The sequence below is a fragment of the Pteropus medius genome, unplaced genomic scaffold (assembly GCF_902729225.1).
Source record: "Pteropus medius unplaced genomic scaffold, Ma_sr-lr_union100, whole genome shotgun sequence".
NCBI lineage: Eukaryota > Metazoa > Chordata > Mammalia > Chiroptera > Pteropodidae > Pteropus > Pteropus medius.
In genome coordinates this window covers 1961531-2105709 of record NW_024349125.1, presented here as the reverse complement: position 1 = coordinate 2105709, position 144179 = coordinate 1961531, and the positions used below count along the sequence as shown (strand labels likewise).

The 144179-nt window shown below is 37.4% G+C and overlaps 3 protein-coding genes, 1 non-coding gene and 1 pseudogene across 4 annotated transcripts in view; 3 read left to right on the top strand and 2 right to left on the bottom strand.

Moving 5' to 3' along the window:
* The first annotated feature begins 33494 nt into the window (after positions 1–33494).
* On the top strand, positions 33495–43432 carry FAM240B (family with sequence similarity 240 member B). The gene is made up of 2 exons (XM_039880483.1): positions 33495–33637; positions 43345–43432. The coding sequence occupies exons 1-2, from the start codon at positions 33495–33497 to the stop codon at positions 43430–43432; spliced, it is 231 nt and encodes a 76-aa protein (XP_039736417.1).
* A 3856-nt stretch (positions 43433–47288) lies between these two features.
* LOC120616919 (band 4.1-like protein 4B) lies at positions 47289–97241 on the top strand (annotated as a pseudogene).
* Positions 56516–56623, bottom strand: LOC120616934 (U6 spliceosomal RNA). Its single transcript, XR_005656736.1, has one exon. It is a non-coding gene; the product is annotated as a U6 spliceosomal RNA (small nuclear RNA).
* An 11245-nt stretch (positions 97242–108486) lies between the features above and the next one.
* On the top strand, positions 108487–112554 carry LOC120616912 (procathepsin L-like). Its single transcript, XM_039880481.1, has 8 exons — positions 108487–108623; positions 109169–109305; positions 109603–109725; positions 109828–109974; positions 110157–110381; positions 110817–110979; positions 111617–111734; positions 112222–112554. Exons 2-8 carry the CDS (start codon positions 109180–109182, stop codon positions 112319–112321), a joined length of 1002 nt encoding a protein of 333 aa, XP_039736415.1. The 5' UTR covers positions 108487–108623; positions 109169–109179; the 3' UTR covers positions 112322–112554.
* Positions 112555–119393: 6839 nt separating this feature from the next.
* The window catches only part of FBP2 (fructose-bisphosphatase 2), a 30647-nt gene continuing 5861 nt past the window's right edge, over positions 119394–144179 (bottom strand). Inside the window, exons 3-7 of the mRNA XM_039880480.1 lie at positions 143004–143096; positions 133216–133356; positions 129742–129879; positions 123009–123128; positions 119394–119791 (exon numbers count right to left, since the gene is read on the bottom strand). Of these exons, the coding sequence (XP_039736414.1) occupies positions 119597–119791; positions 123009–123128; positions 129742–129879; positions 133216–133356; positions 143004–143096 (687 nt within the window). The 3' untranslated portion in view covers positions 119394–119596. The remainder of the gene's footprint in view (positions 119792–123008; positions 123129–129741; positions 129880–133215; positions 133357–143003; positions 143097–144179) is intronic.

Here is a 144179-nt window from a genome sequence, read left to right as displayed (position 1 = left end):
CAGTTCTCTGAGCAGTCATTCCTCTCACAGTGCTAAGTAAAATTTACTTCTCACCACCTAGAGAGGCGCAGACTTCACAGGGTCAGGAAAAGGCTGGGACTTCCCTATTCCAGCCTCAATCAGTGCAGAGAACTAATGTGCGGCTTCCTGAATGAAGAGGAGGCATTCCTACCAGATGGCTTGTCAACATGACCACTCCCTCACAACTGCCCTTTCTATGTGGGTCAGACATGGGTAGGATGAGCAGTGCTGGCCATTGGGAGAGAAAGTGGGGCCTTTAAAATGTGCAAGTTCAAAATCACACCCTCTGCCCCAATTGCTGACATTGTCCAAAGCTTATCCTACTAGAGTGATCCATGGGGTTGGACCAAAATGAACCTCTGATTTATTAGCTCCTGAAGCTATTAAGGGACCTCTGGGACAACATCAAGCATAATAAGATTTGTATCATAGTGGTACTAGAAGGAGAAGAGAGTGAGCAAGGGATTGAGAACCTATTTGAAAAAATGACTGAAAACTTCCCTAATCTGGTGAAGGAAATAGACATACCAGTCCAGGAAGTGCATAGAGTCCCAAACAGGATGAACTCAAAGAGACCCACACCAAGACACATCATAATTAAAATGTCAAAGGTTAAGGACAAAGGCAGAATCTTAGAAGCAACAAGAGAAAAGCAGTTAGTTTACAAGAGAGCACCTATTAGACTGCCAGTTGATTTCTGAACAGAAACTTTGCAGGCCAGAAGAGATTCACACAAAATATTCAAAGTGATAAAAAGCAAGGACCTACAAATAAGACTACTCTACTCAACAAGGCTATCATTTAGAACTGAAGGACAGTAAATAGTTTCACAGACAAGAAGAAACTAAAGAAGTTCATCACCACTAAACCAGTATTGCAAGAAATGTTGAAGTGACTTTTTAAAGAATAAAACATCAAAAATATGAATAAGAAAATGTAGGAAAGAAAAAATTTCTCACTGACAAAGGCAAGAACATAATAAAAGTAGTGGATTGACCAACTATGAAGCTAGTACAAAGGTTAAAAGGCAAAAGTAGAAAAATCATGTGTAATGACAACAAAAAATTAAGAGATACACACAAACATGCACAAAAGAAGTAAAAAAGAAGTAATGACAAGAACATAAACATGGAGGGTGTGTGTAAAAATTGTAGTGATTTTAGAGTATGTTTGAACTTAGGTGACCATTAATTTAAAATAGTTTGTTATAAGCATAGCTTAGTATGTAGGAAGCACATGGTAACCACAAACCAAAAATCGACAAAATATATGCAAAAAATAAAGAGGCTTCTGGTCAGGGTGGTGGACTAGGTAAATGTTGTACTCCCTTCCTCCCACGACCACATCAAAATTATAACTTAATTATAGAACAACCACCCTTGAAGAACCACTTGAAGACTAGCACAGGAACATATGGGGAGAAACAAAATCATCTGGCTTTGGGGCAATGGCTAGGGGGGCAGCATGTCTAGGACAGAAGTGCTGGCAGGTGAAATTGTTCCTTTGTTGAGGGCTGCTACAGCAAATCTCACTCCGTGGGGTCAGCCCCCAACAAAAACTTACCAGTGGTAGTCACAGTCAGTCCAAACAGCTAGTCAGCCTAAGTGACAATCCCACTTACTGATGTGCCAAAAACAATCAAAGCTCAGCTACCACAATCCACACAAAACACACCCCTGGAACACCTAGTGCAGGTGAACAGGAAGTCTTTATCACTGGGCCCCACAGGACACCTGCCAAGACTGAGAGATATAGCAGCTCTACCAAATATATAGAAACGACACAGGGAGGCAGCCAAAATGAGGAGACAAAGAAACATGTCCCAAATGAAAGAAAAGGACAAAACTTCAGAAAAAGAACTAAATGAAATGTAGACAAGCAATCTACCAGATACAGAGTTCAAAACACTGGTTATAAAAATGCTCAAAGAGCTTGAGGGAAAAATAGGTGTTTCAGTGAGGACTTCAACAAAGATATAGAAACAAACAAACAAACAAAAAAACAGAAATAAAGAGTACAGTAACTGAAATAAAGAATACATTAGGGGAAATCAAAAGCAGATTAAATAAAACAAGATTGAAAACACCTAACCAAAACAACAAAAGTAAAAATGAATCAAAATTAATGAGGATAGCTTAAAGGACTTCTGGAACAACATCAGGCATAACCAGATTTGAATTATTGGGGTACCAGGAGAAGAGAGAGCACGAAATTGAGAAACTATTTGAAGAAATAAAACTAAAAGCTTGCTTTCCTAACCTGGTGAAGACAAAAGACTTACAAGTCCAGGAAGCACAGAGAGTCCCAAACAAGATAAATTCAAAGAGGCCCACATTGGGACACATAATTAAAATGCCAAAAGTTAAAGACAGAGAAAGAATCATAAAAGCAGCAAGAGAAAAGCATTTAGTTAACTACAGGGGAGCTCCCATGAGTCCGTCAGCTGATTTTTCAGCAGAAATTTTGCAGGCCAGAAGGGATTGGCATGAAATATTCAGAACAATGAAAAGAAAGAACCTGCAACTAAGATTACCCAATTCAGCAAGGTTATCATTTAAAATTGAAGGAGAAATAAAGAGTTTCCCAGACAATAAAAAGCTAAAGGAGCTCTTCACCACCAGAAAATGTTTAAAGGACTTTTTTTAAGAAGAAAAAAAATAAAAAAATATGAATAATAAAATAGCAATAACTGCACACTTAGCAAAAATTACTTTAAATGTAAATGGGTTAAAGGTTCAAATCAAAAGATAAGATAGCTGAATGAATAAGAAAACAAGATCCGTATGTATGCTCCCTACAAGATACCCACTTAATATAAAAAGGTACATACAGACTGAAAGTAAAAAATTGTGAAAAAATATTTCATGCAAATGGAAATGAAAAGAAAGCTTGGGTAGACATACTTATATCAGACAAAACAGACTTTAAAACAAAAGCTATAACAAGAGACAAAGAAGGGCTTTTATAATGAAAATTGGATCAAATTAATAGAAATATATAGCCCTTGTAAACATTTATGCACTGAATGTAGAAGCACCTAAATATATAAAGAAAATATTATTGGATATAAAGAAAATATTGTCGGATATAAAGAGAGAGATCTTCATTAATACAGTCATAGTAGGGGACTTACACACCTCATTGACATCAACAGATAGATCATCCAGGCAAAAAAATTAATTAGAAAACAGTGACCTTAAATGATACATTAGAGCAGATGGACTTAATTGATATTTTTAGGGCATTGCACTCCAAAAACCACAGAATATACATTCTTTTCAAGTGTACATGGAACATTTTTCAGGATAAACCACATGTTAGGCCACAAAGCAAGTTCCAATAAATTTAGAAGATAAAAATCATAACAAGCATCTTCTCTGATCACAATGGTATGAAACTAGAAATTAATTACAAGAAGAAAGCTGAAAAACACACAGACACATGGAGGCTAAAAACATGTTACTAAACTATAAATAGGTAACAAAAAGTTCAGATAAATCAAAAGATACCTTGAGACAAATAAAAATGAAAACACAACCCCATATCTATGGAACACAGCGATAGCAGTCCTAAGAAGGAAATGCAGAGCGATACAGGCCTACCACAAGAAACAAGAAGAATCTCAAATAAACAACCTAACCTTACACCTAAAGGAACTAGAAAAAAAAAGAACACAGCCCAAAGTGAGTAAAATAAAGGAAATAAAGATCAGTTTTCTTGAAAGATAAACAAAATTGACAAATCTTTAACTAGACTAGTTAAGAAAAAGAGAAGCCGAGTAATTAAAACTGGAAATGAAAAGAAGAGATGACAACTGACACCACAGAAATACAAAGAAAATACTACAAACAATTATATGCCAACAAATTGAACAACCTGGAAGAAATGGATAAGTTCCTAGAAACATACAATCTTCCAAGACTAAGTCAAGAAGAAACAGAAAATCTAAATGGGCTGACAACTAGTAATGAAACTGAATCGATAATCAAAAATCTTCCAATCAACAAATTCCTGAATCAAATTGCTTTACAGATAAATTTTACCAAACATTAAAAAAAGAATTAACACCTATTCTTCTCAAACTATTCCAAAAAAATTCAAGAGGAAGGAAGGCTCCCAAGCACATTATACAAGGCCAGTATTACCCGAATTCCAAAGGCATTACAAGGCCATATCCTTGATGGCCATATATAGGCCATATATATAGGCTATATCCTTGATGAACATAAATGCAAAATTCAACAAAATATTTAACAAACCAATTTCTGCAATATATTACAGAGATCATACACCAGGATCAAGTGGTATTTATTCTTGGGATACAAGTTTGATTCAATATCTGCAAATCAATTAACTCGATACATCTCATAAACAAAACGAAGACTAAAAATCATACAATCATATTAATAGATGCAGAAAAAACATTTGACAAAATCCAGCATTCATTTTTGACAAAAATTTTTAGCAGAGTGGGAATAGTGGGAATATATCTCAACATAATAAAGGCCATATTTGAGAAACCCACAGCTAACCTCATATTCAAAGGGAAAAGCTAAAAGTGTTTTCTTTAAGGTTAGGAACAAGACAAGAATGTCTACTTTCACCACTTTTATTCAACATAATATTGAATTTTTAACCACAGGAATCATATAAGAAAAAAATTAAAAGACATCCAATTTGGAAAGGTAGAAGTAAAATTGTCATTATTTGCAGATGACATATACTATATATACAGAACCTTAAAGATTCTATCAAAAAATATTAGAGCTGATAAATGAATTCAGTAGAGTAACAGGATACAAAATTAATATTCAGAAAGAGGTTGTATCTTTATACACCAATAACAAACTATCAGAAAGAGAAATTAAGAAAACCATACCATTTACAATTACATAAAAAATAAAATAAAATGCCTAGGAATAAATTTAACCAAGGAGGTAAAAGACCTGCACTCAGAAAATTATAAGATATTGAAGAAAGAAATTGAAGAAGATACAAATAAATGGAAGAATATGTCATGCTCATGGATAGGAAGAGTTAACATTGTTAAAATGATCATACTATCCAAAGTAATCTATAGATTCAATGCAATCCCTATCAAAATACCAACGGCATTTTTTTCACAGAACTAGAACAAATAATCCTAAATTTATGTGGAATGACAAAAGACCCTGAAAATAGCCAAAAGATAGTCAATGTAATCTTGAGAAAAGAAGAACAAAATTGCAGATATCATGCTACCTGATATCAAACTATACTATAACATCATAGTAATCAAAACAGTATGGTATTTGCACAAAAACAGACACATAGATCAATTGAACAGAATAGAGAACCCAGAAATAAATCCATGCCTATATAGTCAATTAATCCATGATAAAGGAGGCAAAAATATACAATGGGGCAAAGACAGCCTCTTCAATAAATGGTGTTAGGAAAACTATACAGATACATGCAAAAGGATAAACCTGAAACATTTTCTTACACCATATATAATAATAAACTCAAAATGGATTAAAGACATAAATGTAAGACCCTCAAATTATAAAACTATTAGAAGAAAATACAGGCAGTAAACTCTTTAACATCACTTTTTGTAATATTTTTTTTTAATATGTCTCTTTGAGCAAAGGGAACAAACAGATGAATGAACAAACAAAAAAACAAATGAGACTACATTAAAGAGTTTTTGCACAGCAAAAGAAAGCATCAACAAAATGAAAAGACAGCCTACTAAATGGAGTAGATACTCATCAATGATATACCCAATAAGGTGTTAATATGTAGAATACATAAGGAACTCATTATCTTAACACTAAAGGAAAAAAATCTGATTTAAAAATGGTCAGAAGGCCTGAATAGACGTTTCTGCAGAGATGACATAGAGACGGCCAACAGACATATGAAAAAATGCTCAACATCACTAATTAGCAGGGAAATGCAAATTAAGACCATAATGAGATATCACCTCAAACCTGTCAAAATGCCTACCACCAATAAACCAACAAACAACAAGTGCTGGCAAAGATGTGAAGAAAAGAGATCCCTCATGCTGTGTTGGTGGGATTGTAAATGGGTATAGCCACTATGGAAAGCTGTGTGAAATTTCCTCAAAAAATTAAAAATAGAACTACCATATGACCCAGCAATTCCACTTCTGGGTATTTATCTGAAGAAATTCAAAACACTTTCAAAAGGACATGCATCTCTATGTTAACTTCAGCATTATTTACAATAGCCAAGATATAAAAGCAACCTTAGTATGCATCAATATATGAATGGATAAAGAAGTGGTACATATATACAATAGGATATTATTCAGCCATAAAACAAAATAAAATCTTGCCGTTTGTGACAACACGGATGAACTTAGAGGGTTTTATGCTAAGAGAAATAAATCAGACAGAGAAAGACAAATACCATATGGTTTCACTTATATGTAGAATTTAAAATGAACGAACAAAACAGAAACAAACTCATAGATACAGAAAACAAATTGATGGTTGCCAGATGGGAGGGGCGTTGAATAGATGGCTGAAAAAAGGGAAAGTATTAAGATGTGCAAATTTCCAGTTATAAAATCTGTCACGGGGGCGTAAAGTACAGCATAGGGAATATAGTCAATAATATTGTAATAACAATGTACGATTTCAGATGGATACTAGACTTATCAGGGTGATTACTCTGTAAGTTATATAAGTATTCACTATTTGTACATCTGAAATTAATATGATATTGAATGTCAACTGTAATTGAAAAATAAAAAATACTTTAAAAAAGAGTTCCAAGGCAGTGGGTCACATCAGTGGATGTCCATTGGAATCACCAGGGAAGCTTTTAAAATCCGCCTTTGCCTGGAGACCATTCTCCCAGAGGTTCTGATCCAACTTGTCTGGGAACAGGCCCTGAGGATGAGAATTTTAAGAGGTCCCTATGTATTTTAATGTGCATCCTGGGCCAAGACTCCTGCTATACTGTAGAATTGTATGACTATATCAAGGGCCATGGAATCAAATCTGAGAACTGAAGATCAGTGACTGTGTCACTTGAGCATCTATTTTCTTACCTATGAAAGTAAAGGAATAATAATGCTGCTCGCATCCTGGGATTATTGTGAAGGTTAAATGAAATAATGAAAGCACATTTCTGAGCTCAGCGCCAGTCTTATAAGTGTTCAGTAAATGCTCAACCAATAAAACAAATACAATTTCCTATTTAGGAACGTTAGTCATTTTTCAGGGATAAGTTTAATTAGGCTATTCTTATCGATAGAAATATTCTTAGGACTAACTTAAGGTAAGATTGTCAACCTTCTTAGAGACAAATGGTTCTTGAATGAGAAATGTTCCTTATCAAATCTGCCCCCAATTGATGACCAAATGACAGGAGTAGCTCTCTCTAAAGTGCAGTGGTTCTCAATCAAGGCTACAAATTGGAATCACCTTGGGAATGTTGAAAAAATTAGGATGCAAGGACTTTAAAATGGTAGAATAAAGAGCTTCTCCCCAAAAAGCAATAATAAAACTGGACAAAATTGTCAAAAACAACTATTTGAGGACTTTGGAAATCAATCAAAAGCATAGAATATATTGAGAAGCATTGGTTCAAGAAAAACTACTGAACCTAAGGAAAAAAGACTGGCAGTCTCTGACTTTTTTGCCTGGGCATTTCTCATTCCTGGGGGAAATATTCATCTCGTGTTTCTCAGGATGATCAAAACCTGGGAGTATGAAGAGCAAATTCGTACTTTCTAGAATACTGCATACGTGATGCTACAGATGGCTAGCTGGGCCTGAGGATGACTCCATTAGCTAAATTTCTTTCTGCCCTTCTCTGACTTCCTTCATATAAAACTTTTCTGTTGTGGGGCTTTTGGTACTAATTGTCCTGGGAGAAAGTCTCTTTAAAATAACAAGAAGAAAGACTTGTATACAGCTCTCCTCATCTTTACATTCACCTTAGGGTACCCTCTATGGAAGTGACTCAGTGCGGAACTCTCTGGAAGCTGTACATAGGCATTGGAGGAAACCAAATCCAATAAATTGAAAAAATTCATGACCTGAGTAAGAATACACAGAAATAACTTGCTTTATTAAATGAACACCTATACATATGTGTATATTTACACTTAAAATTAAATAAATATACTTATGCTTAAACAAATCAAATCAACAAATACTTCTTGAGGCTCGCTATGTGCTGGACCCGGTATACAACCTCCACTAGAGGCAAAAGCAGGAGTGACCATGATGGAAGCTGTTGATTCTGAGAAAAATACGCCTGCCAAGGTTAGTTTGTGGTTAACTGGGCACAAATTCATAACCAGAGTCTAACAGCCGTTGTTTACAGAGACATCTCATGTATGCTGCATTTCAATTAAAAGCCACAATCTGGGCTGCCAAGCATTCTGCATTGTGCTCTCACCTGCTGAATCGACCCTTATAAGGGAGCTCCTAAGGACAAAATTTGACCAATAGGACTGAGACTTTCTCTATCCAATTGGAGTTTTGCAGCTATAGTCTCATTTGCACCTTTATTGACCAGTTAGAATAGCTCGATTATGACTAATTAGGACAGTGCTTTTGGGACCAATCAAACTGTAAGGATTTGGAGTGCTCATTTGCATGAGAATGGGCCAATCAGAGACTGGTGGTTGGCTCTAATTTCTATATAAGTTAGCTTCACCTCTGTCTCCAGATAGCTCACTCTCAGTTTCCAGTGAAACTGTGCTTCTTCCTCTGGAGCAGCAACATGGTCTGGACCAACATCAGCTGGAATGGAGCTATAACACTCGAGCTGTAACACTGGCCTCATAACACCAAGGTCTCCTTGACAGAGCTGATTCACAAACACACTTTATCATAATTGAGCTCTTTGTACTAAATAAAATCTCTTCCCCCCTCACTGTACCCCAGATTGGAACTCCTATTGATGTTGAATTGGTGGTAACAATCTTCAGTTGACAAGGCAGAAGGTGAGTATATTCGTTTCTGGGGTGTGTGTGTGTGTGTGTGTGTGTGTGTGTGTGCTGTAACGAAGTACCACAAAGTGACTTAAAACAACAGAAATGTATTCTCTCACAGTTATGGAAGCCAAAAGTCTGAAATGAAGGTGTCATCAGGGTCAGTCCCTTCTGAGACCTCTGAGGGAAAATCTATTCCATGCCTTTCTCCGAGCTTTTGGTGATGACCAGTAATCTTTAGTGTTCCTTGGCTTATAATGTCTCACACCAATCTATGCCTCTCTGTTCACATCACCTTGTGTGTCTCTCATGTGTGTCTCTGTGTCTCTTCTCTTACAAGGATAGTGGTCATCCTGGATTAGGGCCCACCTTAATGACATAATCTTAACTTGATTACATCTGCAAAGACCTATGTCCAAATAGAGTCATATTCACAGTTACTGGGAGTTAGGACTTCAGAGTATCTTTTTGGGGGGAAATAATTCAACCCATAACAGTCAATGACCTGTGGGACCTGCAACCTAGCTAGGGGAAATGAAGACCAGCATCACATTTATATCTAAGACATCTAGAATCGCAGTCTGGGAGAATATACCTTAAGCTTATAAATACCTTAAGTTCATAATTCGACTTAAATATTTCTATTGCAAATGCATTTATTAACATATTCAATAACTTTTCCCCCACTAGCTATAATTATAAATTTAGCATCATGTCAAACTAAAATAAGAGGGAATAAAGTGGAATCAGTAGGGAGCTAGCTAACTTGGAGGTTGATAAGCTGATGAGGAAAAAGCAGCTTGCTCTTCTTGGCCATTCAAGTTTCTGGTTATCATGACTTTCCCCTAATAAGATGTTGCCTTCTAATAGCTAAATTGGGTGAATTCAGATTTCCTGTGCAATCTGAGCAAGGACATTCATTTCAGGATAAATCCCCTGGAGTAAATTTTTTTTCATCAGCTAAGTGAAGATATTAAAAGATCTGAATATTTGTAAGAATTACAAAAAGTGTTAAGAAAACTTTTTTGTACATAGTAGTGGTCAGCAAATGTTACCTTTCCGTCACCATCATCATCATCATCATCATCATCATATTATTATTATTATTATTATATGTTATTATCATTATTAATATTATTTATCATCATCATCATTATCAATTCTTGGGCTACATCTTATCCTGAGTTTGAGTGAGGTACAGAGCTCAGCTGAATTGATCCTTTAAGCCTGGAAGGACAAGTTAAGGCCCAACTGTAGAGGCCTCTGAGTGACAGCCTAAAGAGTTTGGATTTTTGTCACTAGGTGTTGTGCCCAGCTGCCCAATAAATATTTGTTAACTGACTAACAAGAACCACACTATTTCATATCTCTCTTCCTCTTGTGCGTACCTCCCCTCTGGATGTCCATTCTGGGGACAGAGACTCTGTATTCCCAGGACCTAGGACCTAGCACAGTGGCCAGCACAGTGTAGGTTTACAGCGGAAACATTTGTTTAATCAAAATAAATCCTAACCGCTTCATCCCTGATACCCACTTACTCAGCCCAGCAATCCCAGTTAGGACTGATCAAATCCAAAGCAGGGCCCTGCATCCAGATACGCAGCTTGCTCTTCTTGGCCATTTTCAAGCATTACTGACTCTTTCCTCGCCGCACTTTTCCTTGCAACTTCCCCCGCTTCCTCTACCAAGACGAGAACTGAGAATGCTTTCTCCTCTCCGGCCACAAACATTCTTCTTTAAAATCCAGATAATTTAGGGTTTTCATTTCCCTGCTTCTATTAGATTTTCCCTTAGCGTATATATCACTTCTGATTAACAATCTTTATTTGTCATCATTATTACCTGTTTTACAAGATCCATGGCTCACCATCATTTCCCAATCACTTCTTCTTGCCCTCCTTGAGATCATTTTTAACATTTAAATGTCATTTGTGTACAAGATTTCTTCAACAATTTTCTTGATATGTGCCAATAGGTGTATACACTCTGAGGGTCTATGTGTTCAGAAATGTCTCTTTCCCTGATGAGTATAGTATTCTTGGATCCTGGTTCATTTCCCTCAAGGATCCAAAAATGCTCGTGAGGGTTTCTTTCTTTTCTAAGCAACCTCGTCTTTCTCCTTGGAAGCTTAGAAGATTTTTCTCTATCCTTATAATTCAGAAATTTCACCAGGATATTTCTAGGTGAGTTTTTTTTTGTTTTAGTTTGTCATTAGTTCTACCCTGGGGCTCAGTGGTTTCATTCAATTGAGAGACAAAATTTTCTTAGGTTAAGGAAATTTCCTCCTAATATATCCTTAACAATTACTTTTCTCCATCTATTCTTTTTGTATCTTCTAACTCTTCTACTATTCACATATTGTCATGGGATCTAAATTTTCATTCATGGTTTCCTTTTTTTTTTTATTATTCAACTTCATCATCCAGAAAGCCCTTTGGTCTTCATCAATGACCACTCTGTTTTGGTTTATGTGTTGATTTCTTTAAGATTTCAGAAAATATGTTTTTGTAAATTCCAACTTTTATCTACAGACACTCTCCCTGAGATTTCTTATTACTTCTTTATACTGATTCTCTTCAGGGTCCAGTAGCTATTTCCTGAAGAGGCAGCTTCACCTTTTCTATATTGGACTCTGGACAGCATCTAATTAGAAAGAAATGATCAGGGTTTGTATTTAAGCTGTGTTTTCACAGAAAGCACACAGCCTTTACCTAGATTATGGGATTTTGAGGGTGTCTTGGCCTGATGAAGATAAGGGGAGTGGGATACACTGAGGATGATATTCAGCATAGTCACTAAGCAGGATGATTTAGCTTAATCTTCCTCCCACAAACTACTGAGTACATCTGAGTAGATTATCCTTCTGATAGTTTACTCCTCCACACTTGCAAACACCAGGCTATTTGTGCCTCAGAATGTAGCAAACTGATGGTTAGTGGCATCGTAGCTGATTATATTCTTGTGGACTTGGCTGAGAACAAACTATTTCTTTCAGTTAGAGGGCAGAAGAAAACATCTGTTCTTCCTCCAGTCTCTGGGGCCAAAAGCAGACCTCTCCCAGCTGGAGTCTTAGAGCATTGCAGCCCAACAGTGCAGCCCCTACAGATCTTCTGTGGTTAGCATGCCTGACAGGTCTCTCTGGCACTCCCAAGTGAAGTGGACCAGATCAGATTCTTCCTGAGTGGGGCCACAGAGTTTACTGTGCTTGTTCATTGCCCAAGCCTATGCCTCCAGCCACTTCCCCACCAGATTTTGTAGAATGAAATGCCAATTTGCTTTCTCTTGTGCAGATCTTGGGAAAAGTTGCCATTTCAGACAAATGCTCAGGTTCTTGGATAAACCCCAAAAAGGGGGTTGAGAGGGAGCTGGGGTCAGAGGAGTGCACTCAGGCTACTCTCTGTCTTCCCAGAAGACAGTGCTGCCTTCTAGCTGCTCCATGGCCCTTGTGAACCACTCATTCATCAAATTCTGGTGTCTATCATCATCACCATAGTCTATTCAGTCCTTGGGTTGATGGCATCCAGGCACTTAGGAATATTCAATTTGCCCCAATTTTTTCCCACATACCTGTAAGGTATGTGAAATATAAGTGAAAATTGCATATGTTCCCATTGTCATCTCTCTAAAACCCTTCATTAAATTGTTTTCACAAACTAATGTGGTGATGTCTTTCATTTATTTATTCCTAGGGCTGAAGTTTAGACATCATTTTCTCTCCTTTCATTGTTTTTGCATTTACAAAAGCAATATACATGCTTATTGAAAGAAAAAAAAAACAATGTACTTTTGTATAAAAAAAAGTACAAAAGTCTCCTGTTTGCCCACATTACTGAGATAACCACCATTAACAGACCTGATGTATACCTTTCTATTTTTTCAATACATATATACACCTCTTTCATATACACATATATGAAATTTAATATACATATATAGTTCATATTGATATACAAATAAACACATATTTATTTTATAAAGGCAAGTTTATATAACTCTTTTTTTTCTACTAATAATATGTTATAAAACGTACACTTAGATATTTTTAATGGCTACCTAGTAAAATCTGTTATGTTAGAAGGATTCCCAAGCCAACCTTTCCTCCAGTGGATTTGATGTCTGCCAGCAGTTTTCAAAGCTGCCCTTGCACAAAATGTTGCTGCCCTAAAGTTCAAATAAGGATAGTAAAAATAAGTCCAATGACTCTTACTCACAGAAGGAATTGATTCTGTAGTCTCAACCTCTAGAGCTGGACCAAACCACTGGCCTGAACTTGCCTCTCAACAGGAAGGGCCTGAGCACCAATGGAACTCTCAAATTGATATTACAAAATCTTTCTTCTAACATCTCTTTCCTAGATCTCATCTGTTAGGAAATGCTAGAAATTAGTACTGAATAGACACAGAGCAGATGGGAGTTGTGATGTCACAAGCATTAGATTTTGAAGTTTACGGGCTTTAAACATACCTCATAAGCTGAAAGCTTGTTCGATATGTTTAAACTTCCTATATCAGTACTTTGTAAATTTGTATCATAATTCCTTTTAACCAGGGTCTTGTCGTTAACCTTTAATTGGTTTCCAATTCTTTGCTATAATTAACAGTGCTGTTCTGACTATCCTCATACATATATTCATGTCTATTTAATGAACATTTGTGTAGAATTAATTTCAATAAATGGAATTTCCTATGTTAACTTGCTAGGTAAAATGTTGATACATATTGCCAAATTGCATTCTGACAAAGATTTTTTTTTTTCATTACAAATTAGTAAAAGAATAACTTGCTATAGCCTTTTAGGAGGGCAATCTTCAGTTGGGCTGCTATAAAAAAATGAACAAACGAACAGACAAACAAACAAAAATATATACTGGATTGCTTATAAACAATAGAAATTTGTTTCTTACAGTTCTAGAGGCTGGAAGTCCAAGAATCAGAGTGCCATCATGGTCAGGTTCTGATGTCTGGTAAGGGCCCACCTCCGGGTTCATAGATGGCCCTCTCCTTCACATGCATCCTCACATGGTGGAAGGGTAAGAGAGGTCTCTTTTATAAGGACATTAATCTCATTCAGGGGATTAGTGAATGATCCACATGACCAAATCACCCCCATGACCCAATTGCCTCCCAAAGGTCCCACCTCTAAGTATAACATAAAAGATTATGTTTCGATATATGAATTTTGTGAAGTACAGTCAGTCTTTAACAGGAACTATGCTCATTGCTCAGCAGTTTTACCTCTGGGAATCTGTCTTACAGAAATAATTAAAACAAACCATTTACTGTGAAGCTACTGAAACTTCAGGGATCCTCACTTGCATGGACCACAGAGGACACTAATATTGTATAAGCTAAAGTACCCACAAAACCTGGATCTACCAGTGACTTGCAAAGTGTGTATAAAGGCATATATATATGCCAAATTTGTCTCTAGACATTGACCAGATATATTCTAGGGGGCAAAATGCCCCCCTCCCATTGAGAGTCACTATAACTGTACCAAGGCAAACTATGAAACTATTAAAAAGAATGCCATCATTATGTACATCTTGATGTGGAGAAAAAATAAAAACATACACATTAAGTGACAAAAGCAAGTTAAAATTTTGTGTAAGTAGTATGAGTCCACTCAGTAAGAATATATGTGTATATTCACACACACATTTGCATGCAAATGCTAGGAAAGTTCTAGAAAGATGTACAACAAATTGTCAACAGTGGTAACATCTAGGGAGAGGAGTGAGATGGGGTCAGAGTTGGAGGAAATGGTGGTAAAGAAAAACTTTCGCATCTAAATACATCTCTGAACACATCTGTGCTGTTTCAATCTTTTATACCAGTAAAACATTTATACCAATCTTTTATTCATTAGAGAATTAAAGCATTTTATTTCCCAAAAATAAATAAAAATTATAATATTTATTTATTTAGGCTCCCACCAACAGAGTATAAAGGTTCTTATTTCTCCAATCTTCACTGACATTGAGTGTCATCACTATCATCAGATGCCTGATAATATTTTATTATTTTACTTTGTATTTCTCTAATAATGAGGTTGGTTATATTTTCAAAAATTTATTTCTTCTAAAAGCTGCCTATTCTGTCTTTTGCCCATTTTTTATTGCCCATTGTTCTAAGGTTATTTATCTTTTGCTGATTGACATTAACCTTTCATCTGTTAGGTTTGTGGCATATATATAGAGAGAGAGTGTCAACCTAAGGCCATAGTCACCAATTTAATGCCACAGGAGTCCCCCATTTGGGATGCAGTGAGGAGAGAGAGATGTCATTGAGTACAAACACCTCAATTGTAAAACAGCTTGGCTGTAGGTCAGCTCGATAGTAATAGATCTCAATTATGATACAGCATGGCTAGTTAAGGCAAAGCAGCCCATGTGAGGCAAGCCTGGTGAGGCAGTTCTGGCCTTACAGCTCCACTGTCACAATTCTGCTTTGGTCCAGGGAGTAAACTCCAGCTTTCAGGTTGCTACAGCCAGGAAAATGCAGTCTTTGATGGAAACATAGTGCACTTCTATGAGGCAAAGGTGAAGCTGGCTTACACAGAAAATAGTATCCCTCTCTGGTCCCTAACTGGTCTGTTCTCATGAAAATGAGGACTCCAAATCCTCATAGTTTGATTTGTCTAAAAAGCATTGTCTTGATTGGTCAAAATGAAGTTACTCTGATCAATTGGTGAAGATGCAAATGAGGGTATAGCTGCACAGCTCCGATTGGGTGGGGAAATCTCAGTCCTATTGGTCAGTCCTAATTGCTTCTAGAAACTCTCTTATAAGGATTAACTGAAAGCAGGAGCACAGTACACAGGCTGACAGCTCAGCCTGTGGTTTTTCTGATATGTAGTGTGCATGACAGTCTTCTGCAAACAGTGGTTACTAGACTTGTTATAAATTTGTGACTGATTAACCACAAGGAATCCTTCGTGCAGGTATTTTCTTTCTCAGAGTCAAGAGCCAGGTGTTTAAACAAAAACTTTCAAATTTTTATAGCAGTACTATTCACCATAGCCAAAAGATGAAAACAATACAAATGTCCATTAACCGATGAATTGATAAATAAAATGTAATATATCCATACAATGGAACATTATTCAGCCATGAAAAGAAATGAAGCTCTGATGTGTGCTATAATATGGATGAACCTTGAAAACATTATGCTAAGTAAAAGAAACCAGACACAAAATGCCACATATCGTGGTTCTATTCATGTGAAATATCCAGAAGAGAAAAATCCAGAGAAAGAAAGTAGATTAGTGGTTGTCAGGATCTGGGAGGAGGGGCAGATAGGGATTGATGCTTAATGGGTATGCAGTTTCCTTTAGAGGTGAGGAAAATGTTCTGGAACTATATAGTGGTGATGGTTGTACATCATTGTGATTGTACCAAAAGCCAGTAAATGGAACACTTTAAAATGAATAAAGTGGTAAACTTAATGTTATGTATATTTAACCACAATAAAAAAATTAAAATTAAACTGGATGCCTACTTTTATAGCAGAACCAAATTTTACAGATGAGATTTTTTTTCATAAGGAGAAAGAAGAGTTAATTCTGAAACCATTTTGCAGAGTACCTCCTATTTAGAAAAGCAATAACTTAAAGAGAGAAAATTCAATTAAAAAATGTTTCTGAGGAGTACATCAAAATCACAAAAGTGAAGTTTCATTTACAGAGTACATAACCTGCTTAAGAAAATACAGTGAAACTGAATGACTAGCAGGGACCAGGGGGTTGGCGGTGGGGATGATCAAGCAGAAAACAAATGCAAATTAGGAATGATGAGAAACTTGCCATTCGTTAACAAGTAGAGAATTAGAGGTCTGCCTCTTGATGTTTTATTTCAAACTACCTGTTTTTAAACTCACATTTTAAATTAATTGGGCTTCTTAAAATACTTTGATAGACTCAATATTAAAAATTAACACTTCAGCAAGATAAAATTTGAACATTAATATTAGACTAGTTATGCGTAATGTATATTTTAAATGTGTAACCCACTGAACCAAGTAATGGGTATGCAATTAGTAGAATAGGAGAAGGATTTGATGAAAACTAGAACTATTTTTGTTATCAGATGAGTGAGTATTTTAAATGTTTTCCTAAGGACAAAATGTCCTCCTCCATAATAGGATAAGAGCCACTCTAAAATGAGAAGTCGACCTCACTTGGATGCATTTTATTGGAAAACACTCATCAGAGGTCAATTCCTGCTCCAACTGGGAGAGAACTAAGCAGATCGTGATATGTCATCACCAGATTCCATCTGAGGATTAAAGGCTCTTAAAAACAAGATGCCTCTCTAAGTCTTCCTGTAATGTTACACCCAAGAGTGACTTGTCCCACCATTCCAGTCCCCTTTGCACACTGAGGGGCAGAGGGTGGCTTTTCACAAGTCTCAAAGGAACAAGGCACATGGATAATCTAGTACACATTCTAAATCACCTCTCTTGTTTCAGGCCAAGTCATAGCACTTGTAGGACCTGCCAAAGAGAGGCTTGCCTGACCTGAGGCGAGTGGAGTAGCAAGAGAAGTTTAGAGCATCTCTCACCACGAGGGACGACTGCAATGTCCCTGGAAAGATATTGTGATTCTGCTACTAATTTGGTTCAAATGACCTTGAAAGGCTGAGGGATTTCTGTAAGTCCTCCATTTCATATATAAAGGGCTGCAACAATGAGATTTCAGGACCGCGCCTTTGGCCTTCACAAATCAAAGCTGAGTCAGACCGGGGGCTGTGAGACTTGCCCTCTTTTACACCTCAGCGGGATATCAGTTCACCTGCAAATTCATCTTTAAGGTACAGTCTGTTCAGTTTGTGTTGTAAGGAGTGGGAACAGCTCGCATCTGGGGCTGTGAACTGAGACACATCCCTTATTCCTGTGCTTTTCTTGGCCACTTGGACTCATTTATTTCTCACTTTCAACAGCTGACCCTGCACCAGTTTGGAAATAGATTTAGACAGGCCAAGAGAGTTTTTCCCTTTCTGATTTCTATGTCAATAATGCATGAATTTCAAGTTAAAAAATGTGAAAAAAAAAAACCAGAAATTAGTGTTGATCTCACTGAGCAAGGCTCTCTTAAGATTAAATAAAATACAGACTATATGCTGATTGATGAATAACCTAGTCCTAAGGAAACATTCATTATAGGCTCAAGAATTATGAAGGCTTCTTAGATAGCTGATGGTCAAGACAATTAACCATTAATTTGGGGTTTTTATTTGACTAAGTAACCTGGGACTTGGAAAATGAAACTGTAGAATTTTCTCTTGTTTTAGTTTACCCATTGACCATAGTCTAGCTTCTTTTTAGATAACATATGCGCATGAGCCTCACACAAAGTCAAGGTTTATAAATGGTATTTAATTAAAAGAGAATTTTAGTACTCTTTACATGTAAGTTAATTAGCAAATTAAGAACTGCCATTGGTATTATAACTTTTCCAAATTGGTAATGAGTTATTGCAAATAAAACTAGTTCTCCTAATATATATATATAAACTCCAGTAAAAAATGTTTTCGCTGTAGAGAATGAAGAGAAATAGAACTGTTCGTTTATCAAAGAACAGCCCCCTTTTGCTAATACCCTGTCTAATTATTGGTATTTACCCTTCACATCTAGGAAAGATAGCCAGATAGCTTCATTTGGAAGTGAAATAACTAAAATACAAAACCCCTCTAATGTTTAAGGTACAGACTATTTCCTTGAACTTGATGCTGATGGATTTCTCCAACTATTAGAGTCAGAGAGAACCTCAATGAACCTCTAAGACAAACACCTCAATTCACAGATGAGAAGACTGAAGTGAGGAATCACCAAATTCTAAAAAAAGACTCTCTAAACAAAATGAATAAAACTCATAAAATAAAAAGCATTTAAACATGTATTTAAGAAATAACTATACGTTAATAATAACATGGTTGAAATAACTATAAGCCAAATATCATTCAAAGAAAATAGAAGCAGAAATTATGATAGGCCATTTAGAATATCTATTGATTGTTAGAAGTTGAACATTCCTTTCTTATTTACCACAAACTATGTGTCTTTCCTATTAGCATAAGAATGCAATAAAACTGGTGAAATTATGTTTATTTGTTTAAATGATGAGTTTTTTTGTTTGAGATATACCTGAATATCGGCATTGCCACAATTTTATTCATTAATTCAACAAATAATTTTTTAGCGCCAACTACTTTTCAGGGTCTTTCTTGGGGTGACAAATTCAGGTATGTTCTCCTGAGTACAAGACCAGAAACTATGCTTGTGTCTTTTCATTAAGAGCTGAATACATTGACAGCCTGGTCTTTTCTGCCCTCATGAAGACTGGAAGTACCTGTATAGAAGAGAGTTTTCTAAGTCTATAAACATTCCAACACTCACATACCTGTGGAGGGCAATATGGAATTATGTTTTTAACATTTCAAGGCACATGGCCTTTGATCTGCAATTATACTTCTAAGAGTTTGTGCCACAAATATACTTTATATGTGAACAAAATGAATGATTCATTCTGGATTTTTTGTAATAGACCCAAATAGGAATTAATTTAAATGTTTATCAATACAAAAATAGTTAATTAAATTATGACATATCCATAACTAGTGGTGGCTATGAAAATCCATGTGGGCTGTTAAAGAAATATTTTCTTAAGTGATAAAAGGCAAAATGCAGGACGGTATGTATAGCATGGTCCTGCTTGCAAAAAAAAAGTTATATAGACATATATGTACAGACATACGCTTTCATTAAAATGGAAATATAAATAAGACATCATTAGCAGTGGATATCTTTGGGAAGTGTAGCTGAAAGTAACAAGAAAGGAGGAAAAATACTTGTACTATTAATTTTATATACTTCAGTACTTTTTGAATGTTTTGCTGTGTACGTGTACTACATTTACATTTAAAAAAAAAGAAATCTTAAAGGAGAATCTTCACTAATAGTGTCAAACTTTGTAACCCCTTGACCAAATTATTTGGGAGATTTTCTGAGGAGAATGACTGAATACATTATAGCATACAACAATTTTCATTTTCATCTCCAAATATATAAACCATCCTAACAATAGGAAACAAAGAAAAGAACTGTCCTATAGTATTCAGGGAGAAAAAAAGGGAAGTGAATGCTACTCTGTCTCATTACTTTTGCTCTCAAGTATCTTATTTCCTTCAACAGTAGCACCAAATGTACCGACTGTATTCGATCTCCTTGACATCCATGTTCATGACTCTCTCCTACCACTCCAACAGTCCTCTTAAATTTGTACATTTAGACACAGCTGCCTCTCGTACCATTTGAATATCTAAGGAATTACTCTCTATTGATCAGAATGATCCAGCTGGTTTAGAATGCACACTCTATGGGACAAGCATTTTATTCTCACTCAACAGAGAAATAGAGATGATTAAGGAGCCTTTCTTCCACATATTCCATTTTCAAAAAAAAAAGTTACTGGAAACACCACTATTTGGGGCAATCAGACCATGGCTAGAGCTCACTCTTTCAAAAGAAATACACAACTCATTTTCTGTTATGAAAAAAATAACATTGATTAGTGAATATCAAATAGCCACTAGGCTAGAAGTTTGGGAGTGGGGCAAAAAATAATATTTTAGCCAATTTTTAAATTTTAGCCAACTTACCTTCTATAAGTTTTTTAGCCAACTTACCTTCTATAAGGAATAGAATATAAAATTTTCTATAGAAATTATCACTTTTAACTCAAAATTAATTGGACACTTTTGACTAACCAGATGAATGATATCACCATGAGGGAATCGCAGGTGCTTTATCCATTGGACAAGCAAGTCTATGACACCTTGTGTAAAGGGCATCATATTAAGCAAGGTCCCTGTCCTCACGATAGTTTAGATTCTAGCTGATAGGATAAGAGTATGTGGTCTAAGTCAAAGAGAATGGAGACCTGGCTCCTCATCCCAACTTAGCCAGGCATGGAGGCTCTCTGTGCTTCCATGAAGCTAGAAGACACAGACCCAGGGGCTTCTCTGTGAATAGTAGGATGATCTTAATGGCCTCTCAGTCCCCTTCCAACCTCATCTGGTGACTAGACATGAAATGAAACAGCCTGGATATTACTAATGTAAACTTACAGCTCTTAGCAGTAACCTGGAGGTAGAAGAGGCTAAACTCGAATTGCTTTCGCTTTGTAATGTTTTACTTTTAACTCTACATGTGACTGGTGTATGTTTCTCCGGGAATCTAAGGCAGAGCTACCTGATCCATGGGGAACTCTGAGGTTTTCCCCATTAGTCTACATAGAACTCAAAAACTGGTGACTGAAAAGTATAAATTCAACTAACAGACCTATATCTTCATGGTCCTTATAGTGCTTTAAAATGTCTTAAAATCATTATTAACATTTAAAAATAAGATTATACACCTTTAAAAATTAGGATTTCCAGCTTTTCTTGGAAAACTCGAATATCTGGCAATACCAGGACCACGCTCCACTGACAACAATCGGCTGGAGCTAAGTGTCAGTGTCTCCTTTAAATGGGCCATGTATTCTAGAATTTTTCGCAGAGCCTTCTAAACACATTTGGACTCTACAGGCTTCTGAGTCTCTGGCCCTCGATTTGTAGGTAATCAACATTATGGATGCAAATTAGACAACCCGTAATTTTATTAAGCACTTACGTGTCAGGTGCTAAACATTGACCATAACAGATTTTACAATGGAAAACTCATTAACCTTGTGAAAGTACATATTGTTCCATGTTAAATATGAGAAAACAGACTTAGTTCAAGTAATTTGTCCACATATCTCTTTAGTCTCCTTCAGCCTGTGGCATGTGACCTCGATATGTTTAACGACTAGTGGTCAGGTATTTTGTAGAATGTTCTTGAATTTGAATTTGTCTGCGGTTTTCTCATGAATAGACTAACCTTTGTAGAGTTAGGGGAAGTATACCACAGAGGCGATATCCTACTCTGTCACATCATATCAGGGAGCATGTGATATCAATATTGCTTATTACAAGTGATATGAACTTTGACCACATGGCTAAGGTGGTGTTTGTTTCTTCATTATAAAGTTACTATTTTCCCCTCAGTAACCAAGTCAACTCAGATAGAAGGGGAGAGAAATTCAGCCCCACCTAGGAGTGGGAAGCAATCAAAAAATGTGTGGTCGTATGTTAAAACCAACACAATAATTAATATTTTGAGAGGGATATTTTTGAGGTTATGCAAATATCTTGTGTCTTCTTAAAGTTTTATCCTCTAATTTTATCATTCATCAATGGATGCTACCTGCAGCAATTATTACTGTGGTGTTCTTGTCATGAATTTTTATTCTTTGATTTCTTCTATATTTATTCATCAGAATTGTTCTAAAAAGAATAGTTGTTCCTTCTCTCTTGTTTATTTATTTCAATAATTTATATTAGTTTGGGTTCATTCTTGGATTGTAACTAATATCATGTTATTTGTTTTGCTGCTTAAGTTGTCTATTAGAAGCTCTTTTAAAGTGGTTCTTCTGTCTTTTTGCAATGCCCCTAGCCATTTTTAAAGCCCTTTCTTACTTTTTGGCATTACAAAATACTTGGGACAATGTTAAAAGGTAAAATGTGTCAGGGTTTACTTACAGAAGTTTGTGGACTGTAAATGTGAGAGAAGCAAGGTAAATAGTAATTCTCATCTTGAAAGAAGAGAAAAGTAATTTTTATTTTTTTAAACATTTAATTTGAAAATGATTTCAAGATTGTGAAAGGTTACAATCATTAAAAATTCTCATATACTGTTAACCCAGATACACCTATCACCACTCTCTTTGCTTTATTATTTACTTTATAATTCTACATATTTTTATGAACCTTTTGAGAATAAATTGACTCATCATTTGTCTTCACCTCAAAATACTTCAGTGTGTACTCCTTAAGAACACAGCCTTTCCACAATCACAGCACAGTTGTCAACTTCAAAAAGTTTAACATTGATACAATCTTGCTAATGTCCATATTCTAATTTTGTCCATTGATTCAATATCGATCTATACAGCATTTTGCAATTTAATTTTTGAGCAGATGAACTAACTAGATTAATATTTATGATCTTACTGGTCCTCATCCCCAGGTAGGTGCCCGGACTCCTCTCTTACACAAGGCTACTGTCTGATCTAGCGACCAAGGCCTCCAGACGAGACTAACAGAGACTCTCAGCATTGAAAATGTCAATTGTATCTGGGTACAATCCCTGGCAGAGCTTTGGGGTTAGTTATATTTTCTGATGGCAAACACTAATTAGCTATTATTTTTTCTAGGGTAGGTGAACTTTTCCCTAAACAAGTGGGGAAAGTGGTTCAAACTGTGGGAAGCTATGACAGAAACTTTGGAATCAAATAGCATAGCTTCAGAGCTCAGCACCAGCATTTACTGGTTCAGTGATTTTTGACACGAGCTTAAATCTTCTAAACCTGGCTTTTTGTCTGGTAACTGGAGAAATAATAAGACCTACTTCCCAGAGCTACTGATATTATTAAGTGAGATAATTTTCAACATCTCACTAGCAAATGCAGAGCATAATTCATTGCTCACTGTTACTTATGTCTCACATCAGCGTAAATGAGTGAACAGACCAGGGACTATAAAATCAGTAGGTCTGGGTTAGATTCCTGGTCCTCCCCGCTGTTAGCTCTGAGACTGAGGGAAAGTCAGTTAACTTCGCAGACTTACTTCCTTACCCACAAATATAAGAATAATAAAAACTATCACAATATGTTGAGGATTAAAAAACATTTGAAACTGTACTCAATACAGTTTGCTATAAATATAGATGATTGTGACGACGACGACGACGACGATGATGATGATGACGATGATGATGAGTGTTTACTATGGTCCACATATTATGTTAAGCCCTTTGGATGCTAATCTCATTCTCAGAAAAATCTATTTTTATATCAAAAATTTAAGTTTTAGAATGAATACATAAGTTTCCCATACTGCCCCAGGTGGCCTTTTATTTCATCTGCATCTTTTCTTAAGAGCCAAATATCATACTATGGGCAACACATTAGGTGGCTTTGGAGGATAGTAATTGGAGGGACAACTGTGGAGAGAGACTCAAGACTTAAATTCAAATAGCCCGACTGAATTTCAGAGGAGATATTAAAAAAATGTTTTCTGAAGAGGTGCTAAACTCTGGAGAAGCACTTTCACATAAAGCTCCTCTTTGATCTGTGAAGGAGGAAAGGGGAAGAAAGCTCATTTTAATCTCTGCCTAATGCACCTGGAAGGTGAGATGGGAGGAAACCCATCAAAGTGTTTCAGGACTACAGTCATTTGTAGTTATCTTAGCAACTGGACCTAGGAACATCATTCCTTAAAGTATTTTCACTTCAGGTGACAAAGTCCACCTGAGAGAAAATGAAATGATAGCCATGTCCCCTGGCACCTGTAGAGGTAGAACTACCAGGTGACAGAATGAGCATTTGTGCAGGATGGTGAGGAGGGTACATTTTATAAAGTGCTGGTATAGGAGGAATCAGTGCCCTACTCAGGTCTAGCAGCTTTACTCTTTTATGATACCTGCCTGGCCCCTGAGGGAGTCTGAATTCATGACCCAAAGCAAACAAGAAGCAGAGCTGGCATGTATCAGATTCTTCAGAGCCTGCTGCCTGGTTTCCTTTGGGCTTACCCTGATTTAATTTGAACACCTGCTTTCAGTCATTTCTCTTAACCTAGCTCATGATTATACAATTATATGGTCTGCTAAAATAAATCCTCCTTTCATATCTTAAATCACACCTCTTTCTCAAATGGGGTGAATATGAAATGACATGTAATATTGTGAACTCTCTGTATTCCTGCATAGGCCTCTTTTTTTTTTTTTAATGAAAAAGCTCTTTAGAAGAAAAAGTTAAATCTAAATTTCAAAAAAAAAAAAATCAGTGAACACCTATTTGATCAAACTACTTCTCTGAATACCAGATACCTATTAACTTGAAATTTTTAAGGAGCATTTTGTAATAAAAGAAGGTATAAATAAATTATGCATTACCTTTTGTCTAAATTGCAAGTTCTGCATTAACACCTTCCTCCCAGTTCGAAGAAGTGCTATTTCCTTACTTAGCATTTACACGGGCAAAAGTCACATCAGACAAATGAGAGGCCTTAGGTAGCCCTGCAGCTTGAATTTAAATCCATGGGAAACCTAATTGCTATAAAAGTATGCACACATTCCATACTCTAGTTCTAGGAATGAAATATAAAATCTGATATATACTTTTGTTAACAACTCTTTCAATGTCAAGTATCCAAGAATTTATTAGAATTTTATGTATTGAATCCATTAGCCTAAGAAAGAAAATAAGGAACACATGCCCTTAGAAGATGTAGCATGTGCTCTCGTCAGACTGAAGGATGGGTCTGCTCCCTCCTCAGAACTCAAGCAAGGGATCAGAGAGAGAACCTTGAGAGGCTCCAGGTGACAGTGCCAGCCAGGCAAGACTACAGAAAGCAGCCGGACTTGAGCACTTCCCTTGCCCAGGAAATACAAACTCAGCAACCTCCATCTCCCCACCCAATCGCCACCCACAGTCAGACATTCCTCTAGTGTCTGAGATATTCCAGAGGGACCATTTCCAGGCCATCTCTTTTTATGAGAAAATTAACTTGGAAGGAGGCAATTTAATTTAATTTAATTTAATTTAATTTAATTTAATTTAATGAAGAATAACTAAGCAACTAAGCTTTAAGATATTAAAAATAGCAACAAAATAAGACCTGTTCTCTCTCTTCAAGAAACTTTATACTGCTAAGTCACAAACGCCTCAGCATCTATCAGCCACAGGAAAGAGAAGGACTTTTGAGCACCCCCAATGTGGAGATGGCACCAAAGTCAAACTTCCTCCTTTCCAGGAGCGCGGGCGGGTGCAGCTGGGAGAGTTCTGGCTCTGGATTCTGATAGCTGCACCACTCTCAAGCTGTGTGACCTTGGCAAGGTCAATTCACATCTCAGAAATCAATTTCCTTATCCATTTATCCGTTAATGGACTCAGGTTGTTTCCATATATTGGCTATTGTGAATAATGCTGTTATAAACCTGGGAGTGCAGATATCTCTTCAATATCCTGTTTTCAGTTCCTTTGTGTATATACCCAGAGTGGAATTGATGAATCTTATGGTAGATCTATTTTTAATTTTTTGAGGAACTTCCATACTGTTTTTTATAGTAGCTGAGCCAATTTACATTCCCACCAACAGTGTACAAGGGTTCTCTTTTCTCCACATCCTAGCCAACATTTGTTATTTCTTATTTTTTTCATAATAGCTATTCTAACAGATATGAGGTGATATTTCATTGTGATATATGTGTAAAAAAGATGTGATGATAGATAGATAGATAGATAGATAGATAGATAGATAGATAGATAGATAGATAATAGACAGAGAGATAATCAAATGGAAGGAATATTATTCAACCATGAAAAAGAAGAAATCCTGCCATTTACAACAACATGGACGGACTTTGAGGACATTATGCTAAATGAGACAAGTCAAATAGAGAAAGACAAATACTGTATGGTATCACTTATATATGGAATCTAAAAAAGCTGAATCTGTAAAAACAGAAACTAAAATGGTGATCATCAGGGGCTAGAAATTGGAAAACTAGGAGAGATGTTGTTTAAGGATACAAAGTTGCCACTAGTAGATAAATAACCTGGAAATCTAATGCACAGTATAGTGAATATAGATAATGCTGTATTGTAATCATCAAACTTGCTGAGACTAGATCTAATTTATTCCCACCATTAAAAAAAAATGATAATTATGTGATGTGATAGAGATGCTATCACTACAGTGGCAATCATATTACAATATATAAATTTATCAAATCAATATGTTGTATACCTTAAATTTACACAATATGTATTCCCAATATATCTCAGTTAAAAAAAGAAATCAACCCCTTTATTGGCAAAATAAGAGAACAGTGGCTCTCAAGTATCTAAGTGTGACAACAAGTGAGAATTACCAATAGAGTCCCTGGCAGATATAAGCACTCAGGGATATCCTCTCTCCCTTCTCTCCACTCATCCATCTGCTATCATCCCCACCCTCCCCCACATCACCAAACGCCCTCTCACATGCTCCTGGCTACAGAAATGACAAGATGATTAGAAGATGGGTCTAATATGAAAAAATGTTCAAGATCACTAATCATCAGAGAAATGCAAATTAAAATCACAATGAGATATCACCTCACACCTATCAGACTGGCTATTATCAATACATCGAAAACAACAAGTGTTAGTGAGGATGTGGAGAAAAGGGAACCCTTGTATACTGTTGATGGGATTGCAAATTGGTATAGCCAAAATGGAAAATAGTTTGGAGGTTCTTCAAAAACTTAAAAATAAAACTATCTTTTGAACTAGCAATCACACTTTGGGTATTTATCTAAAGAAAACAAAAACACTAGTTCATAAAGATCTATGCACCCCTATGTTCATGGCAGCATTATTCACAATAGTCAAAATATGGAAGCAACCTAAGTTTCCATCAATAGACAATTGCATAAAAAGTTATGGGACATATTTACAATGGAATATTACTCAGCCATAAAAAATGAAATCTTACTATTTGCAATGACATGGATAGACCTAGAGGGTATTATGCTAAGTGAAATAAGTCAGACCGAAATATAAATAACATATGATTTCACTTATATGCCTAATCTAAGGAACAAAAGAAATGAACAAACTAAACAAAAAAGGACTCACAAATACAGAAAATAAATTGGTGGTTGCCAGGGAGTGGAGGTTGGGGGACTGGGTGAAAAAAGATGAAGGGATGAAGAAGTACAAATTAGTAGTTACAAAACAGTCACAGGGATGTAGAGTTCAACATACAGAATATAGTCAATATTATTGTAATGGCTGTGTGTAGTGCCAGATGAATGGTAATCAGGAGATCACTTCATAAATTATATAAGTGTTGAACCATTGCGCTGTGTATATGGAAATAATATAAAATAATAATTTAAAAAAATGGGTCTAGAAGAAAAAATAAGAGAAGTTTTTTTTTAAAAAAAATCTTTATAGAATACCCAAAGCTGCTTTCAGTTCCAGGAAACCAAGCTCTTCCTACTCAGGGCATTTACATATCCCACCAAATGAGAAGGTCTTGCCTCCTCTGTGATACAGGTTTCAGTCTGTTATTATAAAAATAATGTAAACTATAAAGTATCCTGTTATTCTATATTATAAATCATTCTATTTTATAAATTACATGTTCTATATTACATATTATTCCATAAGGTATTATTTTATAATATAAAATTACTATTCTATGAGATAAGTATAAAATAATAAATAACTGTTATTTATATCTCTTTTTCTAAAGTCCTCTTCCTCCCCCAATCTTCTGGCTGCCCAGGGAAATCTAGGTTACATGGGATCACTGGGACATTGGAGTGAGGGTGTGAAAGTCCATTTCCTTTCCAATCTCCAGCCAGGGCTGAAGCTCTTTGAGCAGGTGCTCACCAGGAGGCAGAGAGGGATCTGTTTTACAGTCCTTTGTATGTACCTGTTTACCAGGAAAATGGTCAGTGTTCAGGTAAAAAGTAAACTTTTTACTTATTAAACATGTGTACCTTCATGGGATACACACACCCAGATGCCAAATGAGCTTGCTCTGGACATGACCATTTTCAAATACAAAGGTTATTTCTTATGATGAATATCTACAGAGGAAAGAACATCCTCTTCGAAAATGTAAAGACCTAGGTTCAAATTCTCACTTTTTCATGTTCAGTTATGAAGCTATAAGCAACTTCTCTCCATTTCCGCATCTGAACAATGAGTGTGAAATCATCCATCTCTGAGTTATAGTGAGGATCAAATGCAACTGTGTATAAAATGCCTATCCACAATATATGCTCAATAAACCACAGAGGTTATTGTTATTCTGTGAGGAAGTTAAGAAAGTATAACTGTTATTGAATGCTATTTGCTATTTGTAGATACCATCCATTTTACACACACACAAAGCTGTGAAGTAACTGTTAAAGGATATAATTTTTAAGAAAGTTAAAATCATGACTCTAATACAAATATAAAATAAACATGCATCAAATATTTTATCGAACTTAATAGTAAATAATTGTAAATAATAATAAAAATAAATTATTATTTATTTTATTTATAATAATGAATAAATTTTATTTATAATAATAAATGAGAAAACTAGTAAGATATAACAACGAATTCAAAAGAGAACTTGAAAATAACACACATATATCAGCAATCAAGAATACTGAAATGGAGGGCTGGGCAAAATGGCGTAGATAACAGAGGCTTTGTACATCTTCTCTTGTGACGACACCAAAGTTGTGACAGAAACATGCAGCAAACAGCAAGCAGAGTTGCCTGGGGTCTAGATGAACAAAAGCTCTACAACTAGGAAGAAAAATAAGAAACCACCCTGCAATGGAAAGAGGTAGGAGGGGGCAAAGATACAAGGCTGCCTGGTCCAGAGCAGCGGAGTGAGTCAGAGACTATAGCAGCTGCAGCTTGCAGCTATAAATATTCCTTTTCAAGGGGCCGTGTCCATGACCAGACTTTCGCGGTGAGGGACTAGCTAGCTCTGAGCACCAGTGCCGGGTCAGCTGCTCGAGGGACTCCAGAGACATACAGAGGGACACTGAGTTGTTGGAGCGAGGAGCCAAGGTGAAGCTTTCTCCTAGGCAGAAGTGCTGGTGGTATTCTTTGTTCCTCTGTTGAGCCCTCCTAGCTCCCAGTGTGCAGATGCAGCACCGCCATAGCTGAGATATCATCAAACTGGATAATAGGTTGTTCTGCTCAGAGCATTCCCTGAACCTTCGCCTCCCTCAACTCTGGCCCTACTCAAGCCACATCAAGTTGTGTCCTCGGGGTGTCCTGTGCCACAAGCTGAGCAGCTTGCTTGGTTTTGGGCATGGCCTCCTGAGGCAAATATAAGCTAGCATCTGTGTATGCTGCCTACAAGTGACTCACTTCAGATTAAAAGACACACACAGACAAAAAGCAGGGGATGGAAAAAGATATTGCCTTGATGGACTTAGAAGGTATTGTGCTGAATGAAGTTAAGTCAGATAAAGAGAAATGCTACATGATTTCACTTACGTGTGGAATCTAAAGAACAAAATAAACGATAACAAAAATTGAACAAACTCATTGATACAGAGAATATTTTGAGGGCCACTAGATGAGCGGGGCTTGGGGAGAATGGTGAAAATGGGCAAAGGGATTAAGAAGTGCAAATAGATAGATACAAAATAGTCATGGAGATATAAAGTGTAGCATGAGGAAAATAGTCAAAGATGTCATAACAAATATGTAAAGGGAATGAGGAGTACTAGATTTAGTGGGATAATCACTTTGTGAGTTATATAAATCTCTAATCACTACGCTGTACAACTGAAACTAATATATTTATTGCATGCCAACTATAATAGAAAAAAATCATTAACTTGTGTACTTTAAATATGATCAACTAATTGTCTATTATATTTCAATGAAACTTTTTTAAAAAAGAGTACTGAGAAGAATTTACAAGTACGTGAAAAAATTGGTTGATAGCCACAAGGATATCAATTGCACTCCCTAGACAAAATTTATTTGAAATTCTATATTCAAGAATCATCTGCATTACCATATTTTTTTATATTTACAGAGTTGTAAACTAACTCAAAGACAACGAAAGGGACAGGCCTTTGAATAATCAGATGATCTGGAAGGTTTACTAGAATCCTTTTTATTTTTTGTTCATTTAAAAAATTTTCACAATATTTTCTGATATAACCATTATTATTCTCAATTATAGTTGAGGAAACAGACTCATAGTGACTGTGATTTGTCTACAGTCATCAAAAAAAAAGTAAGTGAAAGAGTCTAAATTCAAATTCATCATTTTTTCATCTTTATTGAAATATCATAGACAATTAGTTGCTTGTATTTACATTGTACAATTCAATGAGTTTTTAAAAATTATAGTTGGCATACTATATTATACCAGTTACAGTTGTATAGTATAGTGATCAGAGATCCACATAACATGCAGAGTGCTTGCCCTACTAAATCTAGTGCCCTTCTTCTCCCTACATATTTATTACATTATTAACCATCTTCCCTACATTTCTTCTTCTTATGTACACACTACATTTCCATGTTCATTCTGCTACTATCCATTTGTATCTCTTAATCCCTTTGCCTTTTTTTTGTCATCCCAACCACCCTCTCATCAAGTATCTCTCTAAATATTTTCTGTATCTATGAGTTTATTTCCACTTTTGTTGTTTTTGTTGTTGATTTTGTTCTTCAGATTCCACATGTATATGTAATCATGCGATATTTGTCTCTCTCTATCCAATCCATTTCATTCAATGCAATATCCTTTAGGTCCATCAAACAATATTTTTTTCCATTCCTTTCCTTTTAGTATCTGTGTGTGTTTTAATCTGAAGTGAGTCTCTTGTAGGCAGCATACATAGGGGTCTTGTTTTCTTATCCACTCAGTCACTCATCTTTTGGTTGGAGCACTTAATTCTTTTCCATTTGAGGTACGTGTTGATAGATATGTAGTTATTACCATTCTTTATTCCTGTTTTTGATACATATTTTCTTTTCTTAAAAAAGTCCCTCCAACATTTCCTGTAATACTGGTTTGGTGGTGATAAATTCCTTTAGCTTATTTTTGTCTGGGAAGACCTTTATCTGTCCTTCGACTCTAAATTATAGCTTTGCTGAATAAAATATTCTTGGTTGTAGATTCTGAGTTTCATCACTTTGAATATTTTGTGCCAGGCCCTTCTATCCTGCAAAGTTTCTTTTGAGAAATCAGCTGCCAGTCTTATGGGTGCTTCCTTGTAGGTAACTAACTGCTTTTCTCTTGCTGCTTTTAAGATTCTCTCTTTGTATTTAACCTTTGGCATTTTAATTATGATGTGTCTTGGTGTGATCTCTTCATGCTCATCTTTGTTGAGACTCTCTGAGCTTCCAGGGGTTGTATGAATATTTCCTTCACCAGGTTAGGGTTTTCCATCATTATTTCTTCAAATAGATCTTCGACATCTTGCTTTTTTTTTCTAGTACCCCTATGGCACAGATATTTTTACCTTTAATGGTGTCCCATAGGCTCCTTAAATTATTATTATAGTCTTGGCTTCTTTTTTATTGCCATTCTGATTGAATGTCCTTGGCTTTCCCATCCTCATAGGTTATTTGATCCTCTTTATTGACTCTATTTCTTCCATTTAATATACTTCTCATCTCAGATAATGTGTTCCTCATTTCTGACTGGTTCTCTTTTGTAATTTCCATTTCCATTTTTGTTTTTTATCTCTTTGTTAAAGTTCTCCCTGAATTCATCTACACTTCTCCTAAATTCACTTAGCATCTTTATAACCAGTATTTTGAGCTCTGTATCTGTTAGATTACTTGACTCCATTATTTCTGGATCTCTGTTCTGTTCTCTCATATGGTTTCTGCTTCTTTGTCTCCCCATTTTGGCTGCCTTTCTGTGTCTGTTTCTACGTACTAATCAAAGCTCCTAAGTCTCCCAGTCTTATTAGTGTGGATTTGTGTAGTAGGTGTCCAGTGGCACAGTCTTGAGAGGGGTTCAGCTGCAGGCCAAATTTAGCCCAAGCCTGTGCCTCTCCAGTGCCACCTGTTAAGATTCAGCCAGGAATCCACAGATGCTGTGCTTATAGTTGCCTCAAAAGGCCACACCAGAATTTGAGACCAGCTGCCACCAGTGTGAGTCTAGGTGCTGCTCAGCTAGGAGCACCTGACTTGTCCAGAATACACCTGAATGTGGCTTGGGTAAGGCCCCGAGTTGGGGTTGGTGGAGTTTCAGGGAATCCTCTGGGCAGATTGACCTCTGTTATCCAGTTTGTTGATGTCTCAGCTATGACAGCACTGAGTCCACACACTGGGAGGGGGGTGGACTCAACAGAGGAACAATGGATACCGCTGGCACTTTTGTACAGAGTGGGTCTCGCCTCCGGCCTTCACTCCAACAATCAGTGTCCCTTTGTAATTCCCTGGTGTCCCCTGTGCAGTTGAACCATCACTTGTTCTCATAGCGAGCAGGTCTGTCACCACTAAAGTCCATTCGTGTACATGGCCCCATTAAGAGGTATCCGAAGCTGCTGGCTGCTGCTTCCGCAACCTCTGTCCCACTCAGCCACTTGAGACCAGGCAGCCTCACGTCCTCACCCCATCCTACCTTCTACTATTGCAGGGTGATTTCTTAGATTTCTCCGTAGTCGTAGGGCTTGTTTATCTAGATCTCAGGCAATTTTTCCATACTGTTTGCTCCTTGTTTCTGTCACAACTCTGATTTGTTCACCAGAGCGATGAACAGAACTTCTATCATCTATGTCATTTCTTCTTCCTATGTCCAAATTCATCTTTCACCACTCCAAAAATTAGAGTGGCTTTATTTGAAGGGCTGGGACTTGATGTTTTTCTTTTTATTTTTGTTTAGGGGATGAATAATCAATACCTCCGTCGGGAAGTCTTCTGCTGTGAAACTTGTCGTGAGCTCAAAAGCTTCTGGGAAAAAGAAATTAGCAAACAGACTTGTTACAGGGAACTGGAGGAAAATCGTCAGGGAAAGAGCGCCTTGAGAAAGTATGTGGATTGTTTCTGTACTACTTTTGTACAAATTTCCCCAGAAATAGACCAGTTGTGAAGATGGAGAGATTGAATCATTTTCATTACCCACTGTTCTAAAAATGTGAATGTTGGGTATGGTAAGATAAAGTCACTGCAGCCACAAGAAGAAAGAAGAATGAGGTTTGGAAAAAGAAGTATACTCACAGATCTCAAAGAGGAGTGTCACCACATGCCATGCTGGTCCACAGGGGAAGCACCAGGTTTTGGTCAAGTGGTCAGAAGTTGCTCAAAACATGCTTATCACAAAACATCTGTTTGTCAGAAGACAGGAGCAAGGGAAAGTCTAAGCCAATGCCTTTACTGGGGTTTCCATGGGTAAGGTAAGGCGGATAGGGTAAACAGCTCAGGATTGGCTACTTTGAATAATTCCAGAGGGCTCTAGTCTATAGATGTGGTCTCTAGTTGCCTGGTACCTAGCCCTGGGGTGATTATAAGACAAGGGAAATATGACTTCATTTGTGAGAATTAGATAAGGAGGTGGTTGGGGCCACAGGTATGTGATTGGTTTAGATGCTAGCAGCCTTTTGCTATTTCTAAGAAAGGGAAAGCTATGGGAAAGGCAGAAATCTGTGGCCAGCAAGATTTTTAAGATGCCAAAATATCATAAAATATAGAAAATTAAAGACATGATTAATTTATCTACTCATTCAGTCTTGCCACCATCTATACTAGAGTTTCTCAACCTCTGCATTATTGACATTTAGGGCTAAATAATTCTTTGTTGTGGGGGGCTTAAAATATTAGATGCCAGTAGGACTCCCCTCCCCTACTGTGACAACCAAAATATCACCTGACATTAATAAATGTTCCCTGGAAGGCAAAGTCACCATGATTGAGAATCAACAACTTATAGATAAGGATGAGCCTTTTTTATATATAAACAAAAAGAGGTTGTGGTATTTATATTTTGACAAACTAAAAAAAAATCTCTTCTCTATTCTCCCTCTGTCTCAATCCTAGGCATATGAGTTACACTAAATTTCAGAGTTAGGTCAACATTTACACGTAAATGTAAAAGATTCCACATCTGAGATGATACATATTAAGATTCTTGGGTGAAGGATAATGTGGTCTTTTCCTCATTGGCAAGTGAACTGATTGTTCTAGCCAAAGGAATCTGCTCAGAGGAGAACATTTACTTATGTGAGAAGACGTGTCACATGTGTCAACATTGCTTGAATAAAAGGGCAAGCACCTGCCCTCACATATGCAGAACCTTGGAGCAGATGGATCAGCTCAATTTTTCTGGGACTATTTGAGTTCTCTGTCCCTAAAATGGGACAGCCCAGTCAGGCTATCTTTTTGTCAAGATGCCCACTCACAGGTAAAGTGACAGCTCAGTGTTCTGTTGGTCAGCAAGGCATCATGCCTCCATGTTTCTGACCATGCTGAGCTGAAAGCATATGTAATGTTGGTTCACGTGTGTTGAAACCACATTAATGTACAAAAACCTTTCTTAAGCCCCTGAGGGGAAATAGCCTCTCTCCATACCTAGGGATGAACTCTGCCACCCTTCCACCTACATTTCTGTTCATCCAGCAAGCAAAACCAGGCTTTTCTATATGCTAGAAGAGTCTCATGTTAGAGCATCTAGTCCTAGAGATTCCAGGAGAGCGAAGAGAGTCAGTTGTATGGTCCCTGCCATATTCCTCCCCTCAATTCCACTGGGAACCAGATCCTAGTAAGAACCCTATATTGCATCTTCCCTTCCAGAAGCCCTGAGGTGTGATATTAAAAGCAAAATTTGCAATATGATCTGATTTTTGTCAATACACACACACACACACACTCACACACTCACACGCAGTCTATTTGTATGTATAGGGAAAAGATTAGAAGAAAATACACTAAGATATTAAGAGTGGTTATTATTGACTGGTGGGATGGCAGGTGTGTGTGTGTGTGTGTGTGTGTAAATGTCTTGTTCCTTTTTTTTGTCAAAAGTTTCTACAACAATATTCTGCCACTTTGTAATTGGGGCAACAGTGGGGGAGTTATAGAAAACACAACCTTGCAAATGGTCCATAAAATGAATACATTAATTCTCCAGGCTCCAATGTGCCACAGAAATGACCCCTTTCAAAGTATGGGGCAGTTTACTCCTCCTTCTCTAGCTAAAAGAATAAATCTTCAAAATATGCTCATCACAAAACATTTTACCATTATGTCCCCCAAATTAAAATTTGAAGACATGCACAGAGCTACTGCATTGCTTGGAGCAGAGGAAGGTCTAAGAAGCAAGGGAATAGGGGCAGCTTCCTGTGGTCCCCTTCTCTATTCTTGAGACTCACTTACCAGACCTGTTACCCTTAGAAACTGTGAATAAAAAACCCAAAAATCTTAATTTGGTAAGCATTGAATGACAAGCTAGTGATTTTGTCATTATTTTTGCTATAAAACAAAAACAAAACAAAAAAACATACCCACATTATCCTAGATGAATCAGGTTGCACAAAAAGAATATGTTTTCAAACTAAACAAAACTAGAATGTTGGGACATTTGTTTTAATCCTGCTGGTCTGAGCAGTTTGAAATGCTATCCTAATAGAATGATCTTTCAGTGTACACTTAGAAATCAAGGAATGTTATATACTCCAAAGTCCCTATTCCAGCCCCATGGGCTGTGTCTCCCCAAACTGTATGCTCCTGACACACACCATTTTTAAGTCTACCCTCCATTTATACAAGGGAAATTCAATTTAAAGTGCAATCAAGAATGTTCTAAGTGAACAGTGGAAGACAAAAACCTCAAAGTTTTCTACCAACCCCTTTGCTGATAGAACAAAGTCAGTATTGCATTACATTCCTCTCCCTTTGTTGGACTGACCAGCAAAGAATTGTGCCAAAACTGGGTGGAATGGAAACAGGTGTTTTGCCATGGACATGCTCATTAATACATGCCTGCATGTTAACTGACTGAGGAATGTGGCCAGAGCTGCAGAGAATCCATTTACCCTGGTAATTGATGTATCTGGCAGAGGCCCTGGAGGTGAGATCACAAGGCAAAGTGGAAACCCCCGATTCTCTTTTGTCCAACTAGAAAGAAGCCGCACAACATGGGTAGAATTTGTCCCCTGGAGAGTTGAAAAACTGTATGCAAATAACTGATTGAGGGAATTTGAAAAGTCAAATGCAGCATAGGTATGATGACCAAACCTGGTTTGTTGAGACAGATATACACCTATCATTCTGTTATATTTATGGTTTGCACTCCCCTTTATTTTCAAAAGTATCTCAGTTTAATTGATAAATTGTATGGACGCTTAAATCTAAATGACTAGCCTATAACTATAACTGAGAAACATACAGTGCTTATATGAAAAATAATGTTTAATGCAAGAAGTATGGTATTCAAAATACTCATCAGAATTTAGCATAACTCACAGTGTCAGGTAGACATTAAATCCAGGGGACTTGCATGGGGAGAGGGATTTATCAAGCCTCTACTTAAGACCACTCCTCACCTCCTTCTGTTCAGAATCCTGCTTACCAACTGTGTCAATCCGTATGCTTACAGCTGCAGGTAACAAAATATTCAACTCATAAGCTCCTAGTCATATGAAATCATTATATTTCAAACTTTTATCAAATGATATATAGTCTACAAAAAATGACAGGGAGAAAAAGTTTACTTAGATTCTTCATTCAAACCGAGGGGTTAAAGAAAGTGGCTGGTAAAATGAGTTGGTCTGATCAGTTTACCAAGGTAGCCAGCTTGTGTTGATTGATGACATGATCTGCCCCATGACCAGAGATCCAGCCAATGAGCCGCAGGTCACAAGGAAACCAAGATCAGATCCATCTCTCCTCACTAAGGAAAAACCACTATAAAGACATGTTCATAAGAGTGGCAAAATCATCATCTGCTCTTTCATATTAAAACAGTGCAGAGACTACAATTGGTGTATTGAGATCTGAAATGAGAGATCAAGAACTCAATAAACTAAATTATTTGATGATAGGGATTATTATTTTACTACTCTTCTTTATGTATTGGAATAGCTACAGAAGTGCTCTACTCAGAGCTTCTTCTAGGTAACTTTCAATGGGGAACATAGCTGATGAAAGCTCTAGCTGCCACCTTTCTGGATCACCATTGCATTTGAGCTGAGGCCACCCTTACACCCAACTGTTCCTAGCCAATGACTGGGCATGGCAGAGGTAACTAGTCTTGGGCAATTCTTGCATGATAGGACTCCTCTGGTGGATGACTTCTGCTTAAGGACACCCCAGCAACCCAGTCCAAGCTCTCTCAGAACTGTACATTCCTTCCTTCCTTCTCTCCTTTCACAGGTATCATACCAGCATAGAAATCTGAAGACTCTCCCTTACCACTTCAGTTCCCTTCACCCTTTATTTAATGAGTGAGTCAACCAAATCTGCTTCTTGGAGGACCCAAATTGACACAATATATTTAAAGCTTAGCATATAATAGAAAAAATCTAATTAAGTGTCCAGTTGATCTTCACTGGTTCTCATTAAGGACATTATGATTGTAGTTCAAAAATCTCATGAACACTATTCTACTTTCTAGTCAAACTCACACTTACCAAGGAGAATCTGTTTTCCTAGATATTAACTATAACTCTTCCAAAAATCAGATGAATCTATAACATTAAATAGTAAACATTATTTGGTCTCCATTTGAAAAGTAAGATCAATATTTCTAGGCTTAAGGAAAAAATATTCTCTTCAAGATTTAATGCCAGTTGCATTGCTCCTCTACTACACATCTGAGTCTATACACCAAATTTTAAGCATTATCTTTCTCACTTTGACCTTTCTTACTACAAAATAAAAGGCCCGTCCATATATGCACTTGTATTTATCAGCTTACTGAGAACCCAAAGATAAGTGAAAACAACATGATGATTAAAGATATTGACCAAAAAGGTGCAGCAAACAGTGTAAATATTCATGAAAATGATTTAAAGGGAACTTGGGTAAATGGGATCCTGAATCCTTCATCATCTGGCAATAAATAGTAATACAGCCACTATAATAAATAAATAAATGTGTCATAAACCCCAGATTTCTAAATTCTGTTCCTAGAATAAATTCATTATTCCAATGTGTTAATTTGGTCCTCCAATAAGCAGAGGGCAAGGCAAAATTAGATGGATATGATATTTATTGGGGAAAGCACCAGTGAGAGAAAAATGGGGAGGGTGTTGCAGTAGGCCAATAAATGTTTAACAACTGGATCTCTGGGGAAAAAATGCGTACATATACAATATATACATACATATGTTTATTATAAAGTATGTGTAACATAATTTACAAATAATAAGAAAATATCCAATGTTGTTTATTATAAATTTTATATAGAAAACTATTCTCAAAGTACGCTACTAGTGGTTTTTGCCAACCACTTCTACTTGCGCCCAACCTATGGTTATGATTCAACCATGATTGGACAAAGTCAAACAACAAATAAATGCTTAATCACTATCTAATTTAACAAAGAGGTCATATCATTAAGAGTAGTAGTTTTCTACTACTGGAGGAATATTTCCACAATTTATTTTTGCTATTCACAACATAATAGCTACAGACACTGCAGATTTCTAAGTTTAATCTGCAGTAATAAGATTTTTTCCATCACTTATCTAAACACAAATGGGATGTCAGCAAATATTTGCTGTAAAAGACAGACAGTAAATATTTTTGACTTTGTGGGTCATGCAGTCTGTGTTGCAACAACTCAATTCACAGTTGCTGTGTGAAAGCAACTGTAGACAACATGTCAACAAATGGATGGAGCTGTATTCCAATCAAACTTTATTTTGAAAAAGCAACTGGCCAGCAGGATCTCTGAGCAGCACACTTTTATACCCACTACACCGAGGGAGACTTAAAGACTCTTTAATTAATGAAAGAATCCATTATATTAAGAAGTCCCTCAAGTTCAATGAAACACACAGGCAGCAACCCTTGTTAGTGAGATTTAAAAGATTCCAGTAACAGAGTCATGTACTTTTGGACAGAAACTTTCAGAGATGCTTAACAAGAAAAGCTTGTGAGCTTGGATATTCTCAAGGTTGAAAAGGTTGGTTAAAAATTATATATAAAATGGATACTTAATAACCATAATAAAGATACATAACTATGAAAATTACTCACAGGTGGATATCAATAGAAGGTCACATGGGCTCAATAAATCATCACTTCTTAAGTTAAATGTGCAAGGACCTATATGTGAAGGAGCTGCCCGCTAATGGGAGAGCAGCAGTTCCATGTTTTATCTCCCTTTCAAACAGGCAAACTATGTTTATTTCATTTAATTTTATTTAAAGTTGAGGTAGAATGAGGATTACAATCAGTATCTTAATATTCTCCCTTGTCTCTAATTCTTCTCTCAATATTTTTTCTTTCAATCCTTGGTTGCTAATCTGCCTAAGCAACGACCACCACTAAGCTACAGGCTGACACTCCAGATTCCTTCCTTTCTTTCTTGGGCCCATAATTGAGCAGAGTTTTAAGTAAGTTTCCTGGAGCCAATTTGGTAATAGGTTCCTAGAGCCTTCAAATATTTATTATAGCCTCTAAGTTATTCACCTCTGGGAATCTCTGAGGAAAATAGACTGATACATGTAAAGGGTATTAAATATTATGATACTCATTTTAGGGTTATATATAAGAGTGAAAAAGTAAAATTGAATCCATTTTTTAAAATTTTTTATTATATTTTCTTATTTTCCTGTAATAGCATGTATTACTTTCCTTTAACATTGTTATAAATTGAATCATGCCACTCCCTCCCAAATTCATATGTGGAAGTCCTAAATCCCGGTACCTCAGAATGTGACAATATTTGGAGATAGACCCTTTAAAAGAGGCGATTTAGTTAAAATGAGACACCAATATAACTGGTGTCCTTATTAAAAGGAGATTGGACACATGAGGAGACATACGGAATACACACACACAGAGGAAAGATCACCTGAGGATGGAGCCAGAAGGCCATCTACGAGTCAAAGAGAGAGGTTTGGGGAGAAACCAAACCAACCAACATTGTGATCTTGAACTTCCAGCATCCAGAACTGTGAGAAAATAAATTTCTGTTGTTTAAGAAATTAACTATCCAAGCTGTGGTATTTGTTATGGTGGCCCTAGCAAACTAATAAAAACATTTATCCAATCTTTTCATTTTGGTTATTCTTATTTTTGAGAAATTAACACAAATGTATATTTTTTAAATCAAGCATCAAAAAAGAGTGTATATTTAGAAGTGAATTTCCTTCCCACTGAGTGTCCGAGGCCTGCCCTCCAAAAAAAACTGGCATTGACAGTTTCTTGTGTCTCTCCCAAACAATCCAGTTTGAATAAGCAAATAAATATATATCTAATATTTTTATGTAAAATGGAACTATTCGATGTTCACTATTCTGAACCTTGCTTTTTTAACAGTCAATCTTAGAAGATAGCACATTCAGTTCTTCTTTAGTGTTTTCCATTGTAATGATGTAACAATTTATTTAACCAATCACTTTAAAAGACAATTAGGTTGTTTTTATTATCTCTGGCTTCACAAATAATGTCGTAATAAGAATACTTGTACATACATTTTTGCATACATGGATCAATATTATGGAATAAGTTCATAGAAATGAAGATGTTAAGTCAAAGGATAAGAGTTGTTTAAAGTTTGATAGCTATTGCCTCTTTGTCTTGCAAAGAATTTGTAGTAATTTAAACTCCCACTCTGAGTATGAAAGTGCCAGTTTCCACAGTCGCTAACACTGTGTTGTCACTCTTAATCATTGTTAACCTGACAGGTGAAAATAGCATCTCACTTTTTAAAACTTAATTTAATTAATTATAAATTTGAGACATTTTCATGTGTATATGAAACAGCTGGATTTCTTATGGAACAGCCTATTTACATCCTCTGCCCATTGACTAAGGATTTTCTTCTTCATTGATTTATAAGCATCATGCATTTCTTTTTGAGTACAGTTCTGTGAGTTTTGATAAATGCTCAGAATGATGTAATCAAGATATAGAACAGTTCTATTACTCTGAAAAATTCCCTCATTCTGCTCTTGATGGTTAACTCCTCTACCAACTTCCAATCCCTGACAACCACTAAATTGTTCTCCGCCCCTCCAGCTGGGCCTTTTCCATGAATGAATTATACAGCATGTGGTCTTTTGAGTCTGGCTTTTTTCACTTAGCAGAATGTATTTGGGATTAATTTCTGTTGGGTGTATCAATCGCCCACTTTTTCTCATTGTTGAGTACTATTTTGTTGTATGGACATGTGATAATTTTGTTATTCACCCCCAAGATAAAGGACATTTAGATTATTTCCAGGTTTTGGTGACTGTAAATAAAACTGTTATAAACATTCACAGGTTTCTGTATGAACATAAATTGGCATTTCTGTTGCGACTGAGATTACTGGGTCATAGGGTAAGTGCATAGTTAACTGTATAAGAAACTGCCAAACTGTTTCCCAAAGTGACTATACCATTTTGCATTTCCACAGCAATGTGAGAGAGTTCCAGTTACTCAGCATCCTTGCAAATACTCATTTTGGCTTTCATTGTGAGAGTTGTTTTTTTAATTTTATGTTTTTCTTTTTGTTTGTTTTGCTTCTTTTTGGTGTTTGGTTTTGAATTTTTATTTGTTTTGGTTATTTTATGAGGTGAAGGTACCTCATTGTGATTTAATTTGCATTTTCCTAATTATGTTGAGCATCTTTTATGTGCTTTTTTGCCATCCATACAACTTCTTTGGTAAAACGTCTATTCAAATTTTTTGCCTGTTTTATATTGAATTGTTTATTTTCTTTTCATTGAGTTTGAAATTTTATATATTCTGGAAACAAATCTCTTAACAGATATGTGATTTACAAATATTTTCTCTCTATGACTTATCTTTTATTCTCTTTACAGTGTCTTTCACAGAGCAAATTTATGTCCCAAATTTTCACTTCTTTTATAAATTATGCCTTTTGTGTTATATATAAGAATTTTTTTCTTATCCCAAAGGAAATAATGAAGACACGATTTTTTCCAAGAAGCCTTAGTCCTACGTTTTAAACTACATCTATGATGCAGGGTGTAGATCAAAGCCCATTTTTTGAATATGGATGTATGATGTCTTAACACTATTGTTGAAAAAAACCAACAAATATGTTTTCCTCCATTGAGTTGCCTTTGCTCCTTGTCACAATCAAATGGCCATGTATATTTATTTATTAATCTATTCCATTGATCTATTTGCCTGTTTCTTCACTAATACCTTGATATCTTGATGGTGGTAGCTCTATATTAAGTCTCAAAATCACACAGTGTGAGTTCTTTAACTTTCTTCTTCACAATTATTTTAGCTAATCTATTTCTTTGCCTTTCCATGTTAAATTTAGAATCAGCTTGTCCATACCAACAGAAAAGTCCTGCAGAGATTTTGATTGAGATTACATTGAATCCACATATCAATTTAGGAAGAAATAAGTTTTGAGGGTAAACTACATATCCATAAACTGCTCACTTGTCTATTGACTTTTCTCTTCATAATAAAACTAATTTTATAAAACTAATTTATAAAAATTGTTTTTCTCCTTAAAATATGCTTTAAAGGAAAAGAAAATTTCACTGGACTGACAAATGTGGAGGCTAAGGCACTAAACCATGTGTGTTATTTCTTCTTCTCAGGCTCAGAGAAGAATGGAAGCAGAGACTGGAGGAAAGGCTGAGGATGCTGGACAATCCTGAGGAGAAGGAAAAACAGATAAATAAATAAGGTGGGCTGAGAGCTTCCTGCCTGCCTCATCCACTTCAAAGATAACAAGCCACCAAGGGCACTTTTCTAGGAAAAAAAACTAACACCCATGTTATGTTCACTCTATTTGCTCTCCTATCTGTGAGGGGATTTACATGCAAAAACCTCCCTCATGCTAATGGAAGTTATTATCCAACTCAATCTTCCCTACACAGATGACAGGATGACCGCCAATGGGATATGAAGCTCAGGTTATTTAACATAAAAGGCTCTTAGAATTAGCACTCTCTCGGTTTCAAAGATCCATGTAGTATAATTTATTTCCACATGTAGTATAATTTATTTCCACATTTTTCCTTATTTTAAAATCCGAATGTTTTATCTAAGCTTGCCAAGGGCGATGACCTTGATGGGAAAGGTCATTTTGGAAAAACAGAGTTGTACGATATTTTCTTCCTGTCCCCCTTTGTGTGAAGACAGAAATGCAACCAAATACAGAAATAAAGCAATTATTATAAAAAAGAACTTATTAACAATATGGTTTGAAGATAAATTGAACTAAACTTTTCCTCTTTGTATGAATTGAGTTTTTCTTTTATTTCAAAAACATGTTTAATTAGAGACATGCAATGAAAACAAGATAATGCTTAATAAACTTGGTTGTCGTGCTCTCAGGGGTGTGTATCCTACATTAACTTCCTCATTCCTGTCTTGGTTAGTTCTCTGGTGCTATAGCAAATGTCAGCTCCACCTGTCCCCAGACACATTCTGAAATTTAAAATCACCCTCACAATAGCCTCCTCTCAGGCCCAGAGCATGATCTCAGGCAGGAGTGATTCCATCAGTTACAGTAAGTAGGGGTCCTCTGCCCAAGGTATTCCTCTCTGGAGGACAGAAGCAGAGTGGGGAGCTCTGGCAGCCAAGGAACACAATAACCAGAGGGACCCAAGGAGTGAGGTGGGAGATAATCTGAGACATTGTTAGTGATGCTATGTGGTAGTATAAACTGCTGTCCCTGAAAAACCAGAAGGGCTCATCATGGCTGAGAGAACCATGGGGTGGCAAGATGGCTGGAGAGGTGATTCCACATTACTACAGTTATGAGATCCAGGGTACAATGCTCAAGATCCTGCTATGGGTTCTTACCAATTTGGATACAATCAATAAACAAGAAACTACAACTGGGAAAAACTGTGCAAAGTTTGGGAAAAGAGGTTAACAGTAAAATAGAATTTTTATAAGGACAGAGAACCACTGAGAATATGTATCAGGGTACCTAACCATATCTGGGGATCAGGGACGGCCCCCTGAGAATTTGATGTTTAAGGTGAAACCTATAAAAATGAGTAAGAGCCATCCAAGAAAATAAGAATGGGGGAGATGTCCTTGGCAGAGAAAAACAGCACATGTGAAGAATTAGAGAAGAGCAGGAGGGCTGTAGAGTGGGAACTGAGGGTCCACAAGAAACGTGTGTCTGTGACATAGAGTGAGGAGGAGGGATGTTCTGTAGGAGAGAGAAGAGGTGAGCAAGGGCTTCTGGAGCCCAGGCTGAAGATTCTGGATTAATCCACAGGGATACAGGGAGCCACTGATAGGTTTTAGAAAGAAGAATTGACTGATTAGATTTGTATTTTTTAATTTTTCAGATTTTGTAATACACATACACACATGTATATAATTTATCAAAGTTCATAAATATAATCGTAATATGCATGCCAATATGATTTTATTACAGTTTATTATTAACCTTTTCACCTTTGTCTTTGCTGTCTTGGCTTGCTCTCTCCCTTTTAATCCTCCTGTAGTTTTCTCCATGTTCACATAGCCATATACACACACACAAACACTCACACTCATGCTCACATTCATACATACACACAAACACTAGATCTAAAGGGCTTTGTGTGAATGTGTTTGGTAATATTGTACAAAATAGGATCATCTTGGTTTCTTCACTCAACCTTACCTAATATAAATGCTTCCAGGTCAATTTAGCTCTACTTCACATTTTTAATGGGATTATATTTTACCATGATGTAGATGTTTCATAATAAAGTCAACATTTTAGAGATGAAGTCATCCAATTTTCAGGTTGTGATTTGAACAACGCAGAAGTAAAAACACTCATCCACAGGTCCTTTATACTAATAGTTTTGAGCTGAAAAAATAGATTCCCAGGAATGAAAAATAAATACATACTATATTACAGTTTCTCTTTTGAAGATGTTACTAGAATATTTTCCAGAAAAGCTGGCAAAATTCCCATTTGAACCAGCAGTTTATAAGTACCCTTCTCTCCACATCACTGCCAGCAATAAATATCATAGCTATATATAATTTTCCCTAGTCTGAGGGATACAGAGTGGCATCACTTTTTTTTTTTTTTTGACCACTAGTGATTGGGGATTTCTTATCATTTGTTTGTTTATTAATTTAATTCTCTCATCTGTGAATTGCTTACAAAAATCTATTGCCCATTTTTCAAAGGTTGCCTTTCTATGTCAATGTGTACAAACTCTTTATACATTGTAAAACTTAACCCATGGATTGTCATTTGTATTAGAATTCTAGGAGGCAGGGAAGGCCTGCTTAAACACCCATTATAAGTCTGAAAACCTCAAAGCTATAAAGGAAAAGTAGACATATTTGTCTATATAAAAATGAAAAGTTTATATGTGGTAACAGGTACCATAAGCAGAGTGGCTTTGGCAGAATTGCAAGTTTAAGTGATCACTTGGTTGCAGTTGGGAAATCGGTTAGAGGGAAGATGGCCTGAGATGGCAAAAGATGAATGAGGAGGCTGTTTCTGAGGATGAAGATGAGCAGAGAAAGTGGCTAGGTCTTGCAGGTTGATTGAATGTAGGGGAGCAAAGCATGGGGATCCTAAAACAAGATGTTAATGTATTTTAACTAACATATAATTAATATGGGTTAAGTCAAAAGAATATGAGCCTAAAAAGATAGCAAACTCATTCTACTACCAATGATGACCTCAGACAAGGGCTTAAGTGCCTGAGCTATGGTTTCCTCGTCTCTAGTAATGGGCGTACTATCATCTGTTTCTCCAGGTGGCTGAGATTAAAGGAGCAGATGTAAAAGCTCCTAGAGCAGGACATGGCACAAAATGAGGCCTCAGTGTACCTCAGCTCTCTGCCTTGTTCCATCCCTGTTGTCGCTGAACTGGGCCATGGAAAAAGATGGCTTGTCCTAGGGCAGTAGTTAATTGCTGGTCAGAATCACCTGGAAAACTTTTTAAAATTTCTGGATCGTTGGGCTCCATTCACAGGATTCTAATTCTATTGGTCAGGTGTGTGGTTCGAGAATTTTTGTATTTTTATCAAGCTTCCCAGGAGATCTTAATGCTTACCTAGATTTGGGAATGGCTTCCCCAGAGGGTGCAGGATCTGGTGGTGAAGACAAACAATTAAAACTGGGTTGGTAACCAGATTGTACTTTGGATCTCTAGAACTTAGTCTTCTTACACAAATGAAACGTTGTTGTACATCTCCCCATTTTCCCTTCCCCCAGCCTATGGTAACCGCTATAACTAATAATACTGTATTGTAAACTTGAATTTGCTAAGACTGCAGATCTTAAGTGTTCTCACCATACACACACACACACATACACACACACAAATTACTATGTGAGGTGCTGGAAATGTTAATTAGCTTGATTTTGATAACCGTTTCACAAAGTCTATGTGTATTAAAACATCATGTTGTACACCTTAAATATATACAATTTTATTTGTCGATTATACTTCAGTAAAGGTCATTGGGTCAGTGTGGTAAGGTCATAAGAAGAACATGTGTGCTGCTATGGGGTCTCATCTGGGGGAGGCATGGAGGTCTCACAGAGGTGATATCTGTGAAGGATGGGCAGCAGCCTCCCTGAGGAATCAGCTGTGCTGTCAGCAAGAGGAATAGAGGGAAGGAAAAGAGAGGTAAGTTGGGGTTAAATGGGGAAGCCCTTGAAATGCTGCCTAAGGAGTTTGTACTTTGTTACAAAAATAATGGCGACTCATCAAAGGTTTTTAAGCAAGGCAGTAACTTGTTAAGATCTTGTATTAGTAACTGAGTAAAACCACCCTGCTAGCAATGTAGAGAATGCACTCTACAGATGTTAGGGATTGTCTTGGGTCAAACTATAATTATCCAAACAGCTTGATTTGGAAAATATACCCTTATGTGATCCTCCACTCTGTTCAAGGTGTGTGAAAGCACAAATGGAGGGTGGTCTAAGTGATGAAATATAGGGAAAAAAGTGCCATATTTGCTTTATGTCGTGACTTAAGGTATGAACACCTTTAAACTCCCAGCTTTTATTTCAAAATTAATTGGTACTTTTCCTTTAATAACCTTGTGTGAAACATAGACTGAAAAATCGCAAAATCTTTAAACGTACCAACTTAAAAGTGAGCTTGACTGCTCAAAAAGGCTTTATTGCATTTAAACCACAGCTTTACTTATGCTTGGGTAGCAACAAAAGGGCCTTTTGACTTTCGGACAAACGATTCAGTACCAGTGACAGAAGAAATGAAAGCAGAAAGTCTTTTCACAAAGCAATTCAATGGTAAAATTAGGAGGAGTTCTTGGCTTTCAGACCAATGTTCTAGCCCTCAGGCTGCTTTTAGTACAGATAAGCTGAACCGTATATGCCCACCCAGGAGAGCCAGGAGACTAAGGCTTTTTGCTACAGGAGACATGGAAGCAAGGAGGAAGAGAGTGAGAGTGAGAGAGACTGGTTATAAAAGATTTACTGTCTTAGGCATTCAGATGAGATGGACAGCGCCCATCAGAGGATTACTTACAACACTGGGTCACCTCACCCAAACACCACAAGCACTGAACCACCGCTAAAGTGCAAGCAAGGCACAAAGCCAGGCTTCCCCAGATAATCATGACAAGGTCAGATGACAGTACATTAGGTACGAGGAGCTCCAGGCCATCACCTCAGCCTCCACTGACCAACATGCTCCTTCAGAACATACAGATTCTAAAGGGGGAAATAGGATTCCCCCAGGCTGGGAATCTTAAATTAGATCAGAAAATGGAGTTCTCTTTGAAAAGAATAAATAACTGTGCTTTTTCTAATTATAAAAATATACATGCTTTGGCCATAATTCAGGAAAGTAAAAAGGTTGTAAAAATTACCCAAAGTTCACTACCCAGCAATAAATACTGCTAATACAGTATTTTGAATCTCTCTATTCATGTAGAATCAAAAAGATAATTTTTCAAAAGTGTAGTCTTATCACAAATGATTTTTATAACCTATTTTTTCATATAACAATATGTTCTAGACATCTTAAAATTAATTGCAAATCTACACTATTTTTTTTTGTTGTTGGCTTCTTAGTATCTGGATGTGAATAATTTATTTAAACAACTCCCTTTTGAAAGACTTTCTGGTTTCACACTATGATAAGTAACATTTCAATGAACATTACACACACACACACACACACACACATACATATTTTTGCATATCTGTCCAATCATCTGCTTAAGATAAACTCTAAGAAGTGGAACTGCTCTTCAGAGGATAAATAGACAGACAACTCCTGGCTCACAGCAACTTCCCTCATACTGGAGCTATTAGTTTTGCCTGACCAGTGTTGAACCTCACCTTCCCTTATAATAGACTAATGAGGGAAAAGGGGCTGTCCATCTTCAACTCACTTTCCTTGTGGTGAAAGGAGGGCTAACCCCATCTCTAGGCCCAAGACACAAGCCTGACTCATCAAAGAAGTGCCAGAGATTAGCTCAGGAATGCCCCGTGATCTAAATGGGTCCAGGGAAAACCAGAACCTGGGCCTAGATTGGAACTATAGAAAAGGGGAACACATTATTTTCTTGGTCTGCCAGCAGTAAAGATGATGGAGCATGGAACTGCTGTTGGTCACCATGGGGAGAATGTTGCCTAAGAATGAAACCAACGCACAGGAAGAGGACAGCTGAAAGATGGAGGTGGTGGGGGTGGAGGTGGGGGATAGAAAGAGAGAGTTTATTTTAGTCCCTGGACTCAGATCTGGAGCCGGCTATATATCTTGGATCCTTTATTTCTTTAGTATATATACTATATATATACATAGATATATATATATAAAATCTTCCTACCCCTCCCCCTCTTAAAGCACAGTAGTTATTTTTCTCTCTTATAATTAAAAAAAATGTCCTGAATAAGAAAAAAAAAGGTCCCTCTCTGGGCTTTACCCCCAATACACAGGCACCAACCCCGGGGCCCTGACTAGATGACACCTAGTGGTCCCTCCAGGCCGTCTGGCCACAGTAACTGATCCCAGGCCTGATGCTTACTAAGAGCCTGGCCAGAGACATGCACATCAACAGCAGAACTGGAAAAGAAGCTCCTCCCAGGCCTGCACAAAAATGCCCACAGAGACCTGGCTCATTTCCTTCTATTTTGGGGGAATAATACTCCTATTTAAAAAGAAATGGGTCAGGAGAGCTTATTGTCAACTAAGTGTGAGAAACTCTGGACTGAAGAACAAAAACAACTTCATTTTTAAGTGTTTACTGCTGACCTTTCCAGACTCATTAGCATGCTAATATGCATCTGAACTCTCCAAAGGCCCCATGTGGTCTGGGCCTGCAGAAGGGGCTTAGGGCCAGTTAGCCCACAGGCTGCAGGTGAGAGTCCTGGGGCTGCATCTTCCAAGCTGGAGACCTTAGGCCAGTCGCTTAACCTCTCTGAACCTCAGGTTTTTCATATCAAAAGAACTTACCTCTTAAGGCTGCAGTGAAGATTACATAAGCAAAGTGTTTAACAGAACCTTAAACACCAAAAGACTGCAATAAATGTTAGCTATTGACATTTTAGCATTAAAGTCTACAGTGTACTTTTTCCCTTATAGCCTCATCTGAGGATTCTTGCCTTCTTGACCAGAAAGCAAGCTCTCTTGCATTTTATTTGTACTTGTATTTTTTTCCCCAAATACAACTGCCAGAGAGCAGAGAGCAGATCATGCTCTACCGCTAGCTGACCTGCCAAGAGGCTGGTTGAGAGGGAGTGATTGTAGAAGGATGTGGTTTAAGCAAGTAGATCAAAAGAGTCTGCTGGGAGCCACAGCCACTTTGACTTTTGGCCCCTGTACAGGCTTTAGTGTCCACTGAGCTTCTTTAGATACAAACTATGGTCACAGCACATTTGCCAGAGAGAGGTGGTCCTTCCTGCCAAGGCTGCTCTTCTCAGTGGCTATACAGGGCCGTGGTTCAGGATTTTTTCCCCTTTTCTCTTTTTGTGCCTTTTTTAGTCACAGTCTCAGAAATACTGGCATTCAAGATAAAGTTTGTGACTAGAAAGGCTCACGCTGGAGTAACTGGGAGTAAATGGAAATGCGAAGCATTCCATATCCCACACATTTTGCTTTCTTGTGCTAAAAGAAGAGGCAAGTGGGCAAGGAGAGCTGTTTATAATTGCATTGCATTTCTGGACACTTCTTAACCACAAGTTCCTATCAGAATTTCTGCCTGTGAACTGTCAACTATTTGGTTTTGGCTGATACCAAAATATGTTACAATACCTCCCAGGGAGAAAATTCTCACATCTTTAGATACTCCTTGATGACTGGGATGTCACTCCAGTACAATAAATACGGTTTGGCTCCTTAAAAGTCCCATCTGTCCCTAGAGAGGTGGTACAGCTTCTCAGAAGCCTGGGAGCGGGAGACGCCTCCCTTACTTAATCCCAACCAGTAACACTCTTTTCAGTCTTTTCTCACCACCAGTTCCTCCAACTATGTGGCAATCAGACCAATGGTAGTAAGTTGTTTTTGTTTTTGTTTTTGTTTTTAAATGCTTAATAGATGTGAGTGCATATTCATCTATGGGTAAAACTGTTTGAGACATTTAAAGGTCTTTTTTGTAAAAAAAAAATTACTTAAGTAAAAGAAAGTGAGCATATTTTTCTTAAATATTAAGCAAATAACAAGACAGATGGTGTACAGTTATGTCAAAAGTTACATCAATGGTTTTGGAGCAGCAGACGTTTCGCCCTGGCCCCACAGCAAAGACAGGAGGAGAGTTTTCCCCTTAGTCTGAACTGATTGATTTCTGTATCCTAGTTCCTCCAGAGTACTAAACAGGTGTTGGGCAGTTGCACATTTATTTTAGTATATTAACCATTCAAATAGCGTATATCCATGGTAAGACAAAAGTTCAAAGTGTACGAAAGAATGCAATGCAAAGGAAAGCTCCCTCATAGAGGCCCTCCTCAGAAGCTCCCACAGTGTAGGAAGTTGAGTGAGCTGCTAGGGAGTCTGAGTCCTGGAGACTGATCAAACTTCTTCCAAGAATCAACATTTTAAACATTGATTCTTTCCCTCCTTCCTCTTTCCCTTGGCTCTATTTGTTTCTCTGTACTTGCTCTTTTTCACCTCTTCCTCTAGTTTAAATAAGAGGAAGAGGAGAAGCAGAATGAACTTTTCAAGACCACCCTGTGTCATCTGGAGAGTCCCACTGAGCAAGGTCCCAGAAAGCCACCTCTGGATGCCTGTCTGTTCCTCCATGGTAGAGACTTCGAGCTGATCTATTAGTTTCCAGGACATCCAGCATGTGCCTCTCCTTTCTTCAGATCACAAGATCTGAGTCAGGATTTGGTCATAAAGACAGATGAGAATAGAGGCAGGACTCAAGAGAAACTTGTCTTGGTGAAAAATCTCAGAAATAACAGTGATATCTCAAGGTCAGGTCAAAACTGAACTTTTCTCGTTAACCCCATCCTAGAATAGTATTCAGGTTTAAAAAATTGCTCTCCTTTACCCAGAAGCAGAAAGGAAGAAACTTAAGGTCTCTATAAGACCATATAAAAATAAAAAGAATGCAAGGACTCCTATTCTGGGTCAGTAATGAAGACTGAGCAATGTGGCTGGTAGGTGAGGTGGAAATGTTTGTGCAACAAAGAAATCACAGAGATTAGAGTAATTCTAAAATTAATATTTTTACCCCGACTTTCTTTTGTTGGGTATTCCTTTTCCATCCCTCTATTTTCCACTGTTCTATGTCTGACACACATCGAATGTAGGATAAAACATTATGAGTCTGACATTACTCTTGTCCTTTCTACTTGCCATCTCAGCCATGTGCAGGCAGCTAAATGCTACCGAATGCAGCACAGGGTAGGGACCTATCCATACTGAATGGACATGTGGGGAAACCAGAAGGTGTCATTTGAGTTCTCATGTTTAATCTTTCCTGTGTCAAGTCTTATGATTGGGAGGACCATGCCAAGTGATTGAGTTTGGTTGTTAAAACTTGTTTAAAAAAATAAAAGAAACTATACTAGAGCTAATTTTTACAAAAGTCTTCCAAGACTTTTCCCAAGATTAATTTCACTGTATTTTAAGTAAATATTTAATAACTAACAGGCAACAGTTAATGTGCATCTATCTTGTGTGGAACAGTGGTTAGGGGAGTGATTAACAAAGAACAGAAATCTACAAATTTGGCTTTCAAGTGTTGCTTGCTGAGACTGTTATCAAGACTCAAACACAAAGTTGTTATTAGTAGAGCCTAGAGATTAAGTGCATGGGCTTTGGATCTGGGAGCTAATCTAGGGTCTGCCACTTATTAGGCATGTTAACTAACTTCCATAAGCATCAGTCTCCTCACCCTCAGGATGGGGGCAATAATTCTACTCCACAGGGATTTTGGAAGGATCACATGAGAAAAAGCACATGGTCTACTTTAAAATTGGAATCTCAGTTCATCTGGATACTTCATTTGGGAGAATGTAGGGGGTGTTTTATGACACTCCCTTAAGAAAGAAAAGTTACAAGCTGTTTCAATGGTATAACAATAACCAAAAATGCCAACTTATACATTTATGAGTCTTTCTCAAGACACATGTGCCTGTAGGGACAAAAGACATGGAATGGAATGAAGTTAAGTGAAACTAAACTTCCCTGCGGGATGTGACTCAGTAAGAATCCTGAGTACACCAGGGCAGGACAGGTACATCTGTCTCCCTTGCCATGTGTACACCCTTTGTATGCAGCAACACAATTCAATTCTGATACAAACACCTAGAGTTAGCAGCAGACTCCATAGGTTAAAGGGCATGGTCCCCAACAAGACTGTCCCCAGTTGAGATGACAGCCACAAGTTTGGGGGTCCCCAAGCCACATGTACTTCTGACCAAAGATTACAAGTTCAGGAGGTTCCTATAACCCTTGTTAGTTTCAATAATTCACTAGAATGACTCACAGAACCCAGGAAAGCACTATACTTATAAATACAGTTTTATTATAAAGGATTCAAATCAAGACCCAGACAAATGAAGATATACATAAGGCAAGGTCTGGAAGAGTCATGAACACAGAGCTTCCATGTCCTTTCTTCATGGAATCAGGGAGCATCACTCTTCCAGCATATTAACATGCTCACCAACATGGAAGCTCCACCAAGTTTCAGTGTCCAGAGTTTTTATTGAGGTTTCATTAGGTAGCTATGGTTGATGGAATCATTGACCACATGATTGAACTCAATCTCCAGTTCCCCTTCCCTTCCTGGAGGTCACACTGGCTCAAACCCCCAACCCTCTAACCACATGGCTCTTCTTTCTAATGACCAAACCTCACTCTGAGTCATCTTGTTAGGATAAACTCTAGTTTGAGCCAAAGGGCTCATGAATAACAAAGATGCTCCTATTACTCATGAAATTCTTAGGATTTAGTCTCCCTCCCCTAAACCAGGGGTAAAAAGCCAAATTCTTTACTATACAACAAGCTTCATATTCAGGGACATCATATTGTAGAAGAGGAAAAATAGGATGGCAACATCTCAAAGATTGTGCTTTTATCTAAAGCCATAAATAAGAGAATATCTAAACTAGCCCTGATATGAAATGGGACTTTCAATAGACCAAATGCTCAAGTTCAAAATGTTCTGTTTAAAGCAGAATACTGTTAACTGGCAAGTCTAAAGTGACCACTCCTAACGTGGTGGGCTCTTGAGGAAGATCAAAGCAGTTTAGAGGCTATGGAACTGACCAGCACCACCAAACTTATCAAAGAATTTATGTAAATCTGAATAACAATGCAGCAATTTACAATGAAAAATATTTTGATCGGGTAATTCAAAATCATTGTACCAAGTTGTTGGTGCCTTCTTCCACCAGGAGCAAAGCCAAAATTCAGAGTCAGATTAATAAGAGATTAGTGCTTGGTGACTCTAGAATCAGAGTAATGGCAAAACCCCACACATTTGGACTTTTTGACCCTTTTTCCTACACTCCACCTGTACTATTTACCACCCTTCTACTCTCATAATAGAATGCTTTCCTTAGACATGCTTATAATATTTATTAGTTTATGTGTAGCCTTACTTATATCATTTGGGGAGAGAGGACAAAAACACATCAAGGTCCTAGTTGACATTTTTAGATTAAAAAGTTTCCTTCGGTACATATCTACCATTAAACCTGAAGGCTTATCTCATACTCTTATCTACTTTTAAATTGGTTATGACCAGCCACTTCCAGAGCAGCAGATTTCTGAACTTATATCAGAATTTGGCCTGTACACTTTTGTACGCTGTGAGCAAACTCAGTCTGTGAGCACTATTAAAAATAGCCATTCAATCCAGCCAGTGTTTACTTCTTGAGGCATGTGTGACTAATTGCAGGCATTTATTACATGCTTAGTTGCCTAGATAAAATATTGTTTTCTTGACATTTGATTGTTCAATTGGAGCCTTTATACATCTTTTATCAGTGAGGCATGAATAAAGAATGAGGTTATTTCAGAATGGCTCTAGTGTGGTCTTAGAGATTATAAGAAGCTAAAAGCAGGGAGGAGAGAAGTTTGAAAATACAATGCTACTTCTGTCACAGGTTGATTTAAAATATGTATATTTTTGACTTTGCAAAATCATTAAATGAAAAGGCAGCTGTTCCAGAGCTCAAGACTTATAACTGAACATAACATTTAGCTCCAGTCGTTCAGTGCCCGGCATCTGCCTCTCATGCTGACATTTCATAAGCACTCTGAGGAATGCTTGCTGTTGGGTCTAGGGGCCAGAGTTGGACACACAGATGGCATCCCAGCTTTGTGCACCCAACCCAAATTTATTTACCACCCACCACACCACAACAGTTTAGTAAAGATTCTATCACAGAGCCAACACAACTTCTTTGTGAGCAGCTACTCAGAAGAAGAAATTATTTTTGTCAGCTTCCCAGTGGAGTAGGCTAGCCTGCTACATAAGGCATACTGGGCATTCCATCTGTTTTCTCTTGGGAGTGGTCCTAAGTCCTCATATATCCTATGACAGACATGCCTCAGAGAACAGCACTGTGCTGTGAGTCAGATAGTATCACTGAGACTCTGCCAGAAATTAGTGTGGGCTTCAGTGATCCCTGAGCCAGCATCCTGTGCATAGGATCTCCTCCCTGAGGCCCACAAACTCAACATGTCTAAAACAAAAATTGTGATTCATTTCTCCTAACCCCTTTTCCCTGTGCTTCCTGTCCCAGTCACTGGTACCATCACCTATCCAGAATCATAAATATCTTTCTTGATTTGTCCCTTCCCTCACCCCCACAGCAAGTCATCAACAAGTTTATTTATTTGCCCTCTGACTTTTCTCAAATCTATCCACTTCTCTTCATCCCAACTCCAATGCCCTCATCCAAGTAGCATCTGTCTCTCTCCTGAAGAACTTTGACACCTTCCCAACGGGTCAGCCACATCCACTGCCACTCCATCCACTTTCCACCCTAGTCCAGGGTGACTTTTTAAAACAAAAATTATGTCACTGTCCTGATGAAAGCCCTCTACAACATCTCACTAATCTCAAAACACAGATCAATATCCAGGTTCAGTGTGGTCTGACCTCTGCCTCATCTTGGGCCTCACAACATCCCCCAAATCTTAAAAAACCAGACCTGCTGGTTTTCCTTTCATCTACTCTCCCTCTTCCCATAAGGCATTTGTATCTTCTGTTCCTTCTGCCTGCAATGGGACCTTTCCAACACCATCCTCCTTTTATTTTATTGTGGCAAAATATGCATACCATAAAATTAACATTTTAAACATTTTTAAGTATACAGTCAAGGGTATTAAATACATTTACACTGTTTTGCAGAAGTGTGTAACATTTTACAAATTTTCATGTCACCCTTGCAACAGGGGCTGAGTTAACTTTCTCTGTATTGTTACAACCACAGTCTGTGTGCTGCTAAAGCCAGTACCCACTCCATTTTGACTGTAAGGTTTGACTCATCCTGCAGATCTCAGCTTAAAAGTCACTTGAAGCCTTCCAAGACCGGACTCATCACCCATCACCCATCACACATCCTCACACATCTCACCCATCACGCATCACACCCATCACCCATCACACACCCATCACACATGAATGGTACCTGTCTCCCTCACTAGACTGCAAGCTCCATGAGGGCAGCACTCAGATCCTAGGGGATCATTAGGCACACAATAGGAGCTCAGAATGAAAAAATGAGAAAATGCAATTATACCCACAGTGAAGACCACCTTTGACATCATTGTAGAAAACCAGGTAGTTCTGCACTGTCTTGAATTCTGTTCCAGAATGGAATCTTGGCTTCACCTTTGGAAAACTCAAACCAATCGTGAGGTTTTTATTCTTTTCTCACAGAGAAGAACTATTAATTTAGTCATTACCTCTCATAAAAGAGGAAAATATCTTCCCATCTTTAAATAGTACATTTTCCTTTGATTCTATTCATCAGCGTTTCAAAGCTATTAAATCTAGACCCAGATATTTGCAGCAGTTTGTAATTTCCAAAAACTAATGTGAAGTAGAGCTCATGTTGAATAAGCCTGCAAGACACTCAGCTCGATCTTGCCCCACCCATCTGCAGAGTTCTTCCCACCTGTCAGGGCTGACAGTGGGGTCTAGAGATGGCTTTCCCTGGAATCTGAGGTGTGCCCACCCATCAAATTTATGGAGAACTAATTCTGTCTCACGCTAGAACACCCTGCTATGGGTCAGACAGGGTGCACCTGGGCTTTCATGGGACCAAATACTCCATCCCTGTGATATAGTAAGAACAGCTGACATCGACATTACCTTTTATATTTGATGTGTTATTCATAACACTAGGAGGTAGAGGTCAATATCATCATCAACACCAGCATCCTAATTTTATAGATGAGGGGAAGACACTCAGAGGTCACAAAGCTGGCCCAATATCCCTCAGCCAGGGGCTGGGCCAGATTTGGTATCTGCCTTTGATGCCAAAACTCTGCTCTTTTCACTCCACTTTGCTCCTTATGTCATTAACCACTGTATTTTTAGAGGCAACTTCTATTACAATGGCGCCCTTGAAGTGGTATAAATAAAGAGCGTCTGACTACTCTTCACCGTGGGTGAAACCAATGGAAAGTAGAAAGAAATGTGGCCTGTGATTATACACCCTTTAATGTGACTAAACACTTAGCACTTGATTGCACCCTCTGTGGTTATTCAGCGTGTGTTGACAAACATCTGAAAGGAGGCATCGCATGATGATTCAGGCCACCTGATAATACATAAAACCTAAAAGTCCTGGGCCCACAGGCCATCCTCAGACTCTGTCTCCAATGAAGAGAGTGTCCTCATGCAGGCACAGTTTAGGAGGTGGTTCTTGCCTTAGTTTTCTCAAAAGTTTCACTTAATCTTAGGGGAAATGCCAGGATGCCCTCTGCCTCTAAGCATAGGCTCTTGTAGGCTGGGTCCCCCGGGTTTCCTCTAAATCCTGCTTGTCCTTACCCTCTTCATGGAGAACATGGTGAAAAACACATTAATCTCTTGGATCAAAATGAGAACAAAATACATAATGCTCCTACTGCAAGATCAGAGTGTGCTTTGATAACACTGTGGGTTCTTGGATGAGGAGGCGATGAAAAGGAGAGAGACGCCTGCATGAAGTCACAGACTGAAGCCTTCTGACACCTGTCCCCTTGCCACAACTGCTTGTGTCCAGCCTTGGACCTACTGAGCCGAAGGTTCCAGTGACCAAAAATGTCCTTCAGGCTGGCATTTCCCATCTCCCCATTAGGTTTTCCTTTTTTGTATGTCTATAAATCTGCCTTTCATCACCTTTACCACGTGCTCCCCTCAGTGTCATGTTTCCTGTGACCCTTGTCGTCTCTTCTTTTGCCACAGCTCGTTTCTTTTAATGTCGACTGTCAAAACTCCAACTGGAGCACATGTGGGTAGCTTAGCTTTATTCACACAGCAACAAATACATATATCCCCCAAACTTTTATTATCTACCTCTATTTTAGGTTTCTCAAAGCTCCTGTGTTTAAAAAAGAAAACTTTTCAAGGTTCCTTCATCTTATTTAAGTGCTCTCACCTTTCACATAATTCTAAGAGGACCTCAAGCTGTTCAGGAGAAGAAAAAAAGTGTTGTGTTATTTTCAAGATTTTTTTAAATCATCATCATCATCATCATCATCATCATCATTTAACATTGATTTCCACTCTGATCCTTACAAAATTATCTCTCTTGACATTAAAAACCATCCGTTTCTCTATTCCTTTAAATTAATAGTTTTATTCTTAAGTCTTAACAATAGTTTCCACTGACACTTTCATTTTACCCTCCATAACTACTCATTTTTCCTCTCGAATGTGTGTTTAAGGGCTTCATATACAGGCACACTGGGTGTGTAAAAGACATCAAGAACATGCCTGTGGGTGGGGTTAACAATGTCCCAAAGACACAGGACAGCCTGGTTGACAAGGTATTTATTCTTGTCTTATAATTTTCCCTTTCTTTTCAGAGAAAATTGATTTTTGAAAGGAAATTCTAACATATTCATCATCAGGTGCATACTTGTTTTCAGCACTCACAGTTTAAACCACTTTCCTCTTAAAATTATTCATGACCATGTATTTTGAAGGGCTCATTTAACAAACTCGCTGTTGAAATTATGGACCGAATGAAAATACTGGAAAGATACATGAAAAAGAATAGCATCTTGAGTTGGATGCACTGGTGCAGCTTTCTTTCCACTCATCCTGAAAGGCTTTATCAGGAAGAGAAGCCCTGAGGCTAGAAAGTATGGCTTTTTGTTGGGAATTAAATCTCTCTTAGTATACTGAGTATTAAGCAAAAAGGAAGATTGGGGTGCATTTTTATGTATGATCATTCAGTGTGTAAGAGGATTTGTGTCTTATAACAACACAAGTAGCATCTAGTTCCAAAGCTGCATCTAGTTCCAAAGCTGAAGGTGCCCTGTGAACACAGGCAGCCAGCAGGGGAGGTATTGTGATGATGATGGGGACACTGACCTAACCAGACATTCATCACTGGGCAAGCACTAACCTGATTTCTTGATACTTCAAAAGCATAAAGAAGAAGATGATTTATAAAGATTTGAAATCTAGTTTAGAAGAACAAAATTAACATAATGAGATCAACACACAACTGGTTAGAGGCTAAGAACTACCCAAAGAAAAGGGGCAGTTTCCTTCTTGTTCTTTCTCACACTGTCACTTTGACAAGAGGGGTTCTCAGTTTTTGTGTCTTGGTTTGCTACTATGGAAAAATTCCTTAAGGAGTGACTTTATTAGGATTCGCTCATTCTTCCTCAGTAGTTTGTTTCAATGTTACCCACTATGGCTATGGAAAACTTATATTGAATATGTACAGACTTTGTGTTCACTTGAGGTCCAAAAATGGAGAGAAACAAATAGAAAATTAATAACAATATTATTTGCATTTTTTATTTTCAAAACTAGTTATGTTTTAATTTAAATAATGCCTTATACACAGCACTCTAAACTGGTTTTCCAGATTAGAATATAAGCTATTAGGAACCTGAAACATTCCAATCATTTACAATTGTGAGGTATTCTACTCAAACAGAATCCTAACTCTGAAGACAGATATTATTTATTGCTGTGTAACAAATTATCCCAAAATTTACTGTCTTAAAACACCAAATGTGTATTATCTCTGGCAGTTTTTGTGGAGCGAGGATTTAGGAGCAGTTTGACCAGGTGGTTCTGGCTCCAGGTCTCTTATTGTAGTCAAAATGTAGGTAAGGGTTGCAGGGATTTGATGGTTTGATGGACTGGAGGACCTAAGTGCATATCGTTCAACTCATGTGGCTGCAAGTTGGTACTGGTTGTGGGGGTGAGGCCTCAGCTCTTTACTATGCATGCTTCCATGCAAGGCTTCTTAAATGTTTCCATGACATGGTGCTGGATCCCCAAAGAGCAGACGTTCTGAGAGAGCAAAGCCAGGTGGAAGCTACATCCCTTTTAGGACCCAGTCTCAGAAGTCACATAGCATCGCTTCTATTCATTCAAGGAGAGGGGAATTAAGCTTCACATTTTGAAGATCAGAGTATCAAATAATTTGCAGCCATGTTTTAAAACCATCAGTGATTATAGATAAATGCAAATTATTTTTAAATATTTATAGCTTATTTTGAGGTACAATTTATATAAAGTAAAATTCACAAATCTTAAGTGTATGACTCATTAACTTCTTACACACGTATATTCTTTTATAACCACAGCCTAGATTAGATGAAAATATATAACATTTTCAGATCCTTAGAAAGTTTTATCATGTAAATTCCCCTGAATTTACATGGAGGAGGGGGGTGAGGAGAAATGGAAGGAAGAAGAGAGAAAGTCCAACAAGCAGCAGCAGTATGTTGGAAGGACAGTTCTCATGGCTACAAACTTCCAGAGCCACCCCAAAGCCAGCCACGCGTGACTGACATTTGTGAATTGGTGTCATGTGAATCAGGGCTCTCTGAATCCTGGCATACATGATGAAGAATTTTTAAATGTCTTGAAACCCAATTCACATAGCTCTAAAAGAAAAAAATTTAAAACAAGAACATTTGACTAGCACTAGCAGAGCATTCTCAAATTTATTGTTATAGTCACTCTTCACAGAAGCCTTGTGAGGTTAACACCCACACTTTACAGAAGAGGACACTGAGGTACATTCAGTGACCTGCCCAAGATTTCCCAGCCTAGGTCTGTACCCAGGATCTGATGCAAGACTTGGGACATGCAATCTTTTCACTGCATCATGTTGGCAACTGATTGCCTGATGACTTTTCACGTGTTTTTCAAAATTGCTACCATAGGTATGTTCATGCTTAATGTAACTTGAGATGTTACTTTGCTCCATGTAAATTGAAGCTATAGTTTTTAGATTCTCAGCTCTTGATCACAGTGCATTTAGCCATTTGGTTGAACAAGTAGAGGAAATGTTTCTTGTTCTCCTCCAACACATGAACCATTTTACATTTTAAGAATTCTGATCCAGGCACCCAATTATGAAGGTATGAAAGCGGGTCTAAGCTGGTAAGAGAATAATTCTACAACTGGGCAAGTAACCTAAATATTACCCACCATAAGACTAATAATAAATGAGAATTCATTTGGCATTATCATTTTTTTCAGGTCAGTACATCTATTTCCCATCACTATGTGCAAAGCCCTGTCTTGGGCACTCTCAGAGCCATGACTATCTAATACTTCAGAGAGCAAATCTCAATTTATTAATATTTCCTAATGTAGATATTGGGATCATTCTTGTTTTTCCAATGGAAAAACACAAAATACATGCAAGGACACTGTAGAACATACACATTTTGGATGTCAGATTGATTTTTATAGCAGGTGGTGGTCTACAATGCTATAAGAGGCGCTGCTTTTGATACCAGACAAGCAGGTGAGCAGGTGAGGGAAGTCTCAGGTGTCCTTCTAGAGTGATAGTCCCATTTACCATAGGACGCTCATACGAATCAGAGGAGAACGGCATCAGGGCCCAGAGGGACCTGTTGAGCCTGTCACTAAATGAGACATTGGTTTCTGAGGTGGCCGCAGATCCATTGGAAGGTCTGGTCAGAGAGCAGCTGCCTGGTCTGGATGCATGCCAGAGTAGCTGTGATATACAAACTCAGCAAGGACATCAAAGTATTTACATAATAAATGGTGGCCTCTAGGGAAGACAGACTTACATTTTCTCAAGATTTTCTATTTGTACCAGATGAACTCAGTGTCAAACACTAAGGGTGTCTTTCCAAAGGGCATTAATACTAGTCTCATTTGCCATGTAAACAAGGACAGAAGGTGTCAAAGCCAGAATGCCATTACTCCTTGGGTTCTGAACGTTCAAGTAGAGCGGATTGTTCTATTTTTATTACTCTTATTCTTAAGTCATTGATTGAATCATCCCATGAACCATGAAAATTTATAGCAAAGATTGTTTTTTCCCAAAAGTGGAGCTGGGATAGTATTTGAGTTTGGCTTTCACCTCCCTAATTTTTGAAGTTCTCTTAAGGTGGAAACCCAGTGACCTAAATAGTCGGCAGGTAGGGTTTTGAAGGTTTTTCAGGGCTCTCATTAGTCTGAATTTTTTCTAAAAATTACAGCTCTTTTAGACAGTTATGTTAAAATACTCCTGCCATGCTTTTATAACTGCCTACCTAGATTTCCCACCACTCCCCTGCCTAACATGGAATTAGAAGTAAATCACTTCCCTTTGCCCCACCCCACCCCAGGAGGATTAGAGGACAAACACTGGAGATCACTTGGTCCTTCCTGGAGATCACCACAGAAAAGTAAGGTGTTCTGTTGTCTTTCCCTGACTGGTGATTTCCTGAGCTAATTACAGTCCTTTAACCTATAAATGAGATCTCTACAGGATATCACTGGAAATGAGTTTTAGACTCTCTTCTATCAAGCTATTTTTTGACTGCTTTCCAATTAAATTCACACTGTTTAGCCTGATCTCATTTATTCACAATTTGTGGCATTTTTCCAAGCTCATATTTTTTGTGCTCCTTTCTTGTCCTTTGAGATAATGTTTACAGAGTTTTGTCATTCTTCTGTGAAGCCTGTGTCTTACTCAAATTAGAAGAATTAATCCAAAGAAGTAAAGTTCCAATTTTTTAATTTAGAAAGGCTCATTGTTGTTCATTCCTCTGGGGTGCTGCTTGAGACAGGTTTACCAAGTTCCTTCATGTGATGTTTATGGCTCTCCTTCCTGAGTACAAAAGTAGACACCAGTAATCATTTAATCAAATAAACTGACTCAGAACTTTAATAAAGACAAGGATGCTGAGACGTAAACTTCTTTTTTTCTAATCTATTAGTTTGTTGTTTTGTTTTTTACTAATTACTGATTTGTAATTTAAGAGTACTTTTTTTAAAGAGCAGTATTAATTTTTCTAATAAAGAATGTGATTAAACTCTGGTATAGGAAACCTCTGAGCAAACATTTAAAAGGGCATTGATTATGATTAAATGATATAGAGAAAAAACAGAGGCTTTGATTACTCTCACTACTTTTCATTTCCTTCCATTATTTATTGTTTCAGGCTTTTTAGTGAATGGGATTTTGTTCTGTTCTTCTTTACTTCTCACTCAACTATAATTTAATAAAAGTTAAGTAGGATATGCCTTAAATGAGAAAAGCTCATTTCTATTTAGATTTCTGATTATTCAACAGAATTTCAGTTCCATGTAATTTGAGATTGCTTTAAGAGTCCTCTGATACCCACCACTCTAGATGTTCTCTAATGACTAGTCATGGTACACTAAATGTCAAATGTTCATCTACTGATTTATGTTTTTATTTCATAGATTTCCTTAACTACTTTTGACATAAATCCAAGAAATAGTAATTCAAAGCCTGTGAGCCTGTGGAAAATCTATCAGTAGGTTATAGTCATTTCTGATAAATCTTAAAGTGCTGAACTAACAGAAATGAAGCAGAGCATTAGCCTCAAGGCTCTCTGTCTTGGAGAAGGTTCTGTTCCCAAACAATGTAGGGCAGCAGATGCAAAAGAGCCCATCTGCTTCCTAAGAACAACTACTCCACAATTAAAAAATGTGTCACTTGTTCAGCCTTTCCAGTGGGATCAAACATACTAGTTAAAAATAGAGATGTAACATCCTTTTCTGCTTTGATTTTAAATGCACTAAATTGAGGTTCCAGTCAAGATGGCAGAGTAGATAAACACTGTGCTTGCCTCCTGCCATAACCACATTAAAACTACAACTAAATTATAGAACAATCAACCTGGAGAACCATCTGAACTAGCTGAACATAATTCTTATAACTAAAGATATAAAGAGGCCACATCAAGACTGGTAGGAGGGATGGAGATGTGAAACATGCTGGCTTCACACTTGTGTGGCTGTTGAGCATTGGGAGGGATAACTGGGCTACAGAGGTCTCTCTGGTGGAGCAAGGGGCCCCAGCCCCATACTGGGGCTCCCTAGTCCAGGCTTCCAATGCCAGAAAGAGGAGTCCCCACAAAAGCTAGCTGTAAAAATCAATGGGGATTCCAACCACCCTGGTGAGATGGAAGTCTGCCGTGAACACAGACATTTACTTAAAGGGCCCGCACACAGGCTCACTCACTCTCAGGCACTCACCTTGGGCTCCAGAGGAGGGACAGCAGCTCAAGAGGCAACAGAGACATACAGGGCAAGATTCAGTTTGTGGCTTTAAGATAAGAGCTAATGGAATGTCTGCCATTATCCTTGTGTTAAGCCCTCCTCCAGCCTACAGGTGGGTGCCATCTTACTTGTGGTGAGTCTTTTCCCCACACAGCTAAATCTGAATTTGCATTGGCCTGGTAAAATTTACCCTGGTGACTTTTTGGGACCTTGCCCTATCCAACTTGCAAATTGCCAGAGGCATATTTGTTCCTGGGCAGTCAAATCCACCAAACCCTTTTGTCAGGAGACTCTCTTAGCAGCAATGTACAGTCCTCGGCTTGAGAACATCCAGAAACAATTCAGGTGACAGGCAACCAGCCCAGGCTGGAGCTACAGCATTTCTTGAATAAGTCGTGAGGGTCTGCAGGGGCCAAGGCCAGCGGCGGCTAGCCTCAGTGTGATCTGAGACTTTTGAGAATAGCCACAGGCTCAGCATCAGCCTTAAATCTAAATCTGCACTAATCTAGAGAACACCACTTGCTTCACCCTGGTGACTTCCTGAGACCTCATCTCACCCAACTTGTGTACCACTTGAGACTCCTTCAGCTTCTGAGCCTTATGAGCATTCCTCAGACCTTGGGATGTCTTGGATTTTTTGCTAAGTTACCTCAGGTTCACTACATGGCCTCTCTCATGTGCCTCCAGGTCCAACATAGGTAATGACCAACCATGGATAGCATTTTAATTTCTACCAGGTAGCCCCAGGTGGTCACAGGCAGCAGCTAACCTTGGCCTGTATGGGAGCCCCTCCCAAGGGGCCCCAGAACCAACATAGCTGGAGGCTGGTATCAGACCACAACAGAGCATCACCTGTTTATCTCCACAAGTGGCACACCCAAAGGGTGATCCAAACAGGCACATTACCCTCCTGAGACAAATCCCACCCTATGGGGTCGGCCCCCACATAGCAGGTCATACCCTGTGGGCATAGCCAATCCTCTCAGCCAGTCAACCTGAGAGTAAATTCCACTCGCTGGCATGCCAACAGCTTAACTACAACAGGAGAGCACACACAAACCACAGAAGGGACACTCCTGGAGCACCCAGTACAGGTGACCAGGGTGACTGTGCAACTGGGCCACACAGGGAGCCTATATAAGGCCACCAAGCCAAGAATGGGAGACATAACAAATCTACCTAATACATAGAAACAAACTGAGAGAGGCAGCCAAAATGAGAAAACAAAGAAACATGTCCCCCACAAAAAAAAGAACAAGAAGAAACTTCGGAAAAAGAACGAAATGAAATGGAAGCAAGCAACCTACCAGAAATGGAGTTCAAAATACTGGTTATAAGCATGCTCAGTGAACTTAGGGGAAGAATAGATGATCTCAGAGAGAATTTCAACAAAGAGATATTAAGCATAAAAGAAGACATAGAAACCGTAAAAAAGAACCAGTCAGAAATGAAGAATACAATAATTGAAATGAAGAATACAATAACTGAAATGAAGAATACACTAGAAGGAATCAACAGTAGATTAGATGAAGCAGTAGAACAAAATAGCAATTTGGAAAAAAGGTAGTAGAAAACACTGAATTGGAACAGCAAAAGAAAAAATAATTTAAAAAAAGGAAGGAAGTTTAAGGGGCCTTTGGGCCAACATTAAGCATAACGATATTTGCATTATGGGGGTACCAAAAGGAGAAGAGACGAAAATAGCTTGAGAATGTATTTGAGCAAATAATGAAGGAAAAATCCCTAACCTGACAAAGAAAATAGACATACAAGTTCAGGAAGGGTAAAAAGTTCCAAACAAGCCCACACCAAGACATGTCACAAATAAAATGCCAAAGTTAAAGCAAAGAGAGAATCCTAAAATCAGCAAGAGAAAGGCAAGTAGTTACTTACAAGAGAACTTCCATAAGACTTTCAGCTGATATTTCAATAGAAACTTTGCAGACCTGAAGGGATTGGGATAAAATGTTCAAAGTGATGAAAAGTAAGGACCTAAAACCAAGATTACTTTACCCAGCAAAGCTATCATTTAGAATTGAAGGACAGATAAAGAGCTTCCTAGACAAGAAAAAGCTAAAAGAGTTCATCACTCCTAAACCAGTGCTACCAAAAACATTAAAGAGACTTCTTTAAGAAGAAGAAGGGGAAAAACATAAATATAAATAATAAAATGGCAATAATAATGTACCTATCAATAATTACTTTAAATGCAAATTGATTAAATGCTCCAATCAAAAGACATAGGGTAGCTGAATGGATAAGAAAACAGGACCCATACATGTGTTTTCTATAAGATACCCACTTCATATTGAAAGAAACATACAGAATGGAAGTAAAGGGATAGAAAAAGGTATTTCACGAAAATGGAAATGAGTAAACAGCTGGGGTAGCAATATTTACATTAGAAAAAATAAACTTTAAAACAAAGTCTATAATAAAAGACAAAGAGAGACATTACATAATGTTAAAGGGATTGATCCAATAAGAAGATATAACCCTTGTAAACATTTATTCACCCAACCTAGAAGGACCTAAGTATATCATGCATAAAGGGAGAGATTGACAGTAATGCAGTCACAGGTGGTAGGGGACTTTAACACCACATTGACACAAAAGGACAGATTTTCCCGACAGAATATCAACACAGAAACAGTGGCCTTGAATGACATGCTAGATCACATGGATTTAATTGACATTTTTAGAGCATTTCACCCCAAAGCAGTAGAATATACATTCTTCTCAAGTGCACGTGGAACATTTTCCAGAATAGACCACATGTTAGGCCACAAAGTAAGTTGAAGTAAATTTAGGAAGATTGGAATCATATCAAGCATCTTCTCTGACCACAGTGGTATAAAACTAGAAATCAATTATCAGAAAAAAAACTGAAAAATACACAAACACATGGAAGATAAACAACATGCTACTAAACAATGAGTGAGTTAACAATGAGACCAAGGAAGAAATCAAAATATACCTTGAGACAAATAAAAATGAAAACACTATGACTCAAGATCTATGGGCCACAGGAAAAGCAGTCCTAAAAGAAAAATGCATAACAATACAAGATCTCAAAAAAACAAGAAAAATCTTAAATAAACAATCTAACCTTACACTTACAGGAACTAGAAAAAGAACAGTAAACAAAGCTCAAAGTCAGTACAAGGAAGGAAATAATAAAGATAAGAGAGGAAATAAACAAAATAGAGTCTAAAAAAATACAAAAGATAATGAAGCCAAGAGCTGATTCTTTGAAAAGATAAACAAAATTGATAAACCTTTAACCAGACTTGTCAAGAATAAAAGAGAGAGGACTCAAATAAATAAATCAGAAACGAAAGAGAAGAAACAACTAACTACACAAAAATACAAAAAATTGTAAGAAAATAATATGAGCAATTGTATGTCAACAAATTGGACAATATCAAAGAAATGAATAAATTCCTAGAAATGTACAGTCTCCCAAGATGAAACTGAATTAATCGATTACTAACTAATGAAATAGAATCAGTAATCAAAAAACTCCCAACAAACAAAAGTCCTGGACTGGATGACTTCATAGGTGAATTTTATCAAACATTCAAATAAGAATTAACACTTAGTCTTTTCAAAGTATTCCAAAAAAATTGAAGATAGAAGGCTCCCGAGCTCATTTTATGAGGCTAGCATTACACTGATTCCTAGACAAAGACATTATGAAAAAAGAACATTATAGGTTGATATTCCTAATGAACATAGATGCAAAAATCCTCAATAAAATATTAGCAAATTGAATTGAGCAATACATTAAAAAGATCATACACTGTAATAAACCACAATCATGTGTATAACAGCTTTTCTGAATTTTTTTAATTGTAGAATTTTAATAAAAGTTGTATATATTTAAAGTATACGGTTTGATGTTTTAATATACATATACATTGTGAAATGATTATGACAGTCAAGATATTTAACATATTCATCATCTCATTGGCTACTTTTTCTGTGGTGAGAACACTGAAGATCTACTCTCTTATCTTAAATTTCAAGTATACAATATATATTGTTAACTATAGTCACCATGGTGGTGCTGTGTCTGCACACTGGGAGTGGGGAGGGCGCAACAGAGGAACAATGGATACCATCAGCACTTCTGCCTAGGAGAAAGCCTCACCTCCAGCCCTCAATCCAACAACTCAGTCTCCCCTTTTAAGTCTCTGGTGCCCCCTAGCAGCTGACTGGGCACTAGTGCTTTCAGCAAGCAAGTCAGTCATCACAAAAGCCCAGTCACAGACATGGCTTCTGTAAAAGGTGTCCGTAGCTGCTGGCTGCTGCTGCCATAGCTTCTGTCCCACTTAAGCCACTAGAGACCCCGCAGCCTCACATCTTCACCGCCTCCTACCCCCAACCATTGCAGGATGATTTCTTATTCTCTCCCTAGTTGTAAGGCTTCTGTTCATCTAGATCCCAGGTGACTCCACTTGCTGTTTGCTTCATGTTTCTGTCACAACTTTGATGTAGTCGCTAGAGGGGATGAAAGAAGCTTCTATCATGTACGTCATTTTGCCTGGTCCTTTTTAAAATTTCTTTATCCGCTCATTGATCAATAAATGCTTAGGTTGTTTCTATATCTTAGCTATTGTGAAAAATGCTGCAGTAAGTATGGGAGTGAAGGTAACTCTTTGATATACAGATTTCATTTCCTTTGAATATATACCCAAAAGTCAGATTGCTTGATCATATTGTAGTCTCATTTGCAATATTTTGAGGAACCTCCATACTGTTTTCCATAGTTACTGCACCAATTTACATTAACACCAGTAGTGTGGGAGGGTTCACTTTTCTCCACATTCTCTCCAAAACTTGTTATTTCTTGTCTTATTGACAATAACCATTCTAACAGGTTGAAGTGGTATCTCTTGGGGGTTTTGATTTGAATTTACTTTATTGCTAGTAATGTTGAGCATCTTTTCATATATCTGTTTGGTCATCTGTATGTCTTCCTTGGAAAATTGCCTATTCAGATCTTCTGCCCATTTTTTAATCAAATTGTTTGTTCTTTTTGTTCTTTAGTTGTATGAGTTCTTTATAAAATTTAGATATTAGTCCCTTATCAGAGGTATCATTTACAAATATGATCTCCCATTCAAGTAGTTGCCTTTTTGTCATGTTGATGGTTCTTTTGCTGTGCAGAAGCTTTATAGTTTGATGTAGTCCCTTTCATTTATTTTTGCTTTTACTTTCGCTGCCTTTGGAGTCAAGTTCACAGAAATCCCTCTGAGATCAAGGTCCATAAGTTCAGAGCATATGCCTTCTTTTGTGTATTTTATTGTTTCAGGTCTTGAAATATTCAAGTCTTTAAGTCATTTTGAGTTAATTTTTGTGTATGGTGTCAGATAAAAGTCTAATTTTATTGGTTTACATTTGGTTTTCCACTGTTCCCAACATCACTTATTGAAGAGACTTTCCTTTCTCTGTTGTATGCTTTTGGCTCCTTTGTCAAAAAATTAGTTACCTATATATGTGTGGGTTTATTTCTGAGCTCTCAATTATGTTCCATTGGTCCATGTGTCTGTTTCTGCCAATGCCATACAATTTTGATTATTGTACCTTTATTGTATAGTTTAAGTCAGGGAGTGCGATATCTCCAGCTTGGTCTTTTTTCTCAAGATTGCTTTGGCTATTCGGGGTCTTATGTGGTTCCATACAAATTTGAGGATTTTTGTTGTTCTTTTTCTATGAAAAATGTCATCAGAGTTTTGATGAAGATTGCATTAAATCTGTACATTGCTTTAAGTAATATGGTCATTTTAACAATGTTAATTTTTCCAATCCATGAACATAGAATACCTTTCCCTTTCTATGTGTCTTCTTCAATTTCTTTTAACAATGTCATGTAGTTTTCAATGTACAGGTCCTTCACTTCCTTTTTAAAAAATAATTTATTTATTTTAATTAGTTTCAAGTATACAGTACATTGGTTAGACATCTATATAGTTCATAAAATGACCCCCCCAATTGCTCCTTCCTTCCCTTGACCCTCCACTTAGCCAATGTATTAATGCAAACTGCATTCCCTATGGTGTGCTCCCCATCCCCATGACCATCCATCAACTACTAATTTGTACTTCTTTAGCCCTTCATCCCATTCTCCCAGCCCCCTAAACCCCTGTTCATCACCAAATTGTCCATTATATTTGTAAGTCTGTTTTTGATTAGTTTGTTCTTTTTATTCCTTAGATTCTGCATGTAAGTGAAATCATATAGTGTTTATCTTTCTCTGTCTGACTTAAATACCTTCTAGGCCCATCAAAGAAATATCTTTTTCCATCCTTTTCCTTTTCATATGTAGGGGTCTTGTTTTCTTATCCTTTCAGCCACTCTGTCTTTTGGTTGGAGCACTTAATTCTTTTCTATTAGGAATGTAGTTGTTATCATTCTTTATTCATGTTTTTGATATATGTTTTTTATTCCTAAAGAAGTCCCTCCAACATTGTCTGTAATACTGGCTTGGTGGTGATAAATTCCTGTAGCTTATTTTTTCTAGGAAGCTCTTTATCTGACCTTCAACTCTAAATGATAACTTTGGGGGTAAAGTATTCCTGGTTGTAGATATTGGGTCTTCATCATGTCGAATATTTTTTGCCAAGCCCTTTTATCCTGCATAGTTTCTTTTGAGAAATCAGCTGCCAGTCTTGTGGGTGTTCCTTTATAGGTACTATCTGTTTTTCTCTTGCTGCTTTTAATATTCTTTCTTCGTATTTAAGTTTTGTCACTTTAATTATGATGTGTCTTGGTGTGGCCCTCTTTGGATCCCTGATTTTTGGAATTCTCTGAGCTTCCTGGGATTTTATGTCCATTTCTTTCACCAAGTTAGGAAAGTCCTCCATCATTATTTCTTCAAACAGCTGTTCAACATTTTGATTTTCTTCAGTTACACCAATCAGAAAGATATTTAGACACTTAATAGTGTCTTATATACTCCTTATATTATTTTTATAGTCTTTGCATCTTATCTCTTGCTGTTCTGATTAAGTGTCCTTTGCTTTCCTGTCTTCTAGATAAGGCTTTCGATCCTCTTCTTTATTCACTTTATTCCTTTGTTTATTCCATTTAAATTACTTCTCATCTCAGATAATGTGTTCTTCATTTCAGACTGGTTCCCTTTTATAATTTCCATTTCCATTTCTGTTTTTTATCTCTTTGTTGAAGTTCTCTATACTTTCCAAAATTTCATTGAGCATCTTCATAACCAGTGTTTTGAACTCTGCATCTATTAGATTACTTGACTCCATTGTATCTGGATCTCTGTTCTGTTCTCTCATTTGGTTTCTGCTTCTTTGTTTTCCCATTTTGGCTGTCTTTCTGTGTCTGTTTCAATGTACTAATCAAAGCTCCTAAGTCTCCCAGTCTTATTAGTGTGGATTTATGTAGTAGGTGTCCAGTGGCACAGTCCTGAGAGGGGTTCAGCTGCAGACCAAATTTAGCCCCAGCTTGTGCACCTCCAGAGCCACCTGTTAAGATTCAGCTAGCAATCCACAGATGCTGTGCTTATAGTTGTCTCAAAAGGCCACACCAGAATTCGAGACTAGCTGCCACCAGTGTGAGTCTAGGCTCTGCTCAGCCTAGACTCGCTGAAGATATACCTGGATGTGGCTTGGGTGGGGCCGTGAGTTGGAGGAGGTGGGGTTTCAGAGAATCCTCTGAGAAGAGCGACTTCTGTTATCCAGTTTGATGACATCAGGGCTATGGCGGAGCTGAGTCGTGCACTGAGAGCAGGGAGGGTTCAACAGGGAAAAATGAATACTGCGGGCACTTCTGTACAGAGTGAGTCTCACCTCCGTCCTCACTCTGACGATGTCTCCCTGTTAGTTCCTGGTGTCCCCTGAACGCAGCTAAATTGGCACTGGTGCTCAGAGAGAGCAGGTCCGTCATCGTGAAAGTCTGCTCACTGATGCATTCCCTTTAAGAAGTGTCTGCAGCTGCCACTGCAGCTGCCACTGCCTCTGCCACAGCCTCCGTCTCACTCAGCCACTTGAGACCTGGCAGTCTGGCGTCCTTGCCCCATCCTACCTTCTGCCATTGCAGGGTGATTTCTTGGATTTCTCCCTAGTTGTATGACTTGTTCATCAAGATCTCAGGAGATTTTTCCTTACTGCTTGCTCCTTGTTTCCGTCACAACTTTGATTTGGTTGCCAGAGGGATGAACAGAGCCTCTATTATCTATGCCAATTTATTTTCTCCAAAATACTCAAATCTGGGACACCAGTGGTGGGGCAGAGGCTCACACAAGATTCTTACTGCATTTCTTGGCACCAGAACGAGGGCTGGACACTCAGCTGCCATTGTGCCTTAGTGAGGATCAGTCCTTCGCTTCTTTTGTTAAGTTTATTCCTAGGTATTTTATCCTTTTTGTTGCAATTGTAAATTGAATTGTTTTCTTCATTTCTCTTCCTATTTCATTGTTAGTATATAGGAATGCGATGAATTTTTGTACATTTATTTTGTATCATACAACTTTATTGTATTTGTTTATTTGTTTTTAATAGGCTTTTGGTGGAGTTTTTAGGGTTTTCTATATGTAAAATCATATGTGTAAATAGTGACAGTTTTACTTCTTTATTTATAGTTTGGGTGCCTTATATTTCTTTTAATTGCCAAATTGCTCTAGATCGGACTTTCAGTACTATGTTGAATAACAGTGGCAAGAGTGTACATCCTTGTCTTACTTCTGATCTTAGAGGAAAAGCTTTCAATTTTTCACCATTGAGTATGGTATTGACTGAGGGTTTGTCATATATGGCCTTTATAATGTTAAAGTGCTTTCCTTCTATACCAATTTTATTGAGTATTTTATTCATAAATGTATGTTGTATCTTGTCAAATACTTTTTCTGTATCTATCAATACGATCATATGATTTGTTTCTTATTTTGTTAATGTGGTGTATCACGTTGATTGATTTGCACACGTTAAACCATTCTTGTAACCCTGGAATAAACTCCATCTGTTTGTAATGTATTATCCTTTTAATATATTGTATTCATTTTGCTGGTATTTTGTATAGCATTTTTGCATCTATATTCATCAAATATTAGCTTGCGATTTTCTTTTTTGTGTATTGTCCTTGCATGATTCAGGTATCATGGTAATGTCAGCCTCGCAAAATGAGTTAACAAGAGTTCCTCTTCTATTTTTTGGAAGAGTTTGAGAAGAATGGGTAATAAAACTTCTTTGAATATTTGGTAGAATTCACCAATGAAGCCATCTGGTCTGGACTTTTGTATTTCGAGAGAGAGGTTTTTAATGACTGTTTCAATTTTCTTACTAGTGATTGGTCTATTTAAGTTTTCCAATTCTTCATGGTTCAGTCAAGGAAGGTTATATATTTCTAAGAATTTATCTGTTTATTCTAGGTTATTGAATTTGGTGGCAAATAGCCTTTCATAGTATTCCATTTTTATTAGATCCTATGGTAATAGTATGCTTCAACAATTACTTTAAATGTAAATGGATTAAATGTTCCAATCAAAAGATAAAGTGGCTGAAGGGATAAGAAAACAAGATCCTCACTTAATGCTGCCTCCAAGAGACTCACTTCAGATTGAAAGATACACAGACTGAAAGTAAAGGGATGGAAAAAGGTATTTCATGAAAATGGAAACAAACAAACAAAAAGCTTGTGTAGTAATACTTATACCAGACAAAATGGACTTTAAATCAAAGGCTATAACAAGAAGCAAAGAAGAACCCAGTAATCACACATCTGGCTATTTTTAACTTGAAGAACCACAAACATTACTTCAAAGGGACATGTGAATTTATATGTTCATTGCAGCATTATTTACATAGTATTATTTTATAATCCTTTATATTTCTATTGTGTCCATTGTAACTTCTCCTCTTTCATTTCATTTGTTTAAGTCTTTTCTCCTTTTTTTTCTGAGTAAATTTAGCTAGGGTTTTGTCAGTATTACTTATCTCTTCAAAGAACCGGCTCTTTGTTTCATTAATTTTTCTATTGTCTTTTTGTCCTCTATTTCATCTCTTTCTTCTGTAATTATTATAACTTCCTTTCTTCTTCTGACTTTGGGCCTTGTTTGTTTTTCTTTTTCTAGCTCTTTAATGTATAATGTTGAATTATTGGTTGGAGATTTTTCTGTTTCTTGAAATAGCCTGTAATGCCATAAACTTCCCTCTTAGTAGTGCTTTTGCTGCATCCCCCAAATATTAATACGTAGTATTTTTATTTTCATTTGTCTATCTATCTTTGAGCTCTTATTTTATTTCTTCTTTGACTCAATAGTTGTTCACTAGCATGTTTAATCTCCACATATTTCTGGTTTTTCCAGCTTTCTTCCTGTAGTTAAATTCCAGTCTCATAACATTGTCACAAAAAATATTCTTTGTATGGTTAAAATTTTCTTAATTTTTTGAGACTAATTTTGTACCCCAACATATGATCTATCCTTCAGCATGTTACATGTACCTTTGAGAAGAATGTACATTCGGTATTTTCAGAATTAAAAGGATGTTTTTTCAGGATATAAATATTGATTATGTCCATTTGGTCTAATGTGTCATTCAAGGCCAAATTTCATTTTGCCTTTCTGTTTGCATGATCTATCGATTGCTGTCAATGGATATAAGTCCCCTACTATAATTGTAATTTTGTCTGTTTTTCCCTTCTTGTTACCATTTTACCTTGAAATCTATTTTGTCTGACACAGGAATGGCTACATCTCCTTTTCTCTGGATGCCATTTACTTAGAGTACATCATCTGTCATTTAACTTTAGCTTATGGTTGTTTGTTTGTTTGTTTGTTTGTTTTTATAGCTGAGTTGGGTCTCCTGAAGACCACATATAGTTGTGTCTTGTTTTTTAATCCATTCCACTACTCTGTGTCTTTTGATTGGTGAGTTCAGTCATTTACATTTAGAGTGATTATTGATATATGAGGACTTATTACAGCCATTTTATCTTTTGTCTTCTGGCTGCTCTATATCTCCATTGTTTCTTTTCCCTTATGTTTCTGCCTGCTATTTCAGTTTGGTGGTTTTCTATTATTTTTCTCTCTGTTTTCTCTTTTTTAGGTATGTCTCAGCTCTACATTTTTTTGTGGTTACCATTAGGTTTATGTAAAAGTTTCATGTATACAATAGTCCTTGTTCTTCTGATTGCATCTTATCTTTATTCACCTCTGCAAGTTCAGTACTCTTCCCCTTCCCCTTTAATGCTTTTGTTGTATTTACTCCTTTTCATGCTGTGTATTCATTTCCAAATTGCAGAAGTTATAGTCTTTTATAAATGCTTATTTCCCTTTAAACTTTATGTTGTAATTAAGTATTTAATACACTATTCTAAAATAGAGTAACAATTCCTTGCTTCTGTCTGTTTGTCATCTTACTAAAATTTTGTATAGTTTTGCATTTTTGTTTCAGATAGAAGAGTTTCTTTAAATATTTCTTATAATGGAGATTTTGTGGTGGTAAATTCCCTCAGCTTTTGTTTGTCTGGGAAAGCCTCTACTTCCCCTTCATATCTAAAAAGTAACTTTTCTGAATTCTAGGCTGGTGATTTTTTTCTCAATATTTTGAATATTTCATTCTACTCTCTCCTAGCTATAGTGTTTTTTCTGAAAATCTGATGATAATCTAATGGAGTTTCTTTTGTAGGCTGCAATCTTTTTTCCCTGGCTTTCTTGAGAATTCTTTTTGTCATTAACTTCTAACTGTTTTAGTATACCGAGTCTTAGAGAAGGTCTTTTTGCATTGAAATAATTTGGTGTTCTGTTAGCTTCTTGAATTCAACGATCCAGTTTTTTCCATAGGTTTGGGGAATTCTCATTATTCATTTGAATAGGTTCTTTGTCCTCTTCTCCCTCTCTTCCCCTTCTGGTATACTCATTATTCTTATTTTGCTCTTTCTAATGGAGTCAGATAGTTCTTGTAGAGTTTTAAATTTATTTTTAACTTTCAGTATTCTCTCTCTTCTACCTGAATTATTTCTAAAATTTTATCTTTGAGATCACTAATTCTGTCTTATCTGGTCTCTTGTTTCCCATGCTCTCTAATGCATTCCTCATCTCATTTATTGAGTTCTTTAGCTCCAGAATTTATGATTGGTTCTTTCAATCTCTTTGCTAAAGTACTTCCTTTGTTTATTGATTTTATTTGTGAGCTCATTAAACTACATTTATGAACTCTCTTGTAGCTCATTGAGTATTTTCATAACTGCAATCTTGAATTCTCTGTCATTTAAATCACAGTCCTCTATGTCTTTGAATTTGATTTCTGGAGAGTTTTTATTTTCTTTTCTGAGCTACCTTATTACCTTGGTTATTCATCGTACTTGATGGATTGTTTGTCTGCTTGGGCATTTGAGGTTGTGAGCTTTTTTATGTACTGTTTTGCTCTAACAAATTCAGCAGATTGATAAGTAGAGGTTTTTCTTTCTTTCTTTCTTTCTTTTTACAGTAGATGGTGCTATAATAGTACAAATTTTTACTTTCTCTTACCTGCACTAGTAGCACCTCCAGGATCTCAGTAGGTCAATATCACCTTGGTTGTCGGAAACCAGCCGACCAAGTCAAACCGGGTACCTGAATGGGGGAGCGGGGACTGAGAAAAAAGGGAAGACAGACAGGGTGCAGGAGGGAGAACAGATCTCACAACTGTCTCTCCGAGTTTATTTCTTATCCTCTTTTTATACATAATCTGTTCCTTTTGGTCTCCCAAGATAACATGATTAAAGTAACATCCTGAAGATCAAGGTATAATCGGCACTTCCTTTGACACTCCCTTTGACACTCCCTTTATCTATACTTAATCTACTTCTTCCTGGAATTCCACAGAACCAGTCTTTTCCTTTTTATGCAAGCAGGCCTCCCGAGATAAACCATGCACTCTTTTGAATTTGGGGAGCTTTAGCTCCCTACACTTGGTCATGGAAAATGGTCCATATTCCCCAAGGTAGTAGGCATTCCCACAATGTCTGAGTCACCTCAGTCTCAGGGCACCACCTCTGTGGTGAGATGTGGTTGGCAATGGGGCTACAAGCCTGTGAGTTCCCAGAGCTGCCTTCTTGAACTAGACACTGCCAACTGCACTGTACCAATCAAGGCATCTCCACTGCCTCTACTGGGTTCTGCCTCTACCAGGTTCTGCCATGACCAGGGGTGAAGGGATTAAAGGAGAGATGGGTTTTTTGGTCTGTGACTATGCCTTCTTGCTAGTAATGGCAGCCACTGGCCCACAGCTGCCACAATGCTATGGCTCATTTCTGCTCCTGTCACTGGATTTAGCTAAAATGAGCACTGGCTAAAATGAGCACTCAGGCAAGAATGTTACTTCTGCCTCTCCTACCCTTCAGGCTGCCACGCGAAGGCTGCAGCCCAACTCCTCCACCACTACTGCATCAGCTGAGACTGTGGCAGGTGCTGGACTGCATCTGTGAACCCATTTCTGTCCTTGCCCTATCTGACCTCTCCTGCTCATTCTTATGTGCCCACCTTCAGATGTCTCAATGTGTGAATCTCTCAGATGTGCTCGTGTTTTGAGTCAGGGATCCTTTGTTGAATTATAGTTATCCAACTTGTAACTTTAAAAAGAGAAACAAAGGGGTAGTCTCACTCAGCCATTATGCTTAATGTTTGATTTTTAATCTAATTTTGTATAAATAATCATTATAGTTGATTATTGATATCTTTTATAACCATATAATAAACTATACTCATTCATCCCCTCAATTTGTTAATTTGGTAAATATAATATTTATATTTTAATTGTTTCTTAGGGACTCTTCTGTTCCACAGCAGGCCAATATTTTGGTTTACTATTTGATATCCTTATAGTCAACTTTTCATTACTTATGAAAACAGGAGCTAGAGACAGCATCATACTTAAGTAAAACTTAAAATGTTATTGAGTTATCAGTTTGAAAAATCTTTCTATACTTAATCTTTTAAAAAGTGTTTCCAACAATAAATAACTTACCTTTTTATTGCCAACATGAAGATTTTGTCAAAAGAATAAAATGGTATGTATATTCAAAACTAATTAAAATAAATTAATTTTTTAAGTAAAAAAAGAACCAAATGCTGTTAAGTGAAGTAAAAGACCTAAAAAATACACAAACTAGATAATCAGTTTTATAATAATCAAGAATTTATTCATTAGAAAAGCAGTAGAGAGTACATATCTTAGTAAGAACACATATTTAAAACTTATGGAACAAATATAAGTAAAACGTAATGAACAAGGCAGTGGTTGGTGTTAGAACACTATAAGCAAGAATTTCACTTACATTTGTCTGAAATTTCTCATTGTAAAATAAGTAAATTGAATCATAAAATCCAAAACTCATCCAATAGTCATTCTTTCCCAGCAGAGCGTTCTTCACAGCATTTCACTTCCACCAGCATTCAAGGGTAGAAAAAAATTTAAGTTATTTATTTTACTGGGCTGCTTTGAGTAACAATTAAAACTTTAACATTATCTTGAAAAAAGTATAAACGATTATAAAATATAATAAAACATTATAATGTTGTTGAGATTTGTGTGCTTATTTTGATCCTACATAGAAAAATTTGTATTTAAACTTGCAAGTCAAGGAGGTCAGAGAACTGAATAATTTCTGAAATAGAGTGAAACCACTTTATATTAATAATTATAAGTTAGTACTATAATAAGTTTCACTCTGTATAAATCTTAAGATTTAGAAGACAAAATTTAGTTCATAACATTCAATCAAATTTAATTAAAATTTTATTGTACTAGATAAACAATATACTATTCTAATGTATAAGAACAAAATAATGAAGTCCTTTTAACATTGATGAGCTATTATAGTCATTACCATATAAATCTTGTATGGCCTCTTTCATATAAAATATTAGTGATATATAGACTATATGTTACTAATAGATATTTAAATTCTCTCAAATGCTTTTCGATCCAACTTTATGCCACAGTTCTATTTTTGGCATAAAAAGATGCTCTGAACATGAGAGATGACTTTTTCAAATTTTCTGGGGACTGTGTAGATCTTATTTTCTGTTTAACGTTTGCGTTGATTCATAGTAGTGTGTGGAGTTGAAGCATCCATAAATCAATTTCCTGAAACTTTGGATAATACTCAAATCTGTATCTCTCTTTCATCACCAAGGAGTGGGGTAAATTGATTTCCACTTCCCTTTCACCCTTCTACCAAATATCCTCCTTGCCCCTCCTACCTTGATTTTTCTTTGATTTCGAGGCTAGAGGTTTTGAAGCCTTGTTACACCACTGCTCAGTGAGAAGCTTGTGTAATTTTCCAGATTCCTAAAGTCACGAAATCACAAAATGGCCTCATCAACATCAAGTGCCATATTTTCTCCTCTGCGTTAATCTGCAAGCCTGGAAGACGCTACTTTTCAGTGGGAAAATCTCCTTCAGTGTCATAATTTAAGGAAAAGGAGAAATGTAATACCTCTGGTGGTCAAATGTTGAGGAACTACTCAAGTTTGCTATCCAAGAGCAGAGCCAGTGGCCCCAGGGAGATTGAGGATGGACCTAGAACTGCCACAATAAGGAATGTCTTTGCAAATATACTCATGCTTGTTTTTATGCAAAAATAATATTTAAATTCCTTAATACAGAATAACCTGGAAAAAAAAGAGAAGATATAAATTACTAATACGAAAAATGAAAGAGCAGGACATCACTAGTGATCTCATGGACATTAAAAGGATAACAAAAGAATATTATAAACAACTCTATGGCCACAAGTTTTATAACTTAGATGAAATAAACAAATTCTTATAAAGCACACTCTACCAAAACTCATACAAGGAGAAACATAATCTGCATAAGCCTGTATCTACTAAAGAAATTGAATCAATAATTAATAGCATTTCAAAACATAAAGTTCCATGTCCAGATGTTTTCACTGAATTTTACCATTTAAGGAACAAATGATACCAATTCTCTACATCTCTTCCTAGAAATAGAAGCAAAGGAAATATTTCTTAACTCATTCTGTAAGGCCAGCATTACCCAAACACCAAAAGTAGATGAAAATATAAGAAAAAAACTACAGACCAATGTCTCTCATAAACATAAATGCAAAAATCTTCAACAAAATATTAGCACAGTGAATCCAACAGGGTATAAAAAGAATTATACAACACAGCCAGTGAGATTTATTCCAAGTATGCATGGCTGATTCAACATTTGAAAACCATTTAATGTAATCCATCACATCAACAGACTAAAAAAGAAACATTATATCAATAGATGCTGAAAAACATTTAGTAAAATCCAACACTATTCATGCTAAAAACTTTCAGCAAACTAGGAATAGGGGGGAGTTTTTTTAACTTGATATATAACATTCACACACAAAAATACAGATTACATTATAACTTGAAAAGATATAAGCACCTTCACGTTCACTGCAGCATTATTTACAATAGCAAAAACATGGGAGCATCTTAAATGCTCATTGATAGATAAATGGATTTTTTAAAATGTGTTATATATAATAAAATATTATTAAATCATAAGAATGAAGAAAATCTCGCTACTTGTTACATGTGAGTGAATCTTAGGGACAGTATGATAAATAAAATAAATCGTATAGAGAAAGACAAATACTGTATGATCTCACTTATATGTGAGGGAAAAAATACTCATTGATACAAATAATTGATTGGTAGAGGCAGGTGGTGGGCAGGGTGAATGAAATGAATAAAGAGGTCAAAAAGTACAATCTTCCAATTATAAAATAAAAAAGTCATAGGGATATACTATACAGCATTTTGACTACTAATAATACTGTATTGCATATCTGAAAGTGACTAAAAGAATAAATCTAAAAAGTTCTCACACAAAAAAAAGTGTAACTGTATGGCGATGGATGCTAACTAGACTTTTCGTGGTGATCATTTTCCAACCCATATAAATATTGAATCATTATGTTGTATATTTGAACTTAATATAATATGCCAATTATATCTAAATGAAAAAAATAAAAATAATAGTACTGTATTATATATTAAAAAGTTACTAAGAGAGTAAATCTTATTTGTTCTCACTACAAAAATGGTAATTATGTGACATGATAGAGGTATTAACCAACCTTATTATGATAATCATTTGACTTTTTCAAATTTTCTGGGGACTGTGTAGATCTATATATGTTAATCAAATCATTATGTTGTATGACTTAATCTTACACAATATTATATGTCAATTACAACTCCATAAAGCTGGAGAAAAAGTGGAGTCAGAGAATAATGGTATATCTCATACAAGGAAACAATGATCTGAATAATTGTGGATTTCTCATCAGATACCATGGATATAAAAGAAGTGGCACAACAATTTTCAAGTACTAAAAGAAAAAATTCTGTCAACCCAGATTTTGACATCCCATAAAAATATATCCTTGTAATCAGATGAGATAAAGACATTTTCAGATGAATTAATTAAAAACCAGCAGACATGCTAAATGAAATTCTTCAAGCAAAGAGGAAAAGCTACCAGAAAGAAATTTGGATCATTATATGTGAAGGAAGAGAAACAGAAATGGCATATATCTGGGTAAATACTCTATTACATTCTTTAAAGTAAGTATAATGTTTGAAAGAAAAAAAAAATGTAACATTGCCTGATGGTGTTTTCAACATATATTGAAGTAATACATATAACTACATAAATGGGGGAGAATAAAGGACTTATACTGGTAAGGCTTCTACAGTCTACCTGAAATGGTAAAATATTAACTTTGAGTAGACAGTGATGTGTTAAATAGAAATATTATAATCTCTAGAGCAATCACTAAAAAGAACTATATAATAAACTATAGTAAAAAATTCAATAAATAAAGTGGAACACTAAAATATATTCAAATAATCAAAAAGAAGTCAGAAAAGGAGAAAGAATGGAAGAAAAATAGAGGACAAACAGAAAACAGATAATAAAATAGTAAACCTAAATGCAAACATATCAATAACTACATTAAATATAAATGGCCCAAACACATTATATGAAAGATAGAGATTATCTGAATGGATTCTTCAAATGCCCCCCAACTATATGCTTTCTGCGAGAAACTCACTTCAATTATAATATTATATTTAAAATTATGTAAGTTGAAAGTAAAAGGATAAAAAAAGCATACCATATGAAAACTAATCAAAAGAAAACTGGAATGACTGTATTCACATCATAAAACATAGACTCCTGAGCAAGGAAAATTTCTAGAGGTAGGGAGGGAGAATTAATTGCATAGTGATAAGATAGATAATTCACCAAGAAGATATAAAAATCCATACACATTATAAATGTGTATGCTTCTAACAAGATAGCTTCAAACTAGATGAAGCAGGAAATGATACTACTGAAAGGAAAATGGACAAATCCACAACTTTAAAACTCTTCTCTCAGTAATCGATAGATCAAGTTAGTAGAAAACCAGTAAGGATATAGAAGAACTGAACAAAACCATTATCCACCTAGATCTAACCAACATTCTATACAACACTTCACCCAACAAATAAAAAGTACACATTCTTTTTAAGTGAACACAGTATACAATAAGAGAGACCATATCCTGGGTCATATCATGGGATGAAATTCAACATATTCAAAAGAATTAGAATCACATAAAGTGTGTTCTCTAACCCACATAGAGTAAGTTTGAAATAAAAATGAAAAGATGTCGGCAAGTAAGACTTTTCATAAAATGACCGTGGCCTACTTTTCCTGGCTTTTCTTCCTACTAATAGCTTACACTCCAGTCAAACCTTGCCACTCTCTAAACACATGATATATGTTTCCAGTTCTGTCACTGTCAGAGATGCCCTAGACCACATGCAGATCCAATGATTTGCTATGAATATACAGGACTCAGCATATAACTGTATGTATGGCTAAGATTTATTACAATGAAAGGATAGAAAACAAAATCAGCAATGGAAAAAGGCCAGTGGGCAAAGTCTAAGGGAAACCAGGCACAAGCTTCTAAGAGTACTCGCCCAGTGTAGTACACTGGATCAACTTAATTCCTCCAACAATGAGTATGACATTTATGAAGTCACAAATAACTTACCAGTGAAGCTCATTAGAGACTCCATGTCCAAAATTTTAATTGAGAGCTGGGCACATAGGCATTCTCTGCCTACCACATGCCAAAATCCCAGATTCAGAGAAAGAACGCAGGTATTCAGCAAAAATCTGCTTTGAGGCAGTGAGCCATTCCTATCATTTAGGGAAAGTTTCATGTTAGTGCAAGGAACTGCTTACCAGTTAATTTCCCAGATACCAGCCAAGAACTAAACTTACAAATCAGCCATTCTAAAGAGAGAGATCTCAACTCTGTTTCATTAATTTTTTCTGCACATTCACCTTTTTACATACTGTTTCCACAACGTGAATTGTCTTTCCAATCTTCAAGATTTATCTCAAACATCACATTTTCCATGAAGCTTTTCTTTTTCTCCCAGTGGGAGATAACTCCCCACCTTTGAATTCCTATGGCATTTGAACATCACTTATGGTATGATGTTACTTTATTTCTAACGATTAATTATTCTTAGTCCCAATGTCTTTCCACTGCAATAGGAAAGGCGACCTTATGGGGTCTAAATCCCAGGCTCTATGGGGTGTTGCTGGGTAGCTCCTCTCTTCCTGGGGGCCTAGAGGTCGCCTGGTGACTTGGGGAAACACTGAACTAGACAATGTCACTGAGAAGAAAGGGCACATTAGGCATGGCAGAAGTATATATAGAAAATGCCAGGGCTCTCTAGTCAAATAGACCTGAGTTTTAATTCTGACTTCATTTAAAGCTGTGTGGTTTTAGCTATGTTTCGTAGCTTCTCTGAGTCCCAGTTATTTCACCTGAAACTTTGTTAGAATTATGCAAAATACTATATGAAAAACAATAGCTTAGCAAATAGTCCTTCAATACATTTCATTTTCCTTCTCTCTCTTTTCCACTTTAAAAGGTCACTAGGAACACAAGATTGATTTGTTTCTCTAATTTTGCACTCACCTCGACTGCAATTTAGCAATGTCAATCACTTTCCCTTTAGTCACCATTTTCCTTCTGCTGCGTTGTAATCAATTGGTCAATCAACTCAGGTTTATTGAGTTGAGCATCAGAGGTCAGGGATGCTAGAGAAAGAGTTTATCTGATCAGCCCAACTTCAAAGCATTTAAAACTAAACTGCAGAGAAATGAAATACATTCAGGTTCTACATAACAGATTCTATAAACCAGAGGGTATGAGGTGAGGAGGTTTGGGTATCAGCACTGGCTAGAAAGGCCAAAAGGGAGATGGTGCAATCTGAGCTCCAGCCTAAAGGATGGAGAAGTTTAGATAAATGAACCAGATCAAAGAGGGCTCCAGACAAGAGACTTGTAGGAGCAAGGACCCAGAAGGATAAATTACCCTATGATACTATGAAGATAAGAGAAATCTGTTGCTTAGAGCAGATGGTTTGTGATGAAGGGCTATGAACGAATTTTGATACGTAATTTGAGGACTCATTCAAAGGGGGGTGGACATTTTTTCCACTAAACAAATTAAGTATTAAATAATTTTATGTAAGTGTATCTTCCTTGGGTACAAAGAATCTTTTGGGAGTGATGAAAATGTCCTAAAGCTATTGTAGTGATGATTTAATTATACACTTTCAAGTGGGATTTTATGGTATATAAATTATACCTCAATAAAGTTATTCTAAAAAAAGATATTTGGGGAAACATTTATCTCAGTCTGGTAGGACCTTGCTTTCAGGCACATCCTCTGCTTGACCCAAATAAATTTTAATAAAAATTCTCAAAAAAAGAAAGGTAATTGAGGGAAAGACAGTGCATTAAGTTGTTATTAGCTTTGATTACCAATTCATGCTAGGTTTATTGTGATTTCTTTTGATCCCAGTTGCTCAAAGCAGACCCTTAATCTATATTTTTTGAGTGAATAAATATTTTATAGGCAAATAAAGTAAATACAGTATCAAATAAGTATATTTAATTTTCTTTCTCATCTGTTGTATACTCAGGCTAGTAAGGAAATTTTCCCTCTAAAATGTGCCTTTTAAATTCATGTTAAAATTGGGAGGAGGGAGTGATACTGTTTAAGAAAAATTTTTTCCTGAGAAGAGCTTTGAAGGTCCAGTCATGGCATCCACCTACACCAACAATGATTTAGGCTGAGGTCTACGCTGACAACAGTGCAATGGATCTGGGCAAGGAAAATTTATCAAAAATTCTTCCAACCATTTTCTATATGATATTCTTATTCATAGGAGAAAGCAAGAAAGAAAACAAAAGAAGAAATTGTATTGAAAAGATTGTCATTTGCAGGATAAAGTGCCATGAGAAGAAGAAATCACAAAATTCTTATTAAAAAAAAAAAAATTATCCCAGACTGACAACAGTGAGCAGAGCTTGGCTGGTTCAGACACCATATTAGAGCACAGTGCTCTGCTGACACCTAGTACAAATGGCAGATATGAACATGAGAAATTGAGACTAAATATTTCTTATCAGATTCCACTCTAGCACTAACTGGTCCTAAATAGTTTTGTTTGATTCTTTATGTGTTTCAGATGTTATGGTTGCTGGTTATTTTTCTAGGGCTACAAACTCTGCAGGGTGAACCATGGTCAAAATATCTGAATAAAGCAAGTTTAACTTGGTCAGGGTCTCAAATCTCCCTTTTTTCCTCTTCTTTCAGTGCAGCCAACCCTGCCTTCTTCCACCTTTTGATCCTACACTCTTTAGGTGCCCACAGGTCAGTCCAAGCCACAGTGGAAAGCCTACTGACCACATCAAAGTGGGAGAGGCTGCTGGCTTCATATTCACTGTACTGGTTAAACAAAAAAAAAATCTCTAATCAAAAGTTAAGGCACAGTGACAAAATGAAAATTTGGGGGGGAAATATTCAGGGACAGCAAGAACTTCTAAGGGATTCTTTTGATCCAAGCTCTGTCCTGAAAGTGTGCGAGGTGTGGTAGGAGGGAAAACCTTCTTTTTTAACTTTGAACAACAAACCCAGGAAATCAGTCACCCACACCTGACCCACAGGTGGAAGATCCATTCTGGACACAACAGCCTCGAAGATGGATGTGGTAGGAGCAGTTGTCATTGATATCCATGAATGGGGCCAAAGTCTAGGTGAGACCCAGGGCTACCCAGCGAGCTCTCCAGGATAGCCACCCTGGACAAGCGTGTGATACAACAGACTTTTTAATTATTTTTCTCATCCCTTCAATTGTATGAAATGATAGAAATTATATCATCTGACCAGAGGATGAGCCTGCATATCATAGCCTGTCAACCATCCAAGTAAAGTGTTGCTCTGAACAAATAGCCTACACCTGGCACAGGTCAAACAGTTAATTTCCTTTCCTTTTAGATGTTGTTCTAAGTGCACATTCCTAAACAGAGGAATAAACAATAGCATACTTGTCTGAAAGGCAAGTCTGTAGTTGACTCAGGAGAATCTTAAAACTGCAAAAAACTCTAGGAATCACCAGGCAGGTCTCTCTCAGGGAGAAATCTTACCTAAAAGGCTAACACCCAAAGTCATCAATGTAGTGTTGGGGCCAGAGCAAAATGAGAAGCTCCAGCACCAGCAACACCACGGATAGATTTTCAGTAGATATGTGTGTGCTTTCAACCAACTCCTATCGTAAGAGAGAAATTCTTGTCTAAGTTTGGTACACTAGTGAAAACATGCTTGATGCAAGTACATCTAGATATTTCTTCTCATGGACTAACTAACATTCTGGATAATTTCATGTGAAGTCTGATGTGCAACACTCACTGCTTTGAATTTAAAGTGTACATGTACATAAACTTTTGCATTTAAAAGTGCACATCATAGTTAGGCTTCAGGTTTCTTTGTTCTCTCTACAAAGTTCTACTTTAAGCATACTTTCTTAGCTGGTATAAAATAAAATTGTCTATTAAATGGCCTTAATTCTAATAGCTTTATTTTTTGTAGGTATATTATTTGGAGCCATATGTAATTGCTATTGTTTCTGGACAAAAAAATAACTGAATATTGGCAGTTTTTTGTGGTTCAACCAAATACATTCAGTAAAGAGCAAAATTTAGAGAATTTTTACTTTGGGAAAGAATGTTTACATTGGCTAAACACTTTTTATCAGAATGCTTTGTCTTTATGCGTAAACTTTTGCTTTTCTGATATTCTAGTAGCCTACAGGTGTTACCAGAATACAATAGTTTCATTTTGGCAGAAAAGAAAATACAATATAAATAGTTTCCAGTAATCTGTTCACATACTTTTTTCCCTTCTAAAGGAAAGTATTATCTTAAAGAGATTGGGCAATCATTTTACCATCACATGGAGGTAAACATCAGTTAGGAAAATGGGAGAAGAAATCTATTAATTTCGTCACAGTTCAAATAACATCATCTCATTATGCAGTGCTGGTTGAGTCTACTGACCCTGCCTGGTTGGTGTTAATTTTTACCTATTTATTCTTATAAAAGTCATAACTCTTTTCTTTTTTTCAGCCTTCCTTCAATCTGACCGGGATGCTCATAAAACCTAACATAAATCTAAGAGAGAAATTTATAAAATCCTTAGAATAAAAAGAGGCAAAAGAATATGTTCCTTGGGTGGGTCTGACACCTTCTGTTCCATGTCCTGGGTTAAAACACATGGGTGATTTCTTTTCATGTGAGCATGCATGTACCTACGTGCACAAATAAAAAGAACAATAAAATCAATTTCTTTTCATCATTCTGTCAAAAAGCATAATTACTTCATGGGCATCAAACCATACCAAAATATGGCTTAAAATTTCATTGATTTAGGTGTAGTGACAAAAATCAAGTTGCAGAGAATATATGAATATGATCCCATTTTTATAAAGCAAAAAAACAGCACATAACCAAAAACAGACATTATATATGTGTATAATGAAAGACGTTAGAATCCCACTCTGAGTGTGGAATTGGAAAATTATGACTTAAAACACTTTTGTATTGTTTGCATTTTTCAAATGAGCACATATTCTTTCTGTGGTCATTTAAGTTCATATGTTTCCTTCAATTTCATAGCCTTGAATGCTTCTCTTGTCTCTGGACTGATGAAATTCTGTTCATCTCTTGATGAGCAAGTGTTTTCTTAATGTCTCATCAGTAAAAAAACAATTGTTTTCTGCATTGACTTGGTAGCACCTTGTACTTACTCACCTCTATTCTGTTAATAAAGGCAGCTGTGGTATCTTCATCTTAATATTTCTTCATCTCTCACCCTTAGCACATTACCTTGTCCTTAATAGATATTAATAAATATAAATGAAGGTTTATGTGAGTGGTAGGTAGTTGTATAAAATTCAAATTCAATTCATTTCATCAGTCAGATATTACTGAGCACTGGCCTGTGATACCTGACATACTTCAGGGTTCCCAAGATAATGCCTGGGCTCACTGATTGACTTGAAGGACTCTCAGGACCTGGAAGTTATTATACTTCACAATTGCTGTTCATTACAGTGAAAGGCTACAGAGAAAAATCAGCAAAGGGAAAAGGCGCATGGAAGGAAGTCCAGAGGAATCCAGGTGCAAGCGTCCAAGAGTTCTCTCCAAGTGGAGCTGTACTAATGTGTGACAACGCATGCAGAGTGTTGCCAACCAGGTAGCTCATTAGAAATTCAGTGTACAAAGGTTAGGTGCTGGTCACATAGGTACACTCTGCCTGCCACGCACCAAAATTCCAGACTCCTAGAAGTAAAGCGGGTGTTCAACATAAACCACATTGTTTGTACAGTTTAGCACAGTGAGCCACCCTTATCAGTTAAAGCTGGTGAGAACTGGTGCAAAATCCAAGTTCTCAGATGCTAACCAAGGGCCATCCTTGTCAGCAGGCCTTTCTAAGGATGATGTTTCAATCCTGCAATGTTAGTTCTTTTTAGCATAGTCCATCCTTTTGGCCCTAAGACAAACTGTAAGATTCCAAGCAGCAGGATAAGACGAATTTGCCTTAATGATCTGTTATGCCCCTTGAGATTTAAAACACATCCCATCAATTATTAAACTCTATCTTAGAAAGTCAAGTGGCTTCCTCCTCAAATTTCTGTATGAATCTTTTTTATGTGACCCGAGGCATCAATTTAGTCACAGAATAACTCTGGCCAATATATTGAAGCTAACCTGAACACCTTCCAGTTGAGGCAGCATCATAACGGTCAGAGAACATACAAAAAAAGTATAGCCCTCAAGGGCACACATCAAATGTTAGCATACCCCAAACAGGACACACAGTAGGTCCCAGGTTAACAGAGCCCCACCACAGAGGCTCCTGCCCTAGGGTTTCTGGTTCAGTTTGAAAATTTTGGTGGAGCCCTTGGTTTTAGAGGAACTGCAAGAAGACATTCAGTTTCAGTTTTGTTTGGCTGTGACAGCAGTTCACCCACCTCATGAGTGTGTTTTGCGTGAAAAGTGCAAGAGCTGGGGCCACCCATGCTGTCCCACAGCCAGCACTGTGGGGCGTGATCAAGCCTCAGCAGTCAGTCTGAATCAGAACATTCTCAGCAGCTTGGAAAGGCAGTGTGGCAAGTTTTCTTTTCCAGAGAAGGGGAAGCTTCCAGGAACAGTTTTGCAAAACAAAGATCTTTAATGCCCAGCCCTGATGCCTTCCAGATACTGGCATTTTGTTTTTTCTCCCACTGCTAACAAAATCATGATTGTCCTTTTCAGCAATCATAACTTTACTTTTTAAAAATCATCTACTACTCTCATCTGGACATTTCTTCAAGAAGGGTTGTATGCAAGAGGAATGAAAATATTTTCACAGAAAAACATTTTTATACAACTTAACTGGAAAAACATGTCATGTTCGGGACTTCATCAGGAGAAAATCTTGAATTTAAAAAAATTTCAAAATGGGTTTTCATAACCACTAACCCCTTCCATCCTGATGATGTATCCAGTGAGCACCTAGAAAAGATTAATTCCTTTTGGCGGGTAGCTGCACTTAATGATCAACTTGCTTTACTTAAGTGTAGGTACCAGAAGGAAGTCTAGGAAAGTTGGGTCCATTGATCAGTCTAATGTTTCAAACTGCAACTAATCCAGAAAGTTAAAAATCATATAATCATTAACAACATTGAGACACTCTTAGGAGGAAGTCAAGAGTCCATTCAGCGAGGAACAAACACAGAGTTCACAGTCCCTGTCATGTGTCCTTCTTGGAATTTACAGTTTGGGGCAGAAATCACAATTAGTTTTTGTGTCAGAAATATAAAACTGATCAGCAGCCTGATTTCACATGATCCCATTAGAGAACAACCCCTTTCCTACAGACATTTGTGTGTGACTGGGAGTGTCCTGAATCCGCATTGATAAACCACAGTCTGAGTTATGTCTCCTTTTCTTCTAGCACAGGCTGAAATAACCCACAGCAGATAGTATCAGTTTTCAGTTTACAGTCAGTCAGGTGCAGGCCATAATGATCTGTAAATTAGGATTCCGGAAAAACTCAGGCTTTTGTTTCAGCTATGGCAAAACAAAAACCTTGTACAGCATCAGCGTTATAAATACAAGTGACTAACGAGGCTTTCCTAAACTCTTTTACCCCTGTCATAATTAGGGTCCAAATTGATTCATTCAAAAATATGCAGAAGCCAGAAAATTTGCCTCCATCAGATGTCTCATTTTTCAAGAGTTCATTAGTAATTAAAAACTGCTTTTTAAAACTCCAAAAGTGTATCTCCACTTAGAGGTTATCTCTTTTTTCATGCTGTCTCCTTGCTTTCAGGGGCTCCAACAGGCAAAAACTATAGCAAAAATCATCACTTATAAAAACTTACTTTTAATACTCAGGGACTTTACATTTCAATTGACTCACCAGTAGCAAAAAGCAAGGAAGTTGTGTAACATTTGGTTGCGGGGGCAGGAGGTTCTTTCTTTTTTCTTTTTTCTTTTTTCTTTTTTAGCTTACTAATAAAATTATTTATGAAATTACAAAAATAAAATATTTTATATTAGTTTTATCATATATCCGGATGCAATAGCCGTAAAACACAAAACACAAAGCAATTTTTAAAATTCTCCTTTTCTCCCCATTGTAAATTTACTTAAATCTCCAGAGACAAATTTCGTATTTACAAGGTTAACTTTGGAGCTGCCAAATAATGCCTAACAATGGCGGGGGAGGGCGGGCAGGTGAAGCAGGATCTGAAGTGGTTTTTTTTTCTCGTTTTTTCTCCTGGTCTATCTGAAGCTTTGTTCCGGCCCTGGAACCTGATTTAATTTTTTACTGGAGAGAGTAATGCAAACTTTTAGCATTTTTGGACCACCCAGAGCTCATCTTTGGGAATGTTTGGGCCCTTTCTCCACCCACCTGGAAGAGGAAATAAAAACCAAAGGCAACATCCAGGCTGCATTTTTTATTTTGTTTTATGTTTTGTTGTTGTTGTTGTTGTTTTTAGCCCTACAGGTTTTACCGATTTAACCTTCTACTAGCAGTATTTGGGAGAATTCAGCCTTTTAGGCTAGTGCTTCTTAAGAAGTCAGAGACTCTACTGTACACAGTTGAGAATCTGACTCTACACGGTTTTGTATTTTATCTTTTTTAACTGTATTAAATTATATATAACACAAGAATTGACATTTAAAAGCGTACAATTTAGCAGCATTAACTATATTTACAATGTTGTTCAACCATCATCACCACTATTTCCAATACTTTTTCATCATCCCAAATAGAAACTTCCCTTTCTTTCTCTCCCCAAGCTCCTGGTAACCTCTATCTTACTAGATACCCATTCTAGATATTTCATGTAAGTGAAATCATACAATATGTGACCTTTTGTGCCTTGCTTACCATAATGTTTTCAAGTTCATATATGTTGTAGCATATATCATTCGTTTTTAAGTCTGAAAAATATTCCATTATCAATATCATACATTTTGTTTGTCCATTCCTCTGTTGATGGATACTTGGGTTGTTTCCACCTTTTGCCTGTTGTGAATAACGCTGCAATGCTGTAAAATATCTGAGGTACTGTTTTCAATTCTTTTGGATATAATTAAGAATGGAATTTCTGAGTCTCCAGCACTGTTCTCAGATGCAATTCACTAGAAGGACCTACAAGACCCAGAAGTTATTATACTCGCAGTTACTTTTTATTACAGTGAAGAATACAGAGGAAAATCAACAAAGGGAAAAGTCTTAAGGCGGGGAAATCTGGAAGAACCCAGGTGCAAGCTTCTAAGAGTTCTCTCCAAGTGGAGTTGCACAAGGGGAGGTTTAATTCATCCATGCAGAGTGTTGCCAGCCAGGGTAGCTCATTAGAGATTCAGTGCCTGCAATAGACTGAATGTTTGGGTTCTCTCCAAAATTCTAATCCCCAAATGATGGTATTTGGAGATACAAGGCCTTTGAGAGGTAATTAGATCTTGAGGGTGGAGCCTTCATGATGGGATAAGTGCTCGTATAAGAAGAGACACTAAAGAACTTGCTTCCTCTCTCTGCTCTCTACCACAATAGAATAAAATGGGAAGATGGCTATCTGCAAATCAGAAGGCAGGAGCACCCCAGACAATGGATTTGCTGGCACCCTGATCTTGGACTTCCTGGCCTCCAGAACTGTGAGAAACAAATGTTTGCTGTTTAAGCCACCCAGTCTATGGTAATTTGTTATAGCAGCCCAAACTGATTAAGACAGTGCCCAAGATTTTTAAATGGGCACTCTCTGCCTAACATGTACCAAAATTCCAGACTCCCAAAAGGAAAGCAGATGTTGAAGATAGACCATTGTTTGCACAAACAGTAAACCACGCTTATTAATTAGGGAAATGGTGGGAACCCTTAAAAATCTGTTTCCAGATGCCAGCCAAGGGACAATCTTCTAAGTAGGCCTTTCTAAATAAAGCCATCTCAGGCTTGCTATATTAACTCTTTTTTACACTGTCACCCTCCTCATAATATCCAATGAATACCTATATTAGACCTAAATAACTTTTGATGGAATCAATACAGGAGGGCTCTGATGAGAAAAATACATTGACACAACATTATCACCCAAAGTCCATAGTTTATGTAAGAGTTCACTCTTGATGTATATACTATGGGTTTTGAAAAATGTGTAATGATATGTATCCACCATTGTAGTAACAAACAGAATAGTTGCACTGCCCTAAAAATCCTCTGTGCATTGCCTATTCATTTCTCCCTCTCCACAAGCCCCTGGGACCATTGACCTTTTTATTATCTCTGATACTTGTCCTTTTCCACAATGTCATACAATTGGAATCATACACATACGTAGCCTTTCAGACTAACTTCTTTCACTTAGTAATGTGCATTCAAGTTTCCTCCATGTGTTTTTATGGTTTGATAGCTCATTTCTTTTTAGCATTGAATAATATTCCATTGTCTGAATGTACTGTAGTTTATCCATTTCCCTATTGAAGGTCATATTGGTTGCTTCCAAGTTTTGACAATTAAAAATAAAACTGTTATAAACATCTGTGTGCAGATTTTTGTGTGAACATAAGTTTTCATTTTTTAGGGGGGGTAAATATACAAAGGAGTATAATTGCCAGATTGTATGTTAAGAGTATATTTAGTTTCGATAGAAACTGCAAACTATCTTTCAAAGTGGCTATACTATTTATAGGAAATAGGAAATAAATGAGAAGATATTGCTCCATATCTTCACTTGAATTTGATGGTGTCAGTGTTCTGAATTTCGGCCATTCTAATAGGTGTATAATGACATCTCATTGTTTTAATTTACATTTCCCCAATGACATATGATGTGGAGCATCTTTTCCTATGCTTATTTGCCATCCGTAAATCTTTTATGTTGAACCGTTTTGTTAAGAACTTTAATCTATTTTTCACTTGGGTTGTTTGTTCCATTCTTTGTGTATTTTGGATAACAGTTCTTTATCAAGTATGTCTTTTGAAAATATTTTCTCCTAGACTGTAGCTTATCTTCTCCATCTCTTCACAGTGCAGAAGTTTTTAATTTTAATGAAGTCCAGCTTATCAATTATTTCTTTCATGGATTGTACATTTAGTGTTGTACAAAAGCTCTTTTTATATATAATTTTAATATCTGAAAAATATTCTGGTGTGTTAGTCTGACAAAATTTATAAAGTTTTCCTACCTTTACATATCTTCCTAATTTTCTCTATTTAGAAATACTGCCTTGAGAATCACTTTTAAGTACTAGAAAATTTTAAATTGAGATCCAATTCACATACCATAAAATATACCTTTTAAAGTGTATGATTCAGTAGTTTCATTACATTCACAAAATTATGTGATCATCACTACTGTTAAAGTCTGGAACAATTTTGTGTCTCCCAAAAGAAACCCAGTACCTTTTAGCCATCACACCACATTCCCTACCCTCTAGTCTCTGGCAACCACTAGTCTAATTTCTGTCTCTATGGATTTGCCTATTCTGGACATTTCATATAAATCAAATTATACAATAGTTGGCTTTTGTCTCTGGGATTTTCACTTAATATAATGTTTCTATGGTTCATTTAAAATTAATTTTTGTGTAATGTGTGTGGTATGTGTGAAGGTTGAATTTTTTTTTAAGCAGAAGAAGCATCTATGTTCAGTTCTAGCACCATTTGTTAAAAAGATCATTTCACTATTAAAATGCCTTTGCATCATTGCCAAAAATCAGCAATTATTTGTTTGGGTCTATTTATGGGATCTTTATTTGTACTATTGCACTATGTGTCTATCTTTTTAACAACTTCATTGATTACTGTAGTTTTACAGAAGTCTTGAAATAAACTAGTATGAGCCCTGAAACTTTATTTTCTTTCGCAAAATTGTTTTGGCTATTCTTTGACATTCCATGTAAATTTTAGAATAACTTCTCAGTATGCAAAAAAAAAATAACTTCTTAAGATTTATATTTATTAGAATTGTACTGGAGTCTATATAAATTTGGGGAAAATTGACATCATAACAATATTAAGTCTGCCAATCCATGAACATGGTACATTTCTCCATTTCTTTAGATATTCTTTGATTTTTTTATCAATATTTTGTTACCTTCAGCATATAGATCTTGCACAAATTTTGTTAACATATTAACAAATTAAAGAGATTATAAAATATATAAATATATAATTTATAAATTATAAAAATATAAATATATAATAGAATAGGCTATATAATATAAATATAATATATAATTTATAAGATATATAAATATATCCAAATATAAATATATAACATATTTAATAGAATAGACTACATAATATAAATATAAAAATATTTATAAATGAAAATGTATAAAAATACATAAAAATAGAAATCTACTTCATAACCACAGAATTCCTCCACCCACAATTTGTCCTCAAAACACGTGCTCCATCCTTCTCCAGGGTCTGGCTACCTACCCTCTTCCTCCACTTTGCCTGGTGGAGGGTTCTCTTTCCTGCAAGAACCTGGTCTGTCTGCACTCCAGTTTCCTCTTCCAGGTTATGGCAGCTGACTGCAGGAGGGTCAGCTCCTGATCCATCTTGGTGTTTTTGTTCAGAAATATGCCAAAGGCCAGGATTTGTTTGATCAGATTGTGTACCACTTGGACCTCATAGAAACATTACTTCGGCCTCCAGTTTCTCAACTCTGCCCAGGTTGCACGCTGGCTAGATCATTCCAAACCCATTAAAAAGCAGATGAAAATTGGACTTGCTTTGCACTTCAGAGTTAAAAATTATTCTTCAGAACCAAACAACTTTCATGAAGAGCTTACAAGATACCTATTTGTTTTACAACTCAGGCATGACACTCTTTCAGGAAAATTGAAATGCCCATGTGAAACAGCTGTGAAGTTAGCTGCTCTCTGTCTACAAGCAGAGCTTGGGGAATATGAACTTCCAGAACACACACCAGAGCAAGTGTCTGAGTTTCAGTTAATTCCAAATCAGACAGAAGCGATGGAATTTGATGTCTTTCAGAGATGGAAAGAGTGCAGGGAAAAGAGCCCTCTTGGGTGGAACTCTCCTATCTGAATAAAGTGAAGTGGCTGGAAATGTATGGTAGATATGCATGTCGTCAGGGGAAGAGATGACTGTGAATATTCTCTTGGATTGACCTGACAAGCATATTAACTTTTGAAGGGGCTAACAAAATAGGCTTATTCTTTTGGCCTAAAATTACCAAAATGGATTTTAAGAAGAGAAAATTGACACTGGTGGTGGTGGGGGGGTGACAATAAGGGTCGGGAGCAAGAGCACACATTTGTATTCCAGGTGGACAGCCCCAGAACCTGTAAGCACCTCTGGAATTGTGCAATCAAGCATCACATATTCTTCCAGCTGGGACACTAGGAAATAGCAAATTGAATAGATCAGATTTTATCAGGCTTGAGGGAGGGGGGATTTCACTTCAGATTCAGTGGATGACAGAATAACAAGCTACACATGGCACCTGGTTACAAAGAACCAGAACTTTTGAGAGGAAGCCTAGCAAATGCTATTCATCCTAGAGACACTCAACATTCAAAGCAAGCAACCCAGTGATAGTAATTTCAGCTCTGCTCTAAAACAAATCCTGAAGTCTATATTTGCCAGCCTCAGTAACATCCTAAAAGCCACCCAGCAAGTCCCGGTGGCATCCTCACTCTCCCAATATAAGACCATCTTTTCAGGATGACAGGCCGTGCTAGAAAGTGCAGGCCAGTGGAGATGACAGTCATTTTGATTATGTCCACATAATCCAAAGAACTTAGGTCCGAAGAACTTAGGAGGAGTGCAGAGTATGATGCATCAAGATAAATTCATGACTGCACTTTGAGAGACTGAAGCATCTCACTTCCATTCACCATCACAGTTTCATTATATCCATGAAAAGTCACACGGATGTGTTTGTAAAAGTGTCTTTAAGGAATAGTTCTAAAAGGTGTTTTCAGTGTCTGTGTAAATATTTGAAAATAATGACGACAGCTAAACATAATTTACTGTTGACCACATTCTCAGCAAAATGAAGGTAGATAAAGACTCGGAAATTATTTTGATATTCTGAGTTTAAAACTGAAGTAAAAGTCTATATTTATTGCATTGCTATATACTTGATACCTAATATTTCTTTGCTATTTAATGAATGGGACAAAAAAAAAAGAACCAGAAAAACTTGTGAAGAAAGCACTGCAGAGAGTATGAGTAATGTAGTGGGGAATGAGGATTGCCGGAATCCAGCCTCTGTCATTGTGTGATCTTAGACAAACCATTTCCTTTTGTTGGCGTCACTTCCCTTATCTGAAAAGAGAGGATGCTTTCCAACTCTAAAATTCTATGACTTGTTAAAATTTAATATTTTTAGGCTGGGGATATAATTTAAAACATCTCATAGGAAAATTGCAATATCCTCTTCTCTAACAGAGGTTACTCCTTTCAGAAGCTAAAGAAAGTGTATAACTTGTTAGATGTTATATAATGCAGAGAGACTGAATTTCCTATCTTAAAACAGTATAGCCACTTTGAATTTTGGAGATTTTACTAATCACAAATTGTATAGCATTTTAGTAGAATTTGCTGCTCGAGTACCAGAATAATTTTTTAATGTCTTGATGATTGGTGCTGCTAATTTGCATGATTTCAGAAGACATAATTATGGATATAGGCTCACAGAATTTGTAGAATTTGAGAGTTGATTTTTACTTCAGCTTTACTCTTAAAAAGCAACATGCAATCTGAGATGCATTTATAGCTCTAATAAAAGCATACAAGATCTTAGGGAAGTTATGCCAAAGCATTCCGTAGACTTGGATAGGATGGGTGTTGCACAGCCTTTTTGTAGAACCAGAAATTAATACGTTGTCTTTTAGGCTAAAATTCATACCAAAATATTTATTCCCACCTCCCATTTAAAGCCACCAGTCAAACATTTTTTTCTTGTAATAGATAGGCCTGAGATATTTTTTATTAGTATTTTCGTGAAATCAAACAAAAGTATTTTTATACCATTTTTATATATGTAATTGTACTTTGGCGCATTTTAAGCCTTTAAAAAATATGTTGACATCTCTTGATATAGTTACTGCTAAAACCTGATACTTTTTTGGTTACCACAAAAATCTAGCCAGAAAAAGAGAATCATCTGCATGCCCTGCACAGCGGAGGCTGTATCACCTATAAACTCTCCCTAAGATTTTTGTTTTCGGGTGTATTCCATTTTAGCAGATGTGCTGATCCTCAGTGTATGTGCTGCATTCAAATAAATGTGTTCTGAATCTTTTAATCTTATTGATATATTTTTACAAATGTGTTTCTAAGAAATAAAGATTATTCTTACTTTTAAGAAATATATAAAAATAATATAATAACCCATAATAGATATTATAATAAATTATAATAAATTAATTTTTAACAAAATGTAATAAGTAACTTTTTTGGATGCCACTGTAAATGGTACTTTTTAAAAATTTCAAATGCCAATCATCTATTGCTGTATTATATAAATAAAGTAGACTTTTGTATGTGTACCTTGTATCACCCAACCTTAAAAAACAAACTTATTAGTTCTAGGGGCTGTTTTGTAGAGATTAGTCGGGATTTTCTCTATAGACAGTCATGTATATAGAGAGCTTTATTTCTCTCTTTCTAATCTGTATGTGTTTTATTTCTTTTTCTCGCCTTCTTAACAGTAGCCAGGGCTTCCAGTGCAATGCTGAATAGGAGCCTTTTTATTAATCTTATGGGATTATAATATTAGCTGTAGATATTTATGAGATTAGGTTTAGGAGATTTCCTTCACATTCCTAATTTGCCGAGAGTTTTTATCATGAATGAGTGTTGAATTTTGTCGGACGCTTTTTCTTTATCTATCGAAATAATCATATGCTTTTTCTTATTTAGTATCTTACTATAGTGAATTACAGTGATTGATTTTCAAAAGTTAAATCAGCCTTAATTCTTCAAATGAGCCTCATTTGTCATCATATATTATCTTTTTAAAATATTTCTGGATTCCATTTGCTAAAATTTCATTGAGAATTATTGTATATATCATGAAGGTTTTGTCTTTAGTTTTATTTTCTTGTAATATCTTTGTCTGGTTTTGTTATTAGGATAATGCTGGCCTCTTAAAATAAAATATATAACCATAAAAGGAGCAGCAATAAAAATGAACTACTAATACACACAACAATATTGATAAATCTCAATAAAGTTATGTTGAGCAAAAAAAGCCAGACACAAGGGATTACAACGCTATAGTTCTACTTACATAAAATTCTAAGAAAGACAAATCTAATCTAGAGGGATAGAAAACAGATCAGTGATTTCCTGGGAGTAGAGGAGGAATTGATTAAATAGGGCAACAGGGAACATTTTAGGATGATGGAAAGGTCTAAATTTAGATTGTGGTATTGATTACACAGCTCTTTAAATTTTCAAAAACTCATTAAAGTTTATGGAAAATGTGTACAGTTTATGTTATATAAATTATACCTTGATTGATTTTAAAAATTATACAGGTGAGTTTCAAGACCTAATTTTGTGGTGAGACAGAGTCAGTTCTGAATTTACCAAATTGCTTGTTGACCTCACTTGGGTATTTATTCCTGGCCCCTTTTCCATATGGCAAGGTGATCTTAGGCCAGTCACATCTCACCTGTAAAACCCAATTTCCTCCTCAGTGAAATGGTAGATAATGATTATTGTTAACTACAGTTCTTTTAGGGAATGTTTTCTGAAGTAACCTATGTCATTCACTTAAAACAATAATCAGCACAGAATGATCAGAAAGTAATAAATATCATCATTATCTATCTTTAAGTATTACTAAAAATCAAAGTAATGTTCTGTGTTTCTTAAACAAAACAATATCGCATGATAAAACAAGAGTAATGTAAGACTAAAAGAGACAACCTCAATATGACAACTGTGTGGGTGGGAAGTCCTCCTAGCATGGAGACCTCAGTGTTTTGAGAGCACTTTTATTGGATGATACCCATTCCTAAAATCTTGAAACATCAGGCTTTAAGTGCTCCTGTCAACTGGCTGACATGACTCGCCTGAAAATACTTTCAGTGTGTCCAGTTCCCAGGAAACTGATTTTCTACAAGGGCAAAAAAGCTCCCTCCCCACAGGGCATTCTTCCCCTGTATGCTTTTAGAAACTAATGTGAGCCTGGAGGACCATCACCCCTGGGTTCTCTGTGATAGTCTAGAATAAAGCCATAGCTATACTGACAGAAAGCAGATTAGTGATTGTCAGGGGCCAGGCTTGGGGAAAGAGATGAACAACAAAAGGACAGAAGGGGACTTTGTGGAGTGATAAAAATGTTCTATATCCTGAGGTGGTGGTGACACCACTAGATGCATTTGTCAAAACCCATTGACTTGTACACTTAAACTTGGTGAATTTTATTGTATGTAAATGATACATATATGATAAAGCTGACAATAAAAAAAAAAAAGATTTCAAAGCTTATTTGTACATTTAAACAAACTAATAATTCTAAACATTTTAACCCTAAAAAGGATACACTCCATTTGGTCCAACTCCTTCCTTTAATATTTGATCTTTTAAAAATGAGAAAACAGGGTCCAGAGATTATGTGATCACACAGCTTGTGAGTGGTCGGCCTGCATTCCAGCACCCAGACCTTGTGTCTTTTTAGTCTTCTTTCTATTCTGTCATCTTCCTAGCACATTTAAACTGTAAATGTATCATGTCTCATGTTGTCACTCAAAAAATTCACAGTCATCCTAAAATATTTTGCAGATATGTGGTATTTTAATTTTTCTACAAATAGGGAAGCACAAAGACTTCAGATTACTTGCTTAATGGCACACAAGTAATTCACATTTTGTTTTTCAATTGTACAATGGATAAGTAATTCCTACCTACATGGTTCTTGTGAGGAGTGAATTAAATTAAATCATTTCTGTATGTAAAGTACTTGGTACATGGTTTCTCAATACATGGTAAATACTGTTCACTTATTTATGGTAATGATCATGATAATGATAAACATGATGGTGAATATAATACTATTTTGATTTTACAATTACTAAATTAAAATAAGGACACCCCCAAAATATGTAAATTAGGTCACATAAAATGAGCTGATTTATGAGTTTGAGGAAGTAGACATTCTCTTTCACTATAGGTAGGAGTATACATTGGAAAAACTCTTTCAGAAGGTAGTTCCATTTCCAGGAATTAATTTCATAATAATACTTACATCTATAAAGATCCATGTGTCAAGATATTCACTGCAGTGTTGCAAATGAAAAAAATAATAAAAGATAATCTAAATGTCCATCAGTAGGTGAAAAGGAGATTGTTAGAGGAATTATGATATGATCTTATCAATTGGATGCTACATGTATTGATAAGAAAAGGTGTTTATTATACAGTTAGTACTGAATCTAAAATAGAAGAGTTAGCATTATTTAATGCCATTTATGATCCCAGATGTTTTTCTAATATTTTGATGATGGACAGGGGGTGAATTCTGTACTTATTTTATTAAAATGAAAAATTTCTCCCTGAGCAAGAAGTCTAAGGTGGTGAAGGTGTTTTGCTTAAACTTCAAAGGCTACTCAATTTCACTGCTATGTGACCTCTCTGATCCAAATATCAGCCCTTGATGTTTCTGTTAATTCAAGAAGGCCTGCCTGCAAAGGGACTCACCACTGGGGAAACCTGAGGGTCAATGTTGCAGTGAGACAACTCCTTGAAGACTAAGACCAGACACTGGGTCATAGTCAGGTGAGCTAGAACAGAGCCAGATAGCAGACAATGGGCTTGTTATTGAACCAATGAGACACATTTGGTTTATGATAAAGAACACTAGGTAGCCTTGCGTAGAATGTCTTTTATTTAATGTCATTCAGGATTTCTCTTTTTCCTGATGAAATCTGGAGAAGAGGCTGCACACTTCCTGAGGCTCTCTTTATCAAAAGGATGAAATAGCTACATTAAGACCTCAATACTTAAGGGCCCACGAATTGAGAAACTGCCAAGATTATTAGGTCAATGGGAAGGGAGAACAGGTCTATATGTCATCCAAAGGGAATATTTGATTCATGCTGACTGCTCCATTGGATGTAAGCTTCCCCAGCACAGGGTATGTATCAGTGTTTGTTCATCAATAAATCCTCAGCACAGGGCCAGCCATAAAAGAAACTCAAGTATTTGTAGAATGAATAAATGGCAAAACATCATTTTCTGAATCAGGCCATTGTGCTGTCATTATCCCAAGTCCCTGTTCTTCCCACTCCAACACCTTAGACAGTATCCCCAGAGGAACAGAGTAGAGATTATTGGCAAAGGAAGAAATGGAGCCCAATCTAGTTCCACATATGTGGCTAAAGGGCTGGTGAGAAAGGCAAGACCTAGTCATTCGTGTCACTCTGGGCTCAGGCCTGGCACTCTAGGACAGGACTGTGTGAATTAGGCCCCAATTCCTTAAGACCCTTTGTCTCAAAAAGGTCTTGCTTTTTCTCAAAAAGAATTGGAAGAATATTTTACAATTCTTTCACCCTTCTTAGAGGATTTCAAATATACTCATGGATCTAAGAGAATCACTGGAGGAAAGAGCTTCATAGGACAACAGATGAAACAATGGAAGAAATCTGACAGAACCATCCTGAAGGAGAAGGATGCTGGCTACAATGGTTTTATGGTTGCTGAGATCTCTGTTCCCTGAGTCAAATTAAAACCCACTCTTCCACTCTTAATCTTACAGTAGGATTCCAGATGAATGGAAAAGAAAAAAGAAAAAAAGGTCAATAGACAATATCTAAAAGGCAACAGGAGTCATTGCAGTGGTAGTGTGTATTTGGATTGAATGTCATTTCTCAAGGACATGTCCTTTTACAAGAAAGAAATTCTGAAGATGGTTGGTTCTACCAATACAAGTATTGCCTCAGTTGTTAACACAACCTTATGAGGGCACTGATATTATCCATATTTATAATGAGCAAAACCAAGGCTTGAGTAGGGTAACTGCCCAAAGTTTATCCCACCAAACATGAGATTGGAATTATCTACATTTAAAAACTGGTACAACTTTATGGTAAAATCATGAAATCAAGGGGTATGAAAATTGTTGTTTTTATTGGTTTGTCATCTTTCCACTGACTTTTATTGCAGACATGCCAGTAACATAGAAAAGCTTTTAAATGGAAGCTTTGGGATATTCTGTAATTTTGGTAATCAAAGTTAACCATTTCCAGCAAAACATGATTATTTATCAATGCTCTCTACTACTTCAATCAAAATAATAAACAGGAAGAATAAAAAGTATAAATGATTTTCACTGCTTATGCAACTCAAAAGGGAAACCAAAAAGATAAAACAGAAATGAAATTTCAGACAAGTCTTCATTTTCTCCCTTTTCATCAACTGGGAAAAATGATCAAACTATCCATGCTGAGGTGGCAATTCCCCATGGTACTTACAGAAAGATTTTATTGCCTGTTGAGTGCTCAATACAGGAAAATGCAAAAATATTACACCGTATGATTCTATTATGCTGGTACTCTTGGAAATCACCAGATGAGACACTTGGTTAAGACAAATCTTTTCTCCATGCTACTTTTTGCCATTTCTTTACAACTGTTTTTCTCTTTCCTCAATTTCCCTAGAAGTCTATCTTGGTAAAGAGTCAGACAACTGTTGATCAACTCTACTAGACTACAGCAATGTTATGAGACATCATAGAATGTTCAATGATTTCAATCAAGCTTTCTCTCTCTTTTCTTTAAACTGAGATATAATTTACATATTAGAAACAAGGCATAAATAAAAATCAGTCCTGTACCATTATGGCAGGTGATCAAGAGAAGACCTTTCTGCTGTTAAGAGTCAGCTTGCACATATGTGTGCCAGGTTTATTCCACAGGAAAGGCATCTCCATTCATGGGTAACTTGTACTACTGAAAATTATTAGAAAGACTTCCAATGATGATGGTGATGATGATGATGATGATGATGATGATGATGATGATGGTGATGGTAATAATAATGATGATGATACTGATAGCTAAATAACATGTAGGTACCAGGCACTATTCTGGGCATATTACACATGCTCCTTCATTTACTCTTCACAACAACACTATAACTTGAGTTTATATCAGAATCACCTGGAGGTTTTATGAAACAGATTGTTGACTTCTTTCCCTCAAGTTTCAGGTTCAGTGGTTCTGGTGTGGGATTCCTGAATGGATGTTTCTAACAAGTCCACAAGAGAGGCTGATGCTACTGGGGGACTTTGAGAACCACTGCCCTAGGAGATGGGTGCTATTGGATGCACATTTTACAGATGAGGATGGTCACAGTTATGGGGTGCACAAAATCAAGGGTGGTACCAGGTTCCTCTCTCCCGTGAAGAAGTAACTTAAATGTGCTTTAGACTAACAGGGCTTAGAAAAGGAAGTTGAGCTTTGGGGACTTCGCCCTCGTCCCTCACCCCCAACCCCCATCAGTTACATTGCAAACTGATTCTAGGTGCCAGAGAACACCAGGAGAAGTGTAATGTGAGCGCTGAGGTCATTGTGAAATAAAGCACCAAAGTTCCTCAGGGCCAAGCTCTCAACTTCGATGCTGGCTTACCTGGTATCATGCTAAAAGGAAGGAAAGACATGTGAGCCATACAGAAGGCATGCTGCTACCTGCTCTGGGCTGGGCTTCCAAATCTTCCCGCCCACCAGCTTTCAGGAGAGCTTTTTGCCCTGTATCTCCTGAGTGTTTCCTTGCTTGATCATTTCTCAGAGACAAAAGCTCTGCACCTTACCTAGGATAATTAAAGGCCCCATTTGTAAGCCTAGCTCCAATGACAATGCCTCAACGACAAACTCGGGTATTAAAAAAAGATAAGATTCACTTATTCACAATTCTAAAGAAACACATAAAACGTTCCCTTAAAAAATTTGAGACCCCAAAAAGGAAAGAGAACTGTAAGAACAAAATGGCTAGCCATGCCATCTTTCTGTTATTTTTAACAGATTTTGTATAAATAAATGTTAAAATTTCTTGCTTAAATAGTCTCCCATATTTCTCTGGCATTTAGGTATGTCTTGGTCTCATTTTAGACTTGGGGCATAAAAAGAGTCCACACTTTCTCCAGTGCATTGTGTCATATTCCAAGAAACAGAGGGGATGCCATTCTTTGGAACAGCACCTGCCACCCAGCCTCTTGTCAGGCTATTGCTAAGGTGCAGGTGGTCATGCAGTAGCAGGTTTCCATTCTGTGCTATCTGATGGAGCTGTAACCCAAGGGCCACTGTAAAACTATATACTAGAATATGTACTTAGGTTGCTTGAATGATTGCTTATGCTCAACTCCACGATGTCTTTTAAAAAAATTTTTTTAACTTCCACTCATTTACAACACAACATACAATTGTAACCACCTGAGAGCTTCAGACTCTAGTTGGTGTTAGAAAGAAGAGCTTTTATTTCCTCAAAGACTTTAAAATGAAAATTTTAATGAATTGATTTTTAAAAATTGTATGGGGTTGCCAGGACCTTTCAATAGGGAAAGGGTGGTCTTTCAAACAAATGATGCTGGGCAAATCGAATATTCACATGCAAAAGAATAAAGTTGGACCATTACCTTACACCATATGCAATAAGGAACACAAAATCAATCAAAGACCAAAATATAAGAGCTAAAACCATAAAACTTTAGATGAAAACACAAAGGAATAGCCTAATGATATTGATCTTAGCAATAATTTTTTTTTTGGTTATGACACCAAAAGAACAGGCAACCAAAGAAAAAAACAGATGAATCAAACTTTATCAAAATTTAAAACTTTTGTACATCAAAGGAGTCTATCGACTTAATGAAAGGCAGCTCACAGAATTCAAGAAAGAGATGGAGTATCTATCTGTAAATCATATCAAATTGGAACCCTTTTTGTGCAATGGTGATAGAAATATAAAATGCAGACACTGTGGGAAACACAGAAAAAAATTAAACACAGAATTACCGTATCTAATAAATCCACTTCTGTGTATATATCCTAAGAACCAGAAACAAGAACTCAAACATTTGTCCAACTATGTGGATAGCAGCATTACTCAAAATAAACGAATGTGTAAATAACCCATCTGTCCCTCTAGGATGACTGAAAAAACAAAACGTCGAACATTCACACAATGAAATATTATTCATCTTTTAAAAAAGGGAAATTCTGACACATGTCACAACATGGATGGACCTTGAAGATATTATATTAGTGAAGTAGCCAAGCACAAATGGACAAACATTACATGATTCTACTTACTTAATGTAAAGCAGCTAGAGTAGTCAAATTCATAGACAGAGAAGATAGAATAGTGGTCGCCAGGGGCTGAGGGGAGGGAGTAATGAAGACTTGTTGTATAATACGTAGAGAGTTTCAGCCTGGGAAGATAAAAAAATTTTGAAGAAGAATGGTGGTGATGGCTGTACAGCAATGTGAATAGACTCGATGCTGCTAACTGTACACTTAAAATGGTTAAAATACATGCTTTTATCTTATGTACATATCTCCATAGTAAAAAAAGAAAACTATATATCCGATAGTGTTTTTAAAAGATTTATCAATTTAATCCTAAATAGAAATTAGTTTACAAGTCCACATGAAACATCACACATTTTTATCAAAAAAAAAAAAAAATCAAAATATACATAGAAAAAGGTGGAGTGGGAAGGGAAATAAGATAATAATATTTTTTCTAGAAGGTATTTTCAACAATGAATGTTTTTGTAATAAAGGACAAATTTACAATATTTCTGATTTGTGTTAATTAATTCTTAATTATATACATTAATATTAATATATAAATATATTTTTCTTTCATTTAAAACGTTTTCACAAACTATCATTTAAATTCTGACATTAAATGTAAATTGAAGGAAAAATCAAGTAAAAGTCATTAAGGCAAATTTCTTAAATTAAATCTCAAGAAAAGCACGTTGGATACTAGGAAGACAATAATCCATGACGCAGAGAGTTGGAAGGTAAGAGTAGTTTCTACGTTGCGCCATTCCTCGTTTTATGAAACCACATTTTTCTGTGAATAACTTATTTCTGTCGGTTTTGGGAAAGGTTTGGGAGGGAAGAAGAAACCCTGACTGGGGAAGACAGGAAATGAGTATTACAAATGTCACGCCTTCTCTGGAAACCTACCCAGTCCCTCCCCTTTCCTTCCAAGGATTAGGGCCTTGACCATCACGGCCCCTGTTTTGGGCATTGCCATTCCACTCCAGATTCCTCCAAAAACCAGCTGAACCCTTCCCAAAACAGTGAGCGCACATCTGCCTGTGGGCTTTGAATTCTATTCTGCCCCACATTTCCTGTGGAATAAACAGTAACGACTAAATTAGCTTATAGTGTTTTCAACTCTCTTGAGAATTTAACCGAAAACTCTAAAGGACAGACAGGTTCACACTAAAACACTTTTGGGGCTCTCCGTAAGCTTTTCGTGAACCACTCATCGAGGGTATGAATTTGAGGTAAGCAGCTGATCCAGGTCCCAGGGAATCGCAGGACCCTCCTCAGCGCTGTCCTGGGTCCCCCAACCCCCCATCCCCCAGGGACCACTCAGACAAGAAAGACCCGCTGTACGACAGGTTGAAACCCAGCCCTATCTCGCGCACGGAGTCCCAGCACCCGAAGGCCCCGCCTACAGACCAGCTCAGCCAATCTCGGTGCAGGCAGGCGGTGCGGGGCGGGCCAACCTGGCCGAATCCCGGGTCCTTAAACCTGCGGCTGGGGGACCACAGCTCGGCCTCTGAGACCCCTGGACTCGCACGTACTGTCTTTGCTCAGCTGCTCCCGTCGCAGGTGAGCGCCCCCAGCTTGGCTCTGGCGCAGCAGGACTGCTCCGGGAACTAGGATAGCCGCCAGCCTTGGGGGTCGAGGGTTCGGGGGGGGCGGGGCGGGGAGGAGTAGGGGTCACAAGAGTCAATGTCCTCAGGTCTGACCGCGCGGACCTTGCAGCCTGACCCACGCCTGCTAGAGGCTTTGGGAGCCGCGTCTCTTTGCGCCGCTTCTACATTCTCTGGAAGCAGCTGGCTTGTGCTGAGGGCTGGGAGCAAAAGCGACACACCCTCTGCCGGGTTCTGCCTGCAGCGCCTGTGTTACCTGGCCGCGAGCTGGTTCTCTGACGCAGGGAGAGCCTGGCCCTGTCTGGGCTCCGGAATGGAGTCTTGGGGCTGTTTCTGTCCACCCACATCTTTAGCCTGCCTCCACAGTCCTTCTGTAATTACTTAGGAGGGTAAATTAAATGTTTTTACTCCACCATGGTGGCTATAACGTCTCATGAGAAAGTATGATGGCTTTTTAGAAGGATTAGTCTAATCAGAAACTCATCCCTTTTCTCTTCCTAGGTTTTTGAAACATGAGTCCTTCAATCTTCCTGACTCTCCTTTGCTTGGGAATAGTCTCAACTGCTCCAAAACTTGGTCACAGTTTAGATGCACAATGGAACCAGTGGAAGGCAACACATGGGAAACTATATAACGAGGTTGATAACATCTGAAATTGTCCAGTGGGACCCCGCAGAGAATGGTCCATGCTATTTGGAGTTTACAGCAGAGAGTAGCTTCTTGAGGCCAGCTCTTACCAAGGCAGTAACTTCATGGCACCCACTGCTGAGCACAGTAGGGCATGCATCCCTGTTGTGTGGGAGCTGGAGAACAACTTCCAGAACTATAAAGCCATCCTTAGCCATGGTTCTGTCCTCTCTCTCTCTCTCTCTCTCTGCAAATCCTCTTAGTGAAGGTGAGTTGGTTTTGACAATACAGTGTATGTTTGACTGTAGAATGAAGAAGGCTGGAGGAGAGCGGTATGGGAGAAGAATATGAAAATGATTGAACTGCACAATCAGGAACACAGACAAGGGAAACATAGCTTCACCATGGCAATAAATGCCTTTGGTGACATGGTGAGTGTGGCATGGAATGCTTCCATTTTTGCGCTGCTTCTCTTCACTGATTTACCAAAATAATCTCTTCCTTTACAACATTCTATTTCCTTTTCATTGAAGACCAATGAAGAATTTAGGAAATTGATGAATGGTCTTCAAAACCAGAAGCACAGGAAGGGGAAAGTGTTCCAAGAACCTCCTTTCCCTGAGATCCCCCCATCTGTGGACTGGAGACAGAAAGGCTACGTAACTCCTGTGAAGGATCAGGTATAACAGTATTTAGCGGATCTCTCCAAGAATAAAGCTATAATGGAGTTGTCATTGATATGGAAAACTGAAACAACAAGCAGTACGCTGTTTTTTTAAAAGTTTTCAGATATAGCAGCTGTTGTCAAACAAAGTCTTGCTATTTGTTTTGTAGACTGAACACTTTTAAATTTTGTTTTCAGGGTCAATGTGGTTCTTGTTGGGCTTTTAGTGCAACTGGTGCCCTTGAAGGACAGATGTTCCGGAAAACTGGCAAACTTATTTCACTGAGTGAGCAGAACTTGGTGGACTGCTCTCAGTCTCAAGGCAATGAGGGCTGTGATGGCGGCCTAATGGATAATGCCTTCCAGTATGTCAAGGACAATGGAGGCCTGGACTCAGAGGAATCCTATCCATATCTCGCAAGGGTAAAAGGCACTTCATATCTTGTTATCATTCTAGCTCTGCTTTTTAGTTTTGAAAACTTTAGAGAAAACAGATACTATATAATTTACACTTTAGGTTGTAGAATCTAATCTGCAAACTGTCAGAACTGTACAGTTCTTTGTTTAGATAGCTACCATATATCTGTTTCTACTTCTATGTTACACAGAGATACACATACCATTCTATATACAGTATAAATTTCTCCAGAGTGAAAAAAAGTCTATGGACAGGTAGAGCGAGTGTCTGTATCTCATTGAATAGACACTAGCTAGTTTCAAAGCAACCAATAGCTTTTTACCTCCTGGAATGCTTTATAACAAACTTGACTTGGAAATCATTAAGCTGTAAACTGTCTTGAACTCACGTTCCGCAGGAGTTTGGTCATAATAAAGTTTCTCCCTTTTTACCTTTGAAAGGATGAATCCTGCAAATACAAGCCCGAGTTTTCTGCTGCCAATGACAGTGGTTTCGTGGACATTCATAAGCAGGAGAGGTCCCTTATGAAGGCAGTGGCAAGTGTAGGGCCCATCTCTGTTGGTATAGATGCAAGCTATAGCTCCTTCCAGTTCTATGAAAAAGGTAAGCATTTGTTTGGGTACAAATTTAGCCAGAAAAGTTAGAAAACCACCCTGACATACAGTAAAATTGACTCTTTGTAGAAGTCAATGTAGAATATTCTGGGTATGTGAATTTAACATAGTAATGTATTCTGTACATGTAATATTTGTGCCTGATGTTGTCCTTTTGACCTTAAACCATATTCTTATAATTTTAAGTGCTTCATAAATATATTAAATGGCTACATAATTTGATTGGTATAGTTTTATTTACTTTACTTTTTAAAAATTGTTAGACTTTTAAAATTTTCAAAGAATTTTACTACCATAATTAAAACTAGAAAGAACCCTTGGTTCAATTAATTTTGTGTTCTGTGCTATTTCCTTAGACTGACACCTTAAAAGTAGAATGACAAAGTTTCATTGCTTCTTGACAAATTGTTTAGAAAAGTGATAGTAGCAATTTGTACTTTTGCTCATGTTATAGGAGGGTCTAAATCCCTAGCCTAGATTTTTAAAAATCTTGTTTTTAAATCTTATCTGGATTTATGTCATCTAACTGAATTTGTAGATGCCTCCCTTAGTGTGGTTACTAGGCTGGATTACTGTGACATGTCACTTGGAGACCCTTACCCCAAGATTGAATTTTATTTTCTTAGGCATTTATTATGAACCAGAATGCAGCAGTGAAGACCTGAATCATGGTGTTCTGGTGGTTGGTTATGGCTTTGAAAGAGCAGAATCAAATAAAAATAAATATTGGATCGTCAAGAACAGGTATAAAATGCTAAAAATATTTATATTTGATATTGGAAAGGGAATCCTTTTTGGAATCAGTATTTGGATCCAGGTCCTTAAACACTTGAGCATATTTCAGAAATCCTAGAAGTGTTTTTGCCACTTAGGGTGAACAGAGACATATGAATGTTTAATTATAACATTAAGATACTGGCTCAAGCTTGCTAGGGCATTGATATAGTTTTGGTACCATTTCATTTCTAAAATTGAAATTTTTCTTACTTCCGAAACACATCTGGCTCCAAGAGTTTTCTTTTTTAGCCTCTAATTCCAAGTTCTGTGAAAGGTTTATAGATAGAAGTTACATGCAGGTTTGAGCTCAACCATGAACAAGAATAACTGCCTCTCCTGCTTCTTTCTGAATCTGTGGGCCTCTGGTGCACTACTCAAGTATCAGATGTGATTGTTAATAAAGATAAATGTGTTTAATTCTTTGTGTAAAATGGAAAACCTTCTCTTCTTTTAGCTGGGGTACAAATTGGGGCATGAATGGTTACATCAACATGGCCAAAGACCAGAACAACCACTGTGGAATTGCCACTGCAGCCAGCTATCCTATTGTGTGAGATGATGGTGATAAAGACAGATGTGATTAAGGACAGAATATCCAGAGGAGAAATTATATCTTAAAACTGACCAGACATCATTGTATGAGATAAAACATTTGGATCATTTGAGTTGTGTGACATTTTACTAGTAAACATGTGTGACATTTACTAGTAATTATTGTATAAACAGCTTTGTATGATTGACTTGCCTAATTACTTTGGCATTTTGGTTTTAAAAGGATGTATAAAGTTTTACCTTTTAAAATAAAACTTAATTTCAAAGTAGAGGTGGGGCTTTTTTTTATTTTTGTTTTTAAAACATTAAGTTTTTGTAGGGTCGGAATGTTATTGGTCTCTAAAGACAAAACTGAGTGTGCCAATGGTCCATTAGGAGAATGGCTGGGTGGCCTTTGGGCTCTTCTAGTTATAAATTTGAAGATCTTAGGTCAGTTGCCCATTGGCTGTGCATGACCCAACCCTTGAATGTTTGTCAAAATTTTACAAACGATTCATAAGGACAAAGGTAAATTATTTTAATAAGAAAAAAATTTACATATTTAAAAAGTGATCACACATACATAGGATTTCCAGGCTGAAAAAGGGCCTTAGTAGTCATGATCACTTGACACAAGATGGTTACAACCCAGCTGAGTTACAGGATGAATGTCACTGAGCCAGTTTCTGGTTCATCTTCCCCAAATGCTAGTGAAGACCATGTGGCTACCTTGCCATCAAGGAAGGACCAGACATAGTGGTTCACCAAGAATGTTTGTCTTTAGGTCAATAAGGGATGAAGGATAAGCTCCTGGATTTGAGGCAGGGCTTCGAATACAGTGCTGTGGCCTCACTGTGGGAGATAGGTGAGAGCATCAAAAGTGATGGTCTGAGGCCTATGATATACCTAGCTACCTAATCCCTGAATTTATTTTTAAAAATCTGTATTTCACATGTTGAAGAAGCACAGAGTTCCATTTGCTTTTTGATTAAAATTTGCATGTTCCCACTCAAGGAAATAAAGAATAAGTGGGAGGATTTAGTTAATAGGCCTCATAATTCCTTATGAAGACATGAGGTGAAGGACAACTGGGATCTCAGCCCACAAGTCTTCTAGCAGCCTCTGGTCAAGTCCAGCCGTCCTGGACCATGTGCCATGATGGGCCTTCAATGTGGCCTTCCCTCTTAGGTCCTTAAAGTTCCAAATTTTTTACCTAAAACGACAAATGTTGTGTTGGGACTGAAAGTCTGTAGATTCTGTGAGAGTACTAGCAACTAAGCGTAGTCATAGGAAGATATGGGAGGCTCCCGAAATGAACCCCTTCTGTCTGTTGGACCTATATTGAAACAACCGGAATTGATGTCATTCTCACTGTGTCCCAATCATCACCTTGTAGAAAAAAAAAAACATTCACAACCTCAAAGAGGAGCTGGTGCTGTTAGGGACAAGGAGGTAGCTGAGAGCACTAGGAGGAAGAGAAATTTGACATGAACCCAGAGGAGCCAGTCAGTAAGACAGGATAAAAGAAGAGTGTCTGACAGGGACTCGCAGTCAGAATCCCTAAGAAAAGAGAGACTGCATTTACAGAAGGTAGGAAGTGAGTTGAGAGTAAGCGATGAGGCTGTGTCCACACGTGGGACACAGGAACCACTGGGAAGTGCAGTTGAAAAGATTATTCTGGTTAGCTATTACTGTAAAATAAACACCTGGAAAGGTAGCAGCTTGAAAGAAAACCTCTTTCCCATTTACTCGCTGGGCTTAGCTGCATAGTTTTCCCTTAGAATCTGTCATGCATGCTAGAAACATCTGTAGGTCTGACTGGGCTCCTATCCAAGCAAGCTCAGTCACATGACATCCTAAATGCTGGTGTGGGCTGGGCCTTCAGCCTGAGCTGCTGACCAGAGCACCCACATGGGATTCTCCACGGCTTGGGCTCCCATAGCACGAAGACCAGCTCCGAGAGGAACGTCCCTAGATACAGTGTGTCAGAACACCCAATGAAGAACTGCAAGGCTTCTTATGGCCTTGTCTCCGTCCCCAGCGAAATCTCTGTTGCTGCATTGTATTTGGAGGGTGTCACCAAGGACAGCCCATGTTCCCGGGGAGGGGGCTGAGAGTCCACCTCGTGGTAGGAAGAGGCAAGGTCACTTAGCAGAAAAGCATGTGACATGATAGATATGATTGTAGCCATCTTTGGAAAATGCAAACTGTCACATTTTATCTCTGAAAATCCACCAGAAAGGACACTTTTGTGATTGTCATCTTTCTTCACCATGACAGGCTAACTTAGAATGGTGTCCACGGAATACTGGAAAGTTAACTCAAGGCTCTAAATAATTGTCGAGGTGCTGATATGAATGAAAATGTGAAGACCTCTCAGATGTCTAAACGCATATTAGAAGTTTTTGTAACATTCAAAGACATTTATATTTAAACTAGGAAAGCGTTCCAAACTAAATACTATCTAAATGATTAAACACAAATTAGAAGTTTCTATACCTTTCAAAGATGTTTACATTCATTTAAACTTGTGAAAAGTTCCAAACTGCATCTATTATAAAAGCATTTTTTAAATAAACCTATCAGCATGAATTAAATGAAGCCAAGAAGAAATTTTAGTTTTAAAAAGTTTTGTCTGACACATAAACTTAATATCAGAATCTGGAAGAGGCAACAAAGGATTCAGCCCCCATAGCCCTTGGAAGGAATGTTGGTTTAGAATTCTAGCCTGAAGACTATAAGAAATATATTTCTATGTCTTTAAGCCAATGAGTTTGTGGTCATAGGGAGAGGAAAGCATCTGTTCTACACAGCTAGCCTCATGTTCTCAGCAAGCTGGAGGGCACAACTGAACTCATCCAGTCAAGACCAGCAAGACAAGTCAGACTTGCTGAACATCCAGATGGGACAAGTAAGAAATCAGTCAACTCTCAATGGTTCCTGTCCATTCATTACATGCTTCAAGACCCAGTTTTATTTTCACAAGTTTTCACCTAGTTTTTAGGATTCCGCTAAGTTCAACGAAATGCTACAGTCTGTTACAAGGAAATCAGCTGACTAAGAAAAGAAAAGTTTAAGAAACCCAACATAGCTTAGCAGGGGTATCACTGGTAGCAGTAGATTTAGGGATTCGCCAAGCAATAAAAGACACAGGTAGGTCTGGTATTGCTTCTCTCCTCACATGCTGTCTCTCAAATGTAGCACTGGCTGGGGTTTCATACCAGAGGCCTTAGATACCACACAGAAAGGTATTCTCACACAGGAAAATGCACATACAACACTCTTTGCTTCTTTTTCTTTTTATTTAACTTGGTGATAATTAATGTGTTCTTCACTCTCTGAAGCCATTTTCACTTGATGACATCAAATGTTTTCTGTTTTTCTTTGTGTGGGAAAAAAGAGCATAAGAAAGATCTGAAAGGAATGTGGGAAATGATGCAAATAAGAATATCATGCATGCTGCTCAAAAAGTAATTGTGACCCAAGACGGGGAATATCGCTGGTCTTTTTGACACTGAAATACTGATCTCTAATAAGAAGTCCTCTTCTGAGAGCGCTGGCCCACTGCATGGAAAGAGTAATCCTGGCCTGCACTTCCTGGCCCACCATCCTCTTTCTCCCTAGCAGTCTTGGGAGGCTTTGTCAAATGAGCGTCATACTGTCCTGGGTGTCAGTCTAACTTCCAAGAAAAAGATAGCTTCCTGGGGATGAGCTGCATTCCCAAACAGAAAGCCCTCTTGTGCCCAGAGGAACTCCTTTGTTAAGGAACAGCCAGAAAACACAGTGTCAGAGGGCCATTAACTGCTCTCCTACTGGGAACCTTAGTTTATCTTCTTCCCACTCACTTTTCCAGCTATCGCAGGTGGGTCAAACCATTCCTGTCAGGTGGCGAGAATGAAATCCTGGAATAAGAGCGCCTAAAAACTTGAATATAGTATTTTTTTAAATGTCTTGAAATACTCTTTGTCTTTGTATATGTTTTCTGCCCCCTTCCCTATGAGGCTTTCCCTCAGCGTATATAAGGCTCTTCCCCTCCATCTGAACCTGGCTGAAATGTCACCCTCTCCATGAAGCCTGTCCTTGTCCAGAACTAAAATTAAAATAACCTCTTCTACCACTACTCTCCCTTTCCCTGATATTTTTTCCCATAGTATACCATCTGACATACTATTTCATTTTGTTGGTTTTGTTTATTGTGTCTCCCCACACATTACCACTGAATCTATACAAAGATCAGGGAGTTTTGTTTTGTTCTCCTCTTTCTCAGCCCTAAGGACAGGACCTGGCACAGAGCAGGCACACAATAAAATTTGCTGTTTGAATGAATTAAATGACATAGCACAATTTATGTACGAATACTTTTTCATAGTTTTAAGAATCAAGCAGTGAAGATAAAGCAAAGACCCCTCTTGGTACTCTATCCCTAACAAACAACCACCTTCCTCAGGGGAATAACCACAATTATTAATTCAAGGATATCAATAGTCCTTTTTTCTTTGTCCTTACTTCCAAACACATGTAGTTTTTTTGTGTGCTTTTAAAAAATTTTACAAAAAATGACATTTGATCATATCTATTTGTAAAATGTCCTTATTACCTATCATTATAGTTCGGTCATCTATACTTTTTTGTACTTCAACTGTGATGGTTAATTTTAAGTGTCAGCTTGGCTGGGCTATGGTGCCCAGTTCTTTGGTCAAACACTAGTCTCAGGGTTGCTCTTAAGTTGCTGTACAGAGTGATTAACATTTATAATCAGTTTACTTTAAGGAAAGAAGGAAACTGGACAATTAGATACCAATGACTGAAATTCCAGCACTATCATACATCACACACAAAAATTAACTCAAATAAATGATCAAGGAGACTAGCTATCTTTTGACATGTTTACTGATTACGTTTCTCTTCTGCAAATTGCAGTTTTATATCCTTAGTTTGTTTCTCTATGAATAGTTTATTTTTTTCCTCTTGATATGTATGATTTTTGTTATTAATTTTTTGTTATATGTTACAAATATTTTCTGCTCAGCTATCAATTGTCGTTTAACTTTGCGGTGTGTTGTTTTCATTTTGATGTAATCACATCTGTCTTTCCTTTTCTTTTTTGCTTTATGTTGTTTGGTCCCATTTAAGGTCATAAATATTGTCCCATTTATATTTTTTTAATACCTTTGTAAATTTATTTCTTATGTTTAATTCTGGAATTCATCTGGAATATGTTTTGGGAATCTAGTTTTATTTTTTCTCCCAAATGACTAGCTAATTATTCACACCAGTCATCCTTTCCCACTGATTTGAAACAGCATGTTTTCTTCTCACTTTTAAAAATCATCTATTAAAATGATCATATGACATTTTTTCCTTTTGATGTGTTAATGGATCTGCCTCCCAGTTGCTGAAGCCCATCTGCCCAGAGTATAACGGAAACCTGTCAGTGATCCCACCTTCCCCAAGTGGAGCCAAACCACTTGTACAGTGTATTTTAGGGAAATGTTTGAAAATGGAAAGCATAATAGGTTTCTTCCTGAGACAGACACGAGCATCTAAACTGGGAAGGCAATCAGGAGAAAATGAGAAACAGAAGAAAAAAATCCTCAGCTCATTCAGGCAAGAGAGCCCAACCAGTGGTCTTTCTAGACCCTGCCTATGAAAGCACCTGTCACTCAGCACCACTGTACCTGGCATCTTTGATATGTAGCCTCAGAGAATGGAATGAGAGTCCCATACTCTTCCCTAGTTCCCAGTTCCTGGATTTGACATATAGGGACCCAGAGCCTCAGCTTGAAGAAGAATACATATGAATGGTGAATGGATCTTTTCCTGAGCGTATACCACCATTCATTGAAGAAACATACATCATGATTGAAGGTGCTATCTCTCAGCATTGTTTCCAAGATAACCTTTTCTTCTTGGCTATGTCATCCTTATACTATGTGCTTAAAGTCAGCAAATCAAGGTATTCGTAAGAGATTTCGAAGTGAGATTTCAGTCTGAAACTTTGAGATACAAAATTTCAGAATGAGTGTCTAATCAACTATTAATAGCCTGTTGGTTAGATTCAGAATTTTTCCTAGAAAAAGAAACTATTTGTTCCTTTTTGGAAAGATGAAAAATTTTTGATTTATACATTAAAATTTTGCTGCCTCTGTTACTGCTGCCAAGCCATAGAAGAACAATGTTGAGTCCTGAATTAGAGTCAAGTGGAAATCTGCCTTTGAGTTGTACAAACCACCCTGCCCAAAGCTAAAGTGTAGAAGGAGAGCCTTGCTTCCTCCCATGGCTTCTCCCACCCACTCACCCCACACCTGCACACCACTGCCTTTTGCCTTAACCCAATGCATTACTTTAATGAATTTTCTAATGTGAATCATTCTTGACTTTATCCTGAGGCATCTTTGTTTTAAATACTTCTGGATTTGATTTGTCAATATTTCATTAAGGATATTTGGCCTCCAAGTCCATATACATATATAGCCAGTCTTGTTAAAGCAGGCTGAGTTTTCTCATGCATTTGCCACCCCATCCCAATGTTGACATAATTTGGACAAACGAAAAGTCACTTAATCAGTGCATCCTGGTTAAGCCCTAGGATTAATTAAAACATTTCTCCCAAAAATGAAGATGAGAGTTAAGGGGTTGAGAAAAGTATGTGTTAATTTTTAAATATTAACTCTGTTTAGTATATAGTTTTGTCAATAGGTGACCACTTCTTTCTATTCAAACATTAGTGGTCATTCATGTTATTGCTCCCAAAAAAGACTTGATCTGAAATTTCAGAATTTAATGGCCATGAGATTTCTAACTCAAACCTTAACCAAAATAAGACCAGAACTCTTTGTCGGCCATTTAAAAATATATAAATATACATTTAAATATATTATATATATTTAATGCATGTATTTTCTCATGAGAAAGGAAATAAATCACTACAGGATAAGACACTAGGTTCAAATTTTAAGCCAGCCAAGACAAATTCTTAACTGTTCTTTGTACTTTTTGCCAACAACTAGGTAGCTGCTGATTACTCGAACTGACAAAATTACAACCCTATTTTCCACTGTTCATGACAGAAAACAAATCAAATTTGTTCTTCTTACTTGTCGGTTTTTATTTTTAGCTGTTTACACTGACCACAGAATCACCTCTGGCCTCTGGACCTGTCATGAATAGTTTGCTGCTGCCCTTCTGTTTGTGATTCGGTGGATTGGCCTTCATTACTCATCATCACCATTGTTACTTATTAGGGTCCTTAATACAAGTACAGGACAAAGAGATGAGGGTTTGCAGGGTCAGACTCACTACCTGCCTGCCTGGTTTTTCTGTACACAGGTGAGATATTCCTGCACATCATCCAGGGACCCCAAAATCAGGGGGACTCTTTGGTGAATGGTCTCAGGCTTTACGTCCAACACGGGCTGTGTTCCTGTAGTTGCCAAGCCTCCTGCCTGCTCAATGATGTAGGCCATAGGATTGCACTCATACAGGAGCCGGAGCTGCGGAGAAACAGAGTCAGGTAGACAAGTTTTGCAAGTAGCCAAAAATCTCAAGCCAGGCCCCTAAAGCTCGACAAGGAATTCTAACTACTGAATTTCTGATTGTTTCATTAGTGCTAGTAGGCTCGTGTGCCTCAGCAGAGGGGACTGCCTGAGATTTAGACACTCCAGAAGGCGGGGTGCATGAGCCGATGCTCACCAAATCTGCCTTTGCAAGAACCTCTGGTAAGTAACTACCTGACTTGTGACCTTTATGAGAGATCTGCCTATTCATTTGGAAGAATGAGATCTTGGTACCCTTTTCTTGTTGGTTCAGTAATGTGGCAAAGCGAATCTGCAGGCTTGATTAGGAGGATCTATATGCGAAGAGTCAAGTTTGGATGGGACTGGAAGGTCACCTCGAGGTATCTCAGGATAACCACAGAGTCCAGGATAGTGGTGGAGAATTCCACATCTCAAGTGTCGACTTGGCTAAACAGTTTCCTGGTGTTTAACTGGCCTTTTCTTTTGCCCCTTAGACTAACTTAACTCCTGTTGTCTGCAGTCCTATAGTATCCTGCACTTCCCCTTTTATAATAGTTGTGGCAGTGAAGTTTGTTTAACATCTGCCTTCCTCCATAAACACCCTCTTTTGAGGGCAGGATGGCATCTGTCTTGGTTGGTCACTGTGGTATCTCCATTCCCAGTACTGCCTGATACAAAGAAAGTGTCCAAAAAAGGGCTGCCATATACCTTGCACAAAGGCTCCCAGTGAGGGGCAGAAATGGGTCGGAGGGTAAAATCAGCCCACGTCCTGCTTGCCAAGCTGTGCACATGGACCCAGGGCTAAACCTGTTCTGAGCAAGAAATGCCTTTTCTAAAAGGCACTACTGACATCCCTGTGTCAGTAAGCACATAGTGAATTGAAATGAAATGGGCTGGAATGAATGTCCCTTTTGGACTCATTTCTATGATTATGTTGTGACTCCCTCCCCAGACCACCTTCCCACCACCCTCTCACCAGACACACACACACATATCACATTAGATTCAAGGTGACATTCTAGCTGCATTCTCTGACTCAATATCATATTATCTTCTCCTTCCTTCCCCATAGGTGCAAAATCTATGATTTGTTTAAATGTTAATTTTCTATAATCGGCTTACAAAGTGGTTGACCCTGCTCTATGCAGCCTTTTCCTTTCCATTCTTTCCTTAAAATCTGTTTTGAAGATATGTTGAAGCTATTTGGAGAAAGAGTCATATTTAGTGTTGATTTTTATTTTTGTTATTACATGGAGAGGAATAAAGTAGCTCTGGTCTAGGTTGGAGAGTCAGGCACTCAAGAGAGAGTAAGTTAAGACACTGGAGCATTTACTTGCCATTTTGGTAAAACAGTGTACAATACTCTCACCTTAGACCCCTGATCTTTAGAGTCATGGGCAGCCTGGCAGGACACAGGGAAGCCTCAATGCGTATAGGCACACTTGATTCAGCTAGTTTTGTCCCTGGTTGTCCACAGGAGGGACACTGATGTCCATGCTGTCCTGAACAGGCTGCCAAGGAGACTCTGACCTGGCAAGTTGTAGAGCTTGGCTCTTTCCTCCCCTTTCCCTTGCCCTGGGGGCTTGAAGACAAGTGTTTTGGGGATGTCAGGCAATAAAGTCGGGGGTTGTAACCAATTAATCAATTAACCTTTGTGCCATGTTGATTCAGATACTTCAAAAAAAGAATAAAAGAGCACAGCATTCTCACATAAAACTTGTCTTGGAGCCAAGGTCTTCTCTGACCTTAAGAAGCCATCATTGTAATAAACTCATCACAAAACACAACGCCCAAGTCTTTGTGGTGCCTTGGCCTGCAGGCCATGTGATCTATTTTTCCTTCATTAAAAGTTGCATGGTTCTACAGAGACAAGCACACACAGGAGGAGAGGCATATGCACTCCCCCCCCACACACATACACACATATGTACATAGATGTGGTCACAGAAACCGTGAGAGTTAAAACATGGAGTTCAGAAACCAAAGGTACTTTAATTATGGGTGGTAGTTATGGTGCTATGAAAATAGGACTATAAATGGAATTATACTTGCTTATGGAAATGTTTAAGTAATTATATGTGGGTGTTTTCTGACTCATTCTAAATCATTTTATTAATCAGTAATAATTAGTCTTAATAATTAGTCTTTATGTTCTCCCTGTTTGAACAAAGTGGTTCTATTTAAGCGTTTCCAAAACTTTTACTTGATCTCATTTAATATTCCATAATACTTCTTTGCACCAGCACCTCTCATGCAGACTTTTCTGTGATTCTTAGTTCAATAGGTTCATATACATGAGCTCAACACTCACATAATGGGAAATGCATGATACACCAATCTGCATACTAAAAATCTCTCTGCTCTTATGTGCTGTTAGATCTGATCGTGGCTTTGAATCCGGCAATCTAATAATTCAAATTTCCCACCTTGATTGTGTGTGTGTGTGTGTGTGTGTATGTGTGTGTGTGTGTGTGTGTGTAATTGTTGATATGTCAAAGAATATGGCAGGTCTTTGTTTTGTTTTGCCTACTCAACTATGATTTCTGTGATTGGCTAAAAATCAGACACCTGTCCTTGAGAGAGTCTATTCAAGATAGATGCATTTAGATCATAAGATTTCCACTTGATAATACAAGTATTTTCAGTTTTGTGTCATAAAATTGCTTAAGATCTTCCAGCAGTTACCTTTCCAGAAATAGTGAATGAATTCTAGAGTATGGAAACTTTCTAGAAGACCTTGGGTGGACTTCAGATCGTCTGTGAATCCCATGAAAACAAATGTAATGCATACGTTTATATGCACTTTTTTCTGAGAAGTAGGTCCATAAGTTTCATTGGAGTCTTAAAGAGGTCTATGATCTAAAATCAGCTGGTGCTGAAACTAAAAGTCAGACATAGCATTTGGAAAGTGGGAGATAAACACAGCTGACTCATGGTCAGTGACAGGCATAAGACCAGAGGAAAGGAAGGCCAGAATGATCAGCATTATCAACAACTTCAACCTTCTCCTCCTCCAAACCTTCTACTACAACCTCAAAATTTACTACTAGGAAATACATCTCATTCTTTTCTACCTGCCCATTCTCAGACAGACATGCCAAGGACAGGGCAGTAGCTGAAAAAGCAGGTGTGAAGAGAAAGGGAATTCCAACTGGCTCCCTGACCAGAGACAGCCAGTGGACAGGAGAATTACCTTGCCCTTAGGACTTTTCTGGTTTGCTGGGTACAGGAAAATCCCTCCATAGACCAGGGTACGGTGCACATCGGCCACCATGGAGCCCACGTACCTGGCTCCATAGGGAGCACTGCCGTCCTAGTAAGCAGAGAGGGAAGAGACAAGATGCAGTGAGTTCAGTAATTAGCCAGCTCAGGATCACATGTCCAGTTGGTGTGGCCTCTGCTTTCCAGATCCTTCATTCTCTACCCACTAGGCGAGAAATTGAAAAACATATAATTAAGCATTTTATTCATTCAAAGCCCCATATCTCAACCAGTGATTGAATTCATTATAAGACTACATAAAGTAAGACACAATATCTTGTAACCATCTTTTAAAAAGCAGCTATCAAAAAAAAAAGGAAGGAGGGCAGAATATGCTACCCCAAAATAAGCCACTTTGGCATATCGATTATTTTGAATTAAAGTTACTTGAGAAACAGCTGATGCAAGGACACTCTGGCCCTTCTTCATCCTCCTGAAAGCAGGAAATAAATCTTTCATGTGAAAGGTGCCTTCCCTGTACCAGTAGGAAGAGAGACATTCTCACCAGAGATAGAGAATTTAAGACTTGAGAAGGCTGTATCAATAAACCTTGTTACTTCCTCACTAATGTACTACCCTTAGACCTAACTTCTTTGTCCTGTCAATTCTTCACACATTTATTGTTTCTTTGCCTAAAAGTTATAAAATCTGCCTGCTTTGGTCACTTCTTCAAGTCTCATATTTTTAATGGGGCTCCCATAAGTATAAAATTAAATTGGTTTTCTCTCATTAATCTGTCTTATGTCAATTTACTTATTAGACCAGCCAAAGGACCTAGAAGGAAAGAAGAGAAAAGATTTCCTCTCCTACAGTTCAAACAATTGCTTGGCAGCTCCTTGAAACTCTGTCTTGGTGTACCTCGGTTCAGAGCACTTTTTAGCTTTCTCAGAGCCAGATGCCTTGAACAATGACAACTTTTGCACTTACTGCAGGCAGTGTTCATCCACTTGCAAAATTTTAAACAGCTTTAGAAATCATTTTTCATTTAAAATAATGTATCGAAATGTTATCATTTCAATATATAATCATTTCAATGCATAATCAATAGAAGAGATTATTCAAGAGTTATTTTACATTCCTTTCTTACACTAAGCCTTCAAAATCTTGTATGTATCTTATAGCTCATCTCATTTCAGACTAGTCACATTTCAAATGCTCAATAGTTTCATGTGACTAGTGGCTGCTGTACTATTAGTGCAGATTTAATTACAACTTTTTCTTCTCCTATTTCAAAAAGTTATAAAATGTATAATCTTCCATATTGTCTTTCTCTATAACTAAAAGTAAAACAATATATTTTTTAAATATTTTTTCAAAAAGAAGAAGTGGAGACAGTGTATAAAAACTATTCTTTCAAGAGAACTTGGCTGCAAAGTGTACAAGAAAGAGTAGTTAATAAGATGATACAGGAAGAAAGGGTGGGTTGTTCATTTTCTGATATTTAGCAAACCACACTTGATTTTTTAATTTTTTAATTAATTAATTTATTTTTTATAGTGACAATGGTTAATGAAATCCGATAAGTTTCAGCTGTACATTTTAACAGTAAGGCATATATATATTTACATTTTGTGTTCACCTCCCATAGTTAGATTTCTTTCTGTTTTCTTATATTTAATGAAGGACACTTAAGTATATTTTTGCAAGTGGATGAACACTGCCTGCAGTAAGTGCAAAAGTTGTCATTGTTCAAGGCGTCTGGCTCTGAGAAAGCTATATAGAATGCCCGTGTATATTTGTATTTACTGCCAGATTTCCTATTCTGATCCATAGCTCTGTCTATTCATGTACTGGTACTAAGCTGTTATAATTATTGAAGCTTTATAATATGTTTTAATATCTGATAGCACCACTATTTCCACCACATTGTCTTCCCCCCTTTTAAGATTTTCTTCCATTACTCACTCTTGTTTATTTTTTCATATAAACTTTAGAATCACCTCATGCAGTCCAAAAAAGTTTATATTTTTATTAAGAAAAATTAACTTTTAATTGGTCAATTCAATTCACAAGGGCTTTTCCCTTTCATTCTAAAACTAAACTAAACTACACCTCAAACTTTACTTTTAAAATATTCTTAACAGTCGGAAACTAATGATGAAGAAAGATCCCCAAGATGAGAGGCAGAAAAACAGGAAAAGTAGAATCACGGAAGTCAGAGAAGAAGACGATGACAGTGATCAATAATTTCAGATGCTCAGAGAGAGTGAATAAAATATAGACAGTAAAGTTTCAATGGACTTGACCACACAGAAGTCATTGGTAACTTCGACAAGAGCAGTTTCCATGGAGTTGTAGAGGCAGGGGACGAATTTCAGAGGACTGAATGGGAGAAAAGGAAACGGAGACTGAACGAATCACGTATGCATGTGTGAGTGTTTGTGAGTGTGTGTGTGAGTATATGTGTGTGAGTGTGGTTCATTGCAATATGATGGCAAGGGTTTTGGCATTGACTATAGCCGCAAATGTAGGTGGAAGAGGGATTTTTAAGATGAAAAAGATGTGACTATGTTCACAGGCTGAAAGGAAATAACTAGTAGCAAGAGGATGAAAATACAGAAGGAAGATGGAGTGAGGAGGAATTGGAGCTGAGAGCACAGGTAGGAGGATGAATGTTGGACCTGAGATCATTTAAAAAAAGACTGTCACTGTGTTTGCAGGTGTGAAATGGAGAGCTGATGTGACCTATTTTCTCTGTCAAGTAGGACCAAGGTCAAATACAACATGCTGAGGGGTACTAATAGACCAGTAAACATGGTGACCGCACTCATAGTGCCAACATTGGCTTGGTTATACTCCTCAGTACATGCATCAGAGTGGAGAGTCTACTGGAGATTGACTCAGAGTTAGAAGAATGTAGAAAATAAGGAGGTAAAGGAGTAGAGGATACAGGTAGAAGAGAAGTTGATGTCATCAATCATAGGGTACAGGCTATTAGGGTGTCAATGAGGTGAGGAAAGGAACAAGGGATAGGGACAAGAGGACACGAACCAAAACACAGGGACAAAGAGGAATCAAGGGACATGATGAACTTCACATCAGAGCTAGGGACATAGAAGTGTTGTAGACCACGTGTTTGTGTTTCCTCCAAAATTCATAACCCAATGTGATAGTGATAGGACATGGGCATTTGGGAGGTGATTAGGCCATGAGAGTGGAGCCCTCATGAATGGGATTAGTGCCCTTATAAAAGAGACCCCAGAGAGCTCCCTTGCCCCTTCCACCATATAAGGATGCAGTGTAAAGACAGTTGTGTATGAAACAGGAAGTAGACCCTTGTCAAACACCAAATCTGCCGGCACCTTGATCTTGGACTTTCAGGCTCCAGAGCTGTGAGAAGTAAATTTCTGTTGTTTATACACTGCTCAATCTATGGTATTCCATTATAGCAGCCCAAATGGACTAAGACATAGTGTAAGAAATATGAAAGGCTAGGGGGCTGTTTGAAGAGTTTGAAGAGTAAACATGAGAATTTACCCTTTCGTAATTCGGCAATTCCTAAAAACTGATAATCCCTAGGATTTAAGTATGAACAAGGTAGATGAGTTAAAATAGAGATGAATATATCTGGAGTTAAGAAACTATAAGAAATAGCTACTGGATGAGCCCATGGACCCTGAAATCACTCTAGATGATGACAGGAGTCAGAGTGGAGAGAGATACTGAAAGTCACATGTCAGAGTTTTGATGAAGGTAATAAAAAGGTCACATAGCATAATAATGTTTTTGAACTTTTTAAAAAAAGAAATATATTTTATGACAAAATATGGTGTGCACTCAAACACACATACATGGCTAAAATAAAACAAATGTTTTGCAAAAATATTATTTACTAATTTTTAGTCTATTCTATTCATTCAATTCTGTTTCATTCTGTTTCATTCTCTACTGCTCTCTTCTATTTCATCTCAAAATAAATGCTGGTCACAACTCTACACTAATTTCATCTGCACTAAAGGGTTGCACAGCATCCATGGACTCTGGATCGGTGGTCTAGATTTTAATCCTGGTTCTATCAGTTATTTTTAAAAGGGTCACCTTAGACGAGTTACTCGACCGTTCAGCTATTATTATCATGACTAAGTAGAAGAGTGCATTCAGGGATAGGAACAGCTGCTATTGTCAGGGGAGAGAGATGGCAAAGGAAGATGCTTTTCTCACAGTGGCAGAGAGGAAAGGAGAGCACCTGCACCAAACCCCGCCTCCTGAGATGCAGTGTGTGGGAGAATGGCAGCCAGAACAAAATATCTTGCAGGGAAGCAACGGCCTCAGGGAGAATCAGGGGTGGGAAGGATCTACCTACTCACACAGGGTGAGCTTCCAAAAGGCAAAACTTCAAGAGAGAAAGGAGACCACAACATATTACAAATTTTAAAAAGTTGGCTAAGACTACATTAAACATCATAAAATCCCCCCCAAAATATGCTATTTTTATTAATTAACTATCTGATATATATTTTCCCTTTAAATTTTTTTGGTTGCATACTCTTTGGCCTCTTCAAATGACATGGTTTTATAATAATTTGTGTAAAGAGAAATGGAATGATCTGTTTTCAAAATCACATCATCATTGCACATTCCAGAGAAAGTGAAGAACCCTATAACCTCAACTTCCAGAAACCTCTATTAACAATGTTGCACATTCTTTGAAGATATTTTATGTATATATACACACTATGTATATTTGTGTGCATAAGTACACATACACACACACACACATATATACTTACATATAGGAGATTATATTTAGTTCTGTACCCTATTTTTTTCACTGACTATTTTGTAGACATGTTTCATTATCGATATATAAAGAAGGACTTGCCTTTATAATGGAAGAATAGATGTGTAACAAAATATTCATTAGGATATTGTGAGTGTCCATAATATATTAACCCAAGCTTACAAATGAGTACTTCAGTTATTCCTTTTGTTGTTGTTATAAATGATACTGCAATGACATATTCTTTTGCATTTATCTCTTTTCATTTGGCCTATTAGTTCCTTAGCATAAACTCCTGGGGAAATTTAGGATAAACTGCTGAGTCAAAAGGTATGGATATTTAATATTTAAAATCATATTCCAGATTGCCCCCCAGAAAGGTTGTGATGTTTATGTTTTCAATAACAATTTATGAGAGTGCTTATTTTCCTACACCACTGAACAGTATTCATCTTTTATATTTTTGCCAATCTCATATGTAAAAATGGTATTGCATTTAATTTGTACTTTTTATGAGCACCTTCCCATTTGCTGACTGGACATGTATGCGTCTTCCATAATATGCACTTTTTTTTTTAATTTGGGGGCTTGCTCATCCTTGTGTTATGATTTATAAGGGTCCTCACATAGACTATTCACCTGCTGTTGGTCATAAGTGGTATATGTGGTGTTACTTTTTTCTCAGTCTGTAACTTCTCTTTCAAAAAGATTTATAGGTTTTTGTTTTTTGCAGAGGAATTTTCAGTGGTAGAATAAATATCTTCCTTTATGGGTTCTAAAGGACGTATTTTTCAGCTTAGAATTGAAACTGTCTCTAAGACTGGCAACTCATAAATAAGTCTGAGTCTATCAACCTCATAATTCATATCCTGTTATTTTTGCCCTCAAGACGTCTGATGGTTTGTGTGCCATGGCAAAATACTACTTCACAAAGCAAAGGTAACAGGGGACTGCACTTCCGAGAATTTCACTTAAAAAAAAAGACGAAAGAAATAAAGAGAGAGAGAGAGAGAGAGGAGGAGGAAGGAAGGAAGGAAGGAAGGAAGGAAGGAAGGAAGGAAGAAGGAAGGAAGGAAGGAAGGAAGGAAGGAAGCTGAAGGAAGGAAGAAGGTAGGGGGAATAGCTGTGTTGAAGGATGGGGAAAGGAAAGAAAAGAAAGAAAAGGAAAGGAAAGAAAAGGAAAGAAAAGGAAAGAAAAGAAAAGAAAAGAAATAAAAGAAAAGCTTCCAGGGACAGCCAGGTGGGCACACCAACCACCGCCTTTCCACCATACGAAACGGGGCCTCTCATACATCTCCCAAAATCTGGTGAGGGAGAGTTACACTTGTAAACAAGCTTTTTTGCTCTACTCCCAGTGTAAGCCAGACTTTACACTTGATCTGGAAATTATTTGACTATGTACCCATACCTGCCGTAAAGTTCTCTTTGTATGGTAAACATATTTAATGGGTTGTTTGGGTTAACAGCACATGAAGTCCAGAATTTTGTGATCACGTTGAGAGCCAAAGAGCTTGCCAAAACTTGGAGTAAACACCAGGCCTCAATATTAGAGCTTATAAATGGGACTTTCAGATATAATTATTCAGTCTGAAAGCAAACATTACTGAGTGGCTCGAATCTATATAGATGGTCACTCAGAAAACAAATGATTTGAAAGAAGTTCTGGCCTGAACATCTAAATTTTGAAAATATTATCTCTGCCTTCATTGTAAACAATTTCTCTTGTAAAAACTCAACTGAGTGGTATTACTTTTAGTAGGTAAAGTTTAGCTATAAAAGGTATCGATTGCTTATGAAGAAAGGCAGAGTCTACCATTCTTATACTGACCAGAGCCACAAACAGTGCCACCAACCTCTTTTAGCCAGGCCCCTAGAGCCACCACCAGAAAAGGAACCCACTGAGGCATCATTCTCCCTGCCACTGCCTTAGGCTTTCTTCACTCACCTCAGGGAATTTCTTTTTCTGCACATATTCTGTTGTGGCAGCATCAAAATATTTGGCATAGCCCTCATTGAGGCTGTAAATCTTTCCTTTCTTTTTAATTTTGACTTCTTTTTCCACCAGAACAAATTCTCCAAGAGCCTAGAAAGATGAAGAGAAACACCAGTAAAAAGGGAGATATCAGGACACAGAAGCCAAGAGCACACGCCCTAACAGAGAACATTGGAAGACGTGGGGCTTCTAGAAATGCCCAGGGTGTTGCCAAGTCTTTCGACAGCCTGCCAAGTGATGTTTTTAAGTCATATAAAGAACAATGACAATACTGAGCCTGCACAGGAAGCTCAAGTAGTAACATATAGGAGATAAAATAATTCAAAGAGAAGAGATAAAGTTTCTTTTGTAACCTCCACTGTCAGCTAGGCTACTCATTTATTAGGAACCTAGCTGTATTCATCCCCCAAGATCTCATCCACAGTTAATTCCTAATGTTTTTAGGGAGATCTGGGCAATCAACAATGAAAGGAAGAAGTTACACAGATGAGACTTATCATAAAGGTGGGGGATGCAGTTTGACTACTAATTTGTAGACCAGTTATTTTGTTGATCTTAGTGATTCAATCTCGGAAACCAGTAAAAGTTCCTGATATCCCAGTGACTCTTATATGGAGTAAAAGGGAAATCCCTTTAATCAGAATCTGTATTCACTCAGCATAAGGAATAGTTGGTAAAAATTAAAGAAATCCTCGGATTTATTAATAAAATTGTGCCCAGTCCTGCTATAGCCACTATGGTCACTGTCAGCAGGACATCCCTCAAGAATTCCTTTATCTGAGTGCTGGTGACGTCAGTCCCGATGAATGTGATTAGCTAGCTGCAGATATCACCTTGAAACCCTAAGTCACAAGGAGGAAAATCCAGGCCTGGAAGTCTAATTGGTTTTGATGAGTCTCAATGACTGAGAAAGTGAAAAATCCCCAAGATGACAGCTCACAGCTGGCAGCTACAACAAGAGGTTACTGACGAATGTAAATCACATTCCTAGAATATAAAGAGACAAGGTGCTGATCATGTTTGAAATAAGATAGTGACAAGGATACTCAGCGACTGTAAAAATAACTAGATTCTTCTTTTCTGCTGATGTGAGTGATGACTCCTTCTTTGCCAATGAATCCCTACTTTCACTTCAATCTTATTGAGATATACAATCAACTGCACTCACTTCTAGACAACACCCAATCCAGAACTGACTTTCTCAAATCCTCCTGAGAATCGTCAAGCAAAAGCCAACATGCTATAATAAGCCCATCCCAACTCTCTCTTAGCACAATACCCCACTATTCCTCTAGAGTGCATTGTCCCTTGCTCAGTAAACCCAACTTCTTTTTATTATAGGGATGTTCATGATGGTCTCTGGTTCATGGGCTTTAATAGCCTGCTGTGGACATTTGTTGCTGTGGAGCAGCCCAGCATGGAGTTCCACTTCCTACAAACACCTTAACTTCCTTTGAAAAATTAACTCTTCTCATTGGATGCCAGTCTAGGAAGTCTCTGAGCCAAGCCTGCTCTAGCCCAGGGTCAGTCACTTAACTTAGCTTGGCAAATTAATTACTCCTCCCTGGCATTTGAATGAGAGGCACAAAATCAGGGGTGGTATCCAGACAAGACTGGCTGTGCTGCCAGGCCATTCCTATGATTCCTGTTTCCTGGTCCCCTAGACCTGCCTTTTCCTAGCCTGAGTCTTCAGTGTTCCCATGAATGCAGTAGCATCCTTTACTTAATTGAGCCAGAATCCTTTTCTCTCTTGTTTATCAACAAAGAGTGAGAAAGATACACAACTGTTGTCAAATAATGCCATGCATTTATTTATCCATCCCTGGGCCTAGGGGTGAGATCTCCAGGCCCCAAGAGAGTTGTTCCCTATCGAGGGATGGACAATATAGTAGCCTGAGTGTGACTCCGGGCTCCACCATCACTACTAGCCTGACCTTGGGCAAGTTATTTATCTTTTCTGTGCCTGATTTTCCTCATCTGAAAATGAGAATAGTAGGACCTAATTTAGAGGGCTGCTATGAGGTTACATTCATAGACATAAACTGCTTGGAACAAATACCTATCTATCACTTAATAAGCACTGTGTAACTGTTAGCAATTATTCTAGAACATTTTTTAAAGAGTGTTTAATCATCTGAGTAATATTCGTGAACTACAAAATTTCTCCAGTTTTACCCGCTTCTTGAAAATAAGGAGAAATTAGAGTATCAGTGGGTTTTGAGCTGATGGACTTAAACGTGAAAAGTTTGTATTTGAAAAGATACTGTGTTTCCAAACTGTAAAGTTTAGTTCAACTCTGTTTTGAAATTTTGTAAACCGCTTCCTTCCACACACACACACACCTACCAACATGTAAACTCCACCAGGGCTGGAGTATTTTTTGCTTGATCAGTGCTGTATCTCCACTGCCTAGAACGGTGCTTTGGGATGTACTAGATACTCAATAAACATTTGTAAATTCAAATTAAATTGAAATACTAAACAATTGCTTTTGACTTACTGAATGCTGGAAGCTTTGAGCTTTCACGAGACCTGACTATATTTGACAAAGTAGTTCACAAGTGACAGGCAAAGCATCCAGGATTTAAAAGAGAAATTCTATAAGTTACAAATATTTTCCAAATTCCTCCTGAACATTTTTAATATACGCTTGCCATGAAGGCTCAGCCTCATTTTTCTAACTCTTACATCTTTATCCAATTATTTCTTCCTTCAATCAGCACTGTGCTATGGAGATTTTTTCATCTACCCAGAGGCTGTGCTTCTTCCCCTTCTGCCACTGAGCGTTTTCTCATTGTGGGAAGTACGAAGAATAACACGGAACTTGATAAAGCAGTTTTATACTAGTCGCTCCTCCTACTGGGAAGAACATATAGATTAGGGAAGGTCCTCCAAACCCGTGTCGTCCAATGAAGAAGCCACTAGTCATGTGTGGCTATTTAAGTTAATTTAAATAAAATAAGAATTTAAAATCCAGCTCCTCGGTCACACGAGCCTCATTGCAAGTGTTTAATAGCCACATGAGGCCAGAGGCCACCCTATTAGACAGCAGAGATTACAGAATATGTCCATTACCACAGAAAGTTCTATTGGATTGTGCTGCTCTAAAGAATTCACACTTCTGTCTGGCAATGAACAACATTGGAATTCTTAAAGCATTGTAGCCCCATAAACCAAAGAGGTCAAACACATTTTTGGAAAATGAACTCTTTAAGGACAGGGCCCGAGTGGATATAACTGAACCTGTAGAACTCCTCAAATGCTCTCACTTGAACAAAGGTCTTTAATGTTTTTCATGATGGTGTTGGCTCCCCAAACTAAACTCTCTGGTATTACATTCCCCAGGAAATTATCCCTAGGGACTGGAGTTACAGAACTGAGGCCCGCAGAGTCCCAAGTGCTGATACTGCCATATTGGGCACCTACTGGGTCAAGCATGAAGAGGTCCACTCCTTGCCCAGTGGAAAGAGCCACCAGGGTTGCACTGCCATAGAGAGCGTAGCCGGCGGCCACAATATTGCGACCTGGCTGCAGGGCATCCTTTTCCGACGGCTCGTCCTCTGAGGTCTGGGGAAGAGAGGAGAGAAACATGGTGTGTTATTGTCTCTGGAGAGAACCCTTTGCCAAGACGTGGGCTTCTTAATGCTCCTGAAGAATAACTTTTAAGGGTAAAATAATAATTTGTATTATCTGAAAGAGAGAGATGGAGGTCAGAAAGGTACTTACACAACATATTGAAACCAGTGTGTAATGTAGCTGGGGCTGAACCCACATCATCTGTCACTAATCCAGCATCCTTCTAACAACATACAGAATATGGGACCAGTTTGCTTTCTGCTGGTAACATCCTAACAACTTTATTTTAAAACCAAATCTTATTCTTCTTTAAGGATTTTTTTTAAATGACACTTTCCCTTCAATAATTTTATTATTTTAGTATTTCCCTGAGACTATGAATAAATGAACAAATGAATGGCACATTCCCTTTAATATTTTCCTTACTTTTACAATCTTGCATCTTTTCTAATACGTTTTTTACAACTAATTAAATTTTCATTCGACTTGTGCATGCACTCAATAATTTAGCTTTATTTCCAGGTTCCCAGGCCACATATGGATTCTGAGAACCAGGCCCCAGAGCAGTGATTCTCATAGTGGACCATAGTGTCAGCATTCCCTGAATATCCTTGGATACGCAAATTCTTGGGCATTGCCTCAGTCCTCTAGAATCAGAAATTCTAGGCCTTTGAAATCAACCCTCGAGGTAATTCTGATGCAAGCTGAAATTTTGGAACCACTGTTCTAAAGCATGATCTCTTAAGAACCTTAGGAGAAGTGGAAGTCAAAGATAATAGTATTAGGGTTTTATTATTAAAACCTTTAGTCTTCCCCACTGAATCCTTTGAAACACCTTTGTTCAGTCATCAAAAAGATCACATTTTCTGTGTACGAAACCAGAGTTCTCTCGGGCTGAAGACTTCCATTCTCTGAGCCGCAATCCTGTGGCCTCTGCTGAGCGTCACACCCTTTCCTGGGTCCCCGTGACTTTGTACCATGGCTTGAAGAGAGCCACTCCTTCCCAGCTTGTTCCCCTGGCCTTTAATTACTCATGAAATCTCAGCCTTAAAAAATAACAAGTTATGCTTTCTAGATCCTAAGACTTCCCTCTGGCTGTTGCCCTATCTCTGTCTTCAGCTATATCCTGGTATCTAGAATGCCTGTCTTCGATGGGTATCTTCCTTCTCCTGACCCCACTGCAAGCTGCCAGATATGATCTTATCTACTAAATCTGACCCACATTTTCCAGTCTTCCTCTTACCTGACCTCTAGGTAATGTTGGATCTGTTGGCTACTGTTTCCTTCTTGAAATGCATCTTTCCAGAGCTTCTGTCCACTTTCCTCTTGTCTGGCTTTCTTTCTAACTCTCTAGATGTGCCTTCTCATTTGCTTTCACCAGCTCCTCTTCTTAGATGTCCGTACTCCTCCTGGTTTCTCCCCATCCCTCAGGGTATCTATCCAGTGCAAAATGGATGTTTTTAATAGCCACTCTATCCAAAGTGGGCACTCTCAGCTGCTGTGTTTGTGTTATGCACCCAACAACCCTCAAACTGGTCCAATCAGAGTCTCTGTTCCAGAAATCTGTGTTTGGGCTAGAGCATTCTGGTTGTTGTAAACTTGGGTGCTGTGGGGTGACCATCTTTCTTCTGCCATTGGCCAAAGAACCAGGAAAAACAATGGTTTGCAGACAGAGGAATGAGTACAAGTGGCCACATGGCAGGAAGGCAAGATGAGATATTTTGGAGGTAAAAGCTCTCCCAGCCTGATCTTTCTCTGTCCTAGGCCCTTTCTGAGGCTGGCCATATCGCTGCGTTGGGGTTTCCTGGTCCATCCTGCCATTTATACCAGAGTTCTGACTAATAAAGCTCTCTTCTCATCTCATTCTGCACACTCCCTGGCAATCTCACCCACAACCATAGTTTCAAGCCCTACACAGGTGCCAATGCCTCCTAGACCTCTATTTTCATAGAGACCTCAACCCTTGGAGCCACCTGATCACCAGACATCCTTGTTCAGGTATCTCACAGACACCTTAAGCTCAATATATCAAAGACTGAATTCATCTGCCCTGTCTTACCATGCACTCCCCAAATTTCTACTCTTCTCCCATTGTTCCCCCAACCTGAGCAAATGGCACATTCATCTGACCAGCAGAAATCTGGGAATCACCCTCCTCACCTTCACCCACAGCCTCCACTCAATCACTAAGTCTAGTCAGAAATATTCCATCACCACAGATATCTCACTAGCGCTACCCTTTTATAGTCACAACTGCCTCCCTTCCCACTATCCCTGGCCCCTGACAATCACTGATCTCCATCTCTATATATATGTTGTTTCAAGAATGTCACATAAATGGAATCATATCATTTGTGATCTTTTGAATTTTTTTTTTTTTTTTTTTTTTTGTTCAGCATAGTGCCCTTGAGGTCCATCAGAGTTGTTACATGTATCAATAGTTTCTTCTATTTTATTGCTCGGTAGTTCTCCATGGTATAAATATATCCCCATTTATTTAACCATTTACCTACTGCAGCACATTTTGGTTATTTCCAGTTGTAGGCTGTTACAAATAAAGCTGCTATGAACAATCATGTACAGATTTTTGTGTGGACATAAGTCTTCATTTCTCTGGGTAAACGCCCAGGAACACAACTGATGAGTCCTATGGTATGTGAAAGCGTTGCTTTAATGTTTTGTTTCATTTCTTTTAGAAACTGTCAAACTCTTCCAGAATGGCTGTGTCATTTTATGTTTCCACTAATAACGCATGAGAGTTGTAGTTTCTCTGCATTCTTGCCAGCATTTGGTATAGTCTATTTTCTATTTTAGGTGTTCTTATAGGTGTGTAGTGATATCTTATTTTGGTCTTATTTTTCATTTCCCTAATGGGTAGTGATGTTGATCATCTTTTCATATTCTTATTTACCAAGAAAGTTATTATTACCAGTTCAATGACATGTCTTTTCTTGTTCCATGTTGTAATTGGATTGTTTGGAGTTTTTTATTATTGTTGAGTTTTGAGAGTTCTTTTATATTCTAGATATGTCCTTTGTCAGACATATGGTTTGCAAATATTTCTCTCATTCTGTACTTGTATGCACATCTTCTTAACACAGTCTTTTACAGAGCAAAAGTTTTCAATTTTGATGAAGTCCAATTATCTTTTTTTTTATTTTATGGATCGTGCTTTTGGTATTATGTTTAAGAACTCTGCACCAAACCCTAGTTCCTGAAGATGTTCTCTCATGCTATATTGTAAAAGTTCGAATTTTACATTTAAACCTTTAACTTAAGATATAGGCAACATTTAGGTGCGTCTTGTGTTTTCATCCTTTCAGCTACCGCATGTGTTTTGATTGCTAACCATTTTTATTTCTTGTTTTCAGTTGCTTCTTTCATGTCTTTGCTTATTTTTCTATCAGAGTATTCATCTTCTTGTTGTTTATTTTAACAGTTCTTTACATATGAAAAATTAGTGCCTACTATGTGTTGCAAATATTTTCCTTGGTTGTCATCTGCCTTTTAATTTTATTTACAGCATCTTTTTATGCAATGCAGTTTTTTGTAATTAAAATTATTCATTACAGCCCTTATTATTTGTCTTTGTGTTTAGACAGAATTTCATCTACATCAAGACAAGATAAAATATTCTTCGATGTTTTTTTCTCATTTTGTCCCCACCTCTCCACCAAACTTGTTAATCCATTTGTAATTTATTTCCGTGTATAAAAAAAAAGGGCTAACCTTTTATTTTTTCCACCAATACGGTCCTAGGACATCAAAACTCCACCTCATATTAGTAATCTCCATTGCCGTGACACTTCACAGAAAATCTCAGAGTAGTTTACAAAGAATTTAGTGTTATCTTTCTCAGGTATTTTTATTTTTTCCAAACAATAAAAATATCTAAATTTGTCACATGTGAAGAAAATTGTGCTTCCTATCGTCACTTATCAGTAAAGTTAGTGACAATTGCAAAGGCTTACTATGTTTGGTGGTAGAAGGCCTGGGAAAGTAGAGTATTTTACTTTTATTGAGGTATGATTTACATTTAGCAAGGCACACGAAACTTAATTGTATAGCTCAATGAATTTTTACATACACATAGTATATACTCATGTAACTACCAAGATCAATTTAGAGAACATTTCTAGCAACCTAGCAGACTCTCTTATCTCCCCCAAAAGTAGCCTCAATCTATTCTGGCTTTTATCACCTGAACATCAAAAGGATAATTAGCTTTGCCTGTTTTGGAACCTCATATAAATGAAATTATAAAGCATGTGTTCTTTTGTATCTGGCTTATGTTTTGGAACATTATGTCTCTGCAATTTTATCTATGTTGTTGCACATAGCGGTACTTTGTTCTTTTTCATTGCTATGTGGTTTTCTGTTGCATGAATATATCACAATTTATCTATTCTAATGTTGACATATATATATGTTATATATATATTAAACATATGAATTTTTTCAGTTTGGAGATATTAGGATAATTTGTATACATCTTTTGGCAGACACAAACATTCATCTATCCTGGGTTCCTGAGTAGACTTGCTGGGCCATAGTGTATAAATATATGCTTAGCACTAATTAGTGCTATCAAAAGTTTTTTAAAGTGCTTATGTCATTTTCTACTCCTACCAACAATGTGTAAAAATTCCAGTTTCTTCATCTACACTGGGTACGGTTAGTTTTTTTTTTTTTTTTTAATTTTGGCCTTTCTGGTAAGAGTGAATGATGTCTCATTACTGTTTTATGTCCATTTTCCTGATGATTATTGATGTTGAGCATCTCTCATGCGCTCATTAATCAGGTGGGAGAAAAATCTCTTATTTGAAGTGCTTATTCAAGTCTTTTGCCCATTCTTTCAACTAGATTGACAGTATTTTTTATTGAATTATAGGAGTTCTTCATTTATTCTGTATATGAGTCTTTTGTTGGATATATGTATTGAAAACATGTTCTATCAGTCTGGGGTTGCCTTTTCACTCTCTTAATCTTGTCTTTTGATGAACAAATTTCTTAATTTTAATAAAGTCCAGTTTATTAGCCTTTTCTTTCATGATTACTACTTTTTGTGTCTTGTTTAAGAGATCTTTACTTTCCCCAAAGGCATGAAGATACTCTCTTGTGTTTTTTGTTTCCTGGAGCTTTATAGCTTTACTCTTTTACAATTAAATCTCTGGCCTTTCTTTAATTAATCATTGCGTGTGGTATGAGTTAGGGCTCAGGTTCATTTTTTTCTCATACAGTTGGCCCAGCATCATTTATTGAAAATATCATCCCATATAAATTGAACTTCAGTGTTGTCTTTTCATAAGTCATGTGGCCATACATATGTAGGTTTGTTTCTAGGCTCTCTTTTGTGTTCCATTGGTCTTCCTATCCTGATGTCAATAAAAGAGTAGACTTTAAGGGAGGTGTACTTAACCATAATAATGGCAGAAGGTAGTTTCCTGACCCTGAAGGAGTGTTAAAACCCACACCCTTAGATTATTCAGGTCAACAAGGCCCACTCCTCCCATCAGGACAACTCCAGTATCAGTACTTCTCTTTAGCACTTTGATTTTCAGTTTCCTGTGGTTCTGGACCCTTCCACTTACCTTGTGTTTATTGCTTGTTCATTTCAATGAGTTTAGCTATGCATTTAAATGCCTAGATGATATATGCTATCCAGCAGTCCTTGATGTTTTTTTTGTAGCAAGAGAGTTTTCACTTTGTCTAATTTATGACTTTGTTGGAAAGGGAAAATGTCATCCTCAAGAAAAAGGAAAATCAAAAGGCAGAGGGCTGAAAACAGTGTGAGAAATTGTATCTGGTGTTTAGCACTGCTCCTTTAAGTTAAAGGAAAGAAGATAACTTTGACAGTTCTTGACTATTCTAAAACTTCTTTCTTGGTGCTTATCAGAGAATCCCAGAAGTCCTGGTCCACCAATGGATGAATGGGCATCATCCTGGTTTTGGCATGTTTCTAAGATGCTGTGACAGCCCCATGAGGTCTCAAAAGTGAGCTACTTTCTTACTAGATATTGCTGAAGCATAACAAAAAATTTTTTCATTTCTCGTTTTTACAATTTCCATTCTAAAAATGGTTTATTAGTTTCTCAAATTCGCCCCCTTCTTTAGAAATATTATCAGAGAAAATCTATGGTTATTTGGACTAGCTTTCAAAGCCTGTGCTTCGTTTAACTTTAAGGCAAAATCTCCATGTTCAAAATTGTCTAAATTCAAATGTGAATTTCCCATAATATGTTTAATAATATTCCTCTTTTCATTTTAAATACTCTGTATTTTTAGAACAGTTTCAAGTTCACAGAAAAATTGAGAAGAAGGTACAGAGGTCTCCCATATCCTCCCTTCCCCCAGCACGCACGCAGCCTCCCCCATTATTCCTCTTTGTTTATAAACTAGTTGGCCTTAGGAAGCTATTAAAACCATCAACAAAATGAAAAGGAAACCTACAGAATGGAAAAAATATTTTCTGTATGTAGTTTATTCAAAATATATAAAGAACTCATATAACTCAATAGCAAAAAAAATAAAATAAAATAAAAGGCAATGTGGTTTTAAAATGGGCAAAGGAATTAAACAAACATTTTTCCAGAGCAGACATGCAAAGGATAAACAGATGCATAAAAAGGTGCTCAAAATCACCAGTTATTAGGGAAATGTAAATCAAAACCACAGTGAAATATCACCTCACACCTGTTAGAATGGATGTCATCAAAAAGACAAGAGATAAGAAGTGTTGGCGAGGGTATGGAGAAAAGAGAATCTTTATGCACTGTTGATAAAAATGTAAATTGGCATTGTCACTGTTGAAACGGTATGATGTTCTTCAAAAAATTAAAAATAGAATCTTCATATGATATAGTAATTCCACTTCTGGGAATGTATCTGAAGGAAATGCAAACACTATGTTGAAGAGATACCTGCACTCCCATGTTTACTGCAGCATCGTTCACAATAGCCAAGATGTGGAAACAACTTAAGTATCCATCAGTGGATGAATGGATAAAGAAAGTGTGGTATGTATATATACAATAGAATATTATTCAGGCATAAAAAGAAAAGAAATCTGTCATTTGCAATAACATGGATGGACCTGGAGGGCATTATGCTAAGTGAAATAAATCAGACAGAGAGAGTCAAATACTATGTGATCTCACATATATGTGGACTCTTAAAAAAACACTCATGAAAACGGAGAACAGATTGGTGGTTGCCAGATGCAAGGAGTAAGGGGGAAACAGGTGAAGGTGGCCAAAAGGTACAAACTTCCAGTTATAAGATAAATAAATTCTAGGAGTATAATATATAACATGGTGCCTATAGTTAATAATACTGTATTGCATACTTGAAAATTGCTATGAGAGTGTATTTTAAAAATACTCATCACAAATAAATGAGTAGCTATGTGAAGTGATAGATGTTAACTAAACTTATTGTGTTGATCATTTCACATGTCATACACCTAAAACTAATACAATGTTGTATGTCAATTATATTTCAATAAAACTAGGGGAACAGAGAGAAGCTATTGACAGCCTGTCCTGCCATGCACTGACTGAGGATTTTTCAAGTTACTTCCCTTCTTTGTGCTGCCATTTGTTCACCAGTTTTTAAAAAGGTGACAGTCATATGTATACCTACCTCTTGGGATTGAGATGAGGACTGACCCAGGAATACTGTGCTTACAGGTGGGTAGAGCAGTGGCTGACTCACGCTCAGCAGTTAAGAGTAAGAGCCATGATGAAAACACCAATATTAACCACTCAAAGATATAATTGTGCATCTTTTTTCAGACTCTCATAAATATCACACTGGCTATCTTCTTATTTTTATCTCTAAGCTGAACCTCAGGAGGAAACAAAGCACTTTTACACACCTAGTTCATTTTTGCATAAACTTGAAAGATCATCTTAGTCTTTAACTTTCTCAGATACTGGAGAAAGTGTTTTGTGTCATTTTCTCCTGCTCCCTCAATGAAAGTCTCCTTTCCTCTCTTCAAAAGAAAAAGAGAGAAACACCAACTGGGAAAGCAACATCCTCAGAGTTTCCTCTAGCCCAAGCCAACTTCGTTTCCATTTTGTTCTCCAGGAGGAATAGACCACTCGTCTGCTCCTTGCTCTTCTCAAAAAGAAAATTTAGGCTAATTCACAAATTCTGCTAAAGTTAGTTTTCTGCTAAGCTTTTGCTCCCCGCCTTTTTTTTTAAGACAACTTTCAGCTAAGCAAAACTATCTACTGCATTATCAATATCTACAGACAGTATATAAGGTGACATGAGGCATACCCAATCCTCTCCTGAGTTTATAATCCAGGAGCACTAAGAAAGACGCACATGGAAAGTTAATTTCACACAATTACATAATTAGTGCTAAATTGGTAGTATAGAAAATAAGGGATACCCACATTTGGTTTGATCATAAATACTTTAGTGGAAAGAGTGTGTGCTATGGAGCCAGAGAGATGGGCCTTGAAAACCAGTGAGAGGACAGGTTACCCAACTGAACAATCTTTGAGACTTTCGAGTGTCCTTGGCCTCCTTCTGCCTAAAAGCCGCAAGGGCAAAGACTCTGCCATCCTGATTGGAGCAAAGACTAATACTCAGATTGAGGTAAGGTGTGGATTATGTGGTCTGGCTTGAAGTTTCTGGATGGTCATAAGCCAACTAATAAGATCTTGTCTGTTATTAGGTATGTGGGATAGGTAGAATGGCCCCCAAAGGTATCTTAATCTTCAGAATCTGTGACAATATTTCATTATTGGCAAAAGGGACTTTGCAGATATAATTAGAGTTATCAATTTAAAATTGGTGGATTGACCTGGATTATCCAAGTGGGCCCAAATCTAATCAGACGACTCTTGAAAGCAGAGAACTTTCTGTGGCTGGATATGGCACAATGAGGCAAAGTGAGGGTCTCAGACAGACAAGTGTGAGATAGACGTGGCCTGCCTTTGCTCGCTTCGAGGACATAGGAGTCACAAGCTAGGAAATACAGGAAGCCTCTAGAAGCTAAGCATGACCCTCAGCATCAGCCGGCTAAGACACAAAGACCTTTATCCCACAACAGAATGGAACTGAATTCTGCCAACAACCTAAGTAAGCTCGGAAATGAATTCTCAACACACACATTCCAGCCTCGCAGTAGGAGACCCCCACCAGCTGACACCTAGATTTTGGCCTTAGGAAACACTGAGCAGAGAACCCAGATACACCTGCCAGATTTCTGACCTACAGAACTGGGAGATCATCAATGGGTATTGTTTTAAGCTCTGAATGTAAATTGTTATGGCAATGATAGAAAAATAATGCAGTCAGATTTCAGATACATAAGGAAGAAACAGGGCCCTTCAGATGCCACCTGGAACCTAATACCTTGCCTGATGCTTGTGTGGCATCCAGGTTTTCAAAACAAGGCTCCATCTTTACCTTCTCACAAGGTAAAGATATTATAAAGAAGGCAGAGGGAAATTTATCCATTCAGTTCTTCCAATGAGGAGCCCAAGGCAAAATGAGGTTCATGATTTGTCTATGGTGGCCTGTCTGCTTTTGTGGGAAGACAGAGGTTAGAAATCCAGACTCGTGGCTCCTAGCCCAGAAACCACCAGAGGAACGAGACAGTAAAGATCAGACTGTTTACTCACCTTTCTATAGATGGCAAATATGGTTCCAATGGAGGCTAGGCAGTCAATGTTGGAAGATCCATCCAGTGGGTCAAAGCAGACCACATATTTCCCCTAAATACACAGACAGAAGAACCGCTGATCAGGTCACCTTCCAATCAACACAGTCTATGTAAGTGGTTGTGCACAGCAGATAACATGAAACTAAAAAGTGATTTTGAGAAAGGGGACATCCTTATGAAAAAATGCAATTACATAAAGGAGGAGAGCATTTCAGCATAAATGAATTATGCAGCTCAGGGCCTACATCACCATAACAGAGAGTTGACACCCTCACAGGGCAATGAAGTTCCCACTGCCTCGCAATAGCTCTCCTCCTGCTTCTCCTGGCACCACCCTCTCTCCTACCAGGGCCCACAGGGACTTGGAGCTGCTGAGGGTGTGAGAGGCAACCAGGTCTGAAATGGGCACTTGCAATGAAGAGGCAGGCAAGTTGAAGATAAACTTGAACATGCTCCAAGTTTATCTTTCTGAGCCTCTCCCCAGATAGGCTTTTTTCACTTTGGAGCATTTTTGCCAAATGAAAAAAAATTTTTTTCAGAAAATCTCAGAGAAATACTCCAGGGCCTCTGCGTTTGTCTTATTAAGAGAGCTGGTATGCATAGATATCTCCAGAGAATAAAAATATTCTTTTAAATTTTGCTGCATCCAACCCACCTGTCTGATGTGAAGACCAGAAGACAGAGCAGGTGGGGTCTTGCAGTACCTTGTTCCTCGCACCCACCCATGTTGCTGTCACAAGCTACTCTCGCCAACATTCCACGGAAAGAAATCACCAGATACTTTTAAAAAGTCTCCTTTGTGCAAGGCCCTCTGGGAGTCTTAGTGATGGAGACTGGAGTCTCCTGGCTAATTATACATGGTAATAAAACGAAGTAAAATGGGAGTCACTTCTTCCACCACTAAAATTACTTTTCACCGACTTTCCAATGAGTAATGCCCTAGCTTAATTTGAGCCTTATTTCCTTTTTTTCTTGCTCAACAGGGGTGAGTGGGGTAGGGGGCATAAAAAAAGTGGAATAATTCATAAACTTGGAAATTTCCAATTCTCCCTGTGGTTAATCCAACTTAAGTCATTCACTTATTCATGTATTCATTCAACAGATATTTGGTGAGCATCTAGCATATGCTGGAAAG

Coding starts and splice junctions, on each gene's coding strand:
- FAM240B (XM_039880483.1), top strand. CDS start 33,495: ATGAATAATCAATACCTCCGTCGGGAAGTCTTCTGCTGTGAAACTTGT. Junction 33,638..43,344: donor GGAAAGAGCGCCTTGAGAAA/GTATGTGGATTG, acceptor TCTTCTTCTCAG/GCTCAGAGAAGAATGGAAGC.
- LOC120616912 (XM_039880481.1), top strand. CDS start 109,180: ATGAGTCCTTCAATCTTCCTGACTCTCCTTTGCTTGGGAATAGTCTCA. Junction 109,726..109,827: donor TAAATGCCTTTGGTGACATG/GTGAGTGTGGCA, acceptor TTTTCATTGAAG/ACCAATGAAGAATTTAGGAA. Junction 111,735..112,221: donor TATTGGATCGTCAAGAACAG/GTATAAAATGCT, acceptor CTCTTCTTTTAG/CTGGGGTACAAATTGGGGCA.